A 144,179-nucleotide genomic window follows, 5' to 3' on the forward strand; every position below is an offset into this window, starting at 1 on the left:
TCCAGGTGGATGGTCAATATTCTGGGTAACTCCCTTCCATCTTCATGTCATGGACACCCAACAATTCCTTTTCTGTATGAGTGTATATTCTCTGAATTTCCAGTGTTTTCGGAAATGTATGGAGACGTGAGTGGCATTTACTTTGTGTTTTGAAACTCTGAAAAATGCTGTAGATTGATTCTGAAAACACTGTGTCCTCATACCCCTTCTTGGTATTGTGATGCTCATTTTATCAGCCTATCATCCACAAATAAATTAGCTCACAGAATGAAGAAATCAAACTCTGGAGCAATTATTATGTTGGCTATGCATACATTTCAAAGATTCCTGGTTATCCTTCCTGGTTTTTGCAGAATTCATACAATAATTCTGTACCTCCTCCACAGGGGATACCCTTTCTATCCCTTGTGTGGGCATCATCCTCGCATTCTTGCATGAGACCTTTTGCCTCCTTCAGTGTTCCCTGCCACTGTTGTCTCCAGCTAATCCAAAATGAAATGACAAGCAGACATGCATAGAATTCCTATTCCCCGGTTTCAGATCGGAGGTAAAATGTTGCTGTCCACCAAACATCTCTGACTTTAAGGTGCCAGAAAGCTGCCTTTGTGTGTCCTTACCTGAAGGAGAATGTCATGATCCAGTAGCGGTCCATTTGACAGTACCACTGAGATGCCAGATACATCCCGTTTTTCGCGTTTCTCTGCTGGAGCCCTGTTCGCCTTACACATGCATGCCACAGTTTCTGTCTCCTTTATTTGCACTTGGAGCAGAGCAATAGAAAGAACGTTGTGAACATTCAGACTTTACAAAAGCATTGAAGTCAGGCTTTCTACCTCATTGATTGGAAAGGATACGGTCCAGAGGAATGGACTCAGGAGCCAATAACAAACATCCAGGACCTAGTTGCTTCTCCTTTCTCATACGACTCAAATGCAGACAAAGTGCGTGTGCTTGGGGGGCTAGTATTAGGTGGTGGTGAAGTCACACTCTGAAATGCTCCCCGGATCGCACACAGCAGCGCCTATCACAAATGCTGTGTGAGCACCGCTGCATCGCAGGGAAGAGTCATCGACATCCGCCTATGGGGAAATATATTCGCAGCAGATAAGAATTAAAACATTATGTTGACACTTAAGTCAATGGTAATGTGTCAAACAGTGCTTGGCTACCTGGTACAACCTGTACCCTTCAGACCTGACCTTAATATGGGATACATAACACATGGGCAGTAGCTCGCCACACTTGATTCACGGCACAAGCCTGCCCACCCCTCAGCTCAATGAGTCCATCACAAGGCATACGTTCCCCAATTAAAACATAATAAGAACAAATCATTCTGTGTTGGTGGTGAAACAGAATACAACTATGTTAACAGTGCGGTGCAGTGGCCAGCCAAGGGCAGCATATTGTGAGATGTGGTAGCAGTGTGTGCACCCTCTACCATATATAGCACTTGTTACAAACACCCATACTGTGGTGCAAACGCCACTTAAAAGCTGCATTACTGTTCTTTGAGAATGCAGGTGTGAAGTAAAGTAGACACTGAGGCCTTTTTGATTCTCTTCTCTGTCAGGATTGTAAAAAGTATTTTGAGTTTTGGACCCTCACTTACACACAGTTTTCAGGCATGTACTCTCCAGTGCTCTGACTGTTGCTTGTTTGTTCAGGTATGTACTGGGCTATGTGAGAAACCAAAGGGTGTCTCACCTACTAGTCTCCGATGTCCCAACTCTCCCCCCTTTTCTACACAAACACTGGGCTAAGGAAGAGGGTGTCTGAGAGTAAACAGGCTAACCATTACATATCTCATTGGGCATGTCCCACTAATCGGGTCAGGCAAAGTCAGGCACTTGACTTTAAGTGCATACGTCAGATACCAATTAGCTCTCCCCACACGCATAAAAGACTGAACATAGAGACACACTCTGAGCAAGGTGAAACACGAGCAAGAGCAGAACTTCCACGGTGAAGGCCAACCTACTGGAGCTGAGTGACGGACCGAGGGACGAGAGCAAAGGGTAGAGAACCCAAGGAGTTCCCCACAGGAAGTCATTGCCTCAAAAAGGCAGTAAAAGACAAAGCATTTTGAGTTTTGGATACTCACTTACACACAGTTTTCAGGCATGTACTCTCCAGTGATCTGACTGTTGCTTGTTTGTTCAGGTATGTACTGGGCTATGTGAGAAACCAAAGGGTGTCTCACCTACTAGTCTCTGATGTCCCAACTCCCCCGTCCCCTTTCTACACAAACACTGGGCTGAGGAAGGGGCTGATTGAGAGTAAACAGGCTAACCATTACATATCTAATTGGGCATGTCCCACTAATCGGGTCAGGCAAAGTCAGGCACTTGATCAGGCATCTGATACCAATTAGCTCTCCCCCACACGCATAAAAGGTGGAACATAGAGACACACTCTGAGCAAGGTGGAACATGAGCAAGAGCAGAACTTTCGGGGTGAAGGCGAACCTACTGGAGCTGAACGACTGACCGAGGGATGAGAGCAAAGGGTAGAGAACCCCAGGAGTTCCCTGCAGGAGGTTGTTGCCTCCAAAATGCAGTGAAAGCACGTGGAGAAGGCCAAGTCCCAGGCAAAAAGACTGCATTGTGTTTCAAAGATGCCAGCGACCATCCCGGGTGAATGGCAGAGTTGGGGAGGTGAGGCCAAGCCTGTTGTATTAACCTTGACTCGTGAATAGAAAAACTGCAAAGACAAGAAAGAAACGCTAATCGAGTCAGGCAAAGTCATGTACTTGATTTTAAGTGCATACATCTGATACCAATTAGCTCTCCCCACACGGATAAAAGGCAGAACATAGAGACACACTCTGAGCAAGGTGGAACACGAGCAAGAGCAGACCTTCCAGGGTGAAGGCAATCCTACTGGAGCTGAGTGACGGACCGAGGGACGAGAGCAAAGAGTAGAGAACCCCAGGAGTTCTTGCAAGGAGGTTGTTGCCTCCAAAAGGCAGCAAAAGACATGTGGAGAAGGCCAAGTTCCAGACAAGAAGATTGCATTGTGTTTCAAGGACCCCAGCGACCCTCCCAGGTGAACGGCAGAATTGAGAGGCGAGGGCAAGCCGTGGTATTAAACTTGACTCGTGGATTGAAAAACTGCAAAGACAAGAAAGAAACACACACAGATGTTGAGTTGGCGAGCGACATGAAAGACTGGTGTGTGCTAAAGAACGATTGAAGTTGCAACAGTATATCACACAATTGAATAGTTGTGTGTAGATGAGACACGAAGGAAGGCAGACCTGTGATGAACTTTGAATTACTGATAGCTGTGAAACCAGCGATATTGAGTAGCAGAGTGGTCCAGCGAAAGGAAGTAGCCCACTCGAAAGTCTCTGTGAAAGGTGAAATTTTTAATAAAGTGAATGAGCCATAAAAAGCAAAGGGATCAAAATTAAGCCTGGGAAAAAGGAGGGAAATAAAAAAGGTGATTGTTGAATTTATGTGCTCATGACATCGAACTACCCAGACCAAGAGACACTAGGGCAAATAACACAAGATTGTGAGCTGAAGGGAAAGTCAAAGGGATTCTGTGGAGGTCTATAGTAAAAGCCACAAACATTCGAAAGTCTTTAACATAAGGAAAAGGTTCAAGCCTGACTAGTCTCAGGGAGACTGGAAGTGTGATAAATTAGGTGAAGGGAACACCTAAAGGATGTGAATTAAATTTGGGTTAAGGGAACCCCTGCAAGTGTTGTGCTTTGAAAGGTCTGAGCCCGACTGAGGTAGACCGATGTGAACTTTTGCTTTGAAAGGTCTGAGCCCGACTGAGGGAGGCTGGCATTAACTTTTTGTTGAACTGTGCTTTGACAGCTGGAAAGAGATACTTTTACGTGGAAGGCCAGACGGGCGTCGATCAACGTTTTGAACTGCCTTTGTTTTGACAACCTGAGCCAGAGTGTGTCATCCTTTTTATGGGGACCACCTTACTCTGTGCTGTCTAACGTGCGGAGGAGAGCTGACTCAGTCACACTTATTCTTTATACTCGAACACTGATTTTCCTTTTATATACATATTCTCCTTTACACACTTTTTGTACAAGAGATAGGGCATGCATTAGGTTTTGTTAGTGTAGGCCATTTTGATTTGACAGACTCATCTAGGACTGTTCATTTATAATTTGATGGTAGAGACTACTACCATCGTAGCTATAGGGCAAAGTAGGAATTTTTCCAAACACTGAAAATGTAATAAAGGTTTTACAAACTGTACCTTTTGTGTCAGTGTCATACTTGTGACACCATGCCTTCTTTACATTTGGTGTCAGCAATGGTATACAACTCAATTGAGACAAATTGGGAGACCCTAAAATTCCAGAAACGTAGTTAGAGAGCCTCAGACCCCACTACCGCCATGAAAGAATCCATAGGCTTTGACATTTATAGCAGCAGAGAAGCCACTATCCCTCCTGGGAAACGAGGGATGATTCCCACGGACTTAGTTCTAATACCCCCTGCAGGTTGTTATATAAGATTGGTCCCAAAATCTGGCCTGGCCTGGGAGTTTGGTCTAGATGTCCTAGCAGGCGTTATAGATCCAGACTTTCGTGGAAACATAAAGGTTCTCCTACAGAACCATGACGAGACCCCTTTTGAAATACGCCCTGTGGGCAAAATTGCACAGAGAAGTCTTGCGAAGGCTCTATTTCCCCGTTTTGAGGAAGAAATTGAACTAGAGGAAACTGAGAGAGGTAACTTAGGCTTTGGAGAGGCTGATGAGATACATATCTCTGAAGCAAAAACGGAAGAGGAACCTACCATTCTTCCAGATTTAGCCTTCGCCCAGTGAAATGATCCAGCACTCGCAGAGGCTTTCTTACAAGTGATTCCTGAGGGAGAAGAACAAGAACAGGGGAGCCCCTTTTTGTTCCTGAAACAAGGATAACTATATAGAAGGGAAACCTCCAGGGAAGGCCTAAGTAAGACTCAGTTAGTAATACCCAAAACCCATCTCAAGATCGTGATAGAGATTGCACATTCTCATTTGACAGGGGGACACTTGGGACAATCTAAAACCCAGGCTCACATCAGTGGGAAATTCTATTGGCCGGGTATCTATGCTGACATAAAAAACTTGATTCAGACATCTGAGATTTGCCTAAAAACCAGCTGATATATTCCCTTACCTGCCCATCTAAACACATTACCGATAATAGAAGTCCCTTTCTCCAGAATCGGGATGGATAACATTGGACCATTGGAAACCTATAGACTGGGTAATAAATATATATTTTTTTAAACCTTTATTTTTGATATTTTCAACAGGTTAAACAATAATAAAAACAATTACAACATAAAGAAACATGGAAGTATCATGTGCTCTGTACTCCGCGTCCCCCCTAACACCTCGATCCTGTGGCGGCATCTGTGCATGGATGTAGTAGTCAGACCAGTTCGTCGATGATCACTGACTGGGTTTAATTCCTGGGTTATTTAGTTGGGGTGCTGGGGATGTTTCCCGTGAAGAGTCAATGTTGTCAGTGGACATTAAATAGGCGATGTAGGGACCCCAGATATCGGGTGGTCGTGCATGTAGGGGTAGTAGTCTGAGGTAGTTCGATTCCGTGTCCTGGCAGTAGGATATGTCTTTCAACCATTGTTGTACGGTCGGTGTGGGACCCTTTCCCCATGACATTGCAATCTTACTGCGCGCCAGCAGCAACAGCAGCCCTCCAAGTTTATGTACATGGGGGGGAGTGTTTGGTGAGTCCCAATAGCGTAGTCTTGGGGCCGGGTTCTATGGATACGCTTATGATGGCGGCTGTCTTATCTCGTATTGTTTTCCAGAACTGTTGGATGGTTGGACAGGACTAGGCGAGATGGACGAAGTCCGCCGAATGGGCACCGCAGCGACCGCATGTTGGGAGACTTGAGGGGTGGTAGTGATGGATTTTGGCGGGTGTATGGTATGCTTGATGGATGAATATTAGGTGTATTAATTTATATTTTGTGTTTAGCAATACTTTTTGGGTTTGAGCTAGGATATAATCCCATTCTTCATCTGGAAATACCACCTGGAGGGACCTTTCCCATCTCGCACTGGGTATTATCGGGTTCGGGGATGTTTCTGTTGGCAGTGTTTTGTACAATAACAATACTAATTTACCTTCCCCCTGTGACTGGATAATTCTGAGTAGTAACTGCCACGTAGCGGGCTGTTGCGGGAACAAGAGTAGCATTGCTCGGAGGGTGTGTCTGAGTTGAAAATAGATAAATGTGTCGAGGGCGGTGGTGGCTCTGCAAGTTGTGGCCTGCTGGGGAGAGAGAAAGATCCCTTCGATGAAAAGGTCGCCCATGGATTTTAGTTTTAGTTTGTCGACCCAATTTAAATACACTTTTTCTGTAGTTAGGGGAATTCCAGGGATGAATTTTATCGGCAGGAGAGGGGAGAACCTAATTTGAATGTCACATTTTTGCGCAATCTTTTTCCATATTGGTATGGTGGAGAGGACTGTGTTTGTGGTGTTGTGCGGAGTGTGTGTTTGACCTAAGATAACCGCACTGAGTAGCAAAGGAGATGCTAGTGCTCGCTCCAGTTGGACATGTGGCCGTATGAAATGTGTGGTTTACCAGTGGCCCAAAAACTGGGCTTGGGCCGCCCAGTAGTAGCGTTCAAAGTCGGGGAGTGCCATGCCACCCTTCTTAACCGGTTGGATGAGTGAATTGTATGTGATTCTGGCTGGTTTGCCTGCCCATAGAAGTTCTAGGACTAGACTCCTCAAGCGGTGGAGATGTTCCTGTGGTACTAGTAAGGGAAGGTTTACGAAGAGATAGAGGAGTTTGGGGAGTATCACCATCTTTACCAATGATACTCGCCCCCAGAGGTTGAGTGGTAGTGACTTCCATCTGTCAATTTACTCCTGAAGTGTTTGGATTACTCTACCGTAATTATCTTGAAAGAGGGCTTGGTGGTCCCTAGCCATTTGGATGCCTAAGTACCGGATGTTTGTGTGTACCCATTTGAAGCCGTAGTCATCTGGGAACTCGTGGGTCTCAGGGGTGAGTGGGAATATAATTGACTTGCTATGGTTGATTTTTAGGCCGGAGTAGTTGCCGAATTTAATTATGTCACGTATCACTGGGTCAGGTTTGCTGCCGGGTCTCAAATGTAGAGAACGATGTTGTCGGCATATAGGGAGATTATTCGTTTGTGGGGACCAAAGGTGAGGCCACTGTGTATGTGCCTGACACGAAGATCGGAGGCGAGTGGTTCCATTACTAGCGCGAAGACCACGGTGGATAGGGGGCACCCTTGCCTAGTTCCTCACTGAATGTCAATCGCTGTTGATCTAACTTTCCCTGGAGTGATGTGAGATTTGGGTTGGTTATACAATAGGGTGGTCAGCTGAATGAATCGTTTGCTGAGACCCATTCTTTGGAGGACCTCGAAGAGAAAGGGCCATTCAATGGAGTCGAAAGCCTTTTCGGCGTCTAGGAGAACTGCTGCCACTTGCTGCGAGGAATCTAGTGCCTCCATGACTCTGAACATACGTCTGATGCCGAATGTGGTATTGCGGCCTGGCACAAATCCAGCTTGGTCTGCCGGTACCAGAGCAGGCATCAGGGGGAGAAGCCTGGAGGCTAAGATATTCGCTAATATTTTGTTATCGAGGTTGATCAGTGAGATCGGTCTATAGGATCCGCACTCTTCGGGCGGTTTGTTGGTTTTGTGGAGTAGAATCACATTTGCTTCACGGCGGGTCGGGGGCAGTGAGCCAGTCTCTGTTGCCTCATCGAAAACCCACAGTAGCAGTGGCGTGAGGATTGGTGCAAATGATTTATAAAACTCACCTGTCAGTCCGATGGGGCCCAGTGCTTTCGAGCTCGGTAAGTCTTTAATGGCCTGTAGGATTTCTTCTTGCATGATGGGTAGGTTTAGGGGTTCATTCAGCGTTGCATCCACCCAGTACAGTTCTATATATGCCAGATATTGCTTTAGTTCCTCTTGAGTGGCGGTGAAGTTGGCCTTTTATAGGTTTTGATAAAAGGCGCAGAATGTTTCGGCTATTTCCTTGTCTGTATGCACCAGGGTGTCCTGAGGGTTTTGAATTTGCTCTATCAGTGTTGGTTTGCGATCCGCTGCTATTAATCTCGCGAGGAGGGCACCTGGTTTATGCCCTCTTCGTATTGGCGGATTTGGTTTGTGTCCTGCAATTGCTCTGAAGTTGTCGAGCTCTTTTTTCAATGATGCTAACACTTGTGGTTCTGGTGCTGTGGTCTGTAAGTCCTCGAGCTCCTTTAGTTGGGCCTCGCTTGATGCCAATTCAAGTTTTATGAGTTTGAGAATGCCCTGTTCTTTGGACAGACAGATCCCTCTGACGTAGCATTTCAAGGATTCCCACAGGGTTCCGGCCGATGTCACCGAGTCTTGGTTGAGTTCGAGGAAGGAGACAATCTCAGAGCGGAGTTCATCAGTGAATACCTGGTCTTGTAGGGAACCGGGTTTGAATCTCCAATGTCTTCTCCCTTCCGATGGATCAGGTGGGGTACATTCGACTGTAACTGCCGAGTGGTCGGATATTGTTCTAGGCAGTATTTGGCTGTCTGACCATTGGACTTGGCTGTGCACAGAGACCAGTATATAGTCAAGACGGGAGCTTGTCTTGTGGACCCAGGAGTGAAAGGAGTAATCTCGGGTCTCCCCATGTTGGCGTCTCCATGTATCTACCAAGTTGAATGCTTTGCAGATTTCGATCATCTGGAGGGCTGCTTTCGTGGCAGTAGTGGATGGTGAGCGGGACCTGTCTCTGTGGGGGTCTAGTGCTGTGTTCATGTCGCCTGCCCATATGATTGTTGCGGACCTTGCTTCTCCCAGATGCGTCATTACCCAGTCGAAGTTGTTCTATCCGTGTTTGGTCCGTAGGAGTTTATGATGATGAATTCTGTATTTTCTAGGGTTGCATGTACCAGGAGCGTCCTTCCTTCCTCGTCGTTTTTGACTGAGATTAGTTTGAATTTTAGGGATCTGTGTATGAGGATTGCCACTCCCCTAGCGTACAAGGAATATGAAGCGAAGTATCTATGACAGCCCCAATCCCGGGCCCAGAGGTTCTCCGCGCCAGGGAGACGGTGGGTTTCTTGAATCAGTGCAATATCTATATTGTGTCTCCGGAGGTACTGTGTCATCTTTCTCGTCTTGGTCGGATTGTTGCCCCCTTTAATGTTCCAGGTAGCTAACTTGAATGTTATTGATGATAGACTGTTTAGTAGCTTTTGGAACGTAGAGGTGGTTGATTGTAACAGGCCAGGTTGCAACTGTGTTGTGCCCAGGTTTCTGCCCACTTGTTTGCAGGCTGATTTCGGTACATCCACTCAGTGACCTTCGGTATAGACAGGGGGTGCAGACCCCAGATAAGCACGCTTCCATAACATCAAACATAATCCCTCTCGGTCACAGGCAACCCCCAACTTGCCCGTCAAATTTCCCCACCCAATTTCCCAAACCATAACTGAGCTGCGCTTGGGGCACTAGGGAACTTCCAAGGTTGGGTGTATTTTACAGTTCGATGTGGTTGTGGCATCCAGGGGTACTTTTTGGTGGCATGAGGCGGCCAGGGAAGTGCGATCACCTTCAACCCTGTCTCTTCTTTGGGGTCTCGGATTGCTACTGCTTTGTTTACACCCCAGCTTGTCGAGCAATAAATTTGCCTCTTCGGGTGTGTTAAAGAATTGCGATTTATCATCATGTTGAATTCGTAGCTTGGACGGACATAGCATGGAGTAGAGTAGTTTATTGTACTGTAACCTGCGCTTCACTCCGGTAAATGTTCTGCATTGCGCTTGGACTGACGGGGAGAAGTCAGGGAAGAATCGAATGTCATCTCCGTCATGCTGTAGCTTCCCTTTCTCCCTTGGAAGGCGGAGGATCGTGTCTCGGTCCTTGAAGTTGAGCAGTTTAGCTATTATTAGGCGAGGAGCAGATCCCGGGATATTTCTGTTGATCGGGACCCTGTGGGCTCTTTCCACTACGAATATGTTGGAGAGCGCGGGGCTGCTGAATATTTCTTTGCAGAGGGTCTCCACAAAGTCTTCAATTTTTCTCGTGTTTTGCTGTTCTCTCACCCCAAGGATCCTGATGTTATTCCGGTGGGAGCGCCCTTCGAGGTCCTCGTTTTTAGCTAAAACGGCTTTCATTTGGGTTTTTAGTGTTGATACCTTGGTGGATATGGAGGCCACGTTGTCTTCGGCATCGGAGATTTGTTGTTCCACGGTGTCCAGTCTGTCTCCATGTTTATCCAGGTGATGCTGTAGCTGGTCAACTTTTGTAGAAAGGCAATCCAATTTGCTCTCGATGTTTCCGATTCCGGCCTTTAATTCAACGAGGATCTCTCTGATGTCTGTGATCTGAGCGGTGTCTTCTTCTTGAGGCATGGCCTCCTCCAGGCTTTCTAATCGATCATTTGCTTTTGGGGTTTTGGCAATGGCTCCTGCCTCGAATGTTAGCTTTCTTTGTGACTTGTCAGATTTCCCCATCCTGGTGGCTTTGGTGTTCTCGGGTTATGTATGGTGTTCTGTCTGTGAGTTTCCTACCTTGTCACTTTTGCTTCTGTGAAGAGTCTAGCGAAACTTGCGGCTCATGAGCTCGCCAGGGGTTCTTTAGTATGTGATATCTCGGAGGAGGGCGGCTGTAGCGGGGAGGTGCTCCCCGTTTGGTCTGTGAGTGTTTGTCTCCTTATTGTGTTTCGCGCTTTGGGGGGGCGTTCCGGCCGTTGGTTGTTGTTTCCCTCACTCAGGTGGGGGTCTGCTAGTTTTTGCTTGCCTGACGAGTGGGCAGAGCTCCTAGGCTGGTGAGACCGCCGGTATTCAGTTGGGGTTGTGGGCTGCCCCCGTTGATCGTTCCTGCTTAACTGTTGAGCTTGCAGCCGCTCCGGGCATGATGACTATACCCAGCAATTGAGTTGGGTTCTTCAACGTTGCGGATGGCAGGCCGCGGGGGTTTTGGAAAGGATGTGGGTCCACTTGATGCCCTAGTTGGTGTAGCCAACCAGCTCGAGGATCCCTGCAGCCAGGTGTTTGGGCCCGGCAGTTGGGATGAACAGAGCCCGGGTCCTTCCCGCCCCTCGCCGCACACTCCCGCGGTAGCCTGTGCGCACGGCTTACCGTGGGACTGCGTAGGATGAACGGCCCCGGCCACAGCTCGGGCCTTCCCTCCTGGCCCCTCCACATAGGGGATGAGTAACAGGGGTGGGGTTCTGCTGGTGGCCTGGCAGCGTTTGGTGCTCTGCACCGCGTCTGGAGCTCTCTATGTCTGCTCGTGAGTTCACTGTGGGGAGGGCCGGCTCACCTAAGGTATCCGCTACTGCCGGCCGACTCTTTGCAGCGGGTTCGGCGATCGGCCACCGGGCGTGCTACGGTCTCTGCGCCTCGGGGCCCGCTTGTCTGATGCGTTGCGCCGGAACTCCACCTACCGCTTGCCCCACAAAGCTGATGCGGGCCGCTTTCGGGGATGCCGGTTGCTAGGTTCGACCCTGGACACACGCATGGTTCTTCTTGGTGGCCGTGCGGCGACCGGGGTCTCTGCGTGGGGCGGGCCCAGGGATGCCGCAGGTCCTCGCGGCTCAGATCCCAGGTGCTGCCTTTTGCAGTTCGGGCGATGCAAGCGATCTCCCACGCACCACCTCCGCGCCTTTTATGCCGCCGTGGGGAGCCACTCCAGCGCGTTCCACCTCTCACAGGCCCCAAGCCTGTCAAACGGCCACTGGAGGTTCTGCTGCCGCCGGGGGACCGCGGGCTAATGTTTACCACCCAGGAATGTCTGCCTTGTCTTTGGGGGAGTTGGATGGCCCCTGGATCCGTTATTTTAAACAGGATTGATTGTGTGCACCACTGGAGCTCACATCAGAGCCGCCATCTTGGTCGCGCTCTAGCGCCCTCTTTTAGACTGGGTAATAAATATGATCTTGTAATCTCTGATTATGCTACCCGGTACCCAGAAGCCTTCCCCATGCAGAACAACTCAACCCAGCAAATTTTTAAAAAACATGTTGCCATTTTGTTTATGGTTGGTTTCCCCAGGGAAATTCTAAGGGATCACTGATCCATTTTCATGAGTAAGCATATGGGTAAAGTTAAGGAATTACTACACATAACCACCTTAAGAACCTCAGTTTACCACCCCCAAATGGACGGATTGGTAGAGAGATTTAATAAGACCCTCACATGGTTCTGAGAACATTAGTAGACAAGGAGGGGAAGGACTGGGGCCGTATGATCCCATGGGCCCTATTTGCAGTGAGTAAAACCCCTCAGGCATCCACCAGTTTCTCCCCTTTTGAGTAATTCTATGGTAGAGAGCCAAGAAATGTGTTAGACATGCTCCAGAAGGCCTGGGAAGAAAGAGAAGAGGCGCCATTTCTCCTCTCACAGACAGCTACCCGATTGCAAGAGCACATGAAACTTGTCCGGAGTCTAGTATACACTAACATGGAAAAAGCTCAAGCCCAACAAAAATGTACCTATAACAAGAAGGTACATTTAAGAACATTTTCCGTAGGACAGAAAGTATTAGTCCTCTTACCCACCTCTAAAAATAAACTTGTTTCAAAGTGGCACAGGCCCTCTGAGGTGCTAGAGCAAACAGGAACCTATACCTATAAAATAGCCCAACCCGATAGAAGGCAAAAGGCTCCCCTCTTCCACATAAATCTCCTGAAAGAGTGGAAAGAAAATCTTTCCGCTACTACCTCCTCTATATTGTCTTGTTTGGTACCCGAGGAGATAGACAACTCTGAACCTATTCTCCAAGAACTATCTAAACATAAGCAAGAGGATTTGAACAACCTTATTACTGCAAACCCGATGCATTCTGTGTGAAAACAGGGAGAGTACATGGCCCATTTGAAGCCATATAGACTCCCAGGAACATGAAAGCAAATAGTAATTGATGAAGTTAGAAAAATGTTGAAGGCAAACATCATTGAGCCCTCTTCGAGTCCATGGTCCTCCCATATTGTGTTGGTGACTAAACCTGATCATTCTTGAAGGTTTTGCATAGACTTGAGGCAGGTCAATGTCATATCATCCCTTGATGCCTGTCCTATGCCATGCATCGATGAGTTAATAGATATACTTGGAAATGCCACGTTCCTGTCAACCCTAGATTTAACCAAGTCATATTGCCAGGTTTCTGTACATGGACCTGATAACGAAAAGACAGCTTTCTCGACGCCAATAGGTCTATTCCAATTCAAAGTCCTCCCTTTTGGATTGCATGGGGCCCCAGCCACTTTCCAAGGTCTCATGAACCGGATATTACAGCCTTATTTCGATTTCTGTGGAGCCTTATTGACTACACAGTCAGTTATAGTAAAACTTGTGAAGACCACCTTTTTCATCTTTCTACTATTATAGGAACCCTCCGACAGGCCGGCCTAACTGCCAATCCATCAAAATGTAAGCTGGCTCAGTCGACCGATGAAATACCTAGGCTTCTTTATAGGGAATGGCAGAGGCCAACCCCAGCAAGAAAAAGTGAAAACCGTCCTAGATGCCCCCATACCCAAGGCCAAGAGAGATCTCAGGGCATTCCTAGGAATTATTGGTTATTACCGAAGGTTTATCCCAAATTCTTCAGATAGAACAGCCTGACTCACAGACAAACTAAGAAATGCATAACCCCAGAAAATGTGTTGGAGTGATGAGGGTGATGCTGGTTACAATAACCTGAAACAAACCTTATGCCAAAATCCAATACTAAAAGTAGTAGACGTCTCAAAGGAATTCATATTACAGACCAATGCCTCCCTCACAGGGTTAGGAGCAGTATTATCACAAATATATGATGGATTAGAACACCCGATCCTATTCACTCGTCATAAACTCTTCCCGCGTAAGAAGTCCTGCTATGTGTTGGAACTAGAAGCCCTTGCCATCAAATTGGCAATTATCCATTTTTAGGTACTACCTTTTAGGGAGACAGTTCACACTTGTCACCAACCACTCACCTTTGGTATGGATAAATCAACGAAAGGACTCTAACCCTCAAGTCATGCGATGTTTCTTAGACCTGCAACCCTACTGTTTCACTGTGGAACACCAAAAAGATAAAGAACAGGGGAACGTTGATTTCCTTTTCTGGTTTCCCTGTGAAACAGATGCAGCTACATCGCATAGGGCAAGGGTATGTGAGTAACCAAAGGTTGTCTCACTGACTAGTCCATGGGGATCTCTCTCTTGGGTGGCCATGGCACAGCCATCGCCTTTGGATCCAGACCCTGGGGGTGGACCAGAGCGGGAGGATCACCTGTGTGAGGGGTCTTCTGGGAGTGGGGGTGAGGCGACCGATGGTGAGAGACAGTATTCCCCCCTTTGCCATACACCTGACCAATCCAATTTTATAGGATTCTCCAATGTACTAACTCCCCCACCCTTTCTACACAAACACTCGGCCGAGGAAGAGGGCGACTGAGAGTAAAGAGGCTTTACATATCTCATTGGACATGTCCCACTAATCGGGTCAGGCAATGTCAGGCATTTGACTTTAAGTGCATACATCTGATGCCAATTAGCTCTCCCCCACACACATAAAAGGTGGAACATAGAGACACGCGCTGAGCAAGGAGGACCATGAGCAAGAGCAGAACTTTTAGGGCGAAGACGAACCTACTGGAGCTGAGCGACGGACCGAGGGATGAGAGCAAAGCGTAGAGAACCCCAGGAGTTCCCTGCAGGAGGTTGTTGCCTCCAAAATGCAGCAAAAGCACGTGGAGAAGGCCAAGTCCCAGGCAACAAGACTGCATTGGCCCTCATTACGACCCTGGCGGAATTCGGAAAACGATGGCGGAAATGCAATACCGCCATCGAATAGCGCTCGGTGCGACTATGACCCATCACCGCAAAGTACAAAGCCATTAGCGACACCGTAGTAAACGCCAACGCTAACTGCACCAAGCACGCGCGCGCGCGCCATGCCAAACCGCAAACACCACCATGGCGCAAGGGTACGCCAATTCCGACCCTAGCGGACATGTACCTAACGCCATCAAGCATGGCGGAATGTACCATTCCGCCATGGTGAGAAGTACGGCATCGCGAATCAACCGTAAACGGCCCCACTGAGTGCCTGTACACCGCTCCCTGCCCACAAAGTACAACTCCCCGTAGGTGCAATGAAGTCACAATGCAACCAGTGAAATGTACAAGTCACCCATGCATGCCAACGAACAAAAGAAACACAAGAGGGGCCAATGGGAGCTGCAGGGCACAGATGGCACGAATACAGAAGCCATCCCAATGGACATGACCACAGTCCCCCACCAAGAAACGCACGCAAACACAGGCACCTGTGACCAGCAATATTCCGAGAATCACATCATTCCACCAGTCCACCTGGCTGACCGGCATCTGTTACACAAAACCCAATCCCCCGCCCCTGAGCATGACAACATTCAAACTGTCATATTGGCAGCCCCCATCCCTGACCACACGGGCTCCGTAGGCAAACGCGCCCAGTACAGTACCACGCAACTAAACTCCGAAGCTGGAACCCAATGCAGATCTCCTCACAATACATCGCCCCCCAAATAGGCACATGCCACATCACTTGCAAAGAAAAACGCTACACGGGCCAAATCAGAATAGTAATTTAATGCACATCAAAATCACCAAGCCCATACAGCCATCAGGCCATGAACTCCAAAACACTTTTCACCATTGTGGGCTGCATCCGCAAGAAATGACCAGCCACTACTTGTGTGACGCCCTGTTCCATCATGGTACACAGAGCCACATTCACGTACGAAAAGGCAACATGGAAGCGCACAGAACCGCAGGGCCGTCCCAATGGGGAGGCACTAGTCCAGCTGAAAGGCCGAAATGTTGCTCCGAGCCACCAGTACTGCGTAAGGGCATGTGGCCCATTGGCGATCGTCCCATAAGATCGTAATGCTGCTCCACTGATTAACACGAAGCAGCAGGTGTCGGGAGTAAAAGCCATCTGCAGGAGTGGCATACAGATGGCAGTGGCAAAAGGGGAGGAGATACCTGTCAACCAAAAGAAAAGAAAAAGAACAGAATGGCCATCAGAACTACATTCCAACAACTCACTCCAATGATCACACTAAATCCACAGCCATATGCATGCTAGCCCACTCCAAAGGATCATCACCACCCCAAAACCACTTGCGACTCATAACCATCTATATCGAGGTGCAAACACCATCACGAACGAGTGTACCTGTGCATGCGTCTGTCGTAACAGAATCCATCAGATGGGAATGTTAACGTGCATGGACACAAGTGTCTGAGGGCGCGTCGAGACAGGGAGGGCTCAACAAGGCCAGATAGACGATGGTCCCACTATGGCAGCCCTGCATCACATAGCGTAGGGGAGGCGGATAGATCCCAAGAAGCCCTGTACATGGCAAACTCTGTATCAAATCACCTGCCCATGCATCCATTCATCATTCCCTCATCCCGGGATTAAAACGCCTGAATATTTACTCACATAACATTAGAAATATCCATTGAGTCTGTGCGTTATGCAGCCTGCAAAATCCACAGTGCCCCAGCCCGGAATTCCAGTGTAGTGAAGTAACATGTATTTGGGAACGTCCGGCCTCACCGCCCACGTCGCAATTGCGCATCCCAAACTATTCATATCAATCATTGCATCCTCGCCATGGCCCCTGTCTCAAGGACATAGAACAATAGTACGTTATATTTGCAGTCAGACCTGTGGGCATTTCCTCGCCGCTAGCTGAAAACCGAAAGCGCCGCCCTTCGAATTCCTCATTTGCAACATCACGTCGAAGAGGCATCTGTGGCCGTTTGAAATCACTAATTATTCCATCGAGTGCGGCTGTGTGTGAAAATGGCAACTGCCTTCACCCACAAATGGGACGCCCCGCCCGTCGTTGCAACTCGGTACAGTGATGCATGAGGGCCCACCGTTACTCGAGTACTACGTTACACTGACCCTTCACAAGTCTGTTCGCGACTGCACAGATAGTATGTGAAACAATGGGACCACAGCAGGATGAACATATCTAACAATCTTACACGGCCATCGGGTACAAATACATGATTGCAATAGCAAGATGCCATTCCCCGAATTGCAGCGTTGTGCGCGGGACGTGCCCGGCCAAAGGGGAGAGCAGTTTGCACAGGTGGAATGAATCACCACAGGTGGAGGCCATACAGCCTGAAAACACATAAATTGCACAGCCAGTCTCCTCCCACAACCACACCGAAATGCTACCGGCAGGACTCGCGATGTTGGCCCTGGGGGACCTGATAGCACTGCAAGTACTCCAACTCCAAGAAGAAGACGAACACCAACTACAACCGGCCGCACGGAGGAGACGCAGGAGGAGGAGGAGGGCAAGGCAGGGCCAGCAAGGGCCGCCAGCACAGCCACTACCACCACGCAGGCAGCCCGCAATCCCACGCCTCCGAGCACATCCGTTCAACCTCACTGATGAGCAGATCCACACCCTCTACCGTTTGGACCGGGACACCATAACCGCCATTGTGGACATGACACAGGCTGACCTTGTCAGCATGATAGATAGCCCAACCGCCATCCCACCCCTACTGAAGGTGGTGTCTGTACTCCACTTCCTGGCCACAGGCACCTACCAGCACACAGTCGGACAGTTGCATGGCATTTCTCAGCCACTGTTCTCACGGACACTATTTCAAGTGCTCGATGTCCTCCTGCAGCACGCAGACGACTACATCTCTCTACCACGCTCGGAGCAGGAAATTACCAACACAAAGGTGGGATTCCATGCACTTGCCGGCATACCGGGTTGCATTGGTGCCATCGACTGCACCCATGTGGAATTGGTCGTCCCACATGCCATGGAGGCCCAGTACCGCAACCGAAAACAATTTCATTCCCTGAATGTACAAATGGTGTGTGACTCCAACAGGATCATTACACATTGTTGTGCCCGATTCCCTGGATCAACCCATGATTCTATGGTCTTGAGGAACTCTACAATACCACGCTACATGGAGCGACACGCAGGGAACAGATCCTGGCTACTCGGTGAGTCTCATTACATGCATGATTATGTGGGGTATGTGATTTGGCAATGACCTGGCAGGAAGGGGGGGGGGGTGCGTACGTAGCAATGGCATTCCACATCATACGTTTCTCGTCCACATACAGGTGATGCTGGATATCCACTGAAGAGATGGCTCCTCACACCAGTCCGGAACCCACGGGACCAGCATGAGGAGGACTACAACCATGCCCACTCACGTACCCGTGTAGTCATTGAACAGGCATTCGGCCTACTGAAGGGTCGTTTCCGCTGCCTCAGCAGGTCTGGCGGGGCACTCCTGTACCGCCATGTGAAGGTTGCAAAGATGGTCATGGCATGTGTCATGCTCCACAACATGTGCGTACGTAGAAATGTGCCCATGCCCCCTGACGCAGAACTGCAAGCACCTGATGATGGTCATGATGAGGGTGGGGATGTGGCAGCACCTCATGGAGTCTGCGAGGCACCGGAGGCCCGTGACATTCGTCAGCATCTCATTGATGTATGCTTCTAGCACTCACGCCTGGTGGCTGATACATGGACACGGGACTCGTGGCACTGTGTGTGTCTGGGACATGCACAATATGGACTGTACGCCTATGATGGCCTAGTACACAAAGATCAATGTCCACACATCTCATTGGTTGATCGTGCACTGTTTATGGCATATGTGATATCATGTTAAACACCCTATCGACCCGCCACCCAAGTGAGCCCAACACACCCCCTCCACCCTCCTACCTCCCCCCCGAACACCAGTGTCCAAAGATGCTCATTGTCAGTGGGCTGTCGCTATTGCAAGCCCCCTCTGCGGGTATCAGGGGCACCCCTGCCTGTGGAGCGCAGGTTCCTCCCAGATCTACGTTGGGGGCTGCCCTGGACGGAACTTGCAACGGATGATGTGTCTGCCTGCTCACGTCCATGCATGTCCCTAAGGGTTTGCGAGAGCTCAGTGAGCACACGGCGCACTGCGGCAAGTTCGGCACATACGTCTTTGGACGTCGCATGCAGTTCCCCCCTCAGGCTCTCGGTGCTTCTCTCCATTTGGACTCTCAGGCTCTCGGTGCTACTCTCCATTTGGACTCTCAGGCTCTCGGTGCTACTCTCCATTTGTGCCCTTAGCGTCTCTGTACCTCTCTCCATTTCTGCCCTAAGTGTCTCAGTTGATGTTTCTATGTCTGCCTTAGTGCCCCCACATTCATCGGCATGGTCCTTGAGGAGCGTGGCCAGTTGCTGCTGTTGCACGATTAACTGGTCGAGGGACTGTTGCCTCTGCTGGGCCATGGCCATTTGCGGGGGTGTCACAGAGGGGCTGTTGTCCTCATGTTGCCTTGCCACAGGGCTTGTGGGGGATGGCCAGTCGTCGTCTTGTGGGTGCCCCTGCGTGGTATCCTCATGTTGTACGGGATGGGACAGACAGGGGGATTGGGACAGGTCATGGATGGATCTGACTTCGACATCCCCGTTTTCTGTGTCGGAGCATGCTGCCATCAATGGGGTGTCACCTATGGTGCTGCTGCCACCAGAGGCAGTGCCTTCTGTGGCATCCATTGGGGGGACCTGTGGTGGTGGTGTTGTGGGCATGCTGGCTGCTGGGGTGCCTGTTGATGTTCCCTCCTCTGTGCTGCCACATGATTTGTGCTGCTGCCGTGTCTTGATGCGTGCAGCTGAGGTGGAGGGTCTCTGGCCATTGGTCTTGGCCCTCTTTGCAGGTGTGCTGGTAGGGGTGTCCTGTAGCTCGTCGTTTGGATCGGACCCTGTGGTGGAGTAAAGGAGGGCGAGGGTTATTGATGGGTCTGTGGGAATTGGAATGGCATTGTATCACATGCATTGGGGTGGTACCTGAGGGTGATTTGGGTCGGGGCCTTGGAGGTGCTTTCATTTGTGTGTGGAGTGAGGGTGCAGTTGTTTGGCAGCCTGCAGTTAGGGTGTGCCTGCTGCACGTGTAGTGCGTGTTTTAGGGGTTTTTAATTATTTATGTATTTATTGTGGGTTTTAACGTGCGCTATCAGGCCGATGTGTGTGGACGTTCTCCTGGACATGTGTTTCTGTTGCACTATGTGGACGCATGGTACTTCACATGGATGGACTGTGTGGATTTGGCATTGTTTTATTTGGGCCACCTACCTGATTCTTCGGATGTCTGCACTCCTTTCTCCATCCCTCCGACTCCCTCTATGCTCTCCATTCCGATGGTGGAGGCACATATTTCTTCCCAGGGGGTCAACTTGATGGGTGATTCAGGACCTCCCCCGGTGGCTGTGGCAATGTTGCGGTTGGCAGAGAGTATGCTGCGGACGCGTATCCGCAGGTCGTCCCATCGCTTGCGGCATTGCTGTGGGGTGCGGGGTGCGGTCCCCACCGCACTTACCCGCTGTGCCACCAGAGCCCATATGGCCTTCTTGTTTGCAAGTGCCGTTCTGGTCATTTGCGTGGAGAAGACGACGGCAGCATTCTCCTGGAGGGTCTCTGTTAGCACGGTGAGTTCCTCACGGGAGAAGTGGACCTGCCGCTTGCGGTCGCACGCTTTCTTCGCTACTTTTCCCATTTTTCTTGGTTTCGCTAGGGTGGATGACGGGTTGGGGTGTGTTTCAGGGTAGTGATTTTAGTGGTTGTGTGGTTTTAGTGGTTTTATAGGTGTACGGCGGGATGTTTCCCGTTCCGGGCCCATGTTTTAGCTTCCGTTTCCGTATATTTCCGGTCACCGTACTTTCCGGTAGGCGCACACTGCGGTGACCGCTAAGAGGGGTGGCGGTATTGCACCTAGGGCGCCGTACGGCGGCGGTGTGGGCCGTTTTGGGGTCATTTCCGCCATCGCGGACTTTGCACTTCCGCCATGGCGTGGTGCTCGTGCTCGATGGGTCGGAATGGGCCGCACTTTGCTCCTTCGTGCAATGGCGGAAACGCTATTTACGCTGTGGCGGTCCGGTCAGTCACTTTCCGCCAGGGTCGTAATGAGGGCCATTGTGTTTGAAGGATGCCAGTGACCATCCCGGGTGAATGGCAGAGTTGGGGAGGTGAGGCCAGGCCTGTGGTATTAACCTTGACTCGTGAATTGAAAAACTGCAAAGACAAGAAAGAAACGCACACGGCCGGTGAGTTGGCAAGCGAAAGACCCGTGCGTGTTAAGGAACGATAGAAGTTGCAACAGTATATCACACAATTGGAGGCTGCACGTGTGTAGATGAGACACGAAGGAAGGCAGACCTCTGATGAACTTTGAATTACTGATAGCTGTGAAACCAGCAATAATGAGTAGCGGAGTGGTCCGGCAAAAGTAGCCCACTCGAAAGTGTCTGTGAAAGGTGAAACGTTTTTGTTTGATAAAGCGAATGAACCATAAAAAGCAAAGTGATCAAAATTAAGCCCGGGAAAAGGGGGGGAAATAAAAATGTGAACATTGAACTTTTGTGCTTATGTCATCGAACTTCCCAGACCAAGAGACACTTGTGACAATAACACAAGATTGTGAGCTGAATGGAAAGTCAAAGTGGTCCTGCAGAGGTCTATAGTAAAGGTCACGCACATTTGAAAGTCTTCAACATCAGGAAAAGGTTTGGGCCTAACTGAGGGAGACCAGAAGTGTGATAAGTCAGGGGAGGGGAACCCCTAAATCATGTGAATTAAGCTTGGGGAAGGGAACCCCTACAAGTATTGTGCTTTTGTTACGCTCCCCTGGTCTCTGCGGAGGTGTTGGGGCACGGTTGCAGCCCTCCCTGAACATGAATAACCCCCTTCAGGCCTCTCCCTCAGTCGAAAAGCTGTGAGCGGTGGTACGTGGTGATACTGCTCCTGCGTGGAGATAACAGTGTGTGAGTGCGCCAATCTGTGATTGTTGTACCTCTCGAACTCTTCACCCCAAAGAACGGGTTCTGTGCACATACGCTGGCCCATAAAGCTCACCTGTGAATTATGGAAGATAAGCTCTCCATCCTGCTACTTCTGGCAGGGGCGCCTCGAATGGGATCTAGTTCCTTCACTGATCCCTGATAAGGATTAGTCCAGTCCAGCTGCGACTATGCTTCTCCTTATGATTGGTAAGTCTTTCTTGAGCTCTTGTGATGCTGTTCGTTCTGTTTAATGTCTTTATATGTTGCTCCTATTAATGCATGCAATAATGTCTCTCTTCTGTTTTCTTCCCTTAGAAGGAAATGCAGCTTCAATGCAGCTGTAAGACGCGAGACGCGGCTGGATGGAAGATGGATACTACCGCAATGTTCGATAGCAGGTAGGTGATGGTTTAAAGTACAAAGCATGGCGAAGCGCAACCTTAAACTGACTGTTTTTTCGATGTCTAACCTTGTCCTCTGTTTTTCCTTGCAGGCGCTGATGTCGACGATGGAGCGTATCATGCTGCGGTGTCAAGATGAAGATTTCGGCGTTGCCGAAAGTGTAAAGATGAATACTTAGCTCGCCGAAGAGATGTACAGGTAAGAACAGCTTCCCCCAGTTGGTACGTATGCTGGCAGGAAGCAGGATGTCCAGGAAGCAGGATCTTTAAAGGTAATTCTGACCTCAGGCGACAGTGAGCGTTCGCTGCTTGCAAGTGCAGAAAAACATGAAGCGTCTGTCTTGAGGTTCGGGGCAGCTTATATAGCTGGAATCGCGGACACGCCCATTAGAGCCGGCTTACCAGCCACACCCTGCCACTCCTTGCGAAGGCAATCCATTAGCAGCTACACCCAAGAATACACTTGGGCTGCTTAATGGATGGAATGTTCAAGGTTAATGCATCCTGCTTAATGGATGGAATGTTCAAGATTAATGCATCTGAGTCCATAATAAAAGCGTTTTGGTGTTAAAGGGATGTTCTTGTTTACTTTTGTTCATGAGCCTGGCGCCAAAGGCGCCAGGCAGTGTCCATCCAGGTCTCCTGTGCATGCGACCCTTGCATGCCCGTGCCCCTGACTTCATGACCATGACAGCTTTGAAGTCTGAGCCCGACTGAGGGAGGCCTATGTGAACTTTTGCTTTGAAAGGTCCGAGCCCGACTGAGGGAGACTGTCATGAACATTTTGTTGAAATGCATTTTAAAAGCTGGAAAGAGAGACTTTTACAAAGAAGGCCAGATGGGCCTCGATCAATGTTTTGAACTGCCTTCGTTTTGAGAACCTGATCCAGAGTCTTTCATCCTGTCTATGCGGACCACCTTACTCAGTGCTGTGTAACATGAGGAGGAGAGCTGACTCAGTCACACTTATTATTTATATTCTAACACTGATTTTCCTTTGCATACATACTCTCCTTTACACACTTTTTGCACAAGAGATAGGGCAGGCATTAGGTTTCGTTTGAGTAGGCCATTTTGATTTGACAGACTCAACTAGGACTGTTTTATTTATTATTTGATGGTAGATACTACTCCCATCCTAGCTATATGGAAAAGTAGGAGTTTTTCCAAACCCCTGAAAATTGAATAATGGTTTTACAAATTGTACCATGTGTGTCCGCGTCATACTTGTGATACTATGCCTCCCTTTCAGTTACTCCCCTGATCTCCAGGCCGGTTCCTCTTGGAAATGTTCCCAAACTTCAGGCCCTTCTGGACCCGAGTCGTAACCGCACCAACAACCTAACCCATATCATCTGGCCAACAGCTCTGGGAGAGGATGCTAACATAGGGCCAATAGCCCCAGTGCTGCAGTTGGGTGGTGCGGTAATGCAGCACTAACGGGATTACTGCTGTATTGTTACCACCCCCACCCAAATTATAATGATGCCCAATTGTCCTGTATGCATAATGATCTTTTTTTTGTGCTGTGTATGTGTTCAAATGCCATCTGTGACTAATGTTACCAAAACGTGGATGGGTGAAAGATGGACCCAAATGACAATGTATTGAACAGCGTGCACTGCGGTCCGCCTCTGATGTGCTACTACTTCAAAAGTGTCATGCAAAACCATTTTGTAAAGTTGGCCACCCTGGGTCTATCACATTGCCCTCTGCCTCGGACACTCCTGCCTCAATTCTCCATGTGCTCATTGTTCACAGCAGCCACCACCTCACTCTGTTTCAGGAAATTCTCCAGGACAATGGCGCACCTAATTAATTACCTATCACAAGTTATGACTGTAACCTAAGAAATATAAAATAAGCTTATACTAAAATGCCATGTGGCATGCACTTTTGCTGTTTCCTTTTATTTCTCTGTAAAGCTCATAGTGTGGATCAGCAATGCCACACCTACCCCAAGTATAGGCAAACTTACACTGGAAGCTTGTTTGCCTTGGGGGACTAGGGATGCATTCTGGTTCCAAGCTCTGATGCCTTGCCCAGCGAGTTCCTCCTGCAAATGTTTTCATGCCTCTTATACTTTTCAGAGAAACAGTTTATGTGCAGGTGGTTTAATACTATTGGTGGTAGGAATGCTGGTCTCTATAGTCCTTTATGGTCAATGTCAATGGTTCTCATTGGTCCATGCCCCCCACGTGACTGGAACAGCTGCATTTCAGAAGCCACAAGGCAGAGGGCAGCTCCTTTCTAAGCAGCTCCACTCTGTGTTTGCCCGTGTTCACCCGGGACGCCTGACACAGAGAGCCTACAGCAACTGATAAGGTAAGGTTGGTGTGGGGAGTACAGCCATTACTGTACTCCATTAAAACTCCACCACTCTTATTACCTATTATCATATAGCCTAATTGTTTAAGGTACCTATATTTGGCATTCAGCCTAAGTGTGTAAAATAGCTATACTTTGGACTGAGCCTAATTACGTAAGGTAGCCAGTATCGACTGAAAATATAGTTTAAAAAATCCTGACCGGTTGAAATGCTCGGATTTTGGCTGTACCAAAATTATATAGTGCCGGAAATGCCAACATTTTAACCATTCGGTTTTCATTATAGCGAACAAGGGAAGCGGGGATGGAGGGCAATCTGTGCTGTGCTCCACAGTTAGAAATTGTACTGAATTGTGCAAGGAAATGTGTTGCTCCTAGATGTATGTGAGGGAGCAGACGTTGTGTTGGATTTTAGTTGGATTTTTCAGGAAAGGTAATGTAATTTGGGAGCAGGATATGTGTTGTACTTAGATATATATATTGTGGGGGGCAGGAAACATGTTACAATGAACATATTTGGAAGAATAGCCATGCATCATATTAGATACATTTATGAAGTTTAGCCATGCGGCACACTGAGATAGAATTGTGAAGGTTAGCCATACGTTACACTTAGATAGATTTGTGTACAGTATCCAGGCGTCACACTTAGATAGATCTGTGAAGATTAGCCATGCGTCACACTGAGATAGGATTGTGAAGGTTAGTAATGTGTCATTGTTAGATAGAATTGTGAAGGTTAGCCATGCGTCACATTAGATAGAATTACCTATTATAACATAGCCCATTTGTGTCAGCCATATCTTGCATTCAGCCTAATTGTGCAAAGTAGCCTTACTTGTTTTTAGCCCTTTTGGTCAAGGTAGCGATATCACGCATGTAGCTTAAGTGTGTAAGGTAGCCTTACCTTGTTTTTAGCTCTTTTGTTTAAGGTAGTGATATAACACATTTAGCCTAATTGTGTAAGTTAGCCGTACCTTGCTTTTGACCCATTTGTGTTAATCAGCCATATCTCGCAATTTAGCCTAATTGTGTAAATTATTATGCATTCATCTAGCACTTAGATCGCCTGTGAAAGGTAGCACTGCTCCATCTACACGGATCGAACCCAGGAAGTAGATATTGTTGTTTGTACAGCTAACCCTTCTCTTTTCTCGCACATCACACCTTCTTAACTTAATGGCTGCCCATTCCTCACGCAACAAAACTGCATCACACTAGCAAGAGCCCTCATCTTAACCAAATTAGACTACTGTAACATACTCCTCTTAGGCACCCCTCAAAAAAACATCAATAAAATGCAGTTACTACAGAACAAAGCATTAAGATCAGCACTAGGCATAAGCAAAAGAGATCACATTTCACACCACTGGAGAGATGCACACTGGCTACCCATCCACACCAGAATACTCCACAAAACACTCTCAATCACACACAATTGTGCCTCTGGCAAGGCCCCAACTTACCTTAACAACTGTCTCAACCGCAAAGCCGCAGTCAGATGCCTTAGATCTCACGCAAATTTACAGCTACACATCCCACGCTTCAACAACGTAAGAACAGGCAGATCTAGCTTCACTGTAGCAGCACCCAGAATCTGGAACTCCCTCCCTGCTAACATTAGTAACAAGCCCTCACTGATTAAATTCAAGAAACTCCTCAAAACGTGGCTCTTTAATAAATACTGAGCACCGTGCTCTCTTCTGTAATGCCACACATGTAAATTCTGTATAGTAAACGTGTACGCTGTATATAACCTATGTAACCACTGTATATGTAACAACCAAGGTCAAGTATTCTTATCTTTTACCATGTAACCTTAAGTCAAGCCTTCTCTGTAACTACGCTGTGATACCCTTGGGCTTGAGCGTATAACAAATACAATAAATAAAATAATGGAAGGCACAGGATCATTTCCACACACCATGTACGCACATATAACACACACTTGCACATCGGTTCCATGTCATTTTATCGCGGGATGTTTTTTCGCAGGGTTTTTTACCGTGATTTTTTTTAACGAAAAACCCCATCACTTTTTTTCTATTAGTTTTGGGGGGGTTTCACCCCCAAACCCCCCATTTTCTAAAAAATTCAATGGTTTTTTTCGAATAAAATAATCACTGTAAAAAAAAACACGAAAAAACATCCCACGATGAAAGGACGTTGTACCTGCACATCACCTCTGCCATAAGAATGTAGCTACTTTTTACGACATCATTCTAACTGAAGCTTCCCACATAACATTCTATCTCCTTAACCACCCCCCCCCATTTAGTCAAAAGTATACCTCCGCCAATACACACTCCATTTAGACACAGGTGACTAGCAGGGTCTTGGCTTCCCTCGCATAAATCGAATGGCTGAAATGCACAAACGCATAATAGCACCTCGAGAATTCACCCACATTTTTGGACTCCGGTGCCTCCAAGGGCGTTCAACCAAAAGTGTGTCTAGACCATAATTATGGTGAAAGGCGCTATAACAAATGACAAAATTAATGAATTAATGTATTTAAGGGAGCCAGGAACCAACTTGGCGCCCCCCACCTCCATGCAAGGTGCACATCACTGGGCAGTGAGGCAAACAGAGAAAGGACCCAGATAGCGCTCCCACCCCACAAAAAGAACAAGCATTGGCAATGCCAACAGTTTGGGATTTTGTGTAATCTTGGGAATGACACTGACATAGTGGTACTAACTGGTTATTGATGGTAGCAGGGGAAAAATTATGCATTCCGGGAGCAGGAGCTCTCCAACGCGCGGGTGCACTGCAGGAGCAGCACCCCACCGACCCACACAGGATCTAAGGTAAGCTTGGGGCTCATGATCAGCTGCCCCCAAGCCCCTCTGTGTCCCATCAAAACTCGATTCCTATTTTGTGCTCGGAACGCACACGACGCATTCTACAATCCCTCACCATCATAACGCTCCTACATAGAGCGTGGGCTTATCAGCCCATTTGCTGCCATCATCCACTATATGCACCCAAGGGGCATTACTCATTCTAAGATGGCCGCCGTCCTTGATTTGCCGTGTCCTCTCCTCTGCCTGTCCCCATCAGGCCTCTAGCCGTGTCCTGATTGGCTACCTCGCTTCCCCTTAACTCAACGCGATTCGGCGGCAGGCGGAAGCCGGGTCGCGGAAGTAAGGCGAGGAAAAAAGGCTTCAGGCTCTGACTGAGCCGATCATTAGCCTCCCTGCATTCCGGGAGCAGGAGCTCTCCAACGCGCGGGTGCACTGCAGGAGCAGCACCCCACCGACCCACACAGGATCTAAGGTAAGCTTGGGGCTCATGATCAGCTGCCCTCAAGCCCCTCTGTGTCCCATCAAAACTCGATTCCTATTTTGTGCTCGGAATGCACACGACGCATTCTACAATCCCTCACCATCATAACGCTCCTACATAGAGCGTGGGCTTATCAGCCCATTTGCTGCCATCATCCACTATATGCACCCAAGGGGCATTACTCATTCTAAGATGGCCACCGTCCTTGATTTGCCGTGTCCTCTCCTCTGCCCGTCCCCACCAGGCCTCTAGCCGTGTCCTGATTGGCTACCTTGCTTCCCCTTAACTCAACGCGATTCGCCGGCAGGCGGAAGCCGGGTCGCGGAAGTAAGGCGAGGAAAAAAGGCTTCAGGCTCTGACTGAGCCGATCATTAGCCTCCCTGCATTCCGGGAGCAGGACCTCTCCAACGCGCGGGTGCACTGCAGGAGCAGCACCCCACCGACCCACAAAGGATCTAAGGTAAGCTTGGGGCTCATGATCAGCTGCCCCCAAGCCCCTCTGTGTCCCATCAAAACTCGATTCCTATTTTGTGCTCGGAACGCACACGACGCATTCTACAATCCCTCACCATCATAACGCTCCTACATAGAGCGTGGGCTTATCAGCCCATTTGCTGCCATCATCCACTATATGCACCCAAGGGGCATTACTCATTCTAAGATGGCCGCCGTCCTTGATTTGCCGTGTCCTCTCCTCTGCCTGTCCCCACCAGGCCTCTAGCCGTGTCCTGATTGGCTACCTCACTTCCCCTTAACTCAACGCGATTCGCCGGCAGGCGGAACCCGGGTCGCGGAAGTAAGGCGAGGAAAAAAGGCTTCAGGCTCTGACTGAGCCGATCATTAGCCTCCCTGCATTCCGGGAGCAGGAGCTCTCCAATGCGCGGGTGCACTGCAGGAGCAGCACCCCACCGACCCACACAGGATCTAAGGTAAGCTTGGGGCTCATGATCAGCTGCCCCCAAGCCCCTCTGTGTCCCATCAAAACTCGATTCCTATTTTGTGCTCGGAACGCACACGACGCATTCTACAATCCCTCACCATCATAACGCTCCTACATAGAGCGTGGGCTTATCAGCCCATTTGCTGCCATCATCCACTATATGCACCCAAGGGGCATTACTCATTCTAAGATGGCCGCCGTCCTTGATTTGCCGTGTCCTCTCCTCTGCCTGTCCCCACCAGGCCTCTAGCCGTGTCCTGATTGGCTACCTCGCTTCCCCTTAACTCAACGCGATTCGCCGGCAGGCGGAAGCCGGGTCGCGGAAGTAAGGCGAGGAAAAAAGGCTTCAGGCTCTGACTGAGCCGATCATTAGCCTCCCTGCATTCCGGGAGCAGGACCTCTCCAACGCGCGGGTGCACTGCAGGAGCAGCACCCCACCGACCCACAAAGGATCTAAGGTAAGCTTGGGGCTCATGATCAGCTGCCCCCAAGCCCCTCTGTGTCCCATCAAAACTCGATTCCTATTTTGTGCTCGGAACGCACACGACGCATTCTACAATCCCTCACCATCATAACGCTCCTACATAGAGCATGGGCTTATCAGCCCATTTGCTGCCATCATCCACTATATGCACCCAAGGGGCATTACTCATTCTAAGATGGCCGCCGTCCTTGATTTGCCGTGTCCTCTCCTCTGCCTGTCCCCACCAGGCCTCTAGCCGTGTCCTGATTGGCTACCTCACTTCCCCTTAACTCAACGCGATTCGCCGGCAGGCGGAACCCGGGTCGCGGAAGTAAGGCGAGGAAAAAAGGCTTCAGGCTCTGACTGAGCCGATCATTAGCCTCCCTGCATTCCGGGAGCAGGAGCTCTCCAATGCGCGGGTGCACTGCAGGAGCAGCACCCCACCGACCCACACAGGATCTAAGGTAAGCTTGGGGCTCATGATCAGCTGCCCCCAAGCCCCTCTGTGTCCCATCAAAACTCGATTCCTATTTTGTGCTCGGAACGCACACGACGCATTCTACAATCCCTCACCATCATAACGCTCCTACATAGAGCGTGGGCTTATCAGCCCATTTGCTGCCATCATCCACTATATGCACCCAAGGGGCATTACTCATTCTAAGATGGCCGCCGTCCTTGATTTGCCGTGTCCTCTCCTCTGCCTGTCCCCACCAGGCCTCTAGCCGTGTCCTGATTGGCTACCTCGCTTCCCCTTAACTCAACGCGATTCGCCGGCAGGCGGAAGCCGGGTCGCGGAAGTAAGGCGAGGAAAAAAGGCTTCAGGCTCTGACTGAGCCGATCATTAGCCTCCCTGCATTCCGGGAGCAGGAGCTCTCCAACGCGCGGGTGCACTGCAGGAGCAGCACCCCACCGACCCACACAGGATCTAAGGTAAGCTTGGGGCTCATGATCAGCTGCCCCCAAGCCCCTCTGTGTCCCATCAAAACTCGATTCCTATTTTGTGCTCGGAACGCACACGACGCATTCTACAATCCCTCACCATCATAACGCTCCTACGTAGAGCGTGGGCTTATCAGCCCATTTGCTGCCATCATCCACTATATGCACCCAAGGGGCATTACTCATTCTAAGATGGCCGCCGTCCTTGATTTGCCGTGTCCTCTCCTCTGCCTGTCCCCACCAGGCCTCTAGCCGTGTCCTGATTGGCTACCTCGCTTCCCCTTAACTCGTCGCGATTCGCCGGCAGGCGGAAGCCGGGTCGCGGAAGTAAGGCGAGGAAAAAAGGCTTCAGGCTCTGACTTAGCCGATCATTAGCCTCCCTGCATTCCGGGAGCAGGAGCTCTCCAACGCGCGGGTGCACTGCAGGAGCAGCACCCCACCGACCCACACAGGATCTAAGGTAAGCTTGGGGCTCATGATCAGCTGCCCCCAAGCTCCTCTGTGTCCCATCAAAACTCGATTCCTATTTTGTGCTCGGAACGCACACGACGCATTCTACAATCCCTCACCATCATAACGCTCCTACATAGAGCGTGGGCTTATCAGCCCATTTGCTGCCATCATCCACTATATGCACCCAAGGGGCATTACTCATTCTAAGATGGCCGCCGTCCTTGATTTGCCGTGTCCTCTCCTCTGCCTGTCCCCACCAGGCCTCTAGCCGTGTCCTGATTGGCTACCTCGCTTCCCCTTAACTCAACGCGATTCGCCAGCAGGCGGAAGCCGGGTCGCGGAAGTAAGGCGAGGAAAAAAGGCTTCAGGCTCTGACTGAGCTGACCGAGCGCAATCGGCGCCCGGCGATGTCTCTATGTACGTTTTGCTGCTGATTGCTACGACGCCGGTGGCCTTGTCATGCCTACCTAACAAACGGTGCCCGGCAAGGAACTTCCCCGGAGCTAAGGTAACACCCTGCCCCCAGCCTCAAAGTACCTACATCGTTGGTGTCTCCTGGTCAGTCACAACCACCCTTCACCCGCAAGAACTTATTGACTCTCAATATCTGTCTGGCAGTGTATAGCATTTCATGCACGGCCTCCCTGAATCTCCTCGTCTGCAACGGCTTCACGCAATATTTGCACTCAGTCCACTATGCTCTGTATAGATATGCCTATTTGTACTATGCCTATACAACTGCATTTAACCTCTTTGTGCTCTACTTTGCCTCACCCAGTGCTGCCTGCGCCCAATCTGTATTTAGCATCTGTGATCTGATCTGATTTGCCCAGGGATAGCCTGCGCCGATACTTGCATTTAATTTGGTCATGCATCATGGTCGCTATCAGACCACTACTGTTGTGTTGTGCCCTATGGTCGCTATCAGACCACTACTGTTGTGTTGTGCCCTATGGTCGCTATCAGACCACTACAGTTGTGTTGTGCCCTATGGTCGCTATTAGACCACTACAGTTGTGTTGTGCCCTATGGTCGCTATTAGACCACTACTGTTGTGTTGTGCCCTATGGTCGCTATTAGACCACTACAGTTGTGTTGTGCCCTATGGTCGCTATTAGACCACTACTGTTGTGTTGTGCCCTATGGTCGCTATCAGACCACTACAGTTGTGTTGTGCCCTATGGTCGCTATTAGACCACAACAGTTGTGTTGTGCCCTATGGTCGCTATTAGACCACTACTGTTGTGTTGTGCCCTATGGTCGCTATCAGACCACTACAGTTGTGTTGTGCCCTATGGTCGCTATTAGACCACTACAGTTGTGTTGTGCCCTATGGTCGCTATCAGACCACTACTGTTGTGTTGTGCCCTATGGTCGCTATTAGACTACTACAGCTGTGTTGTGCCCTTTGGTCGCTATCAGACCACTACAGTTGTGTTGTGCCCTATGGTCGCTATCAGACCACTACAGTTGTGTTGTGCCCTATGGTCACTAACAGTCCACTTTAACCTGTATCCGGCTGCACTCACCCACTCGACCTAGCCAAACCACTGCCTAGAATTATTCATTGTATCTCTGGCCTGCACCTTCCTAGTTAGCATACCTGAACCTTTGCTGCTGAGACCTGTTTAGCATTTGATTCTGCACCCACCTAGTCGGCCTAGCCCTGAGTCATTGTTTACACATGCTCAGGTACCTCTTAGCCAGCTTAGTTGAACCTCTGCCCTGTGACTTGCTTGCATTTACTCCTGCACCTACCTAGCACCCACGGTATAGCAGACATATTGCCACTGAGTCATTGACTACATATATCATATCAGCACTTAGTATCTAGGTGGCTCTTATCACCAGATTGCTCCTATATGTTAATACCTCGAGCGTACATTGTGCTTCATACCTATTACCAACTGCTCCCACTAACTACTAATGTGGCATCTCAGATAGACCTCCTTACATAACTATGTATCTACCAGCCATTTACACAGTCCTATTGAAGACTATCCTACATCTACTCATTATGCTAGATGTTAGCCTACCTAACACCTTGCCTCCTCTGACATCGGTAATATATCAAACTTGTAACTCTCCAGGCCAACACCTATATCCCAGCCGTGGATCCCTTGAGACACCCACCTCTGCAACACGTCCATGTGATACACTTAGTAGAAACCTTAGACTCCGCGCCAGACTAACCAAACTGCATGAACCTCCCCGTAGGTCTCTTCCCCCTACCAACATCAAAACTAACTGCCAGAAGATCTGCAATCCTCGCTATGTTAGACTACCGCCCCCACCTAACTCCAATACTTGCCCTACTCAGAACAATAAGCTCACTACAGCTAATACACTCACCAGTCCATCCCCCCAAGCCACAGAGATCTCCAAAACCCCAACTATCGTTGGAGCACTCCTGAACGTGAGATCGCTTGTCGCCCATGCCCTAGACATTGCTGACCTAATCTCAGAAGGCAACTTTGACTTTCTCGCTATTACAGAGACTTGGCTACACAATGCAGCAGGACCTTCGCTCATGCTAGCCATCCCAGATAGCTACACGATAATCAGAAATGACCGAGAAGGTGCAAGAGGCGGCGGCATTGCCATAATCTCCAAAACAAGCCTCTCACTTAGACTAGTACCTACCCAATCGTTCCAATCCTGCGAGACTTTATCTGCTAAACTCTATATAAATAATAATCAAACTCTCACTATCCACCTTTTATATAGACCACCAGGCCCTTTAGGCACCTTTGATGAGGATCTCCACAACCTGCTCACTCATAACCTCAAACCTTGTTCCCAAACAATCCTCCTTGGAGACTTTAACTTAGGTTTCCATGACACTACAGATACCAATGCCACAGTGGTAGCCAACACTATTCACGCACTAGGCCTATCTCAAAGAGTTGACAAGCCTACGCATCTGAAGGGAAGAACGCTAGACTGGATAGCCGACTGTAACTGCTCAGCCACTATCCTATCCATAAGACCCCTACCTTGGACAGACCACTCTTTAGTGTCCTTTAACCTAGCCACGTCTAGACCTAACCATACAATCCCTCCAATAGCACCGCCTTGCTTAACCAGAAATAAAAAATGCATCACGGTAGAGAAAGTGATCCCAGCTATACTACCGACCCTCAATGCATTATCAGCTAACCTATGCCCCAGCACCCTAGTACAAGAATTCAATAATATCATGCTCGTCACCCTAGATAAACTGGCACCTCTCAAACTCAGACCAAGCAAACCTAAAGCCCACCTAAACAAATGGTTTACTCCACAATTGAGAGACTTGCGCATCTTGAAAAGAAAAAGTGAAACCACTTGGAGGCTCTGTCCCTCAGTCGATAATAAAGCCAAACTAACCTCTCTCTCCTCAGCTTACAAAAAAGAAGTTTGCCAGGCTAAACGTAACTCATACGATAACCGTATAGCCAACTCTAATTCCAGCATGAAAGAGCTCTTTTCTATTTTAAAGGAACTTGAGTCCCCGATCGCCACACCGGACGCCTGCACCAAGGACAAACCTTGGTGCACGGACATCCAGCAAGCCCTATCACACAAAATTATTACTCTCCAAAATAAAATCCAGCAAAAAAAAGAAGTACTTAAAATTCAGGATTCCCCAAAAATGCCCAATACCAATAATCTACTGGCGCATAGTGACTCCTTCCACTTCGCCAAATTGACCACCTTGGAAGTAGAAAAAATTATCTTGTCGCTTAAACCATCTAACTGTAAAGGTGACCTCTGCCCAGCACAGTTAATAAAAGACGCTGCCAGAGATTTATCGCCCTTTATCACCAAACTGATTAACGCCTCCTTCGCCTCAGCCACCATCCCTGCCAACCTTAAACAGTCCTGGGTACTTCCCCTACTTAAAAAGCAGTCATTAGACCCTCTCATCCCTACTAACTACCGCCCCATTACTACGGTACCGTTTCTTCTCAAAATTCTGGACAAAGCCGCTTATAACCAAATTCAAAAGCATCTGGAACTACACAACCTCCTAGGAGAGAGACAATCGGGCTTCCGTCCCTTACATGGAACTGAAACAGCCCTTATTGACTTGAAATCCCAAATTGACGAGCTTCGAGACAAAGGAAGAACAGTACTTCTGCTACTCCTTGACCTCTCCGCCGCCTTTGATTTGGTGGATCACAAAGTCCTCTGTAGTCACCTGGATTCCGCTGCCCATTTCTCCCCGGAAGCCATCAGATGGATTGAGTCATTTCTGAGTGAAAGAACAATGAGAGTCTTCTCCCCCTCGGCAGCAGCAGATCCCACCCCTATTTTATGCGGTGTCCCTCAGGGCTCCTGCGTCTCCCCAACTCTATATAACATCTTCACCAAGCCCTTGTTTGATGATCTGGACCATCTCGGTATCACCTACACTAACTATGCAGATGATACACAGATCCTCCTCCCGCTTTCTGGGGATCATGCGAGAGACACGGAATTGGTGAACAAGGTATATCTTATCATCCAGGCCTGGATGGCCACCCATGGCCTCTGTCTGAACGATGATAAGACAGAGTTGATTATCCTGGGCACTCAAACTAATTTCAAAAAATTAGGTCAGGAATTCCCCTCATTTAACATAGATGGGAATATCATCCAAGTGTCCAAGGACGTAAAAACCCTGGGATTCTATCTTGACTCCACCCTATCTCTTGACAAACAGCTAAAATCCCTTGCCTCCTCCACGGCTTACACGTGCAAACTGATAAGAGCCGGTAAACCGTTCCTATCCAACAAGAGCTGCTTAATCCTGGCTAGAGCCTTAATACTCTCTAGGATTGACTATTGCAACGCTCTCTACGCCGGAGCAAATAAAACTATAACGCAAAGACTACAAATATTACAAAATAATGCCCTGAGAGCAGCACTAGGCATAAACAAAAGATCCCACATCTCTGCCACTAGACGCCATCATAACTGGCTGACCACTGAGAACAAAATAACACTTAAGATGTTATCCCTGACCCATAAAGCCCTCAATAACTCCGCCCCCAAATACCTGATTGACAAATTCCATAGGAGAACATCCTCCAGACCGACTAGAGCTGTCAATTCCAACTGCCTGACAATACCGAACTTTAGACTTCAGACGATAGGTGGTAATAGCTTTCAGGTAAAGGCTGCAAAGATTTGGAACTCTCTACCACAAGACCTGAGAGCTGACTTACCCTACCCTCACTTTAGAAAAAATGTCATCCAACTCCTCACCTCGACTAACCTCAGCTGATCTCACTCGACTGTTGTCACCTTCAACCCGATTGCCCGCACTCGAACCTTGTATATATTGTACTATCTGTGTCCCACTTATATTTTGTAAATACTTGTGCCCCATGACTTCACAGTTTTCTCTACTGTACATTTGCTAGGATGTTACCTGTAATTGGATTGACCTTTCTCAAATCCGTATACTTTGTATTCACTGTATTTTATATTGTACGTTATGCTTTGATGTAACTTGTAAGCTTTGCATTTTCTTGCCACTGCGCCCTGCTACCCTTGGGTCTGGCGCGCATAAAAAGTGAATAAAACAAACAAACAAACAAACAATGCAAGTACATGTGCATCTACTAGCAGTGCCTGGCAAATGTATAATACTCCTATGCAAGCCAAAACTGCTGGCTTTGCCAATTCTTGTTTTCAATAGGAGTTCAGTCTAGGACATGCATAGTGTGACTGAAGCCAGACTTGATTAAAACATTTTTATTACACCAGTATCACGTTTACAACTCCAATTAAGACATTGGGCAGCATTACAAGTTTGCCGGTATCCTGGCGGTAAAACCGCCAGGATACCAGCAAATGGAAATAACAATACCGGTACTCGGTCTGGCAGTATTACCGCCAGATTATGAGTGCCAGTGTCGGTGGTAAAACCCAATTCCATGGAGTCCCATTGGAGACCATGGGGGATTTGCAAGTATTACCGGCACCAGCAAAACCAGTAATACCAGCTATTTTTGCCGGTGGGGTGGAGGAATTACCTCCAGCTTAGAGCTTGTAGTTGGCCAGTGCAGTACCATGCCAGTATGAGTTAATACTGGCACATTATTACCGCACCAGCCAACTTATAATGAGACCGAAGACTTGATTAAAGTGAGCTCAAAGAGTTCCCATGAGGAGGTGTTTTGGGCGGGGAGGGGCAGGAATTGGGTGGGAATGGCCATAGGGATTAGCAGGGCCACGGGCAGTCAGTGGATGGTGTAATGAATCAAGGGTTGTGCCCCCGCATTGGAATCGCCATTGGAGTACACGAGGTACTCGATATTCAAAAATGGCCGACTCCTTTCCCAACACAAGATCAGCCTGCCCAGGACACCTATCCAGGCTATACTGATAGGTTGTCCTGTCTATTTCATCCCCCATTGGCTGCCGGCAGGCAGAGCCGGCCCACAACATCCAAGGCCCACTGCTACAAGGCCAGCACCTGTTTGGTTCCTGTTTGTGCCTGTGTCTGCCATCTGCCAGTCCCTAACTGCCACACACAAGGTAATCGAAATACCTGGAACCATAACTTTGCCATATATAGTGACATATGCTTCTCGCCCTGTTGAAAAATCGAATTTAGATGACCCTATGCCTATGCACCCTGCCGTTGACCTATGCTTTTGTGCTTTGATTGCTTAAATCGAATCTAGGTGACCCTATGCCTATGCATCCTGCCAGTGACCTAAGCTTTTGTGCCAGTGACCTATGCTTTGTGCCTTGATTGCTAAATCGAATTTAGGAGACCCTATGCCTATGCACTCTGCCAGTGACTTATGCTAATGTGCCTTGATTGCTAAAAACAAAACCCACTGCCTATGCACCCTGCTAGTGACTACAACTTCACTGTACTAGCCCTTCTTGCCCTACATCACAATGTATCTCCATGCGCTTTACACAGTGTTACTGAGATCAATATTGTACTTTTTGAACAGCCAATACCCAACCATGCTACCTAATCTACCAGCACTTGAGCCCGCATATAACCCATATACACTAACTGAAATGACCTCCATACCTTGCCCTGTTCTCATGAGGAACCTTAGATTACAGGCCAGGCTCCCAAGGCTCCATGACCCTCTACCTAAACCAGCCTACAAGAAGGTGACTAGGATTCCTTCCCGACACCCTCTTCAATTGAACAGTAGACTCCACCGTGAGCCCATCCGTGACCAGAAAAGTACACATGAATCCGTGCCACCACCCCTAAACCTAGTAGATCTCAGGACCAAGGGTGCTCTAATAAATGCCCGCTCTATGGTAGCCCATGCATCAGACATTGCCGACCTGCTACACAATGAAGACCTGGACTTCTTAGCGGTCACCGAATCTTGGCTTCACCCCACGGCAGGCCCTGCAATTATGCTAGCGGTACCAGATGACTACACGCTATTAAGACTTGATCGTACCACCTCTAGAGGTGGAGGCCTTGCCATCATAGCCAAAACCAAATTCCATATCACAATTGAATCATCCACTAATGTGTGCTCTTGTGAAACTCTAACCGCCAAGGTAACTTTATCTAATACTCAATCCATCTCCATCCACCTTATCTACCGACCACCAGGCCCTCTAGGGTCATTTGAAGAAGACCTTACAAACATCTTATCAAATAATCTTAAAAATTCCTCACAACGCCTCTTACTAGGAGACTTTAACCTCGGATTTAGCGACCCCGCAGACACAAATGCAAGTACTATTAATAACACCCTAGAGGAACTGGGCTTCACCCAGAAGATCACCAAGCCCACCCATATCAAAGGGAGAACTCTGGACTGGCTAGCGGTGCACAACTGCCCAGTCCTAGTCTCCGCCATACTCCCACAGCCCTGGACAGATCATTACTTGATCTCGTTCATCCTAGAGGCAACCCCAGCACAAGCTAACAGCATAGCTCCAGCTGTCCAATCCCGAAATAAAAAAAATATCACTCCCGAAAACTTGATCCCGCTTATCACACCAACCTTGAATGCCATCCCGGATCGTACAGATCCATTCACGATGGTGGACATATAAAACAAAATCATGCTTTCATCCATTGATGCCATAGCCCCTTTGAAGCTAAAAAAGAGTAAGCCCCGGAAACACATCAACTCCTGGTTCTCACCTCATCTCAAAGCCCTCAGACAGGAAAAGCAACGCCATGAAAAAATCTGGCGAGCTTACCCTTCAGAAAACAACAAAAAAAACTTGAGCAGTCTAGCTTCCCAATATAAGAAAGAAATTATACTGGCCAAACAAACGTCCTACAGTACACGCATCGCTCAAGCTAAATCTAGCACTAGAGAGCTTTTCACAATACTTAAAGAGGTTGAATCCCCAATTCAAGCGCCTGACTCATGTATCAAAGATAAAAACTGGTGCACGGGCATACAAAATGCCCTAGCGTGCAAAATCTCTTCCCTTAAGACTAAGATAAGCATTAAAAAAGAATCTCTGCTCGCCTCTACTAAGCCAAGTACCGGCATCCACAATAAGGTTCACTTGACCCAATCAGCTCCCCCAGCGCATAACCCCACTTTAATTTCCATAAAGTATCTACCAAAGAGGTAGAAAATACCATTCTTACCCTCAAACCTTCAAATTGCCACGGAGACCTATGCCCCGCTCAACTGATAAAGGATGCAGCCTGTGATCTCGCACCATTTATTACCAAACTAATAAACGCGTCTTTCACATCAGGCACCATACCTAATAACTTAAAACAGTCCTGGGTCCTCCCTCTGCTTAAAAAAACGAATTTAGACCATTCCACTCCAACTAACTACCGCCCCATCACCACAGTACCGTTCCTTCTTAAAATCCTCGACAAAATAGCCTACCAACAGATCCAACATTACCTTGAGCACTTCCATCTCCTAGGCGCCCGACAATCTGGTTTCAGGCCAAAGCATGGAACCGAAACTGCACTTATAGATCTCAAAGCACAAATAGACGAGCTGAGAGACCAGGGTAAGACAGCACTATTGCTACTCCTTGATCTCTCTGCGGCCTTCGATCTGGTCGACCATGAGATCCTGTGCAACCACCTACAAAAAGCTGCCCACTTCTCTCAAGAAGCAACCAATTGGATCCAATCCTTCCTTAACAACCACACGATGAGAGTCTTCTCATTGTCAGCAGCAGCCGACCCTACACCCATCACTTGCGGCTTGCCTCAAGGATCTTGCGTCTCCCCTACACTTTATAACATCTTCACGAAGCCTCTCTTTGATGATCTAGACGATCTGGGTATCACCTACACTAATTACGCCGATGATACCCAGATCCTCATCCCGTTGTCGGGGGATTATGACAAGGATTTGGCCTTCGTTAATAAAGTGTACCTCATCATCCAAGCATGGATGGCCTCACACGGTCTATGCCTGAATGATGACAAGACGGAACTCCTTATTCTTGGCTCAACACACTACCTCAACAAGCTGGGCAACAAATACTCATCATTCACAATTGACGATAACAAGATCAAGGTAGCTAAGGAGGTTAAAACCCTCGGCTTCTATCTAGATTCCTCCCTCACCTTCAACAAACAAGTGAATGCTATGGCCTCCGCCACCGCGTACACTTGCAAACTCATTAGGGCAGCCAAACCCTTCCTCTCCCCCACCAACTGTACCACCTTGGCCAGGGCACTGATCCTGTCCAAGTTTGGCTATTGCAACGCTCTATATGTAGGATGTAACAAATATATCTCAAACAAAATCCAAATCCTCCAAAATAATGCCCTTAAAGCGGGCCTCAGTATCCCAAAGAAAGCCCACATCTCTGACTCCAGAAGATCTGTCAATTGGCTATCCACCAAGGACAACATATTTCTTAAATCGGTGTCTCTGATTCATAAATGCCTCCACCAAGCAGCCCCTCAATACCTCATCTGCAGATTTACTAGACCCACCTTCTCTCGCCCAGTGAGAACGGCCAATACCAACCTTCTTCTGGTGCCCAGGTTCAAACGAACTATGTCTGGAGGCAACAGCTTTCCAGTTAAAGCAGCGCAATTCTGGAACTCCTTTCCTCCTACCTGCAGGGAGGACCTACCCTACCACCAGTTCAGAGCCAGAACTATCCACTGGCTTAAAACACTCGACTCATAACGATGCCTGGATGCGCCACTACCACCTGGCTTCTTACCTCATTGTATGTAAATATGTATATAGTACTGCTTATAGTGTATATGTTCCTCCCTTCCTATTCGGCGTGATATGTCCTGCACTGTAACCGCAGCGGGACCTCACCCTATTGTATGTAACTAAGTTTTTGCAACCCTCTTGCTGCCTTTGCGCCTGGTTACCCCTGGGTTTGGTGCGCATTATAAATAAATAAATACAAATACAAATACAAGGGTATTTGTCCACAAAATCCAGAGTGGAGGAGGAAACCCCCAGTGAGCACCAAGCCCGATAGCATTCCCCTGCAGATACAGAGGTAAAGGGGAGAACGGGAGAGTCGGGAACCCGCCGGGGCATCGTTATGGGGTGAGAGAAACTTGTCCCAGTGAAGTTAATGAGATACTGAATATAAAGTCATTCAAGTGTAGCTGTGTTAATACGATAAAAAGAATAACGAATGAGCTTGAAAGAGTTGGCATTAGAAATTGGGCATAAATATCATGGGAAGACTGTGAAGTGCCCCTTGGTTTAAGAAGTAAAGAGTGGAGCAAACCAGGGAGCGAATTCTATAAAATTAGTGTGAAGTGAAATCAAGTGAACCAAATAAAAAGATAGATAACCCAACTGAACAACCCCAAGACAGGGGGGAAGGTCAAGTTGCAAGAAAGTATACCCAACATAAGAGGCAGAAAGGGATGCAAGCCTCCATCAAAGTATAAGAAAGAGTGCTGGGCCTCAGACACTGAGGAGGCATGGACCTGTCTACAACCAGTCCACTCAAGGCCTAGAAATGTCTGGATCCAGTTTCGTTCCTATATGTCAGAGCTAAATGCGACACCTGATACAACTCCCCCAACCACTTCACCCACCCACGCAGGGGATTCATCCTGAGCCAAGGGCTTTCCTATATTTTATTTGCACAGTACACATCCTTGACGGAAAATGTTAATTCTAGATGCACTGCCTGTATGCCTGTATTGGTTCTACTGTTCCCACCTTGTGCTTACCCTCTGTATTGTTTGCCTGTGTTCTGCTGCCAAGCTGTTTAATAAAAAAAAGTTTTCAAAAAAAGAAAACTATCCCTAAAGATGGGCCAAAACCCAAGTGCATTGTGAAAGAGTTACATGAATTCATCCAGAAGGTGGCAAGAGACTATTTAAAGATATCATACTAAAGAGAACTTTGGAGTAAAGAAGAGACATTGCCATAGGAGACAACCAGGAGAAGAGAGATATTCTCCTGATCTAATTTAAGTTAGTTAAGATAGTTGTAGGGTCAGTTACAACTATTTTTGGCCCGTGGACATATTCTTTTGGGCCTTCCTGGTGACGAACAAGCACCTTTAGTAATTTATATAGGCAGGGATACTGCTCTAGCAATAGGGAAAGATAGGCTGTATCCTTATTACTTTAATAAACACCAGTAAAAAGGTCCCTTAAGTGCCTGCCTCCTTCTTCCAACCTGCCACAGTGGACAAATAACCAAATAGCACCGACAAGCTTTGTGTCCCTCCTCATATGCATTTCTCTCCCTAGCTGTACTCTAATGGAACAGTTTTGGCTTATAGGTGGCGCTACAGTAGCCCAAACTAGAAAACAGTATCTTGAAACTCCAGAGAGGCTGCACCAGGGTGATTCATGCCTGATTCAGGAGTGCCACATTCCCCCCTGCCCCTCCGCTGTGGTTACACTTTAAGGAATGGGGAAGAGTTGGTTCCCAGTGACCTGCGATGTCTAGGGTGACCAAAATCCCTAGCACCAATGGTGTTGGCATTAATCGTACACACTGGGACTGGGTTCTGCGAGGCTGCCTTCCTGATATTTGCACAAGGCATGAACATGAAAATGCATCTAAACCACACAGAACCAAACAATCAGCCACCCTGGACTACTATATCCAGATACTGGGCCTCATTACGACCCAGGCGGTAAGTTACCGCCTGGGTCGTACCCTTACCACCATGGTGTAAACTATGTTTACACCATGGTGGATGGCGGATTTACCGCCCCATTCCAAGGTGAGTGGGGCGGTAAATCCCCATTTCCCATTTTACCCTTCCCCATTCCCATTTTTGCCCCATAGGGCATAATGGGAGTGGGGAAGGCGCTAATTACGCCACCGTAAATTACGGTGGCGTAATTAGCACCATGGTCCCTTAGCGGCATGGATTTTAACGCCTGCAAAAAGCAGGCGTTAAACTCACCATGGCGCTAAGGGACCTCGGAATCAGGCGTAAAGGGTCGGCGCCGTTTACGGCGCCGTTAACCCCTTAACGCCTGATTCGTAATGAGGCCCACTTTCTTAATTTCAGAACACAGCATTCTCAAGAGATTAAGGAAACCAACCTGGTATGTTGAGAAGATATGAAAACCATTAGCTTATGAGGCGCCAACCTCATGAATGAACTGCTTCAATCAAAGATACCAAAATCCTCCTGGCGATCCGTCATATCTGGTGGCGAAACACGTGCAGGGGTATTAGAGGTAATAAGAGGAACACAAGAGGCACTTAGAGATATCCATTTAAGTAAACTTTATGAAGAAAATTAAGGATTACAATCTTTAAGAGACATCAAGAGGCACATAAGAGAAATTGAACTAAGCCGACATTTGTATGATTACAAATTTGAACGGGAATTGAACACAATTTGGCAGCATTATTTTGTATCGTTTGGTGCATTTAAGAAAGCGACCACAGACTATTCTCCATGTTTGGATGAGAACATGCATGGGTTGTGCAGCTAAGAGGGCTGGGCATCCGAGCTTTCCACTCACCCCACAAAAAGTAAAAACACTTTAATGGAAGCTTTTGAATTTCTCATGAGGGATTCAGGATCACAGATTGGCCCCCGGGATTTCCTGGCATTTTCACTGGTCAACAAGGGTGCGCAAACCACGATGGGACATTCGGGCATTCTATACCACCATGCCTTAAGTTAATCCTGCTCAGAGATACGGGCAATTGTGTTTGACCTGTGAGGCTGCAATTCAAGCCTGGATCTCAGAGGGGAGGGTGTGGTGGGCAAATTGGTTTGCAACTTCTAACGGATAACCCCGAATATCAGTGGTGAACTTGTAGTGAGTTGTTTTTGTTTACTTCTCACAATATATGTAATGCTTCGGTTACAGCTATCTTTGGCTTTCAAAGTCTAAAATTATTTGGCAGCTAGGCCCAACTGTTGCCATGTAATGTAAAAGAGCCAGTTACCCCTGGGTTCGGCGCGAGATACAAGTAATAAACAAATACAAAGTGCTATTTGTCAAACATTCCATTCTATGTGTATCCTCCTCCATGCAGTGCATGTGCACAAAACACACCCAGCACTGAATGCTGCCAGGCAGGCTCCATGTGAAAAGTGTGCCATGCAGCAGGGGAGGTGAATGTGTCCATGCCCACTCCAACTTTTGGCGTCAGGAAAGCTGCGAGAATAGTCACAAAATCTGAGCATGTACTAGCCCCATTGCTGGTGCATTGTGGCTATAAATCCCTGTACAATCTTCCCAAACAAAAGTCAAATCTGTTAGCGGTCTCAATGATTAGTTCTTCATCAGTTAGTAATAAAGTAACCCACATAATCAACACTGCAGAATTGGCTACCATTTTGTTTTGGATCCTGCTCAGTCTTTCCTCTGTGCTCATGTGGGTGTCAGTCCATTACTGAGCTGAAGAAAATTTAGAAGATGAAAATACTGAATTTTGAAGAAATAAAATTCCACGCATTTATATGTGTGGGGGTGGGGGGGGTTAGGCTAATACAAATATATGGGGAGTGTGGTGGGGACTGCGGGGTCTCCGCCCCCATATAATTTCAGGGAAATGTGCAGGAAAAAATAAATTCTGTATTTTCGTATTCGACATGACACTCCTGTGGGGATCCCTGTATGCCACTGTGCAGCACACAATCTGAGTGATGCGTGCGTGATGTGGAGCTGTGTATATCATGACCATACCAGATGAGCAATGTGAACTGTTCCGCAATGTGTGCTAGCTCCCTCATGGGATGTCAACCTAAACATTTGGCCTTCTCTGAAAACAGAAAATTCGAAGTGCCGCGAAGGCAGCCGTGCCATGCATTGTTTATTTTTGCAGCATGAAGGGTGCATGCACTCGGAGTGCATGCAGAAGAGGGCAGGTACGCCTAATGAGTCTGCCCATATAGCATTTCGTATTCCATTAATTATCTAGTGGAAAGTCCTGGTTACCTTGCAAATTTAAGTTTTTGGTGAATCTTACAAATTCAAAGATTCTCAGGCTGGATGCAGTGTTTCAAAGTGTGTTTCTTTATTCTCCGTAGTGTATGCACAAAAACTGGTCCGCCGACACGTGTTTCGACCCCTGAGGGTCCTTCTCAATGCAGGTGAAGTATGGTAAACAGGGGTTTGTTGCCTCAGAAGTTCTTCAATTAGAGCGGCGTGGCAAGTTAATCAAGGTCGGGTCTGCTGAGGTTCATGGCTTGTGCCGCCGTCCGTCAGGTATGCTGAAGGTGAAATGAGGGATCTCTAGGGATTATCTAGGTTCGCATACATACTTTGAATTATTTTATTTATTTATTGAGGTTACACAGTGTTCTGGCCAGAAATATTTACAAAAAAGAAACAGCAATATCCGTGGCAATCCAGAATCATGTGTTGTAAATTAGAGGGAGAGAAGTGATTAACTGGTCAGTGGATAGGGGGGAAAGTAAGGGAACAAATTCCGGGCACATGACAAGACAGATATATTACATTAGTCCGAAAGGACTAAATATATTTAGGATCGACGTGTAAACTCATTAAAAGCTTGTGTATTGCCCGCTACTGCCAAGGTATGTCTTGCATTGGTCATCATAGCTATTAAGGTAGTTAAATATTCCACTCTTGTATTATATGGGATAAAGGACCCCCTACTGTACATTATAAGGACATTGCAAGTCACTAGGAGTTCAGTGACCACCGAGCTCCTTCATAAGCTCGCAGATCCCCAAAGTGATGTTCATCTTGGTTAGTGTAAGAGATCTTCCAGTTGCTGATGCACGTAATCAATTTAGAGTCTGTTGGGATTAAAAAGAATGCTATACCGTTTCTGCTGTGTTATTGAAAATAGTTTAAACAGCTAATCAAATGCATCTTCAATGAATAAAAGCATGCAGATTCTTGCTCGCAAGTGGCAAGACCCAGCAGTGCACAGAATAAACACACTAAACCGTTTCTAATCGGTTAATGGCTGCAAAGTGTCACAGAAAGCGATTTCACAAGAAAGGAATTTGTAATGCTTGTCACGTCTTTGATTAACTGCTGCAGTGGCAGCTGGAAATCTGCTTCGTGCCTGCTTAAGTAGCAGGCATTGTGACATCACAACTGTAGCATAATACATTATTATAGAGCAGTAGTGAGGTCATTTTCTTATTACAGGTCAGTAGTGATGTCATAACTAGTCTGTAATCAGGGCATCATTTGCGGTATATGGAGATTGCGGGCTGATTGCTGGCTGATTGCCGCCTGAGTATGGATATATAAGTGAGCGAGCGAGTGAGTGAGCAAGTGATAGTCAGCCAATGAGGTATTCACTGACTGAGTGGGTGGGTGCGTGAGAAAGTGAGCAGATGAAAAAGTGAGTGATTGGGGGAGAGCACAAAAGTGAGCAAGCGAGTGGGTAAGAGTGGGTGGGTGAGCGCGGGAATGTGTGAGAGTGAGTGAGCAAGTGAATGGGTGGATAAGTAAGCGCTGGTATGCGAGTGAGGAAGTCAGTGGGTAAGTGACAGTGTGTTAGGGATTCAATGAGTAACTGGGTGTGTGAGTGAACAAGTGAGTGGATGTAGCAGTGAGTGATTCAGTGATTGAGCTCGGGTACATGAGTAAGCAAGTGAGTGGGTGAGTAAGTGAGTGTGTATTATTGAGGAAGTCTGTGAGTGAGCGGGTAAGTGAGCAAGTGAGGGGGCAGATCCGTGATTAAATGTGAGTATTTGAGTCAGTGGGTAAAAACGCGTGAGTTATTTAATGAGTCTGAGTGAATAAAGCTACAAGGCATAATGAACACAAGAAATTGACTATATCTGATAGCTGCTGTCATTATACATATTCGTCAATACAGTCTCTGGCAGACCTCCTGACACCCCTGGAGAGCAGACATGGATCAGAAATTGACATCTGGGCGAAAGGTGCAGCACATGGTGGACTCTTTCCAAAGGACACAGAGACCTGACCACTGACCCAGGCCACTGCTGCAGGGCCACTGCTCCAGGCCGGTTGTAGGTCAAAGGATCGAAAAAAAAGGGTCGAATGACAAAAGGGTCGAGTCAATTCAACCGAAAAAAAAAGAATTAATTTTTTTTTTTGGGGGGGGGGGGGGGTCCTCCCCCCAAAACCCTGTTTTTGGGGTAAAAACACCCTTTTAAAGCTACACTAGAGCAAAACATATATATATATTTTTTTAAAAAATGGATCCTTTGGTTTTCGGTCGAATGCACTCAACCCTTTCTTTTGTATTCGACCCTTTTGCTTTCGACCCTTTAACTGGACACCCTCCAGGCCAATGCTCCGGGACACTGCTGCAGGACACTGCTCCAGGACACTGCTGCAGGGCCACTGCTCCGGGACACTGCTCCAGGCCACTGCTGCAGGGTCAGTGTGGCAGAACATGCATTAGTGAGGACTTTGAAGGCTACTTAGAAAGGACCTAAGACCGCGTGCAGAAGCATATGAAAACCTCTTTTGAATAATGTCTTTTGCAACAGGTTCGACTACAAAAAAGGTCAAGCTGAAAACATTTTAGAGCACATTCTGCAGGTTCCTGTCAATTGCATTGATAGACTGAAAAGGTGTCCGCACACTTTAATGGTATCCAGTAATTTCCGCAATGCCTGGTAATGAAAACAAAGTGTGTCAATAACTATTTTGTCTTCTATCAGTGGACGTATCCTCATTCTGTTCTGTCCTCACCTCAAGAGGATGATATCAGGTCTACAAGCTGTGTCTTTTTTCTAGCATCCAAAATTGAGTGCCTGTCTCTGATTGTTCACCCTTAGTGGGTAGTCGATTCTAAGTTGGGGTAACAGATCAAATGATGTCTGTTAGGTCTAGCTATTTTGCTATCTACAGCAGAGACATCATAGAAACATACAGGGGATACGATATGTTATGGTATCTTGCTGATATCCTAGCCTGATGGGGAAACTGCATCCCAAGGGAATCTTTTTCAAGTGGCAGCTCCCAATAATGCTATTAATCAACAGCGGGTCGTCCAAATAGGCCTGTTGGCAATGGGAAGCAGTACCCCTGGGATGCAGTTTGCGGACACCTGCTTGGATGTCTAATTGGTAACACAACCTAGGATCAGGGTTGTGTTTCTCCACCACACCCAAATACCTGTTTGAAAAGAACTCCACTTTAGATTAACATATAGGTGTGCTCCTGGTCTATAAAAATTAGCACTGGATGGCACACGTGTGCACTTAAGTGCACCCATACCCCGCCATGCAATTGTGAATGTAACACAGATATCTAGGTAGATCCGGGATTCCATGTTGCATTTACACCAACAACAAAATGGATGCTAATGTCCATGCATGGGGGAGGTATTTACATGTATTCCTATGGAATCCGCCTGCTTTTAGCAGGTGCAAAAAGCTGATAGATTCTATAGGTGTCCAGAGACTCCCTGCCAGCATTAAAATTGGATGGTGGTGGAGATCCTCCCTTGTTCGACAAGCTGAATGAATGGAAGTGTCTGGATCCTAGATTTCCATCCATGATCCCACTCTGCCTGTCAAATACTGGAAAGTACCCCAGAGTGGTAAAGGAGATGTTAAACGAAGCGCAAATGCCAACTTGTAACACCTCCTTTTACCACCCTGTGCAGATTTTAAAAATAAGTCCACAGAGCAAAGGGGATGCAGTTAAAGGGGTTACAAAAATAAAATAGGGAAGGTGGTGGTGAATGGGAGGGTGAAAACAGTGGTGCATAGGGCAGAACAACACAATGAACGACAGCTAGAGAAAAAATGGCATTGTATAAAAAGGGCCCTATTGGATCAATATCTTTACCAAGGCTGTTTATCAGGAAGAATTTTCAACATGGAGCGCGTTTAGCCCTACAGACTGGTATGTTTCTGCCCATTCTGAATCTTTTCAATTACCTTTGTCCTGTCCTGTACCGCATGTTTATCCGTAGAGATTTCTATTGGATTCTTGATAGATTCTTAGGGGTTTCTGACACGAGGCCTCTGTCATCCCCAGGTGAGAAATAGAAAAGTCAATAATATGAGTTCCGATACAAATGCCCCATATGTTTCATTTTCCTGTAGGATGTGTAGCTCCTTCCAATTGTACTCCTCTATGACATTCTAAGGGAAACCTGAGAACCGTCCCGAGAAGTATTACCAGCTCCTTCCAGTATAGCGCTTGTCTTTTTTTCTTATTTTAAAGTGAATTCATGGTTTTCAACAATAAAGTCAAACCTTATACACTAATACAAAGATTACAATAATTAAGAACACTATCAAAAATAGAAAAAGAATGAATCTCAAGTCAAGATGATTTTTTGATCATGTTAAAAATGTGGCATACCCAATCTGGAAAAAGCTGATTTAGCCAGCCAGCCCTCAACTCTTAACCAGTACTGAACCACTGGCAAATTCAGATTAATGTGTCTGCCATTCATACATCAGGCCCAGTACTGTTCTGAGTTCTGTACTGTTCAAGGCTAACAACAAATCTCTTAAAATAATCCGTTCTAATATCATTCAATATCGGGCATTACACCAACAAATGCTTCAGTCTCTCAATAGTAACTAGATTCTTACACATTCTGCATATTGTACTTTGTCCACTAATATTTATCTGAGGACCAACATCACAGAGGTTTCCAATAAATGTAACCTACATTTAAAGAAATATGCTGCATCTGTAAATCTTTGAAATAACTTATGTACTGTTGTATACTTTGGAATTTGAGAGGAAATCTGCAATATTCAATGGTAATTATTTTAGTCGTTAAGATCTCCGTATTCATGGAACAGTCCCATATTTTTGCTTTGTTTTTAAATCTTAAAGAGGAATATTCATGATTATTTAATTCAATCTTAGTAAAAAAGATTCCATTGGATTTTCGAAAATGCACACATTCATTATGTTTATCGATTCGCATGTCCTGTTTCAATGTCTCACTAATCTTATATTTCTAAGTCTTCATCATAACTGTCAAGAAAAACACCAGTCTTCTGATCTTCACCTCAGTACCCATCTCACATCTTAGCAGAGCCATCTGGATATTTTTCTGTACACCCAAAGAAGATCTTCATAAATTACCTTACATTATATCAAGTTTTCTGGTCTAAGTCTTTCGAAAAAGTTTCTAATCGAAAGGTGATTGGGGGAGAAAATGTTTGTTGATACAAAGTTCTAATGGGCATTACCGAAAAGTCCACAAACTTTCTATCCAGGCCTCTTAAAATTGTTCCCAAATAACCAGATTTGTTCTCCCATCTTAGTTATCGTGAAAGATTATGCAGCTCTGTTATTGCATAGTTCCTCGCAACTCCCTAACTGCGTGTTCTTGCAAACTCTCCGTGATTCCCTGACCGTGTGTTCCATGCGCTGCCTCGTGCCCACTCCCCTCCTGCTCCCACGTGCCCTCTGTTACTTTCTGGACTGCCCTGATCACGGTTTGTCCGACTGTCCATTGTCCGACTGTCCCATTGTCTGCCTTATTCTTTGCCTACTTAGGTCATCACTCTTCATTGCTGTTGTTTTTTCCATACTGACTGCTCTGTTTTGCTTATATTGCCTGTATTTCTCCTTATATTCTGCCCTCATCTAGGTCGTCTTTCATTTTGTCCTGTTGTGGTTTTTGTGGTTTTGTATTCGCCTTACTGCCTGCCTTGTCCTATATTGTACTGCTGTGTGTTCCGTTGCAATCTTCCTTCCTCCAGGTTCTCATTTTCCAATTACTTTCTCCTTGTTGTTTTTGGTTTTTATCTTCTTAGCAAATCGTTCAATTAGCAAACTGTTCCACTATTGTCGTGTTGGTCAATTGTCTCCCATTTTCTTGTCTGCTTGCACCCCTCCATGTGTCCTTCCCTAGTGTCTCCCCCACTTTCCCCCCTCTACCCCTTCTTCATCTCTCCTCTCCCTACCTACTCTATGGTGCTCTCTGTTTCTCCTATCTTTTCTAACTGCTTTTCTATCGACTATCAGCTCTCCTCACTAAATCTGGTAGGAAGAAGTTTAAAAAGGACATCCTGGTCTGCAGCCCAGGCCTCCCTATTGCTGACACCTATACAATTGCTTCCTCCAGACAAACCCTCACTGACATCCTCTTTCTCTTTCCCTTGCCAGACCTATGGACTCTTCATATGGTCTCTGTGCTTTCTCCTTTCTCCTCTTCACCCATTAATGGTAGCGCCCGGTGGGAGGCACTCCTGGCCCCCTTCCACTCCTCTAAGGTCATCATTAATGTTTATCTGAATGGTACCGCCTTGGTACAAGGCACTCAGGCCAACCTTCTTCTCTTTGATAGATGCTTCCCACACCTCATCAATTTACTTTCTTATCCTGCTGTCCCCTCTCTTCCCTCCACGGCTTCCTTGCCTCCCCCCGCTGTCTCTTCTTTGGCTACCTTGCCCTCTCCTCCTTCCTCTTCTGACCCCCCCTCTGGCTTCTTCTACACCTCTGCAGGGCGTACCTCTGATTTGTACCCCTCCCTGGAAGTCTTTCAAGGATGGAAACCTTCTCCATATTGCCACTCTCAACTCTCGTTCAGCTGTCAAACAATCCTCTGACATCTGCCGCCTCATGGAAGAGCTTGACCTTGATGTCCTCTGTCTCACCGAGACATGGTTCATGGCCAGCTCTGTCGCTGATGGGTACAAGATCTTCGCCATGCCCAAATACAAACGTTCCGGAGGGGGTGTAGCCCTGATCGTCCTGGAGTGGATTCCTGCCTCTGTTATTCCTACGCAGGCCTATTCCTCTTTCGAGTGCCTTGTCTGCTCTCTCTCTCCTGGCCACTCCCTTACTGTGGCTACCATCTATTGGCCAACTGGCAAGATCTCCTCCTTCCTCTCTGAGTGGGCGGACCTCTCCTCCTCCCTCCTGGCCTCGACCACTGAACTCCTCCTTCTTGGAGACTTTAACATCCACCTGGATGCTTCCTGTCCTTCCTCTAGACTCTTTTGCGACCTCTGCAACTCTCTCTCACTCTCTATCCTCCCCTCTGGCCTGACTCACTCTGCAGGGCACACTCTGAATGTTCTGATCTCTTCAGACCTTCCACTTTCTCTCCCTCTCACCATTCCTCTCTCCTGGAGTGATCACTTTCTCCTTTCCTCCATCTTACCCTCTACCCCTCAGGCCAAGCCAACTCCAGCACTGCCACCTACCTTCTCGGTTATCCGACCTATGAAGCGTGTGTCAGTTGAAGCTTTCGCCGCCACTTTCTCAACCCCCACACCCTCTTTGGCTGACTCACACCCGGACAAAGCCCTTTCCATGCTCCACTCTGTTATTTCTGATACTCTTGATGTTCTTGCCCCTAGCATGAGGATCCACTTGAAGCCCAAAGCCAAGTGAAACTCTGGGTACGACTCAGACCTTGTCACCCTTAAACGGAAGTGCAGGGTGGCTGACAGGAAATGGCATTCTTCCGGTGCATCCTCTGAAAAACTGTCCTTCCGCCTGCTCAAAAGGCAATACCGGCTCTATGTCGAAACCAAGAAGAGAGCCCACATCCAAGCCTGTGTTTCTGCAGCAGCCCTCAACTCTTAACCAGTACTGAACCACTGGCAAATTCAGACTAATGTGTCTGCCATTCATACATCAGGCCCAGTACTGTTCTGAGTTCTGTACTGTTCAAGGCTAACAACAAATCTCTTAAAATAATCCGTTCTAATATCATTCAATATCGGGCATTACACCAACAAATGCTTCAGTCTCTCAATAGTAACTAGATTCTTACACATTCTGCATATTGTACTTTGTCCACTAATATTTATCTGAGGACCAACATCACAGAGGTTTCCAATAAATGTAACCTACATTTAAAGATATATGCTGCATCTGTAAATCTTTGAAATAACTTATGTACTGTTGTATACTTTGGAATTTGAGAGGAAATCTGCAATATTCAATGGTAATTATTTTAGTCGTTAAGATCTCCGTATTCATGGAACAGTCCCATATTTTTGCTTTGTTTTTAAATCTTAAAGAGGAATATTCATGATTATTTAATTCAATCTTAGTAAAAAAGATTCCATTGGATTTTCGAAAATGCACACATTCATTATGTTTATCGATTCGCATGTCCTGTTTCAATGTCTCACTAATCTTATATTTCTAAGTCTTCATCATAATTGTCAAGAAAAACACCAGTCTTCTGATCTTCACCTCAGTACCCATCTCACATCTTAGCAGAGCCATCTGGATATTTTTCTGTACACCCAAAGAAGATCTTCATAAATTACCTTACATTATATCAAGTTTTCTGGTCTAAGTCTTTCGAAAAAGTTTCTAATCGAAAGGTGATTGGCGGAGAAAATGTTTGTTGATACAAAGTTCTAGTGGGCATTACCGAAAAGTCCCCAAACTTTCTATCCAGGCCTCTTAAAATTGCTCCCAAATAACCAGATTTGTTCTCCCATCTTAGTTATCGTGAAAGATTATGCAGCTCTGTTATTGCATAGTTCCTCGCAACTCCCTAACCGCGTGTTCTTGCAAACTCTCCGTGATTCCCTGACCGTGTGTTCCATGCGCTGCCTCGTGCCCACTCCCCTCCTGCTCCCACGTGCCCTCTGTTACTTTCTGGACTGCCCTGATCACGGTTTGTCCGACTGTCCATTGTCCGACTGTCCCATTGTCTGCCTTATTCTTTGCCTACTTAGGTCATCACTCTTCATTGCTGTTGTTTTTTCCATACTGACTGCTCTGTTTTGCTTATATTGCCTGTATTTCTCCTTATATTCTGCCCTCATCTAGGTCGTCTTTCGTTTTGTCCTGTTGTGGTTTTTGTGGTTTTGTATTCGCCTTACTGCCTGCCTTTTCCTATATTGTACTGCTGTGTGTTCCGTTGCAATCTTCCTTCCTCCAGGTTCTCATTTTCCAATTACTTTCTCCTTGTTGTTTTTGGTTTTTATCTTCTTAGCAAATCGTTCACTTAGCAAACTGTTCCACTATTGTCGTGTTGGTCAATTGTCTCCCATTTTCTTGTCTGCTTGCACCCCTACATGTGTCCTTCCCTAGTGTCTCCCCCACTTTCCCCCCTCTACCCCTTCTTCATCTCTCCTCTCCCTACCTACTCTATGGTGCTCTCTGTTTCTCCTATCTTTTCTAACTGCTTTTCTATCGACTATCAGCTCTCCTCACTAAATCTGGTAGGAAGAAGTTTAAAAAGGACATCCTGGTCTGCAGCCCAGGCCTCCCTATTGCTGACACCTATACAATTGCTTCCTCCAGACAAACCCTCACTGACATCCTCTTTCTCTTTCCCTTGCCAGACCTATGGACTCTTCATATGGTCTCTGTGCTTTCTCCTTTCTCTTCTTCACCCATTAATGGTAGCGCCCGGTGGGAGGCTGTCATGATCTCTGCTTCCAAAAGGTCAGGGTTTTCCCAACTCCCTTGGAAGCAGATCCATAACCCAGGTTCCGAGTGCCAACCAGTCCCAATTGGGACCTTTTGGACCCAGTCCTGGCGCCAGTGGCACCAGGCTCATAAATATGCCCAGTCCCAGCGCTGGAAGCGCCGGGCTCATAATGCTTGGGTGGACTTACCTGCAGCAGACCATGCTGCTTACTTGCCTGCCAGTTGAGCCTCTGATCCTCTTCTGTTTGGAACTACTTTTCCTGTTGGGTGGGGCAGGAGCCACTCCCTAGATTCAGAACACTGGAACTCTTCTGGAAAGCAGGAACTCTTTTCTTACCTAGGCGTGGCTGTGGAAGGAGACACCTAAGCACTACAGGAGGCTATTTAAACCACACCCGATGGATGAATCTTGCTTTGCGTTATTCTGCATCCTCTGCAGCAGAACGCTCATCGTGTCTTCTGCATCTGATCCTGGGCCTAAGGAAAAAGGCTTACCATCCTGAATCCAGTCTTCAGCAACACCTATAAAGACAAGAAAGAACAGGTTAGCATTACGGTCTTCAGTGACAGCTCTTCACTTACCTGGTCCATCGGCTGTCACCAACGCCTCGCGCTGCATTCCGGCATCTGAAAGACAAAGGCTTACCTACTCTTCGTGCGCTCCGGAGGTCTTCACACTGCATTCCGGCATCTGAAAGACAAAAGCTTACCAACTCTTCGCACGCTCCGGAGGCCTTCGGCGCTGCATCCCGCATCTGAAAGACAAAACAAGGTGCGTTTAAAGACATTGGGGAACTTTAATACTCACGTGCCATTACTCCTTTCCACATCTAACCCAGTGGGTATTCCGGCACCCTGCAGCCGCTCCGAACTTGTACCTGCAAAATAAAAAGACAGTTAGAGCGCATCGTGAAGCAGGCAACAAGCGCTTACTTACGTGCTTCCAGGCGCTTCTATTCATCACACGGGCTCCATCTTCAACTCACTTCAGCCCGTCATCCGCCATCGCCGGAACCCTGCAAAACAAGAGACATCATTACTAAAGACTTTAAAGACATTAGAATTACTCGAAACTTACCGTTCGTGCAGTAAACGACGGACAGCAGTCCTCTGAAGTCAAGAGGCCTGCTCCCCTTATCCAGTGAAGAAACTGGTTACAGCACCCTGCCCCGAGGCAGATGGAGAGCACAGCGTTCACTTACCTAAGGTGAGAGTGTTAACCTTTGGGGTTCTACAGGAGAAGAGAAAGGGAAGACGAGAGAGACATTCAATAACCCAGTTCCTTAATCCCATATTTTCTATCTGCAGACATCTTACCCTTCGAGTCAGACATACAGTGCACAGAGGTCCAGCCCAAAGAGCCAGCCGTTTGTTACACATCACCTTTGAAGATACGGTATACGCCCAGTCAAGACCGGCGCCTCTACGGGAATCAGGTGAGCGTTACAGAGGCACTCCTGGCCCCCTTCCACTCCTCTAAGGTCATCATTAATGTTTATCTGAATGGTACCGCCTTGGTAAAAGGCACTCAGGCCAACCTTCTTCTCTTTGATAGATGCTTCCCACACCTCATCAATTTACTTTCTTATCCTGCTGTCCCCTCTCTTCCCTCCACGGCTTCCTTGCCTCCCCCCGCTGTCTCTTCTTTGGCTACCTTGCCCTCTCCTCCTTCCTCTTCTGACCCCCCCTCTGGCTTCTTCTACACCTCTGCAGGGCGTACCTCTGATTTGTACCCCTCCCTGGAAGTCTTTCAAGGATGGAAACCTTCTCCATATTGCCACTCTCAACTCTCGTTCAGCTGTCAAACAATCCTCTGACATCTGCCGCCTCATGGAAGAGCTTGACCTTGATGTCCTCTGTCTCACCGAGACATGGTTCATGGCCAGCTCTGTCGCTGATGGGTACAAGATCTTCGCCATGCCCAAATACAAACGTTCCGGAGGGGGTGTAGCCCTGATCGTCCTGGAGTGGATTCCTGCCTCTGTTATTCCTACGCAGGCCTACTCCTCTTTCGAGTGCCTTGTCTGCTCTCTCTCTCCTGGCCACTCCCTTACTGTGGCTACCATCTATTGGCCAACTGGCAAGATCTCCTCCTTCCTCTCTGAGTGGGCGGACCTCTCCTCCTCCCTCCTGGCCTCAACCACTGAACTCCTCCTTCTTGGAGACTTTAGCATCCACCTGGATGCTTCCTGTCCTTCCTCTAGACTCTTTTGCGACCTCTGCAACTCTCTCTCACTCTCTATCCTCCCCTCTGGCCTGACTCATTCTGCAGGGCACACTCTGAATGTTCTGATCTCTTCAGACCTTCCACTTTCTCTCCCTCTCACCATTCCTCTCTCCTGGAGTGATCACTTTCTCCTTTCCTCCATCTTACCCTCTACCCCTCAGGCCAAGCCAACTCCAGCACTGCCACCTACCTTCTCGGTTATCCGACCTATGAAGCGTGTGTCAGTTGAAGCTTTCGCCGCCACTTTCTCAACCCCCACACCCTCTTTGGCTGACTCACACCCGGACAAAGCCCTTTCCATGCTCCACTCTGTTATTTCTGATAATCTTGATGTTCTTGCCCCTAGCATGAGGATCCACTTGAAGCCCAAAGCCAAGTGAAACTCTGGGTACGACTCAGACCTTGTCACCCTTAAACGGAAGTGCAGGGTGGCTGACAGGAAATGGCATTCTTCCGGTGCATCCTCTGACAAACTGTCCTTCCGCCTGCTCCAAAGGCAATACCGACTCTATGTCGAAACCAAGAAGAGAGCCCACATCCAAGCCTGTGTTTCTGCAGCATCCAACAACTCGGCTGAACTCTTTCAAATCTGCAAGGAGCTTTCCAATCCTGCTGCAGTCTCTACCTATCCTGTCCCCTCCCAGTTCCTCTGCATGGACCTGACATCTCATTTCATCTCTAAAACTCAGGACATCCTGTCCGCTCTCTCTTCCTCTCTCCCTCCCCCCTCTACTCTTGGCTCTTCCTCTGGCTCCTCTGTGGCCACCTCTTCTCCCGCCTACTCTGCCTTTCCTCTGTTCTCCCCAGATGAGATTTTTAGACAAGTCCGATCTATAAAAGTCTCGTCAAAACAGGTTCTCCCCTGTTCCTTCAAAACCACCAAGGACCACATTGACACCCTGGCTCCTGCTCTGGCTGACTTCCGCAACCACCCCTTTGCCACTGGAGACTTCCCCTCCCCCTGAAGCATTATCTTGTGCACCCCTTTCTTATGAAGCCCTCAGCCGACCCCTCCTGCCCGGCTAACTATCGCCCGATCTCCACCACTCCTTTCCTGGGCAAACTTCTGTAAAAGCTGGCCATCTCCCAGCTTAATCTTCACACTGAATCTGTTGGTTGTCTCCATGACCATCAGTCTGGCTTCAGAGCAGACAGAAGCATGGAAACTGCTCTCATGAACATCCATGAAGATCTGCTCTTCAACCTCGATTGTAACACTCCCATGTCCTCATCCTACTTTATCTCTCTTCTGCCTTTGACAAATGCCATCCTTCTCGACCGTCTCTGTGATAACCTGGGTATCACTGATCAGGCCCTGGCTTAGCTGACCTCTCTCCTCTCCGATCGAACCTCTGAGGTCCAACTAGGGTCCTTCCTCTCCTCTATCTCTGTCTCTACCTGTGGTGTTCTTCAGGGGTCTAACCTCTCTCCCTGGCTGTTCATCCAATACCGGGCACTTCTGGTCCACCCCATTGCTGGTCTCTGCCCCAACTTTCAATGCTATGCGGATGACACTCAGCTCATGTTCAGGCTCCCTTCTGTCACCTCTTCTCCTTCTCTCATGTCTGACTGTCTGTCTGCTATCCAGAAGTGGTGTGCCGCCAACGATCTCTGCCTTAATGCCAGTAAGACTGAGATTCTCCCCCTCAGCACACCTGCTCCCTCCTTTCCTGTCACTCTCTGGCCGGCCTCTCTTGGCTCTCTACCATCTCCCACCTGTGAGGCTAAAAACCTTGTTGTTTGTTTGTTTGTTTGTTTGTTTGTTTGTTTGATTATTTATTGTGCAAACCAGACCCAAGGGTATCAGGGCGCAGGGTACAGGGGAGGTTACAAGAGTGCTTTCAACTTAGAAGTTACATGGTTACCAATATACAAAGCATACAGGCAGTTACATTAATTACAGAGTACAAAACATATAAAGACAAGGACTATTTCTTTTTTTTTATTCATACTTTGTTTATAGTTTGATAAACAAACTTTTACAACTTTCAGTTACAATTCTTGTATCACATACAATTTTCAATCGATAAATTATATAAAAACAAACAAACATCCCGCTGTGAGAAATATATATTTTTTTACATGTAACATTTGCTCCCCAAAAAATAAAATATTTACACTAAATGGAAGCTACATTTCGACAACTCCAGTGAATAGGATCTACCTGTGCCATAATTTCTCCAGTTCCTAGACTGAAATGTGTACTATTTATCTAGTTCCTATAACAAATCTTTGTAACTGTACGTGCTTATGTCATTGGAACATATATAAGACCACAAAATAGCTAAGCCCTGTGGCAAGTACATAAAGTTTGAGGGAACGATTTCAAACAACATTTTAAGAAGGCAAATTGTTTTTATTTCCAATTCCATATTTAGAATGTGCAAAAACCTTGTAAGCCATAAGATGGCTTTAATGCTATTACCCCACATGCATGAGAGCCAAAGCCATGCTCTTGTGACATCCAAAGCTCTCACAGTCCTGGTTCCAAATATTTAATTACGTACTGTTTCAAAATATGCACAATCAATGGTCAAATGCTTTAGAGACGCATGCTTACTAGGATCCTTGCAGAATCTACAACCATCATCAGTAAAAGCTGCAATATATGTTGGCCAATTTTTAATTCTGTCTAACGTCAGCAGTTGGTTTAGTTTAAACCTCATGTATGAGTCTCTTGCTTTAGGGCAAGGGAATTGCACTAAGTACGGTTTGTGGGGTAAACAACCTGTAGAAAATGTAGCCGCTTCTTTGTAGCTTTTCAATGTATCAATGGTATTTAAGGTTTTGCACCAATCATGTGCAAATAGGCAGAGTTTTACGTGCCCTTGCCGATATTCTAAGGCGGCAGGAGTTAAAGCTAAAGACAAGGACTATCATTAAATTTACATATTTACAAATGATAGGAGCAGATAGCAGTAATGGATGCCGTCAGAGATATAAGAAATGCAATGAGTAGATAAGTTCAAGGTAAACGCTAATGAAGTTAGTGGTCATTTTCCCTGAGCCACTTAATAGTGGTATGTTTGAGTTTGAGGAATGTTTGGTCTGTCCTCAGAGTGGGGGGAGAGAGTTCCATAGCTGCGCTGCTTTGACAGGGAAGCTACCCCCGCCTGCTTTAGTTAATTTGAATCTGGGTATGGTTAGGCAATTGGTGTTGACACATCCGGTGGGACTGAGAGATGTTCTTTTGGTAATACTCTTCACGAGGTAGTGAGGGGCCGCATTGTTGAGGCATTTGTGGATAAGCTACACAGTTTTTAGCCAGATTTTATTTAGCTTTTTGGTGTGGCGTCTTGCTGCAGAAATGTGTTCTCTCTTGGCGAAGCCCAGGGCCATTCTCAGGGCATTATTTTGTAAGATTTGGATATTGTTTATGTTGTGTTTGTTGGCACCCAGGTATAAAGCATTACAGTAATCTAGCTTTGATCAAATTAGAGCTTGGGCCAGTGTAATACAGCTATCTTTGGATAAGAAGGGTTTGCCAGCTCTAATTAATTTACAGGTTTCTGCCGTGGCCGAGGCCATGGCATTGACCTGTTTGGCCAAGGTAAGGGTTGAATCGAGGTAGAAGCCTAGTGTTTTTACTTCCTTTGCGACTTTTATGATGTTGCCATCTATGTTGATGGATGAATAATTAGGGCTTAGTTTGGCGAGGTTGGCTGTGGTTCCTAAGCTAAGGATCTCAGTTTTGTCATCATTCAGGCACAGTCCGTGGGCGGCCATCCATGCCTGAATGAGGAGGTATATTTTATTTACTAAGGCCGTATCCTTATCATAATCCCCAGAAAGTGGTATAAGCATCTGGGTGTCATTGGTATCGTTGGTATTAGTGACACCCAGGAGGTCCAGATGATCAAATAGGGGTTTAGTAAATATATTGTATAGAGTAGGTGAAACACAGGATCCCTGTGGCACACCACAAGTAATTGGAATGGAGTCTGCTGCCACGGTCGGTGAGAAGACTCTCATAGTCCTATTACTCAAAAAGGATTGGATCCAGATAATTGCATCCTGGGAAAAGTGGGCAGCTGAATTGAGGTGATTGCATAGAACTGAGTGGTCAACCAAATCAAAAGCAGCTAGGAGGTCGAGGAGGAGTAACAGTGCAGTATTCACTTTCCCCTGAGTTCGTCGATCTGTGTTTTGAGATCGATCAGTGCCATTTCCGTGACGTGTTGGGGCCTAAATCCAGATTGTCGGGTTCCCAGGAGTTAGTTAGTCTCCAGGTATCCCTGGATCTGGAGATAGGCCACGCGGTCTAGTATTTTAAGAAGAAAAGGCACTGTCGTAATAGGCCTGTAGTTGGTGGGGATGGCTGGGTCAAGAGTTTGTTTTTTAAGGAGGGGGAGAACCCAAGACTCCTTTAAATTGTGTGGGATAGTGCCTGAGGCAAAGGAGGCATTAATTCATTTTGTTATGAAAGGTGAGATGTCTCTAGCCGCGTCTTTAATAATTTGGCCCGGACATTTGTCGCCCTGGCAGTTAGACGGCTTAAGGGAAAGTATGATTTTCCCAACCTCAATAGTGGTGCCTTTGGAGAAACTGAAACGTTTAGATGGCTTGGCGTCAGGTGTAGCAGGTCTGGTAGGTGGTGCTAAATGGGGAAAATTAGCTTTTTTCTTAGCAATCTTGGATTGAAGCATAGGGATTTTATTCATTAGTGCGTTTTGAATGTCTGTGCACCAGAGTTTGTCTTTCACACAGTTGTCTGTGAGGGGTAAGAGGGCTTCCAGATCTTTTAGAATTACAAAGAGCTCGATAGTGCTTGACTTAGCATCAAGGATTCTATTGTTGTAAGTTTCCTGTTTGGTTTTGATTATTTCTTTTTTGTAGTGGGCCGATATGTTAGCCAGATTAGCTTTGTTTTAATCATTTGTTTTCATCATTAGTCATCTTCGACACCACACTCTCCTTCTCTCCTCACATTTCTGTCATCTCTAAGAAGTCACATTACCAACTGCACCTCCTCAGAGGTATTCTTCCTTTGCTCAATTTTCTCCCAGAATCTCACTTTCTCCAGAACTCTGGTCCTCTCTAGGCTGGACTAATGCAACAGCCTCTTTCTAAATCTTCCGGCTTCTATTCTCTGAACTCTTCAACTTATCAAGAACAGGACTGCCAGACTTGTCCTTGGCCTCAAGCCCAGGTATCGTATCTCTCCAGCTTTGAAATCTCTTCATTGCCTCCCTGTGGCAGCAAGGACCAGGCTCAAGACCCTCTGCATCATCCACAAGGCATTCTGGGGCCTGGGACCGCACTACCTACGACTCTCTCTTCCTACTCATCTCCCCTCTGGAGCTCTGCGCTCATCCACTTCCAACTCTCTGAGTGTCAGTCGCTTTTTCAAGCAGAGAGTTGGGGCAGATCTCTATCCTCAGCTGGGGCCTCCCCCTGGAACAGCCTCCCTGCCTCTCTCAAACTTAAGCAGAACCATCTCCGGTTCCAGAAGCAACTCAAGACCTTCCTCTTCACTTCCGCTTTCTCTCTTCCTCTCCCCTGCTGATTACCGACTGCCCCATGCACTGGCCTCCTGGCTACCCTCTGAACTTGGGCCCAGGCACCTGCATGTCCAGTTGCACCTCGCACTGCCTCCCGGCTCCCTTAGCACTTGTGGTCTGTATCTGCAACCCTAAAGTCCCTTCTCTCTAAACCTATGAGCCACACGCTGGCTACACTTTTGAGTTACCTACACTTCTCCCTCCAACCTTCCCCCCGGGGTACTTCTCCCTTTCCTCGTCCCTGCTCTTGCGCAATCTGAATGACACAGGACCCAGTAACATCATTGTTTTGTCCTCCCTATGTTTCCCCCTCCTTGTCTTGTCGCGCCTAAAAACACTTGTGTACAGGCGCCTTATAAATGCCATATCATATCATATCATCCAAAAATGGATCCAAAAGGAAAGCAATATATTACATTCTCCTTTCCGTTATTATCAGATGTGGTCAATGTATGTGATTGGACAGTATTCCAAAAGCGGCATCATGCTAAACCATCCTCTTCGTGCTCAAAGGACATATTAATGAGGAGGGCCATCTAATGGGAGTGACTTCCACACGCATTTTCATCCCATTTTATGTGTTGTAATCTTAGAGATTTCTACATTAAACAACTGTAACCTTCTAAAACATCAGATTCCTCACATGTAATCATGTTACTAATCGGTTCATCAGATTGGTTTCACTTAGAGAAATCAAATAATGCAATGTTCATCTCGACATCTTGACACGACCAATACTTTTACACAATAGTTCCATTTCCATCTCAGAATGAAGGGTGCGCCGGCATGGAAGCCAGGCTATATAAGTCAATGTTCCACACCATTTACGTGCAATGATATCCACATTTGCTTAATTTACATAATGAACATAATATAGTTTTACACCCAGCTTTTCACCCTTACAAATATTTTTAAATTACATTTCTACAACCTTCTGTAGTTACAAGCGAAAATGTGATTCCATATGTAATTTAAATGGTGCATTTTTTGCTTTCTATTTTACATAATATTACATGACATCTCCAGTTCCTCTCCATGAGGGATGGGGAATTTATGACCCAGGCAAGTTCGGTCACCATGGGGCAAGTGCTTTGAAGTACAGAGCTGGCAGGCGCATTTACGACTTCAGTCCCGCCCGCTTGAATGATGCATTTGTCTAGGCCCTGTGGCAGCTGGAAGCTGTAAAGGGGAAGGAAGCATTTGTTTTTAGTACCCAAAATGTATCCTGATAAACAACTCCAGGCAAAGTCATATACTTTTATAGTTGAACTTCATACGCCAGAATTCACACTTTTCTCCTGGGAAAGCATCCTCCATGTCCTGTAGCTTGTTGGGGGATGTTTTCATCTTTTCCTTGTAGGCCCAAAGCTGCTGCTTGATTCAAGAATGCAGAATTTAAAATTAATTTTATTTTACCTACAGTTCTGTTACATTTCTGCAAAACAGGGCATCATTTAAATGTTCTCTTTGCAACTTAGCTCCTGTAACAACTTATGTTTGTTAACTGGAAGTATTTATCATGCACCTTGTCACCCACTTAGGACATATATCCTGATTGCAGATGGGCTGATACCATTGCACATTTGCTCGCATGTGTCATTTTTTCAGATGCTGTGTGAAGACTGCAGCTCACATGTTTGTTTTTAAATGGGTGCTTTTCTTTCTTTGCATCCTTTCGCATATGTCCCTACAGTTCTTAATTAAAAAATATACTATCCCCCAATTGTGAGTTGCCGAACAACATTCCCGAAAACAAATGTGTTCCGTAGGGAGAATGTTTTTATTAGTTGCCCAGCTTTTTATTCTCTTTAATAATATTGATGCAAATATTGTATTCATTGAATCTAATAATGCTATTACTGTACAATGTCTTGGATCATTTTCGTTATTATTGGTTTTGGGACCAATAAGGCCTCTTGGTATGATGTAGTGTAGAATTAGTTCCAGTCTGTGCAAGCTCCTGAAATAAGGGTCTCAGTAACTGAGCCCAAAGCAAGTGCTGTTGACGAAATTGCAATATTAGGGAGGCCTTCTGGCCCCAGGGAACTTTTCAAGTGATTAATAACATCAACCATTTCATCCACATTAATTTGTATCCTAGGCCTAGCTTTTAACAATTCCTAATGGCACGGATTACTCGTTTGGCAAGAATGAGCCCCAAACAGACTTTTTATATATGATTTCCATGTTTCCATGCAATTAAGATGATGGCCCTCATTACGACCCTGGCGGAATTCGGAAAACGATGGCGGAAATGCAATACCGCCATCGAATAGCGCTCGGTGCGACTATGACCCGTCACCGCAAAGTACGATGCCATTAGCGACACCGTAGTGAACGCCAACGCTAACTGCACCAAGCACGCGCGCGCGCGCCATGCCAAACCGTAAACACCACCATGGCGCAAGGGTACGCCAATTCCGACCCTAGCGGACATGTACCTAACGCCATCAAGCATGGCGGAATGCACCATTCCGCCATGGTGAGAAGTACGGCATCGCGAATCAACCGTAAACGGCCCCACTGAGTGCCCGTACACCGCTCCCTGCCCACAAAGTACAACTCCCCGTAGGTGCAATGAAGTCACAATGCAACCAGTGAAATGTACAAGTCACCCATGCATGCCAACGAACAAAAGAAACACAACAGGGGCCAATGGGAGCTGCAGGGCACAGATGGCACGAATACAGAAGCCATCCCAAAGGACATGACCACAGTCCCCCACCAAGAAACGCACGCAAACACAGGCACCTGTGACCAGCAATATTCCGAAAATCACATCATTCCACCAGTCCACCTGGCTGACCGGCATCTGTTACACAAAACCCAATCCCCCGCCCCTGAGCATGACAACATTCAAACTGTCATATTGGCAGCCCCCATCCCTGACCTCACGGGCTTCGTAGGCAAACGCACCCAGTACAGTACCACGCAACTAAACTCCGAAGCTGGAACCCAGTGCAGATCTCCTCACAATACATCGCCCCCCAAATAGGCATATGCCACATCACTTGCAAAGAAGAACGCTACACGGGCCAAATCAGAATAGAAATTTAATGCACATCAAAATCACCAAGCCCATACAGCCATCAGGCCATGAACTCCAAAACACATTTCACCATTGTGGGCTGCATCCGCAAGAAATGACCAGCCACTACTTGTGTGACGCCCTGTTCCCTCATGGTACACAGAGCCACATTCACGTACGAAAAGGCAACATGGAAGCGCACAGAACCGCAGGGCCGTCCCAATGGGGAGGCACTAGTCCAGCTGAAAGGCCGAAATGTTGCTCCGAGCCACCAGTACTGCGTAAGGGCATGTGGCCCATTGGCGATCGTCCCATAAGATCGTAATGCTGCTCCACTGATTAACACGAAGCAGCAGGTGTCGGGAGTAAAACCCATCTGCAGGAGTGGCATACAGATGGCAGTGGCAAAAGGGGAGGAGATACCTGTCAACCAAAAGAAAAGAAAAAGAACAGAATGGCCATCAGTACTACATTCCAACAACTCACTGCAATGATCACACTAAATCCACAGCCACATGCATGCTAGCCCACTCCAAAGGTCCATCACCACCCAAAAACCACTTGCGACTCATAACTATCTATATCGAGGTGTAAACACCATCACAAACGAGTGTACCTGTGCATGCGCCTGTGAAAACAGAATCCATCTGATGGGATTGGTAACGTGCATGGACACAAGTGTCTGAGGGCGCGTCGAGACAGGGAGGGCTCAACAAGGCCAGATAGACGATGGTCCCACTATGGCAGCCCTGCATCACATAGCGTAGGGGAGGCGGATAGATCCCAAGAAGCCCTGTACATGGCAAACTCTGTATCAAATCACCTGCCCATGCATCCATTCATCATTCCCTCATCCCGGGATTAAAACGCCTGAATATTTACTCACATAACATTAGAAATATCCATTGAGTCTGTGCGTTATGCAGCCTGCAAAATCCACAGTGCCCCAGCCCGTAATTCCAGTGTAGTGAAGTAACATGTATTTGGGAACGTCCGGCCTCATCGCCCACGTCGCTATTGCGCATCCCAAACCATTCATATCAATCATTGCATTCTCGCCATGGCCCCTGTCCCAAGGACATTGAACAATAGAACGTTATATTTGCAGTCAGACCTGTGGGCATCTCCTCGCCGCTAGCTGAAAACCGAAAGCGCCGCCCTTCGAATTCCTCATTTGCAACATCACGTCGAAGAGGCATCTGTGGCCGTTTGAAAACACTAATTAATCCATCGAGTGCGGCTGTGTGTGAAAATGGCAACTGCCTTCACCCACGAATGAGACGCCCCGCCCGTCGTTGCAACTCGGTACAGTGATGAATGAGGGCCCACCGTTACTCGAGTACTACGTTCCACTGACCCTTCACAACTCTGTTCGCGACTGCACAGATAGTATGTGAAACAATGGGACCACAGCAGAATGAACATATCAACCAATGTTACACGGCCATCGGGTACAAATACATGATTGCAATAGCAAGATGCCATTCCACGAATTGCAGCGTTGTGCGCGGGACATGCTCGGCCAAAGGGGAGAGCAGTTTGCACAGGTGGAATGAATCACCACAGGTGGAGGCCATTCAGCCTGAAAACACATAAATTGCACAGCCAGTCTCCTCCCACAACCACACCGAAATGCTACCGGCAGGACTCGCGATGTTGGCCCTGGGGGACCTGATAGCACTGCAAGTACTCCAACTCCAAGAAGAAGACGAACACCAACTACAACCGGCCGCACGGAGGAGACGCAGGAGGAGGAGGAGGCCAAGGCAGGGCCAGCAAGGGCCGCCAGCACAGCCACTACCACCACGCAGGCAGCCCGCAATCCCACGCCTCCGAGCACATCCGTTCAACCTCACTGATGAGCAGATCCACACCCTCTACCGTCTGGACCGGGACACCATAGCCGCCATTGTGGACATGACACAGGCTGACCTTGTCAGCATGATAGATAGCCCAACCGCCATCCCACCCCTACTGAAGGTGGTGTCTGTACTCCACTTCCTGGCCACAGGCACCTACCAGCACACAGTCGGACAGTTGCATGGCATTTCTCAGCCACTGTTCTCACGGACACTATTGCAAGTGCTCGATGCCCTCCTGCAGCACGCAGACGACTACATCTCCCTACCACGCTCGGAGCAGGAAATTACCAACACAAAAGTGGGATTCCATGCACTTGCCGGCATACCGGGTTGCATTGGTGCCATCGACTGCACCCATGTGGAATTGGTCGTCCCACATGCCATGGAGGCCCAGTACCGCAACCGAAAACAATTTCATTCTCTGAATGTACAAATGGTGTGTGACTCCAACAGGATCATTACACATTGTTGTGCCCGATTCCCTGGATCAACCCATGATTCTATGGTCTTGAGGAACTCTACAATACCACGCTACATGGAGCGACACGCAGGGAACAGATCCTGGCTACTCGGTGAGTCTCATTACATGCATGATAATGTGGGGTATGTGATTCGGCAATGACCTGGCAGGAAGGGGGGGGGTGTGCGTACGTAGCAATGGCATTCCACATCATACGTTTCTCGTCCACATACAGGCGATGCTGGATATCCACTGAAGAGATGGCTCCTCACACCAGTCCGGAACCCACGGGACCAGCATGAGGAGGACTACAACCATGCCCACTCACGTACCCGTGTAGTCATTGAACAGGCATTCGGCCTACTGAAGGGTCGTTTCCGCTGCCTCAGCAGGTCTGGCGGGGCACTCCTGTACCGCCATGAGAAGGTTGCAAAGATGGTGATGGCATGTGTCATGCTCCACAACATGTGCGTACGTAGAAATGTGCCCATGCCCCCTGACGCAGAACTGCAAGCACCTGATGATGGTCATGATGAGGGTGGGGATGTGGCAGCACCTCAAGGAGTCTGCGAGGCACCGGAGGGCCGTGACATTCGTCAGCATCTCATTGATGTATGCTTCTAGCACTCACGCCTGGTGGCTGATACATGGACACGGGACTCGTGGCACTGTGTGTGTCTCGGACATGCACAATATGGACTGTACGCCTATGATGGCCTAGTACACAAAGATCAATGTCCACACATCTCATTGGTTGATCGTGCACTTTTTATGGCATATGTGATATCATGTTGTACACCCTATCGACCCGCCACCCAAGTGAGCCCAACACACCCCCTCCACTCTCCTACCTCCCCCCCGAACACCAGTGTCCAAAGATGCTCATTGTCAGTGGGCAGTCGCTATTGCAAGCCCCCTCTGCGGGTATCAGGGGCACCCCTGCCTGTGGAGCGCAGGTTCCTCCCAGATCTACGTTGGGGGCTGCCCTGGACGGAACTTGCAACGGATGATGTCTCTGCCTGCTCACGTCCATGCATGTCCCTAAGGGTTTGCGAGAGCTCAGTGAGCACACGGCGCACTGCGGCAAGTTCGGCACATACGTCCTTGGACGTCGCATGCAGTTCCCCCCTCAGGCTCTCGGTGCTTCTCTCCATTTGTGCCCTTAGTGTCTCTGTACCTCTCTCCATTTCTGCCCTAAGTGTCTCAGTTGATGTTTCTATGTCTGCCTTAGTGCCCCCACATTCATCGGCATGGTCCTTGAGGAGCGTGGCCAGTTGCTGCTGTTGCACGATTAACTGGTCGAGGGACTGTTGCCTCTGCTGGGCCATGGCCATTTGCGGGGGTGTCACAGAGGAGCTGTTGTCCTCATGTTGCCTTGCCACAGGGCTTGTGGGGGATGGCCAGTCGTCGTCTTGTGGGTGCCCCTGCGCGGTATCCTCATGTTGTACGGGATGGGACAGACAGGGGGATTGGGACAGGTCATGGATGGATCTGACTTCGACATCCCCGTCTTCTGTGTCGGAGCATGCTGCCATCAATGGGGTGTCACCTATGGTGCTGCTGCCACCGGAGGCAGTGCCTTCTGTGGCATCCGTTGGGGGGACCTGTGGTGGTGGTGTTGTGGGCATGCTGGCTGCTGGGGTGCCTGTTGATGTTCCCTCCTCTGTGCTGCCACCTGATTTGTGCTGCTGCCGTGTCTTGATGCGTGCAGCTGAGGTGGAGGGTCTTTGGCCGTTGGTCTTGGCCCTCTTTGCAGGTGTGCTGGTAGGGGTGTCCTGAAGCTCGTCGTTTGGATCGGACCCTGTGGTGGAGTAAAGGAGGGCGAGGGTTATTGATGGGTCTGTGGGAATTGGAATGGCATTGTATCACATGCATTGGGGTGGTACCTGAGGGTGATTTGGGTCGGGGCCTTGGAGGTGCTTTCATTTGTGTGTGGAGTGAGGGTGCAGTTGTTTGGCAGCATGCAGTTAGGGTGTGCCTGCTGCACGTGTAGTGCGTGTTTTAGGGGTTTTTAATTATTTATGTATTTATTGTGGGTTTTAACGTGCGCTATCAGGCCGATGTGTGTGGACGTTCTCCTGGACATGTGTTTCTGTTGCACTATGTGGACGCATGGTACTTCACATGGATGGACTTTGTGGATTTGGCATTGTTTTATTTGGGCCACCTACCTGAATCTTCGGATGTCTGCACTCCTTTCTCCATCCCTCCGACTCCCTCTATGCTCTCCATTCCGATGGTGGAGGCACAGATTTCTTCCCAGGGGGTCAACTTGATGGGTGATTCAGGACCTCCCCCGGTGGCTGTGGCAATGTTGCGGTTGGCAGAGAGTATGCTGCGGACGCGTATCCGCAGGTCGTCCCATCGCTTACGGCATTGCTGTGGGGTGCGGGGTGCGGTCCCCACCGCACTTACCCGCTGTGCCACCAGAGCCCATATGGCCTTCTTGTTTGCAAGTGCCGTCCTGGTCATTTGCGTGCAGAAGACGACGGCAGCATTCTCCTGGAGGGTCTCTGTTAGCACGGTGAGTTCCTCACGGGAGAAGTGGACCTGCCGCTTGCGGTCGCACGCTTTCTTCGCTACTTTTCCCATTTTTCTTGGTTTCGCTAGGGTGGATGACGGGTTGGGGTGTGTCTCAGGGTAGTGATTTTAGTGGTTGTGTGGTTTTAGTGGTTTTATAGGTGTACGGCGGGATGTTTCCCGTTCCGGGCCCATGTTTTAACTTCCGTTTCCGTATATTTCCGGTCACCGTACTTTCCGGTAGGCGCACACTGCGGTGTCCGCTGTGATGGGTGGCGGTATTGCACCTAGGGCGCCGTACGGCGGCGGTGTGGGCCGTTTTGGTGTCATTTCCGCCATCGCGGACTTTGCACTTCCGCCATGCCGTGGTGCTCGTGCCCGATGGGTCGGAATGGGCCGCACTTTGCTCCTTCGTGCAATGGCGGAAACGCTATTTACGCTGTGGCGGTCCGGTCAGTCACTTTCCGCCAGGGTCGTAATGAGGGCCGATCTGTTTTTTCTTGTTCCATCTCTGATAATCATAAATTCATTACCACAATTGCTTTCCGTAATAAAGCATTGACCCTTGATTGGGATTGTTTGATCTTACAACCATGTTTATAAAATCTTAGCCAATTCTTATTCTTTTCTTGTTTTATTTCTTCTTTATTATAATCTACCATGATAAAGTCATCCTTTCTAATCTCGGCAATGTCTAATCTTAATTGCTTTTTCCGTATCCATTCATCCAATCTATACTTATTGTTCCCGTTTTCAAACATTTCTTTGAGATTTCTAGAGGTAAAAACTAAACAACTCCGAATCATAATTAAGGATGCATGTCTTTGTACATTTTCTCTTTGGTTAATAATGTCTGTAAATTGGTTATAGTGCTTGTCTGATAGCTCAGTTAACGGAGCACTGCTTGGATGCGTTCAAGTTGCCAGTCGCTGGTTGGAACTCTGGCTGGGCTGACTGAGCCTTTACCTTTCAAGGTCAATATAGTGAGTACCATTGCCCCTATAGCAACACTAGTATTTACAAACCTATATATATTTGGGAGTTGGAGTTGAAACTCCATTGCACAGCAGTGGAGAGGAGTTCCTGACATTAATTTGAAAATGTTGTCTTCCTCAAGGCCCCTTTTAGGTGCTGAAACACTGTTGCAAAAGATGAACAATTGTTCCTAAAATTAATTCAAAGTTGTAGCCATACTTTTCTTTCTGTTTTCTCTAGTGCCTTGTTGACCTCTGCGCTAGAAGTAACATGGCAAGTTGATCTTTTGTCCAAACGAACATAGGAGGTTGGCCTTTTGTAAGGAAGATCACTAAAATACGATGTAGACGGTGAAACCGCTGAAATCATTTACAGTGAGGAGTGTTCACTCAAGAAGATGCAGCAGAGAGGCCAATGAGAGCGTTCCAGCATGGAACTGATTTGCCAGGAACCTGCAGATGTCTAGTGAGAAGGATGAAATTGACCCCAATGCATTTGATCAATATGTTCTGAAATAATTCCAACAATAAGCAAAGTCATGGCAAATGTCATGGACAGAGCATGGTCATCCATCACTGACTGTATGCTCATCAGGGGTCCCTGTGTTGTTTCAATGAACATGATGAAAACTGGGGTTCTTGATAGGTGCAGAATTTCAGTAGGGGCTTTTCGGATGTCTTTAAGAAGAACCTAGGGGATATTGTCTGTTGCAGTTGTACAGCGGAAAGTGATGGAGAAGTGTTGAATTGAGTAATCTAGATTTGTGCAATGTTTCTCTTCAAGCCTACCATTTATTTAAATCTTGACACATGTGGGTTTGGTTATCATGGATGGTAAAGAGGAGAAAAGGAGAGTGAGGAAGCTGGGACATTAATGGATGTTTCGATTTTGAGCTGGCCATGCTTTCTACTTGTATTCTCATGCAATGGGCTGTGGGGGAGAGAAATGTTGGGAGAAGAATGTTTTGAATGGACGATTAGAGTGGAGCAAAATTAGCTCCAACACTGAGGTTCAATTTAGTTTTCTGTTCAGTGTATATGTCTAACGTGCGAGCAGTCCTGTTTGTGCAATATTGATTGTTTCATTGTGTAGGTGTAAATCGTGCACGGAAATCTAGGCACTCCTGGGTTCCCGTGCACCTTTCCACTTAAACACGCACAGCACACTCATTCACACCTTAAATTCAATTTCCTCTGTATTTTCTTTCAATCTTTTTATGGCCTTGCACCTTCCTATCTTTCGTCTCTTGTATCTTTGTATCTCCCCATTGTGTTCTCAGGCTCAATTTCTATGATCAGTTCCTCACCCCCCCACCCCCATGTGTGCACAGTGACGATTTGGTTCTTTTACTTTGCTTGCACTCTTCTGGGATGCTCTCCCCCTCTCTTCGTTCTATTACCTCTTACTCTCTCTTTTGCACTACCCTTAAAAGCCACCTCCTTCCCTCCTGATGGTGCTCTTGAAAGAATGGTATTGTTTGCAATTTCATTTTCTTGCACGATCAGTGTGTTCTGCACAGCACTTTGAAGTAAAGCGCTACATACATGTTAAATGTTAAATGTTAAAGGTCTTTGCACCGCGCACGTCACCAACAGAGTTGGTCCGCAGGCGCTGTGGCAGATCTGCAAACGAGAATGCAGGATGGGTTAGTAAGGTGAAGAGGGAGTAGGATAGTCAGAGGGGTGGTGTTCTGTTGGAAGCTTCAGCTCGGTATACACCGTGTGCTGAGCTTTGGTGCAGGTATCGGATCGATGTCAGTCCTCGTGTGCTGTTGGTGCGGCTTATGTGTTATTGCAGTGTGGTGAAATGTATGCGATGCGAGAGGTGGTTGTGTGAGTTTTTGAGTGAGTCAAGTATGCAGAAGGTTTGAGCTTATTGGTTAGTGGGTCATGACACATAACTGCAAACAATAAATAAATAAGTACGCGCAAACAATCGTCCTACCGCCTGCCATATTAATGCATAATAGGAGGTATTTACAGGGATTCCCGTGGATTCAGCCTAGGTTTTGCAGATGCAAATCCAAAGCAGCTCTGCCACAATCAAAATCAGATTCCCGGGAAGACGCTGTTAGATGTATGGCCTGGAGCAAATTGTGTGGGGCAATCAGTCTTTCCAATCCGTGCCCCAGCTGCATGCTGTGAATAAACATACATTGCACGGCGCATTAAAACCGTGTGTAAAACATTATGCATTTTGTCAATGCTTGTGCATACGTCCTGCAACAAAAAAGAACTGCCATTCGGTTTTCTGAGCACTGTGCCAAAGCTCCCAGCTGATTGACCTGTTCAATGATTGATTTTAAAAATAAATGCCAAGTGGGTCGGATGCAAATAAAAAGAAATAGTCTGAAGAACAGTATTACTAGGGTGACCAGGCGTCCCGGTTTTGCAGGGGCTGTCCCGGAATTAGGAGCTCTGTCCCCCTTTGTCAAGATTCTGTTTCCGTTGGAAACTGCAGTGGTCCTGGTTTTTTGCTAGTAGGTCTTCACAGCTGCCAGGCAGGAATGCACAATCTCGCCAGAAAAAATGCTGCGTTTTACAATTTAAGATAGTGCTAGTTTGTGAATTGTTGATAAATAAATTATAATATGTGTTCATTTGAACAGTAACACTTAAAGTCCTTTCTCCGCTAACCGCTACTGAAGTGTAGTGCAGAGGCATAGCCAGGGTTGTCCAACTAGTGGGGCCTGAAGCTAATGTAGCTGGGTCAACCACAATGACATTAACATCTGTAAATGCCCACACAGCACTGCGAAGTGGGCATTTACTGATAATGTGTGGGCCTTGCCCGCTCAAGCCCTACCCAGGCTACGCCTCTGGTGTAGCTCCTTGACAGCCACTTTCAAGAGTTAGTCCTACTTTTATGTTAGTTGCCCTGTGCGGTTTTTTTACTTTTTAAATCTGGTCAATCTAATTATTGCAGATGTTCGAATCATTGCATAGCAGGTCCTCCACAACACTCTTGGCTTACATCCATATGGTGAGGTCCTTTCACCTAGAACATCTGTTATAAAGATTGCACTAAAGTTCCCAAGCACAGTCTGTATCAAAGTCACGCAGCACCACAGGACTTGCACGGCTAAGCAGGATTTTTGTAAACTGCTGGGAACAAATATTTGGTGCTATCTAATCCCAGCGGACGGCACGCTGACAATCACACTTCATTTCTTCTAAACAAAGTTATTTTCGCGGCTCTTCCATTCTTCATGCGTTCCACTTTGCTGCATTTACGTACGTACGTGGTTCAGCAGATGGGAAAGCGGAAATGACGTAGCGCGAGTCACCATCTGTACACAATAGTTCCATAAAAAGAAACCAACTGGGTGATAGTTTCAGCTCATTTTCCTTTGGAAAAGCTCAACACATTTTGCTGCATTGTGCAGTTTACAAATGAGACGCATCAACTTTTGTGAATTTGAAGCAACTAGTTGTTACAAGTCACCCCCTCCTGGGAGCTTGGTACCTCCCAGGATGTGTGAAATGTCACATGGTGGTTACCATTTGACCGAGTTAATAAAAGCGATGAGCTGCTTCCGGCTCGTCAGTCAAACAAAGAACCGACTCTGGCGTGTTTATTGTGAGCACCCTGCTGGAGCCACGCTGCGTGCAGGAGGCCTGTGGGATGGGCCCTGCACCAGGATGGTGCCCCTGCTGGGCAACACCTTCCAACCTGAATGTCTTGGCTGTGTGACCACGACTACTGGAGCAACCCCGGCCTGGGTGCACTCAGAGCCGGGGCTGCATGGTGTTGGGTGCCCACACTCAGGTTATCCCCTGCCGAATGTCTGCTGCGTCAACGCAGCCCAAAGGTCAACGTCGGGTGATCCCGACATCAGCTGTGGCCCGCTCCGGTGATCCGGGAGCGGGCCACAACACTAGTCCGTTTTTGAATCACCGTAGAGTGACCAGATGTCCATCTTTAGGGAGGTCAGTCCCATTTTATTCCCAGCATGCCCCTTTCCCATCAAGTTTCTGCATGCAAAACGGTCAAATGCCCCACTTTTGGATACACTTTATTGTTAGGGCCATTGCACCACTTCTTTGATAAAGGTTGAATGCAGTCATGTTACAGCCGCAGGGAAAGCTTGGGGTGAGTGAGATGTGCAGTTTCTATCCAACTCGGTGCCCAGGGCGAAACACTATAATGCACCCCTGACTGGCACACGTCACTCCCAAACTACACGTCTGTGTCACGCTACAAAACCTCTCCTCAATATCAGTACATCATTGCTTTATAAATTAAGCTGATTTCATTACATTACAGAAGAAATCGAATGTGAAAACAACGCTGTTGCTGCCCATGTAAATCCTTCTTCTGTCACCTACTCTTTGGCCTGAATGAAGTTTCAAACTGTCCATACTGGCACACTGCAGTGTAACCAGCCTGCCAGCGTCTGAGGGTCAACTGGCCACTGGCTCTGTGTTGCAGGCCTTCTGTTCGTACCCCCTCACTTGTATTTCGCAAGGGGCAATACTAGACTAACCATGCACATGTTCCTGACGGCTTTGCATTAAAACACAAGAGCATTTCAGGAATATAACAGTGTTCAGAGATCTCTATATTTGATAAACAAATCTGTGATGAAAGGGTTGTATGTGTGAATCTCTAAATATGGCTTGGTGCTCACATCACTGTTCATAACACACACCCTCTAGCCAATGAAAAAAACAGCCTTGAAAAGGAGTGAGCCAGCCAAGTAATTGGATGTTATAATATTGTTTGAAATATGTCCTTAATCTTATTGGGCTGCCTACATGGGTGTTTGATTGCTCCCAAGGCTGAAGAGAGCATAGCAAAACATCAAAGAAAGAGTTCAAACACTATTTGACAGACAGGCGCTCCAAATGAGTGTTTATTTGATAAGAGTTGTTTGAAGGATATCTGTTATCTTCACAGAATCATACAGGTGATGTTCACATGTTTAGCCCTCAACACGCGTTTTCCCACCTCATTTTAAGTGGTTCATCAGGAGGTAAGTTTGCATTAATTGCTTATGTCTTATGCTGGTACAGTAGTTGAATTCCTTTGCATCATTCTAAATAAAGGATCGTTCTGATTTGTATTTCTTTACTGGTAAGAGGTCAGTCCCTGGATTTCTCCTTTGATGCGATTAGGCCGGATTCAAGATCGTAGCTGGAACACCCTTACATTCAAATGTTTGCAGCCATGTACCAAACATACTCATTCGGACAGTTTACGTTTTTGGATGTCAGTATAAAATGGCTGCAACATCAGCCACTGAAATGGGGTACAAGGGCTCTTTTTTACTTCTTATTTTCTGGAGAATTTTAGATGAGAAGCATCTGGGTCTCAGTGTGAGCATGCCAAGCCCTAGCCCACTATACAGAAACATCTTTAGGGAATTATATCTATAGATTGGAAAGGAGACCCTACAAGAGACACCCACTAAACAATGCACAGAAAGGATACACAGAAAGTATTGTACCTCTTACAAACTTTATCCCAGTAATAAGCTGATGAAGCGTTTTAAACAAAGCCTTTTTGTAATGCATGGCAGTGGGTTCACAGTTCCTCTGCCACTACCTCCTCACCATTACGCAGGCCTCATGGGATATAGCTGTAAAAAACAGCAGGCCCATGCTTTATCTAACAGATCGGGCATTAGCGTCTCCTATCAGTGCTGGCCTGCAGCTAGTGAAAATCATGTTGTGGCAGTGTGGAAAGGGCGTTTGGCCTAGTGGATGTACAACTTGAGACAACTTCTTTGATTGCATTATGTGTTTAAGTGTGGGCACAGTATGGCATACTTGTCAGAGCCACATACCCAAAACGTTCCAGTGTGCTATTGTATGGACATGGGATACATCAGACAAAAACAGGCATATGTGCTGGTACGTAGAGTAGAGCCACATAGGCTCCATTAACCAGTGCGTTGGCGACTTGTGCAGAGCAAAAATCATTGCTGCACACATATCACGGCATTGATTTGCCATGGACTAGTATCTGCATGCTGACACATAAGGAACCCTTCTTTCCTGATCAAGGTGCCAAGTCACAATGAGGTGCCATCTGGTGTGCTCTAGGACCCCTGGTTGATTGGGGGGGATTGGAAGCACCAAATGTTTATTTTCGGTGGTGGGAGAAGGCCGTGGGCGCATTTAGCAACAATAGGGTGCTGTAGGACCCTATTAAGACAATTATCTCCCCACTCCTGTGCCGGAGCAGGGAGTTAATCACTTGAATAGGGCCCTGATGCAAGCATCAGCACCCTAGTCTAATGAAAACTGCCTGCTCCCGCATTGCAGCGGGAAGGTAATTATCTCAATAGGGTGCCAGCACCCTATTGTTAAATGCGCCCCATCCTGCGAGCGCATTTCATTTCAAAAGGAAACTTTGGTCTGGTCCTTGGGGCCTCCAGTGAGTTTATTTGTTTGAATATCGTTGGCGCCTCGAGCGTGTTGTTTTTTTCGGGGAGGGTGGGCCGGGGCGCCCCAGGAGCCAGTCAGTCGCAGAAGAGGATGTATTACGTTGTTGCTGTGGAAAGTGGGCTTCTCAGAGGCTATCTGTGTGCGATGACTGTATTCAGCCTAATGGGGAAGTTCGGTCATAGCGTGGGGGTCCCGGTCAGATCAATGGCACTGGTTGGCAATGGTGCACACCTTGTTACCTTAGGGTGCGTAAGTCCATGGTCCGGAGTGGGATATATGAGCAGGTGGGGGGGGTCCCGACAGGGAGTTTATTTGTTTGAATATCGTTGGCGCCTTGAGCGTGTTGTTTTTTCACCCTCCCCCTTCCCCTGCAGCCACTTCCTTGTCCACACTCCCTGCCCGCCCACCCCCCCATTGGTTCCCATCTGGTCTTAACTGACCCTCCTGGGCAGCCCCTTGTCCGGCAGCGCCACGGCTAAGGGCCCCTAAAGCAAAGGGCGGCTCCCACTGTTGCGGCTCCTGTTGTGTCTGCAGGTGTCCGCAAGGTACGCCAGTCTCCAGCCGGTCTCCCTGATCAGCCCCACTAGCCTCCCTGCCTACCCCCCCACAGACTCTTAAACACTGCTGTTCTGTCCCCCATGTTTCTGTAATACGCACTTTTCTGTATGTAAAATATTTGTGCTGTGAAACCTAGGCCTTTTCTCCCCTTTCAGGATTCTCAAACTTAGTTGGCCTCTCCACAGGTTGCTGTAATACGCACTTTTCCGTATGTAAAATGTTTGCACTGTGAAACCTAGGCATTTTCTCCCCTTTCAGGATTCTCAAACTTAGTTGGCCTCTCCACAGGTTGCTGTAATACGCACTTTTCTATATGTAAAATTTTTGCGCTGTGAAACCTAGGCCTTTTCTCCCCTTTCAGGATTCTCAAACTTAGTTGGCCTCTGCACAGGTTACTGTAATACGCACTTTTCTGTATGTAAAATGTTTGCACTGTGAAACCTAGGCCTTTTCTTCCCTCCAGGATTCCCAAACTTAGGTGGCCTCTCCACAGGTTGCTGTAATCCGCACTTTTCTGTATGTAAAATGTTTGCGCTGTGAAACCTAGGCCTTTTCTCCCCTTTCAGGATTCTCAAACTTAGTTGGCCTCTCCACAGGTTGCTGTAATACGCACTTTTCTGTATGTAAAATGTTTGCACTGTGAAACCTAGGCCTTTTCTCCCCTTTCAGGATTCTCAAACTTAGTTGGCCTCTCCACAGGTTGCTGTAATATGCACTTTTCTGTATTTAAAATTTTTCTAAAGTTGAGCATCTCTGACCTCCTTAACCCTGAGAATCTGTCCTATTGTGCAACCTGATTGTCGCTCGCTATCTTGTCGGCCTACTCTCCCCAGTGTCTCCCCCTCTCCCATCTACTCTATGGTTCTCTCTGTCTCGCCTATCTTTTCAAACTGCTTCTCTATCGACTATCCTGGCTTCCACACTAAATCTGGTAGGAAGAAGGTTAAAAAGGACATTCTGCTCTCCAACCGAGGCCTCCCTATCGCTGACACCTACACCAGTGCTTCCTCCAAGGAAACTCTCACCGACATCCTCTTTGTCGTGCCTTCACCTGACCTATGGACCCTTCATATGGTCTCTGTGCTCTCTCCTTTCTCCTCCTCTCCCATTAATGATGGCATCCGTTGTGACGTCCTCTTGGCCTCCTTCCACTCCTCTAAGGTCATCATTAATGTTTACTCTAATGGGACCATCTTGGCCCAAGGCCCTCAGGCCAACCCTCACCTCTTTGATTGACGCTTCCCACGTCTCATCAACTTCCTTACTTCTCCTGCTGTCCCCCCTGCCCTTTCCTCGGCTACCTTGCCTTCCCCCTCCCTCACTGCCCCTCCTTGGGCTCCTTTTACACCTCTGCAGGGCATACCTCTGATCTGTACCCCTTCCCAGAAGTCCTTCAAGGATGGCAAACTTCTCCATATTGCCACTCTTAACTCTCGGTCTGCTGTCAAACATTCCTCTGATATCTGCCGCCTTCTTGAAGAACTTGACCTTGATGTCCTCGATCTCACTGAGACATTGTTCATGGACAGCTCTGTCACCAGCTTTGACACGCTCCTACCTGACGGGTACAAGATCCTCTCTGCGCCCAGGCCCAACAGATCTGGTGGTGGTGTAGCCCTTATCTTCCCTGAGTGGATTCCTGCCTCTGTCACCCCTACGCAGTCCTACTCCTCTTTTGAAAGCCTTGTCTGCTGGCTCTCCCTCTCCCCAAGGCATTCCCTTACTGTGGCTACTATCTATCAGCCACCTGGGCAGTTTTCTTCCTTCCTCTCTGAGTGGGCTGACCTCTCCTCCTCACTCCTGGCCTCAACCACTCAACTCCTCCTTCTTGGAGACTTCAACATCCACTTGGATGCCTCCTGTCCCCCCTCTAGACTCTTTCGCGACCTCTTCGACTCTCTCTCACTCACCATTCTCCCCTCTGGCCCGACTCATTCTGCAGGGCACACTCTCGATGTTCTTATCTCCTCTGACCTTTCCCCCTCTATCCCTCTCTCCACTCCTCTCTCCTGGAGTGATGACTTTCTCCTATCCTCCCACTTCACCCTCCCTATCATCCAGGCCAAGCCACCTCCATCACTGCCACCCACCTTCTCGGTCATCCAACCCAGGAAGCGTGTGTCAGTTGAGGCTTTCGCCGCCACCTTCTCTCCCCCCATCCCTCTCTGGCTGACTCTCACCCTGACACAGCCCTCTCCATGCTCCACTCTTCTATATCAGATACTCTTCATATCCTTGCCCCTGTCATGAGAATCTGCCTGAAGCCCAAAGCCAAGTGTAACTGCTGGTATGACTCAGATCTCATCACCCTAAAACACAAGTGCAGGGTGGCAGAGAGGAAATGGCGTGCTTCATGTTCATCCTCTGACAAACTGGCCTGCCGCCTGCTGCAAAGGCAATACCGGCTCTCCATCCTCACCAAGAACAGAGCTCATATCCAAGCCCACATCTCTGCTGCATCTAACAACTCGGCTGAACTCTTTAAAATCTGCAAGGAACTAGCCAATCCTGCCGCAGTCTCTACCTCTCCTGTACTTTCCCAGGCCCTCTGCACGGCACTGGCTTCTCACTTCATTTCAAAAACTCAGGACATCCTGTCCTCACTCTCCTCCAATCGCCTCCCCCTCTCCATCCCTTGCTCTTCCTCTGGCCCCTCTGCAGCCACCTTCCCTCCTTCTCTGCCTTTCCCCTTTTCTCTGCTGACAAGGTTTCTAAACAAGTCCGATCTATGAAAGTCTCGTCGAAACAGGATCACCCCTGTTCCTCCAAAACTATCAAGGACCACATTGACTCCCTGGCTCCTGCCCTGGCAGATTTCTGCAATCACTCCTTCGCCACTGGAGTCTTTCCATCCCCCATGAAGCACTCACTTGTGCACCCCCTTCTTAAGAAACCCCCTGCCGACCCGTCCTGCCCGGCTAACTATCGCCCTATCTCCATCATTCCCTTCCTGGGCAAGCTCCTGGAGAAACTGGCCATCTCCCAGCTTAATCTCAACACTGAATCTGTTGGTTGTCTTCATGACCATCAGTCTGGCTTCAGAGCTGCCAGAAGCACGGAAACTGCTCTCCTGAACATCCGTGAAGACCTGCTCTCTAACCTTGACTCCAACACCCCGTGTGTCCTCATCTTGCTTGATCTCTCTTCTGCCTTCGATACTGTCAACCATGCCATCCTGCTCAACCGTCTCCATGATAAGCTGGGTATCACTGGTCAGGCTCTGGCATGGCTGACCTCTTTCCTATCAGACCGACCCTCCCAGGTCCAACTTGGGTCCTTCCTCTCCGATATCTTTTTCCCCACCTGTGGTGTCCCCCAGGGATCTAAATTCTCTCCCTGGCTGTTCAACCAATACCTGGCACTCCTAGCCCACCGCATCGCCGCTCTCTGCCCCAATTTTCAGTGCTATGTGGATGATACCCAGCTCATTTTCAGGCTACCCTCGGCCTCCTCCTCTCCTTCCCTCATCTCTGACTGTCTGTCTGCTATCCAGGGGTGGTGTGCCGCCAATGACCTCTGCCTTAATGCCAGTAAGACTGAGATTTTACTCATGGGCACACCCACTCCTTCCTTCCCTGAAGCTCTCTGGTCGGGCTCTCTTGGCCCATCTCCTGTTCCCATCTGCAAGGCAAAAAACCTTGGGGTCATCTTCGACTCCACACTCTCCTTCTCTCCTCACATCTCTGACATCTCTAAGAAGTCACACTACCAGCTACACCTCCTCAGAGGTATTCTCCCTTTCCTCTCCTTCCCCCAGAAGTTCACCATCTCCAGAGCCCTCTCTAGACTGGACTATTGCAACAGCCTCTATCTAAATCTGCCTGCTTCTACTCTCCGCCCTCTGCAACTCATCCAGAACAGGACTGCAAGACTTGTCCTTGGCCTCAAGCGCAGGGATCGTATCTCTCCAGGACTAAAATCACTGCACTGGCTCCCAGTGGCTGCGAGGATTAAGTTAAAAACTCTTTGCATTGTCCACAAGGCCTTCTGGGGCCGCAATACCTTCAACCCTCTTTTCCTAAATATCTTCCTTCTCAAGCTCTTTGCTCATCCGCCTCCAACTCCCTCAGGGTCAGTCGCTTCTCCAAGCAAGGAGTTGGTGGTAGATCTCTCTCTTTGGCAGGGGCTTCCCTCTGGAACAGCCTTCCTGCCTCCCTGAAACTTGAGGAGAACCATCTCCGGTTCCGGAAGCACCTAAAAACCTTCCTCTTTGCTTCTGCCCTCTCTTCCCCCTCTCCCCTACTAAATTCCTGGTTAAAATTGCACTGGTTACCTGGCCACCCTTTTCTGATCTCGGATCCAGGCCCTGCAATTTGCACACCTGCACTGCCTCCCTGGCAACCCTCGCGCCTGGGGACTGTTGTTCTGTATCCCCACAGTCCCCCTACCAACACTTATGTCTGCTCCTACCTGCACTTGCCATCATCTGGCCTTTCTATTATCCTATTTATTCTACTATCCCATGTACTGCACTTTTCCCTCTCCCTTCCCCCTCGCACTTTTCCCTTTCCCCCCTTCCCATGCACTTGCGCGATCTGAATGACACCTGGCCTAGTAAGATCGCTGTCTGTCTTCCTTCTGTTCCCCCTCCCTTGCCTCGTCGTGCCCCGAAACACTTGTATATAGGCCCGTTATAAATGCCATATCATATAAATGCCATATCATATCACTTCTCCCAGCACGCCAGCTCAGGGTAGCCGTTGAAGGCTCCCCTGAGTTGGCACCCCGTGCGGTCTCCCGGCCCGCCCTGACCTAAGGCCGGCCCTTGCTCTAGGCAGTGGTTGGCTTGTTAAGACAATAGAAAGAACTTTGATGCTGAGCGGATGCATTTAGTTCATGTCCCAAAGCAGCCACTAGAATAACTGAAAAGTAATATACACAAAACAAATAAAACGTTTTGGTGAGTCAAATATAAAGGCATGAAAATAAAGAACATAGTTTAAAACTTTATCTTTGTGGCACGTTAATTCTCTTGGAAGAATGAGTATGTTTGGTCAGCTAACTGATTCTTTATGCTGGCCTTCATTATAAAAATGCCCCACGTTCAGTACTTTACTCTGAAATGTTAAGCATATACTGTGTGAAAACAATGGCTTGTTGTTAAATGAGTTATCATTTACAAATTAACCCACTTTAAAGGCTCTGTCAACACAAAGGGCAAGGGTCACAGGGTGTGCGCCTCCAGAGCATTTTAGCGGCTGGTTCGGAATACGCATTCCCTTGTTTGTAACAAAGGAATGCTTAACTTTTTCTCCAGCGGCTTAGAGGCAGCAGTCTGGGTGGGCCCCTTCCTGCGTTCCTGCCCCCCCAAGCCCCAAGTGAAAGGATGACACCTGGGTGAGCCAAGCAAGCTCCTTTATTGAAGCCCACAGAGCCACAGCATGTGCTGCAGACACAAACATGCCAGCACTACAGTTTTCAAAACAAACACTCCAAAATGACCTAATACATTCTATATTGGAATGTGGTACAGGGGACTCAGAACATGACACTGATACATTCCATTGTGGAGTATGATCGCATAGAACTCATAATATGAGTAACTTCAGGACATAACATATCTTCCCCACCATGGAATCCTAATAATTAAATTTGTAAATTAATAATTAACTAGTGCATAATGATGAAGCACCTTATGATTAAGTATTGACAATTTCTAACATTTGTGAAGTTTCCCCATGATGTTAACAATTCAACATTTGTGAAGATTCCCCACAATCTAAACAACAGAACATTTGTGGTTTTTCACTAAACTGTAAACAACAGAAACAATTAGATATTGAATGAAATATTTCAAGTGGTTTGGCATTCTTCTTTCTCTACAACTCATCCCGGTTCCAACCCGAAGTCTAACACCAGACTCCTGTCCTGGAGCATTATCAATTCCGAAGCATATCACTTCATTCCCATCACTACTCTTGCCACCTCCTTGTATGGGGCTGGCCTTCCTTTGGACCATACTTCACCACCCTCAACGATCACCACCCCTTCTTCTATAGCAGAAATGTTCTTCGCCCCAAAAACTTGCTCTCTAAACATTGGTCCCGTGCGAGTATTTTTGATCCCATCCATGTCGCCAACTGACCATTTGTAATCTTTCACCCCATGCAAGTAATCAAATACTCTTTTATAATGTTCTTGTCCTCTTCGAATTACTTTCATTACCGCCTCACGATCCACCCACACAGTTGTTGCCACTCCCATCCAACCTGGACACACTTTGGTCCCTGGCTCACGTTGTTTCAATGAAACAAACAGAGACATTTTCGTTACTAAATGTGGTGTGGTGCAATAACCCCAAACCAATTGTCTCAGTGCCACCTTCCATGGTAAAGGTGCTCTCAACGCCAATTGAATGCCTCCTTTGATAAATCTATTCACCCTACCCACTAAGTCATTTGCCCTATGGTGGTATAGAGCTGTCTTCACATGTTTGATACTGTACTCACACACAAATTTCCTCATCATTTCAGACGTAAATTGCACTTCACTATCTGTCACTAGTGTGCTTGGAAACCTTTCTCTAAAGAACATTTTTTCTAAGAATCTAATTAGTTCACTTGTGGTGGCCTCTCTCACACCTGTCCACTCCACCCATTTGGAGTGGTAATCTCCCATCACAAACACAAATTTCGTATCTTCCCCCAAACCCTGACTGGGACCCATTACATCCACTGCCACTCATTGCCAAGGTTGGGGCGGTACTTTTGGAATGAAAGGGGTCTCCCTCACAACCCTTTGTCACTCAAGGCACACTCTACATAGTCTCTTAATTCCCTTTCAATTAACCTGTCCATAGCTGGCCACCAATAACTCTGACGTAGTCTTCTTTTTGTGGCATTTACTCCTAAATGGCCTGGATGCGCCAGTTCGATCAACCTTTTCCTAATGTTTCCTGGCGGCACAAACTTCACTCCCCTCCTTATTTCAGTTCCTTCCAAGGATAATTCATCTTTCACTTCGAAGAAAGGTTCATACCTCCTATCTAGCACATCCCGGTCAGGTCATCCTTCATTGCATTTTGCCATTCGTCTTCACATATTCCTCCTTCCTCAATGCTTGCCACTATTGACTCATCCATATGATAACATTCTTCTTGCACCCTTGACTCTACAGGCATTCTCGAAAGGCAATCTGCTACTGAATTTATCTTACCCGGTAGGTAACAGACACAGAAGTCATACCCTTGCAGGCCTAACAACCATCTAGATATCCTTGGAGAACCTTTACTCCATCCCATGTTGGCCATCATCTGTACTAATGGTTTGTGGTCAGACATTACCACACATTTTTGACCCCAAAGGAAACATTTAAAGTGTAGTATTGCTGTGAATACTGCTAATGTTTCCCTCTCCACAACTGAGTAATTAACTTCTGAAACTTTTCAAGGCAGGGAGGCAAATGCTACCACTCGTTCCTCACCACTTCCATCCCTTTGGGTTAATGAGGCTCCTAATCCTAAAATGCTAGCATCAACATTCAGGAATGTTCAACTTTTAGCTGAACATTTTACCAACGAAGGAGCATTAGATATATTTTCTTTGATTTTTTCAAATGCTACTCCACACTCTTTAGACGATGGGGGTCATTACGAGTTGGGCGGTAAGGGTTAACGGTCACCAGTAATGATGCCGGTGCTGGTAAACCCTTACCGATCTATTCCGAGGTCCCTTAGCGAGTCCCAGCAGGAACGGCTAGTCTGACCAGCCGTTCTCTGTGGGTCCAGTTAAGGGACCTTGGAGCTAATAACGGGCCCGCAATTTGCGGGCCCATTATTAGCGCCTTCCCCATTCTCATTGAGCCCTGTGGGAGCTCAATGGGAATGGGGAATGGTTAACTGAATGGGGACTTACCGGGTCCGCATAGGTCGGAATGTCCCGGTAAGTCCCCATTCAGCCAGACCGGACCCGGGTTTGATGGCAGCCAAAATGTGAAAAAAAAAGAAAACATTCGATCCTTTGACCTGTCGACCCTTTGGTGTCGAGCCTTTGACCTCTCGACCCTTTTACTGTCGATCCTTTGACCTAGAACCGTGCGAAAGAGCACCGGACATCGCAGAAAAAGCAAATGTGTGTACAATTGAACACCACTCGCACCAGTGCTGTTCCAAGTGGGCCGCCCTCATAATTTTACAATAAAGAACCTAAGTACTTTGCAAACAAATACCCAATACCTTTCGTAAAAAGAAGAAACTATTGAATTACTCCTGACATGGCTATAATTACTCTAAAATGCAGGGTAGGACTGGGGCAAGAAAGCAGCCTTGACAGGGAAAGAAAAGTGGGCCAGATTGCTGAATCACAATTCCTGACTTTTCATGGGAATCTGTTCGAGTAGCACTTGTTAAACATTTTAGAGGACATTTGTGCATTTTAAAGGACATTGGGCCAGTAACATTGGCCAAACTTACGCGCTACACAGTGCACAAGGTCAGCAAACTGGCCGACTGTCCTATTGGTCCGGCCCTTTGGCTTTGCCCTATGACCTATAGGCCAGTCCACTAATATAGCAGTGAAAGAAGGTAAAACGACCCCAACTCCAGCTGAAGAAAAGAAAACAATAGAGGGATTTGTCAAATAATGTTTTTTCGATGCTTAGACTTTAATTTCATTCTTTGGCCCTCATTACGACCCTGGCGGATTTTTTCCGCCATCGACGGACTTTTCCGCCATTCCGAGGTTGGGGGGGCGGTAAGTCCCCATTGACCCATTTACCCTTCCCCATTCCCATTTCGGCCCCATAGGGCTCAATGGGAGTGGGGAAGGCGTTAATTACGCCACCGTACATTACGGTGGCGTAATTAACACCAAGGTCCCATAGCGCCATGGATTTTTACGCCCGCAAAAAGCGGGCGGAAAAGTGACCATGGCGCTTTGGGAACTCGTAGTTGGCGGTAAGGGGTCGGCGCAGCTAACGCTGGCGTAAACCCCTTACCGCCAGGGTCGTAATGAGGGCCTTTGTCCTTTACAAACACTTTCCATCATTTTAGGTTTGTAAAATCGGATCACCCTACTCAGGCAATGAAATGCAAATGTAGGCCCCCCGCCCCTCGTAGCATGAATGTGGTGTCCCCCCACCATCAGCGGTTAGACCGAAGGTTTGTGAAAGTGGACTTAAATGTACGTCTTATTTGTTTGCTTAGTAGAGCAGTCCCCAATGTGTGGGTATCCCTACAAAATATCCCCACCAAAAATATCCCCACCAAAAATATCCCCACCAAAAATATCCCCACCAAAAATATCCCCACTAAAAATATCCCCACCAAAAATATCCCCACCAAAAAATATCCCCACTAAAAATATTGCCGTACATATGGGCGTTTGTCTCGCCACAGGCAATATTTTTTGGGAGGATATTTTGTGGGATTGGGGGTTGCGGGGGTGTCGCCCGCATATTTTAAAATAATGCAGGGGTTGCGGGGGTGTCCCCCACAGGGTCCATGGGTCAATATTGCCGCAAAAATATGGTGATATTTTTGTAATGCGATATTTTTGCGGGGATATTAACACATGGAACAAATGTGTGGCTCGTCAGCAATATGTTCCTCGTGACTTCTGCTCCCTGAGGCTGCACCTCACACATTACGATAATAGAAAACAGACACAGGTTGTTGTTTATTTAACAGAAATCCACGCTGATCATACAGGCACAATCTCTCCCCGGCAAGCCCCCACACAAAAAGTGCCCGGCAACAGATATAGTAAAGGCAAACAATCTTTTTATTATTTATTATTCCTATTTCTGGGAGGCGTACAGCTGGGACGTGAAGCTAGGCATGGGGGTCGCAGGGTCAGGGGCATCAGGGCCTGGGACACTGGCTGCATGTAAAATGACAGATCAAGGAGAGAGGCACAGGTGGCCAGGATGGAACATGGGCAGTAACTGGTGGATTCTGACCATGCTCCTGGTCACCTGATTGGTTTGCGCCTCTCCCCAGGGTGCCAGTTTAGAAATTCTCAAGTCTTTCAGTGGACTATTCCTGATTTATTTTACCCTATTATGTGGGGTCAAATGCAAGGGCCAAGGTCCACTGGCGTCCTAGAATAAGAATTTCACATAGTGTACCCCTGGGCTGCTCTAGAAATTGCATAGAGAATAGTGTGTGAGGAGAAGTGCCTTTCATTTGCTACATGTGAGTCTAGTCCTTATCCTACATGGCCCCACTGGTAAGTAGAGGCGCAACGTTAAAGATAATGCCTTGCTTCAGGACCACTTGGGTGCCTTTGCTTTTGTCAGCGGAGTGGTGGGAAACTCGCAGTCGATTTGATTTTGTTTTTATACCCCTATACGCCAAAGTGCTTCCCAGGAATACAATAAATGGTACAATTCACGAGAAACAATCTGAGAAACACAAATTAACAGGCAAGCAGGTGAATTTTAAGGCGTGAACAGAAAGCAGGTAAAGAAGAGGGCGATCGAAGAGGGAGATGAAATGCGTTCCTGTGTTTGGGGCACAGGAGAGAGAAAGAACAGAAACAGGAGTTAGCACAAGGTGGGTGAGGAACAGTAAGAAGAAAGAGAGATTCAGAGCGGAAAAGGCGGGATGGGGCATAGAAAGAAATACGAGAAGAAAGATAAGGAGGGGCAAGACTATATAAAAAAAAAGACCAGGGAAAGGAAGCTAAAGAGCAAACATGATTCAAAAGGGAGCCAGCGGAGTGAGGCAAGAGCCGGGGCAATAGAGTTGCGAGAGGACAGAGAAAAAAGGAGACGAATAGCAGAGTTGTAGATAGAGTCGAGGGGAGGGAGATGAGTAGCAGTTTGTCCAAGGAAAAGAGAGGAACAGTAGAGGAGACGGGAGAGAATAAGAGACGAGACAAGAATTTTGGTAGCAAGAAAAGAGAGAAAAGGTGCAGCCTTTTGGATATTAAAAGGTGAAACCGACAGGAGCGGGAAAGAGTGGAAATACGACAGGAGAAAGAAAGGGAAGAGTCAAGAACAACACCAAGATTCGGGGCAGAGAGAGCAATAGGGAGAGAGGAAGGGGGAAAAGAATTGAAAGGAAGGGGGAGGCAAGCGAAGGGGTACAGTGATGGCAGGGACAAAGAGAACTTCAGCCTTGAAGGGATTGACATGGAGGAAGCGGGCTGACATCCGAGGCTGAATAGCAAGAAGGGAAGAGGTGAGAGTAGAATAAATAGACGGAGAAAAGAAGAAAAAGAATGAAAGATCTGGGTATCGTCAGCATAAAGATGTTTGGAAAGAATGCAAGAGGAGATAAGAGAGGCGAGCGGAATAGTATAGAGGCAGAAAAGTAGAGGACCCAGGACAGAGCCCTGGGGTGCACCATACTGAAGAGGAATGGTAGGAGAGATAAGGCCAGCCCATGATGCAGAGTACCTTCCGATTAGAGAGATACAAGTAAAAACCAATTTAGAACGGAACCAATTAGACCAAGAGTGGAAAGGGATTGAAGAAGAAGGGCGTGATCAGTGTTGTCAAAAGCAGCTCACCGAGCAAGTAGAACCAGGAGAGAAGATTGCTTAGAGTGGCAAGCAGAGAGAAGTGCATCACAAACACAAAGAAGGGCAATTTCGATGGAGTGGATGGGATGGAAACCAGATTGATAGCTAGTAAGGAGGGAGGACGTTTTAATATAAGTAGAGACTTCTTGAGAACAGGCGATCGGCTCGAGAAATTTGGATGAAAAGATAGGAGCAAAATGGGTCAGTAATTAGATGGGAGGGAAGGGTCCAAAGGTTTTATTAAGGATAGGAAGAATAGAGGCATGTCTGAATGAAGAAGGAAATGTAGAAGACTGTATGGAAAGACTAAAGAGTAGGTCCAAGTACAAAGAAAGGCAGGGATAGACCTTAGGAATAAGAGTGGAAGGAAGTGGGTTAGAAGGAGAGGCTGTAGGGTGGGCTTTAGAGAGAAAGCAAGAGATGTCAGCAACAGAGAGGGGAGAAAAGGAAGATAGAAAAGGGAGAGGGGGAATATGAGCAGGATAGGGAAGGGGAGAGGAAGAAGAAGACAAGACAATAGATGTACGAAGAAGGGTGACTTTAGAAGAAGAGTAGGAGGCAAGGTCAGTGGCCGAGCGGGAAGAGGAAAGAGAAGGATCAGGATTAGAAGGAAAAGGAATATGATTGGGTATCTCCAGCTGTTTTGAATCATAGCCAGTCAAAACTCATGTCCATGGAAGACGAGAGGTCAACAATGATGGTTCCTGGGTCCCAATGCTACAGTGGCAGTTCTAACGCAGTTGGTGAAGAATCCTCAATCCTCCCCAATCAAGCTGTACAGCCACTAAAAATGATGGGTTGCCAAAGAAGAGGAACACTTGAAACTGGGATGTGGTACAGCTGCCTGGTTCAATGGAAGTGCAAAGCTGGCAGGAGGAGGTGCAGGCGATGGACAGTGGTGACAGCTGAAGAGGTGACTCCCTTCTTTCATTATGGGTTTCTTTGGGTAGTTAGTAATAGTTTTCTGGTCTTTAGCAGTCACAGATCGTGGATGCTGTTGTTTGCTGATAATCGCAGTTTCTGGTGCTCTTGTCTCCTCGTGTCAGGTCCGTGAAGGGATGGGTGGCCAGGCTTCTCCAGGACAGGGGTTCTGTAGGGTTTGGAACTTGGCTTGTCCAGCTGGGTCAGGAGAAGCGTATCTGGCAGCTAGTAGTCTGGTACAACGTTCCAGTGAAGAAACAAGCTGCCGTTATTTCGGCACCTTGTTCTGTGATTCACAGCTTGTTGCGAGGTGCAATGAGTTAAGGGAGTAGATCTTTTGATTTTTAGAGAAGTTGTTACTCACTCGTAGAAGCCATTTCTGGCCATTGTGGTGAATGTTACATGAGGTTCCAGGTACGGATAGGATATATAAATCGCTCACCTCCAAGACATGGTGGGATTACTTAGGTATAACAGGATGTCTTTTGCGTAAAAGGGAGATCCAGTCTTGCATCCCACCTGACCATGCAAAGCAGATCAGAATGGAATTGTTTCTAATCCCTTTTGCTATGGGCTCTATAACGGAGACACAGTGCAGGGGGAGAGTAGCCCAAACGTGCCTTGTATCAATTGTGAGATTCAATCTGCCAGGAAGTGCAAAGTTAACCCTGCCTTTGGCCATTGGAAAACTATGTTGAAGCCCAATTCTGCTAGAACTCCAAACATGTAGCTCCATTTGATGAAGTCAAAAGCTTTATGGGATTCCAGCGAGAGTGTGCTTGCATCACCCTTGGTTAACCTTGCATGGCTCAGAGCAATGTGCAACCTTTTTTAATTTTCAGTAGTTCATCTATTTTGAATGAAGCCACGCTGATCCTCAAGGATTAACTCCCTTATGACTTTTAGCAGGCTGGTTTGCTAGGATCTGAGGCAGGATTTTGTCTCCCTATTTAGCAGGAAGATTGGGTCAGTACGATTCACATTGATCAGCCGGTTTTGCTTCATTCTGAATCACTTCATTCTAGGCCAGTGGATCCCATTTTCCTTAGCCTATAGGAACATTTCCTACATTACTGTCACCATTTTGTTTTTCAGTTGTGTCCATAGTTAGGAGGGTAGTCCATTAGGCACAGGGTATTCCTCCCCTCCATCTGGCCTATTGTTACTTCCACTTCTAACTATGTCCATTCCCTCTCTATTACTTCCGGTTCCTATTTGCCAACTGAGGATCATGAAGGACAGACATAAACTGTTCATATTCTATCTTTCAGCTTCCCCTCAGCTCATGCTGCAAGATTTTGTAGTAGTCTGCAGAGGCCTCCCTAATCTCCCGGGGTGCATAGAGACCCTCACCTCCCCTTCTGTGTGAAGTTCCCCTACAATTCTACATTGCTTGTCTCTCTGAGCCAACCATGCAGTTAATCTCCCAGCCTTGTCCCCATGATTATACATCCTAGCATTGGTAGCCCATGTTTTGCTCTGAGCAGTATCTACTGCTTTGGATTTAATCATCTCCTAAACTTTCCAGAGGTGCCTTGTGGTTTCTTCTGATTGGTCAACCACCCACTGATCCTCCATACATTCCATTCCTCTAGCCAATGCCCCACCCTCCTTTCTTCTAGCTCTTTCCTTCCCATGTATCAAACTGATCACTTTCCTCCTCACAGCTGTTTTGAAAGCCTCCCTTGATGTTTGTTATTAGAGACAGAATATGTGCTCATCTGTGTTTTTCCTGAGGCATTCACCTGTGCTTTCCTCCGGTAGGTGGAATGCATTGAGATGCCAAACCCTAGACCGCTTACGGGTTTTAGTGCAGATGGAGAAAATGATGGTGGGGTGAACTGAAATACCCATTGCTAAGTATTTGGTATGCCGGATAACTCAGTTCCAGGAAGGGCGGCATTACCAACGCATGGCATTGGGGAGTTAGCCACTGCAAAGAAGGAACATTCAATTTGATATTGATGGGAGAAGCGCCATGTATCCTAAACCCCATGATGCCCATAAAAGTTGCTAGCTTTGTTAGGTTTCGGTAACCGCCATCTACTCCAGTCCCTGGCACATCGCTGAATTAAAGTTCCCTGCTACTATCAGCTTTCCAGTTCGGGCCCGACATACCAGCTTATGGATCTCTTCCAGCGTTTCATTAAGCATTGTGCAAGGCAAATATGCATTGATGAGTGTGATCAATACCGCTCCCCCCCCTTGATATCACTGGATACCAATGGGAGAAGCTTTCACAACAGGATCAGCGCACCTCAGGAACCCCTTATGAAGCTTGAATGGAAGCTCCTAGCTTCCCCTAGTGGGAAACAAGGGTGTGCGGCCCACACCGAAGGCTACTTAGACATGATGTCACGTCTCCACTCTTCAGTCACAGTTTGTGCCCAACACGGTGGAACATAACAATGGGCTGCACCCCACCAACCATATCATATTCAATGAACATTGTTACTCTGAACTATTACAAAAGGATTTTAAGCAAGCAGTGCCCGCTGACCTCTTACTATCATTGTATCATGATGTCACAACCTACCACGGACCAATCCCCAGCAAAGGCAGACTTTGAATATGATCTGAAGATGTTCGTAAAGGTTGTCAATTACCAATGAGAAAGAATGAATTTGAGAATAACTCTTCCGAACCTGAACCCAGATGAAAACATTTTTAGTTTAAATTGGCCCTGATTTGACAAAGAAACTTACAGTGTCGAAACACCTGTTATCCAATAGGGCAACTTTTTGTTGATAAGGTAATGAACAATGTGGACATTTTATGACAAAAATGTGCAACATAATTTTTGTGTGGCGCAGTTCTTTATTGTGTGAGGTAAATTAACCTTTTCATGTCATAACAAGAGGTAGGGGTCTGTGCCTCTTTCCCTTTCCTCACACTACTGCGACACCTGAGAAATCAGTACTTTGCATTGCAGGGCGCAGAGCCTACTATAGTTGGCACACCAAAAGACCCCACAACTTTGTCAACATACTCCACTGGTGAACTTGCGCTCTACAGATACACATGATATATATATATATATATATATATATATATGTTAGAACAACAACAGCCTGGTTTATGTTCACTCATTTGATGTTGTCAATTTTCACAATTACATTCCACAATATACAAGTTAGAGGCTTATCCACTGACATTCCTAGCCTTAGTTTAGTGTTTCGACTCAGTGTCATGCTACCCGTGATGCAAACTGAACTAGGGTCAGGCACATGTGTCATTGCATGAGTGGTGGATTGGACATCGCTTACGCCGGATTTACCATGAACAGCACAACTCAGATATCACATGCCATACTTCCCCCATAAGCACTTGAGAAGCATCTGTCGCCCGTTCCCCTCTTGTGTTTCAAGATCACAATATGGGTAATAATTAACAGTAATGTATATTCACAAAGGATGTGACCATGTGACCCAGATACACATCAAATGTGAAGACAGTTTAAATGAAGATCTGATGGATGCAGAATTTGAGTACAGGACAAAGCCCCAGCACAATAATTTCACAGTATTTTACATGCCCGTACATCCAATTACTTCATTTCATTAACCGCACCTTTTCTGTTCCCTCCCAGATCTTCCAAGATCAAGTCTCTATTCTTGAAAGATATAATTTGCCTTGAACTTTCAATTCAACAGTTCTCTTTGATAGCCACCCAGGTGTGACATTCATATCTGTATTTTCTGCTACCATATCTTCTGTCGGTTGTCTTCTTCCATTAAGTTATCAGAGGTGGAAGTGCACCGAACAAAGTAGTGGAACAATAATTTCGGCAGGGAAGAGGGCAGATGGAAGCATAGTTATTGCAGCCGGGGCATTGCAATGGTTTTAGTGACTAGTAACTAAGACTCCTATTACAACTTCATTAATTAATTATTATGTTATCGTTCATTTATAACGCGCTTAATACCAGCAAGTGGTTTTTAAGCGCAGGATCAGGATTCAAACTTGTGTTGCGCGGCGTTGCCTTGCTTCCAAGACAAACACATTGCCCCTGAGCTATCCTTCCTCCCACTTGCTCAGGGACATGAATGGAAAAATCCTCTCTATAGAATGGTGAATATAGTTGTACAAAGTAGAGGAATGGTAAAGAGATGAAAATAAAAGTAGTGGCACACCGCTCCTGACCGTGCCCGCTCACTTCGATCACTGGATGTCCTCTTGCAGCCCCTGGTTTTCAGTCAAGATTTCTCCTTCTGTAAGGCTGAATCTGTTTTTATCTTTACTCACTTCTCTACCTCTGTTGTCTAGGCTCGTGAATATTTTGTTAATTGACATTTATTAACCGTTTCTGTTGGGAGCTATGCTGAACTCTGTTTGATCGTGTAGCTGTTATGGCGATTCCCTTCCCATCAAACCAGTCCTAAGAATAAATTAGGTCAGGGAAAATCCATGCCTGGCCATGAAGCAAGAGTTTCAATTCTACTGGGAAAAGAAGGATGTATTTTATTCCTGTGTGTTTTAGTTGTCTCTTAGCATCTTCAAAGGTTCTCCTTGCATGTTGGATTTGCAGCAAATAAACTGGGCGGAACCACAGCATTGCAATGTTTAATGGGACCCATTTGTGTCGCTACTTGAAGGATAATATCCTGATCTCTGAAAATGTTCAAAGTACCTAAAGGTCTTCTCTAATTAATTTGACGTCTGGAGCTACTAGGCCAATCTTTTCATTCTGAATCATCCTGGAATCATTATTTACAAATAAATCTCATTATTATTATCAACTTCACATATAGCTTAATAATCAAAGCATATCCATCAAAATAATTACAACAACATGCGCAACAAGCCCAGTAACCCACCCACAACTGTAAGGAACTCATGGTGGCAACAGTGAAGACAGACACAAGTGATCACAGTTCAAGGGTGTTTATTAAACTGTATAAATGGGTGAGAAAAATGCCTACTCTAAACCTAAATCTAAGATGGGAGCAAGCTACAAGCATCAAATAATAGTAAGGCAGTCCTAGTGGCGTCTTGTCAAATACAAAGGGCCTAAACTAATAAAACCTATTGCCAATCCTTACCTCTAAGTTACAAAATAGTGTCGGATAATGTTCACCAGAAAAGAAAGAAGTGTTCACCAAATGATAAGTCAGGTTGGTATGGCTGGGGTCTCCCTTCCGCACGTTTTAAGCACGGGACAAGGTGGGACTCCTGAGCACAGCACACTTTCTGGCCTTGCCAGCATGAGGTTGATATGATATGATATGGCATTTATAACGTGCCTATACACAAGTGTTCAAGACGGTTATAGTTCCTTGCAACAATACCAGGCTCTTCTGGGGCCAAGTCTCTTTTCTACAAAGTCTCTTGCCTTAGAAGGCCTGATGGCCAATAAACAAAAACAAAAAAAGTTACTTAAATAAATCTTCACATGCAGCAATCTCTCTTCACCCTTGCATGCCCCTCAACCGGGCTGCGATCCTTCTTGCAACGTGGGCCTCCCTCAGTCGGGTTCACTATGACAAACCACTCTGTGTGGACATCCCTCGGTCAGGTTCACATTTGTTACCACAATGTTCACCCTTACTCGCAGGCATCCCTCGGTCGGGTTCACATTTGCCAAACAATACAGTTCACTTGGGTTTTATCACAAGGTGGGGTTCACTTCCCTTAGCCTTCCCTTGGTTTTACCACTGTACGGGGTTAACCTCCCTTAGCTTTCTTCTTGGCACCCCTCCGTCGGGCTTTGGTACTTTTTCTCTCATTGTTAGCCTTCCTCAGTCGGGTACACTAGGGCTTTTACAGAACATTCCACTTGTTGTATTCATGAGACTCAATGTCTTTTTAAACAATCTTTCACCGTGGACATCCCTCAGCCGGGTTCACTCTTGTCAACACGATTTTCACTGGGTTATCATACTTCACCCTGTTTTGCAGGCATCCCTCAGTCGGGTTCACAATTTGCCTCACTCAACAGTTCACCTTGGTTTCAACACACTGTGGAATTAATTTCCCTTAGCTTCCTCCTGGCATCCCTCCATCGGGTTCACATAGCCATTCTAACACAAGCTCATCAGCAAGCAAGGTTCCCTTCCCCAAGCTTTCTCTTGGCATCTCTCCGTCAGATTCACACTTGCCTTTTTCTTCTTGATTATGGGTGAAAGACTTTCGATAGTACAAGGGGGTTTTACTTGTTCCTTGGAGGACCTCTTTGACCTCTTGCGTCAGCTCTCGTAGGGCCTTCTGAGATCTATGGTTTTAACAAATGGGAACCGACCAGAGTCTTTCGATTGAACGTCAAGGTGGCGATGGACCACTCTGCAGCTGGTCTATCCCTGGATTGTTTCAAAACTCTGTAACACCCAAACTCTTTGTTCTTTAAGTTTACGTTATATCGCCATTTACAACCTTCGCTCAACACACTTCCGTTTACTATCCGTTCTCCCTCCGACTCACCGGCTGTGATGAACTGCTTGGTATTTCTTGTCTCTGGAGTCAAGGATGGTACCAAGGTAGCAAAAGTATTTCCCTGACTTGGTTATTAGTGTAGGAGGGCTCTGTGCACTGTTGACATCTGCTACCCCACAAGCTAGCTGTTGTTCCCGGCCTTATGATTCCTTTCACAGACACTTCATGGGTCTGGGTCGAAAAGGGCAAGGGCACTCCCGTCCTTTCACTTAGAGCCTCCTTTCCCCTCTTCTTGAACTGCCATCCTGGAATAGCTGTTTCGTCGTGTGTGCTGCCTTGCTCAAAGTGTGCTCTTGTGTTCCACCTTTTATACCTGTGGGGAGTGAAAGGGCCTCAGGTGTGTGTGATTATTGTCAATTGCCTGACCCTGGTGTTGGGACATGTCAAGTAAATGGACTTTGTGTTAGTCCATTGCCTTTCGTGGCGTAAGAAAGTGCTCATGTCGGAAAAATGGTGGGGGGTTGGGTAAAGCTCCTAAATATCCTACGGGGTAGGATGGGGAAAAGGTGTTCTAGGGAAGAGGGTACCGCGTCTCACCCGTCTGTGTCCCAATTCCACTCCCCGAGGAACCCCCATCCAGGTAATGCTTCCGCACTGGTCCACCCCGAGGAACTAGGTCCAATAGTGATGGCCGTGTCCTGGCCACCTGGATGACAGAGCCCTGGGGACTAGCGAATGAGACATCTTCAGGTTTCTCACAGAACCCCAATGCAGAACCCCCTTTGCTCCTTACCCTCCCAAAAGCTGCAGACTTCTACATGTACATATAAATCTCTCACTATATATATATATATATATATATATATATATATATATATATATACCAGTCCTTCCGTCAGATAGTCTTCCATCACTATTTCATAGCCACACCTCCATAGCATGCACCCAAAATTCTAGTTCTTCAGTTTCTCATCTGATGGGTAAAGCAAGTTATCCAACAGCTACGCCCATTTTGTCCTGTCTGTTGTCACGATCTCCACATACATACCCTCAATCCTAATTAACGCTGCCAGTTCAGCAGTCGCCCATTTAATCAGATCTTTTGACCAATCGAGTATTCTGGGGCCCTTTGTGTTATACCATGCCATAGCAATTCGCCCCTTGGCAACACCAGAGCCAGATCCACCATTGTATTCAGTTGCTTCATCGTTTTTTGCCTCATCAACTGCCCCACAGGCATATCAGCTGTGAATCAGTTATCCAGGAAGCCCCCACCATCCCTTATTCCACCCCATTCCAGAATCCAATCAACCCCGGTCATTGCCAAATCATATGTAGGAATTTAGGAACTCTGCATCTTCCATCCCACAGCGAGGGCATCTAGCAGACCTCAATGGGTTCATTTTGTGTATTGTTTCGACATCAGGTACATCCTCTGCAGCACTTTATACTGTAAAAGCTCTATACTTCACTTCTCGCTCCTCTCATCTCCTCTTTTGGAATTTTTCACCATTTCTACGCTGATGACACTCAGCTGTTCCTCTCCTTCTCTTCCTTCACCCCTGACTTTCATCTAAAACTCTCCTCCTGTCTCACTGCCATTAAAAACTGGATGTCATCGCATTTTCTCTCTCTTAATACTCTTAAGACTGAAGTCCTTTTCTTCCCTTCCAACACACTTCCTCCTCCCTCCCCCTCCTCCCATTCATTTCCCCCTTCTGATCTTCCTATTTCCACACATGCCCGGAATCTAGGAATCTACTTTGACTCTTCCATTTCCTTTACTTACCACATTTCCCTTACTACTCGCTCATGTCGCTATCACCTCTTTAATATCCGTAAAGTCTGTCCCTCTCTCACTTTCCATGCTACCAAACTCTTAATCTCTTCCCTCATCTTTTCACGCCTTTTCTACTGTTCTTCTCTCCTTTTCTGTCTCCCCATTCCCATCTCGCCCCCCTTAAATCCCTCTACCACTCTGTCTTCTCTCGCCCCATGATTCCATCTCCAATTCACTTTCCAACCTAGGCTGGCTTCCCTTCCATTCCCAACTTAAATTCCACTTCCTTTGTCCTGTTTTTAAATCTCTTCATGACCTTGCCCCTCCTTACCTCTCCTCTCTTCTCTCCTTCTATGCCCCCTCTCACTCCCTACGCTCTGCTGATCTCTTTTTACTCTCTGTTCCCCCACCTCCTTGTGCCTCTTCTCGTTTCCGCTCCTTCCAGCTCTTTGCACCCTTACATTGGAATTCCCTTCCTTTCACTATCTGCTCCATGCCCACCTATTCCTCCTTCCATTCCTCCTTAATATCACTCCTTCTTCACCCCCCTCCCTGACTTCTCTCCCCGTCCCCCTCTTCTTTCTCCTCCCCACTCTATCTTCCTGCTCCTTTATCTTTCCCCGTCTTCCCTATGATCCCCACCCTCCCTACTACTCTCTCTACTCCCTTTTCCCTTTCCCTTTTCGCCTTCCCATACTTCTCCTCTTCTCTTCCTTCCCAAATGCAAGTTGTTCCACATGCTGTTTTTCTGGTTTGATTCATGTATATTTTATTGCTTCTATGTTCCATGTTTGATGTTTTCTTGTTGTTAAACTGTAAAGCGATTTGGAGTAAAGCGCTATATATAAACATTAAATACAAAATACAAAAGCTGTAACCATGTATTCTGAGACACCAGTTTTGTGTACCCACAAACAAACCCTTTGCCATTGTTCCTCCTCAAATGTGACACCCAGATCTCCCTCTCATTCCTTCTTTACTCTTATCCCTTACTCTGGCTTATCTCTATTCTCCATCAATAACTGGTAAGTCATAGGAATCGGGCATCCCCCATCTCCAAGGTCAAACATTCCTCCCAGAAGGGGGCAATGTGGAGGTTCCTCCGATAGCATTTTCTATAGTTTACATGCCCTACTTGTTACGCCGGCATGTAGCAGAAAGTGTCCTCTTTCCATTCACATGGATGAATATAAATCATGAAAGAGCCTCAATCGCCCTTCCTCAAACATATCACCCCAAACAGCCAAACATAACGTCCTCACTCATGTAGCCGGGTTCTTCCCACCTTTCCCAAGAGTGCCATGTCCATACAAAATGGAATATGTGGTGACTAAATGTTTGTGCAGCCTGTGAAGCAAAAATACAAGTCTCCAACCAGGTTAAAACGTTGAGGATGATGGTCAATACTTCAGTTAACTCAGGAGCGCAGGTGAATTATCTGCACAAAAATACAGCATATCGCCTGCGCCTCATGAGGGCTACCAGCCCTTTCTTAAATGAAACCAACACAGCAACAATTGCGAGGGCAATTGTGCTGTCGAGGTTAGTTTATGGCAGTGCCCTTTTAATAGGTGCAACAACAAAAGACTTGGCTAGATGCCAAGTCATAGAAAATGACGCAGTGAGGATTGTGAAGAAACCTAGGAGTAGAGATCATGTAACTATAGCAAGATGATCTCTTCATAGGCTCAGAGTGGAAGAGAGGACGAGGTTTAAGGCCATGGCACTTGTACACAAGTGCCTATTCGGAGATGCCCCCAATTATCTTAAAGGATAGTTCCGGGACTTTTTTTTTATTGTCCCTACGGTTCGGCCATGTGTTTTTAAGCATAAATCGGTAGATCGTAGAAAACTTTCCTATGGACCTTACCCGACTTTTCGTCCATTAACGCACTCGAAATCAGCCGCCATTTTGTGATAATCCTATCACTTGCCGCATCGCCCTGGCTGACCTGCTTCTGCGGCACTAAATCAAATCCCCCGACCCTGAGCCTGTCATCAGCAGACTCGTACCGCCCACTTCCCAACGGCAAAGCACGTCTCGTGTCAACAATCGCTGCGCCTCAGCTAATGAAGTGTTGCCATGGAAATGGCAGGACGCCTCTTTCCTCAATAAGTATAAACACACCGTTTCACAACACACAGCAGCAGATTTTCGATTCCATTACTCTCTCTGTGTTACTTTGAGTATTCTGTGACTCGTTTCTGTGCTCTGGTCAGCTACCTTCGCCGCTTCTAGGCCTTGTGAACACCTGTACCATCTCTGTAAATTATTTTACTTTCTTTACCACACAATGGCTACAATAATGCCGTATATGTACGAGCCCGAGTACACCGAGAGGAACTACTGGAAAGGCAAGCACGCGAAAACGATGGGGATTCGGACGGCAGTTGGGAGGACCAGTCAACGGATGAAGAGCCTGGACCATGTCGCATGGACGGCGTCTCCACCTGGTGCACGTGCAATCGGTGCGAGCTAATGCCAACTGAGGAGGAGAACTGCTGCTGCCGTGAAAATTCCGGGTGCTTGGCCTACATTTCGGAAGGCGAGCCAAGTCCGCAATGCATCACCGAGCTGCCAGAGTTCAGGGAAGCCTGCCTCTCACGGACCGTGTTGAGGATGATGATGGTGCTTATGCACGAACTTCGCGGCACTGTTCGTCCGCGTAATCCGAGTAACGAGTAAGTATACTCTGGTTGTGATGTCAGTGATGCCACTTGGTTCCATATTGTGCATTTTCTAGATATAATTTTTTTCAAAGCAGAATGACATTTTTTACCTGAATCGACATTGATAAGAAAGTTTTGTCATTTTAATACAGTTTGCATCTTTCTTTTTCACAGGTGGTACAGGCTGGTGGCCTATCGTTGCTTCACTTGGTGGCTTCACGGGAGGCTCGGACACCGCGTTCGGAGAGTAATACCTGCCTGTGCGGTACTTGCCATTATACAACATTTCCCCAGCGACAGTGGACAATACCGCGGATTTTCCCTGGATGTGCTGCAACCGGAACTTTACAATGTGTAAGGTTTATTATTTATGTTCAATTGAAATTAAGATCTAAAATAAAACCCAACATATATTTTAACAATGGTTGTTACCACACCACTTTGATCAAGCGTTGGCAATAAAAGGCCGTTGGATTTTATTGATACAAAACATGGTTATAGGTAAATAATCAATATGGTTGATCATAATAAATCATCCTTTTGGGCACCGGGTACAGAGATGACCCCCTCTGGCCCGTGCCGCCTTGCCACCACAGGCCAGCCTGCTGCTGACTAACTGCCTAGGCATCCAGGGTCTCCAGGGGGGTCTGCGGCAAACGAGTCTTGTCTGCACGACCACCGCCCCAATCCACCCCCCCCCACCCTATCAAAGGCAGTTCGCACCGGGGTACTTGCGCTGGCAAGTGGAGCTGTCAGGGAGCGATAAAGGCCAAGAGGTGCCAAAGACCATGTACACTTCAAAGTGGTCTATAGAGCATGGGTAGTTGTTCCCATGTCTACCTCCAGACCCCGTGTCTCCTGCCAAGCATCCCCCCTCATGCTGGACGCCCCCCTGCAATCCACATAAGTGTGTCTCCATTCACGAGTCTTCCTGTGTCTTGTCTGCACGACCACCGCCCCAATCCACCCCCCCCGCCCTATCAAAGGCAGTTCGCACCGGGGTACTTGCGCTGGCAAGTGGAGCTGTCAGGGAGCGATAAAGGCCAAGAGGTGCCAAAGACCATGTACACTTCAAAGTGGTCTATAGAGCATGGGTTGTTGTTCCCATGTCTACCTCCAGACCCCGTGTCTCCTGCCAAGCATCCCCCCTCACGCTGGACGCCCCCCTGCAATCCACATAAGTGTGTCTCCATTCACAAGTCTTCCTGTGTCTTGTCTGCACGACCACCGCCCCAATCCACCCCCCGCCCTATCAAAGGCAGTTCGCACCGGGGTACTTGCGCTGGCAAGTGGAGCTGTCAGGGAGCGATAAAGGCCAAGAGGTGCCAAAGACCATGTACACTTCAAAGTGGTCTATAGAGCATGGGTTGTTGTTCCCATGTCTACCTCCAGACCCCGTGTCTCCTGCCAAGCATCCCCCCTCACGCTGGACGCCCCCCTGCAAACCGCATAATGCCACGACATATTCACGTCATTCATTCACAAACACACCCCTGTTTCGAATTCTTTATAACCCACTTCATATTTCTAATGAGAACTTCTTTGCGCTTTGCTAGTCAACCCGTGAAGGTGCTGGTTATCTGCTCTTCCTCTCTGTGAACTTCCGTGACCACTTCGAGCAAACTCGTCAGTTTGCAACCTGTGAACTGCTCCCTGTTCTACGACAAGAAACTACTCTGATCCCTGCATCTAACTGTTTGTTCGTCAAGGTAAGGCCATGTACCATAATCATTTTGCGTCCAACTTTTTTAAATTATATTTATTTGCTAGTAGTCATCAAATTGCATCCATGTTTTCTTTTCGTTCAAGACAGTACATGCAAGGAACTAGTCACATGTTCTGAGTTTAGTCAAATTATTTTTCTATTTTTTTAAAGTTATTCAAATACTTATCCGCATGTGAATAACGTGTATAGTTCCAACAACCAAAACGAACCTTGCATTGAACCTTTTATGTGTCATTTAATTTTTTAACACATTGGTATTCATAGAGAATTGTTGATCTTTACTTTTCAGAACTTTCCACAATGCCTGCCTGTTCCATTGGCGGTTGCCCTTCGAAGACCCATAACAAATCTGAAGGTACTATAATGCATGTTTTCCCTAAGACAATAGATCAGATAAGAGAATGGGTCCGATATTGTGGATATCCACCGTCTGAGCTTGAAAGTAGAGTCCTAGAAGTCTTTGCGGACAAGAGGGGTGATCGATACCGCATCTGCAGCAGGCACTTTAGCTCAGACATGTACTCCACATCATTGCTAATAAAGAAGAACACACCGCGAGCGAAGCGAAAATTGCTCTCAACCGCTATTCCCACTCTATTCGTCCACATCCCTCCACTGGTGAGTCAAGTTTACGGATTTAGCTCTCGGCCTTGTGGTAGTGTGTAGCATTAGCTAACAATAATTTCCCCATTTATGTATCCACTCAATATGAAGGCGGAAGATTCTCCATCCGTGTCGTTATTGCAGTCATCAGCCACTTCAAGCGCCTATCGGGTAATCTTACTTAGCTATTCTGCCACTGACTTGTTTTAGGCATGTAAATCAATAGTTTTAATTTATCGTGTAATTATTTTACCTAATGGTACACCCTTGTACTCGTCCTCTAGTCTTTGTTTTCAGTTATAATTATTGTTATCCAAAATAATGCAAGTATTGTCTTTCAGGGAGATGCTGAGGAGTCCAACGCATTGACGACAACCGTTGATGTCACTCAGATGCTCGAGGTACGTTTCCGGACAGTTCCATCGATGGAGATCATCAGATCTTGCATTCTTGTAGCATGATTGTTACACACAATGTTTCTTTCGTTTTTAGCCATTGATATGTCCTTCTGTCTTCGCCCTCCTATGTGTCTTCCTTTTTCAATATTGTGTTCATTACTAATGAAAGTCCTATGTTTCAGGGAGTCGATGGAGCATTAGTCCAAGAAGAAGGGGGAGCATGCAGTTATGGGTCGGCGCAACAGCTTGCAGAAGTGTGCACCGCAGTTACATCGTCCCTTCATGTTCTTATGCATTTCGAGGTATGGATACTGACAGTTCGATCAAGCGAAATCATATGACATGATTACATCCGCTATACTTCCTTCTTTATTAACGCAAGTACTATGTTTCAGGGAGATGACGGAGCTTCTTCTACAAGAACATCACCCCTAGTAGTTGATGCAGATCTCTGGGTGGTGACACTTCCAACGATCGAGCAAATCGAATCATATTTAGATATCCATTACTTATTTTAGACAACTGATCATTTGTGCAGGTCTATTTAGATGAGCCGTTGACGCCTGCACAAAGTTTATGTTCTTTTTAACAAAATAGAAAACCATACTAATGCAATTACTGTGTTTCAGGGAGTTGCTGAAGCGTCATCTTCAATAATATCATCAATGGAAGTCTATGCGGAGCCCGAGGTATGGATCTTGACAGTTCCATCTAACTAGATCAACAATGCGTGAATAATTGTCGTTTGAATGTTCTACACAATGCGTTCATTCGTGTTTTGCTATTGAGATGTACGTGGGTATTGGTCCCCAAGTACATTTTGTGTTTTCAATATTATTATACATACTAATGAAAGTTCTATGTTTCAGGGAATCGATGGAGCGTCAGTGCGTGATGGATGTGCTTATCATGAAAATATAGTCGTTGCAGCGCAAGAGGAAGTGGAGACATGCACACAAGAGTCGGAGCAACAGCGTCCTGATGTTGAAGTTCGAGGCAAGAAAGTTTCAAAGAAAAGAAAGCAAAAGAAGGTTAGTGTCCTGGTCACTATATTAGGTTGTTTTTCACTGTTAATAGTTCAATACTGTAAGTTGTGTTTAAACTGAACATCCGTTTTCCAATCTGTCCTCTAGTTGCGAGTGGGTGTACGAACTAGATCTACACAGACAGTGAAGCGAACGAGAGATGTTGCTTGTCAAACCTTTTGGCAGGGACTTGAGACTGGAGATGCATCGTGCCAATGGGAAGAATATGAAGTGATTGACAACGGAGCTATACCACCACCAGACATTGATAGTGAATGTCCTCCTGGTAGTTCGGATGCAGTCGAAGATCAATTCACAGAATCCACACCAGCAAAAACTAAGACCGCGAGAAAGTTGAAGAAATTGTTTTATTCACCCATCGCCGGAGAAGGAACAGATGTTGCAATGCAAGAGAATGAAGTGGACGACAATGAAACACCATCAATATCATTGAACATAGCGGAAGACGATATCAGAGATTCTACCTTTCATGTGAGTGACATGTCCTCAACGTTACAGGCCGAACCAGCTGGGTTGCAGAGTGACAGTATAAGGAAAGAGGCCAAATTCATTGTATTCGATAGTTGTTTGATTGATATTATTATTAGGATGAAATGTGGGCATTCGGTTGGTGGGGAAGTATGTGGGGAGCCATTGATTAATGTGACTCGTGCAATTCGAGGCACTAACCTTAAAATACATGCCACCTGTACAAAATATCATCCTTTCTCATGGTCTGCACAACCCATGCTGGGGCAACTGCCAGCAGGCAGTCTACTTTGTGCAGCGGCCGCACTTTTTAGTGGTTCAAGTTTTAAAAAGTTAGAGTATTTCTTTCAGTTTGTGGGAATCCATTTAATTGCGAAAACTCAGTTCTACAAATACCAAATCGATTATCTATTTCCAGCCATTAGCGAAGCTTGGAGAATGGAAAAAATGTCTATTGATAGTACATTCGCGGGCAAACGGTTCAGGCTAGCCGGTGATGGACAGTGCGACAGCCCAGGATTTTCAGCCAAGTACTGCACCTACCACTTTCAGGACATGGAAAGTAAGAAAATTGTGAGTTCGGTGGTCGTGCAGGTGTCACAAAGTACATCCTCTACATCCTCAGTGGCCATGTAGAAAGTTGGCTTTGTAGAATCATTGCAAGAACTACAATCGCGGGGAATGGTGATCGACCTGATAGCCACGGACAGACACGTTTCAATTGCCAAGAGAATGAGAGAAGAGTACAAAAATATAAATCACCAATTTGACGTTTGGCATCTTGCAAAAACAATCAATAAAAAAATGTCGGCTGCAGGTAAAAAAAAATATATGCAAGGTATTTCACAGTGGTCCAAGTCAATCAGCAAATATCTTTGGTGGAGCTCAAAAACATGTGGAGGGTCGTTGGAAATTCTACTGGAAAAATGGCGGTCAGTAATGCTACACTGTAGCAACATTCACCGCTGGACCACAAACCAACATTTCCACAATTGTGAACATGGCCATTTGTCCACAGAGGAGGCACAGAAGAAGAAGTGGTTGATTCCTTCATCACCCACTCACAAAGCCATTGAAAAGATTGTATTTGATAAAACTATAACAAGAGGTTTGAGGGGACTCACGGAATTCTGCCACACAGGAGATTTGGAGGTGTTCCACAATATGTGCCTAAAGTACAGGCCAAAACGATTGCATTTTGGCATGGAGGGCATGATAAATCGGACTCTTCTAGCGGTCTCGGCACATAACCATAATGTTGGCCGTCAACAAAGTAGGACGACCAGAACTTTAGGGACGCTTCGCTACAATAAGGCCTTCACTAAAAGAAGTAAACAATGGGTGATCAAACCAGTGTTTCAGGATATGCATTATGAGTTTATTGAGAGACTTATTGTTGATGTCCTAGATAGGCACATACATGGAGTTGTGAACGAACCTGTGCAGGGGACAACTGCATTGCCACCCAACATTGCCTCTGTTCCATGTCCACCTAAAGCAGAGCTCATTGAGAAATACACATCACGGTTTAAATGATTGTAATTTGATTATCTGTTCTCTCGAGTCTCCTCATGTTGCAGGCCCATTGAATATGTGTATCTATGTAATGTGTAAATAAAAGTGATTGCTCAGTGTACATGCAATGTGTCTCTCCACCGTTGCCCCTCCCTTCACCGTGCAGTTGTGCGAACCACCGGGTGTCACCTGTGACTTTCCTCTGGAGTCTCCTCATGTCGCAGGCCCATTGAATATGTGTAGCTATGTATTGTGTAAATAAAAGTGATTGCTCAGTGTACATGCAATGTGTCTATCCAACCTTGTTCATTTGCGCATTAAATTAAACCAAACAGTAATATAAATCATTTTTCAAAAAATATAGAATGTCTCCGTATTTATGGTTCTCTGGGGCTGCAAATGCACGCAGACAAAATGCAAAGATGGAGTGTAAATTTCAAGTCCTGTGAGATGGCCTTACACTGAATGTAGCTAACTAGGAATGTGTGCTCGTTCAAAGTGAAGGTCAGCTGCTTTGATTTTTTGCTGGGTGCCGGAATGGCCCACGACTCAGTATAAGGTTCTATTGTTATTTGACCTTGACAGGCCGGGACCATCCCGAAAGACTTCTTTTTGGGGGTGTGGTGCAATAACGTAAACGATAATGAATATAATTTCAGAAACGAAAGCCATTTAATGTTCGTTCATTAGAAGAAATAACGTCGGCATAGAAGGAGTGGTATTTCGGGGCTGCCCTACACACAGACACAATGGGAAATGCAAATATAATGTAAGTAACTCTTTAGATGAGTTTATACCGCAATTTAATTACTATACAGTAGCTTTAAAGATGGGTTAAGTTGTACTTGTTCGTTCTATGTGGCATATTGTTTTGTACCGCGCACTATCTTGAGGAGAACCATCTCCTTTTACGGAAGCACCTCAAAACCTTCCTCTTTGCTTCTGCTTTCTCTCTCCCTCTTCCCTGCTACAACTTGTCCACTGTCTGCGACCTCGGTCCTGGGCCCTTCCACTCTCCACCTGCAGTGCCTCCCTGTCAACCCCTGCACTGGGGGACTGTCTCAGTATCCTACAGCCCCCCCCCTTGACGTATAATACCCAGTTGCACTGTCCTAGCTATGAAATAATTTCCCAACCTAATATATAAAATGAATAATTTTAATAAAGATCTGATGGTGAGACTTATTTCATTTTTTATGTTTTTGTATGTGTCACGAGTACCAGACACCGGCGGATGGCTTCTACAACCGCCAGTTGCTTCTCCGCGTGAACAACGTTACCACCCTGACCATTTTATGGGACGATCGCCAAGTACAAGTATGCCCTTATGCGGTACTAACGGCTAGATGCAACATACAGACCGTTGTGGTGGCCTAGTGCCTCGTTGTTGGAACAGCCATGCGATTATCAGTGCGACCGAAGAGCTTATTTTATCGTAAACCAACACCCTGTGTACTGCACACGAACATTGCTTGCCTCAAGACGAACTATTTTGGATCGAGAGCAAAGAAAAATGCAAATCGCTGAATATTCTCTAAACATTTGATGTCCAATAAATGTACTTTACCAAATTTACAATCTTGCGGTTTGATTTAAAAGTACAGTTTCATATTCCGAATTGTGGCGCGCTGTGTTGTGAGCTGATCTGTGTTGGTTTCCGGGTTCTGTGTGGAGTCGCGTAGAAGACGCCTGGGCGCGTTTGCCTACGCAGCACAGTCACGTCACGGAGAGAGGTGGGGAATATGAATGTTTTGATAAAGTCTGTTTCAGGGGCGGGGGATTTGATTTAGTGCCGCAAAAGCAGGTGAGCCAGGTCGATGGGGGGAAATGATAGGATTATCAGAAAATGGCGGCTGATTTCGAGTGCGTTAACGGACGAAAAGTCGGGTAAGGTCCATAGGAAAGTTTTCTACGATCTACCGATTTATGCTTAAAAACACATGGCCGAACCGTAGGGACAATAAAAAAAAAGTCCCGGAACTATCCTTTAAGAACCAATTTGAAGCTCACATCCCCCAGAGATAGCTACGCTCGGCAGGTAAAGGCTTGCTCGCAATGCCAAAATATAAGCTAAAGTCAAGTTTGGGCAGATCATTTGCAGTAATGGCAGCGCAGCAGTGGAACAGTCTCCCGTTTGAGCTTAGATCGGAAGACAAACATTTGACCTTCAGAAAAAATCTGAAGACTCACTTGTATAGGTGATTGGTGTTTTGCTTTCCAGCGGCAATCTGGGGATTAAGAACAGATAATGAAAAGGGATGTATCACTTTAGCATAGTATGTGTTCTTTGTCAAAAGCGCCCTGATGCCTGCGGGTTACCGGCGCTATACAAGCTGACATACATACATACATAGATGCATACCCATTGGTGCGCCCTCCTCCATATACATCTTCCTAATTGTATCAAGTATGGTCAGTTGCCTTCCCCCTTGGTCAACCATAACACTTCCTGGATGTTATATGTTCCCAATGAGCCCACCAGCAATCTCCACTCTGGGGTCTACTTGACAGATAGCCACTGGGTCACAAACTGAAGTTGGATTGCCAAATAATACACCTCAAAACGTAGTACCTGGAGGCCTCCTGAATGGTACGGTTCTTTCAGGATGGTCAACGCTACCCTTCTTTGTCATCCCCCCAAAGAATCCCCCTAATTATAGTATCCAATTTTCGAAACATACTTTTGGTTATGAAGTATGGCACGTTGACAAAGTAATACAGAATCCTAAGGAGCACCACCATCTTAATTAATGCTACACTATCCATTAGAGACAAAGGCAATTTATCCCAGAGCTCTGCTGACTTCTCTGTCCCCTCAATGACCTTCAATGTATTATCACAGTGCACAACGTGAACATCTCTATGTATTCTGATACTTAGTGTGAGAGGTCAGAAATGTGAGATGTACAACTTCGGATGATTTCTAAAAATATGCCATCGTATGAAATCATACATTTCATCAAACATCTCTCTTTATAACCTGGGTGAGCTTCCCTTCCCCAGGTTTCAAGTTAGTTTCAGTTCCAAAGTTCAACATAAAGAAACAAGGAAATCCGGGTTTGCAACATAGTTCCAGTTCAGGTCTTGACTATTTCACTGTGTCAAAAGAAGGTTCTATCAACCAATGTTCAACCAACAGAAAGGTTTCTCGTCTTTCTTGAACAATGATGTTCCTCTTCATCAAATAGCATAAATGATATTCCCAGTCAAAATGCTTTGCCACAACTTATAAATGTTAAAGAAGAAACACAGTTCCTTGTCAGATTCAAAGAAAATACAATTTCTGGCAAGGTGAAAGAAACACAGCTTCTTGGTAGCACTTCTCAAGTTTCTCCTGATAGCGTTAGAAATGTCAGCTTATCTCTTTGTCACTCTTCTTTTGTTTTTGGGGTACTTCAGCCTGCCCCGTGGAGACTCCGGCGATCCCACCATGCCCGGAGGTAACGAGCACTCTTCATGGGGATCAATGGTATGGCTCTCTTTAGGCCCACTTCCCACGTGCTGACTCTGCATAATGGAGCTCCAGCGCCACTCACGCGACCCGACCCAACCTGCACAGGGTTCAGCGTCTCAGTACGCCTTCCGTCAAAGAACCATTTCGCACAGCTTCCTTCTTGCCAGCAACTTCCTCGCCAGCTCCTCCTTTGCCAGCCCCTTTCACTCCACTTCTTTAGGCAGTGAAGCCTTTTATATCTGTTGGGAGAGTTAAGTGACCTCAAGTGTGTGTCATTAAGTCTAATTGCCTGACTCTGGACAGAGATACTAGGTGGACCTGACTGGTTGTTCCACCTGCATTCCTCTTTTGTCCTCTTCTTCGTCTCAGTACCAGAGTGGTGTCTGTATGTATGCATGTCTATGGGAAAATAGGGATCTGACCTTCATTACCCTGCACATTTTTTGGGGATTGATGGAACCTCTTGAAAGGGAAATGGGGGATACCGTGTCTCACCCAAGGGTGCCTCATCCCCACTCCCCAAGTCTCCTCCAGCCAGGTGATCCTCCCTCACATATCCACCCCCAGGAGCAGGATCCAAAGGACTACCTTTATTGTCAATGTTACTTCTTCTAACTCACATTTTCATAGATATAATGCCCTGCTCGCTTCTTGACTGAAACCTCATAGTTTCAGGGATATAGCACCAGGCTTGTTTCTTGACTTCACAGCCACAGGGATATAGCACCAGGCTTGTTTCTTGACTTCACAGGCCCAGGGATATAGCACCCAGCTTGCTTCTTGATTTTTCAGACCTAGGGACATAGCGCTCAGATCACTTCTTGCCTTACGCTCACTAGTTGACTTCACAGACCAACTTTTAAACTCTCCAGCTCACCTCTTGGCTTCTCAATCCCAGGGATGTTCCACCCAACTTACTTCTTAACTAAATTGCTTTGAGTATTATCTATAACAAACTCCTACCAAGAAGTTTGTTCCTCACCCCTTGCGTACAGTTTTTGCCACAAGTCTTTTCCACTCCTCAGGCTTCCAAGTCAAAAGCTTGGAGTGTGTCATCCCTGACAGGAAACCGTGATCTTATATGATCCCCCTGATTGATCCGACCAGGTAATACAACTCCTGACTGGTTTTCCTCTGGTATCTTTCTAACCTGGCTTACTTCTGTTTCTACATCTTTTTTCTCAGGCATTCTGAACCCCCCTATTGGCATTCTCAATGAGCTGTTATCCTTCTCCCTTCTTTCAATTGATATTTCCACAACAGCGGCCAAGGGGGCAAAAATTGAGGCCCCCACCATGAAGTCATGCAGAGTGTTTCTCAGTTGCATGGCTCCATAGCGCAGCCTTCAGGTGTAAAAGCGACTATCCCTTGACCCGCACTGCCGTTCCTGCTCTAGGAGTGGCTGCATGTGCAAGCCGAGGTAAGGATTGGAGCAAGGTTTGGTGGAGGGACACACAGTGCCGGTGCAAGCACTCGCTACCTCTTCTGTTCCTCGGTCATCGTGGGACAGAATGTGTGTGGGAACACGGAGCAGAGCTTGTTTTAAATACTGTGCATGTTCTAACCACTCAGAGGAGGATGTACTGGGGGATCGTCCAATGAAAGGAAACGAGATGGGAGTGTCGGCGCCATGCTTGGTGTTTGGGTGGAGGTTAAGACCCATGACTTATTGATCTGCACTGGTGTATATGAACAATGCAGGTTTTTCTGTCTTTTCACTTGCCTTTGAGTGGTTGAGTGCATGGCATATATTCTGGACTTCCTGATGAGTAATGGTTTGCAAAGTGTGGAGGGACCCTAAGATATCCCCCGTATACCACACCCGGGTAGCACTTCATCTAGCTTGCAAGCTTTCCCTATAGTCGCCCCATGCAATTTGACTTCATCACATACCTCCCCATCAGACTATATAGGTTGTGATACAACCCAACCATACAGTACAGATAATACACATCTCCATCCAGCTTTATCGGTGTGTTATATCCCCAAAATACAGTATAGGATTGATATTGGTATGAGAGTTCCCCTGTCAGATAGTATACTAATGGTGCCTTCTCCATCATCACACAGTTATCACAGACCGCTGGATCAACAGACGACTGGACACAATTGATGGATTGTTTGGAGGAAGGCCTACAACACAGGATCGAATCTTAAAACAATAGTGCAGAAGGTCCAAGGGCAACACAGTCGTGTGAAAAGGTTCCTTTTTTATGATAACCTGTGTCTTCGATCCAAGTTCCTGTCATACATCTGAGGGGCTGGAAGCTGTGGAGCCGCTGCAAAGGCGGAAGCCATTAGCTTTGCCGTCACGTTTGGCTACGTTTTCTGTATGCAGTCTAGTTGTTTCACCTAACATGGCCGCCACTGAGACCTCTTATACTGGGAGTTTCTTGGCGTCCGGCGCGTTGCAACTCGTATAGGTTTTACTCTGCTTAGTTGCTCTCGGTTTGCGTAATTTTCCCTTGGCGGTGCTCCTCCCGCTCCTGTCCTTTTTTCTCTCTGTTTCTTTCCGCCTTACCTTTTTCCCTGTACTTCCTTGCATTTTCTGGAACCGTGCTCCTGTTTGCCTCCTGGCTTTCACCTTCACTCTCCCCAGAGAGCAATTATCCTTTCTCCCTCCTTTTCACTTTTCTTACCTTTGGATACCGGTTTTGTATTTTTCTTCGGACCTCGGTTTGCCCCTTCTTCTTCTCTCTCCTCCTGCCTTTTCGGATCCTCTCTCGATCCAATTCCCTGCCTCCATCTGCTCCGCTCTCGTTGTATGGTCCACGAAGAATATCCAGTTTCTCCACCCGTGTTTCCTGGTTCACACTTGACTCGGAGCAGTTACCTGAGATTGATACACTCTCACGGTGGGGGGGGGGGGAGGTTATGCCGTTAGGCTTTTTCCCCCTATTTTGGCGGCTCTGGAGGCAAAGTCCCTTTTTTCTGTTTCGTTGACAGTCAAGGTGGCTTCCTTTCGTAACCGACCTTATCTGCAAAAAGAAGAAGAGAAATACCGTATAGAAGAAGGAAGAAGACGACATCTTCAGATCCCAGTACTTCTGGTGAGGAGGAAGGGGAAATTAAAATTGAATCCAACTCTTCGGGTGAAGGGGAGTCTGACCATCGCGACAGTTCCCTAATCTATAATAGTTTGTAATTCAATGTGGGACAGGCCAGAAGAAATCATGTGAAGTTACTCACAGTTCTCGAGTGGGGTCCCCAAGGTGTCGGCCCCTCCTGAAGATGCTGATGGCAAATGCAGGCCGTCTTGGGAGATGTTTGCTGTCCTCTTCTGTCCCAGCAGTAGGTTCAGGCGGCGGACACTTTTAGTACGTACACCGCCCAAGCCAAAGACGGTTGAGATTCAGGGAGTTGAGGTTTCTCCTCGGCCAGCAAAGTCATTCTCTTTGGTACGTTTTCTAGCTCCAACAGAATCTGGGTTATGGCTCCTACTAGCCTCCCTTGTTCTCTCTCTCTTTTTCTTGGGGTCTCTAGGCTCATAGTTTTGCCCCTCTCTGGGCCAATGTTAGCAAGGCTCTCCACTTCTCCAGCCCTTGCATGCTTCTTTCTCTAGGTTCAGGCCTCACTGATCAGCCTTGCCTTCTGCCATTCGGCACCCCAGTGGCCTCCTGCCCTCTCAGCTTTGCCAATGCTGGTTTCTGTATTGGACCTCTCTATCCTCCTCCTACTCAACGCAGCCTCTCCTACATCTCCATCCTCTCGCTGCCTCTCCCTGGCTTCTTTTTCTTGCAACATCCCACTGCCTCAGAAGATATCGCTCTCCCAACTCATCTGATTCCCAGCTCTCCTTCCCTCTTTACTCCCCTGCAACTCCTTTCTTTCTCTTGCCTTTCCTCCTGCCGCCACCTCCAAGACCGCACCCTTCTTCACCTCCTTGTTCTCCCTATTTCTTCCCCCTCCCTCTCTCTTACTGTCGCTATCACCACCTTTCTAAACACCCTTGCCCTGAATCAGTTGCTACTCTCTATTATATCCTTAATTGAGACATTGAGGCCCTGCCTGGGGGCCACAGGCAGCGAATGTGTGTGATTAGCTGATGCCTGGGCCCTTATCTCTACCAGGTGTAACCAATTGTGTGTGCAGGTCCTCAGGCCAAAGCTTTACGTGGGGATCGGCCATCTTGGAACCACGTTGCTCTATCATGGAAATGTCTTATTTCGCCATGGGTTCTGCACGTCACTGTGTGTGCACTGCCAGCTCTCCCCTCCTGACTATCTACCAGTGGCATCCATTGCAGTGGCACACCCTGCCTCTCCTGCTGCAACGGATTCCTGTTAAGACGAATGTTGCAGTCTTGTCCATGCAACCTAGTTATCCCGTCGTCCAACATCACGTGCTTCCCTCGTGGTTCATGATTGTGGACCACGTTTGCTGCATGCAAGTGTCAACACCTGCCTCCTGTTCTCGCAAGGGTTGGTATGCGGTTGAACAGAGATGAGGGATGGTCTTAATCTACACCTCATAGTGCTGAGGAAAATACGGGTGGGTTGAGACTCAAAGCTGGGGAAGGGTGACCTTCCCTGGGGGATCACCCCTGTACTGCCTGAGTGGTGAGCTTTACTGAAAATAATAATTAAATTGGGATTTTATATCGCGCTTCATGCCGGAGTCCAGCCTCTAAGCATGCTACCGAGTTTTGAACTGGCGTTGCTCGGCAGTTTCTTTCTTCCAAGATAAGTGCATTGCCCCTAAACTGTCCTCCCAGCCTGGCTCAGTGGGTGGCTTCCCCTGGCCACCAGAGACCCTCCTTCCACTGTCCCCTACCACTCCTGTGTAACGTTGTCACACAGTGTAGGTATGATATCACTCCATCAGACAGTGTTGGTTATTGGTTGTCCAACTCCAGACCTCGAGGGCCAAATCCATGTATTTTCAGGATACCCCTCATTAATATTCATGAGATAACTTTGCATGCAATGATTTTAAATGTATGCAAATTTTGTCTCATGAATATTAATGCAGGATATCCTGAAAACCTGTCGGGTTTCTGGCCCTCAAGGCATGGATTTGGACAACCTTAGACTGTAGGTAGGTAGGATATCTCCCCCAACAAGCAATGTTAGTATGAAGCATCCCTTATCTGACTGCTATGTTATGTTATGTTATGTTATGTTATGTTATGTTATGTTATGTTATGTTATGTTATGTTATGTTATTGGATCTTATTTAGCACCACATCTGCTATGTTAATGCCCATTGTGATTTAGGATCTATGAACGATGAGTTTGGTGGGAGTTGGATGGGGAAGGAAGTAGGAATAGAGGGAGGAAAGCAGGTTTGCTACTTCTGTGGAGATGCGTGCGGAGTGAGAACCCCAGCTCTGTGTGAGATAAAGCTTATATGTGTTTCTGTGAGGTGCTGTGCCTGTGGTTCATTCATGCATGTCATGTGCTTTCAGGTAGTGGTGAAAGATGTTTGGCATCAAGTATGTTATGATGGTGTGGAGGGGTTTGTGGCAGATAGCATGGGATGCAGTAGGTTTAGTTAGTAATGGTGTCAGGAAAGGCTATGCCATGTAGACACAGGCGTAGACATAGGTATCGTTTCTGTTGCGCATTACGCACTTATTGCAGTTTGACACTAAAGGAGTCAGTATTCTGGTCCAGGCACTTCCTGCCCGGCATCTGCCTGTGTGCAAATTCGCTTCTCCAGGAGTTATGCTCTTTGCAGTGTTTTGGCGGTAGTAATCAGGAGGTAAACAAGAGCCTGTCAGCTTTCTGAAGATTTCACCGAAAAAACAGATTTCTTTTTTTTTTTAATACTGGGGGTGATCCCGCGCATCCCCCCTTCTCCCTCCCTACCCTAACTTATACCCTTACCCCACACCCCACCTAATATGCATTACACATATACCATTTCCACTACCTTTTTCGGTGAAATATATTCAGTGAAATCACATCCGAAAAAATGGTATTCGAAGAAATCTATGGTAGCGTATGTACATGTGTGCTAGTAGTGGCAAGAAACACAGGAGCCGTTATGGGAGATAACTGTCTTTATTCCCTGCTGCAACGACCTGCCCGCTGTGCGGGCTTTCCAGTCCGCGCCCCTCCTCACATCCCATTGGTTGTCAGAGCTTCCTGGCTCCATTAACCGTGTTCTCTCCGGGACACTACATAGCCGAGCAGACATTAAGGGTGCTCCTCTTGCTGAAGGTGGGAGCTGGGAGTAGACAGAAAATAGGCGGATGGGGAGATGATTAAGAAAGAAAAGGTGGGTCGTGGGGGTAGAGAGGGCAGAGCAGATTAGGGGGAGACATAAATTGAGAGAGCAGAGATTGAGAAGGAAATTATAATATGTAGGGGGACTTACATATTTGTTGAAAAAACAAGCTGAGAAGGCAGTGATTGTACAGTGAGTTCCCTCTGTGTGGTGTGAGTCATTTTTGTCTTGCAATGACACTGGGGTCCCTTGTGTACCAAAAGCGACCGGCCCCAGGGATAATCCCACAGAGGATTGCAGCAGCACGTGCACTGGTTGTGGGGCCCATTAGCGCCAATATTACTGTGCAGCGCATGGAACAAAATATATGGTGACTTGCTACTTTTGAAACATCAGTCCTACAGAGGGAGAGATACTAACAGGCCGATTCATGTAATTCCTCACAAAAGTGCGATAAAATCAATTTCCGCGCACAGCGTATTAATGGATTCTCGCCTCCAAAAGCAGACGTGGCGCAGAGTGGCGCAGCGAGCCTGCAGCAGCGCCAGTTACGCCCTCAAGAACGCCTTCGCGCAAAGGAAAAGCCATCAAGATCGCAAAACCATCGCCAAGGGCTGCGCCAACCCTGGACCAGTTCACCGGACTGGCAAAAGAAAACGCAAAGCGGGGAACGTGTATTACGGGTTTCGGGAACACGCGTGCGTGAGAAGTTTCACACGCGATCGGGCCTGGGGGAGCGTGTGCGTGTATTTCAGGGATGCGTGAGAAGTTCCACACGCGAATGGGCTGGGTACGTGTATTTCAGGGGTGCGCGAGAAGTCTCACATGCGATCGGGCCTGGGGGAGCGTGTGCGTGTATTCCAGGGGTGCTTGAGAAGTTTCACACGCGATTGGGCTGGGTACGTGTATTTCAGGGGTGCGCGGGAAGTTTTACACGCGATTGGGCTGGGTGCGGGTTTTTCAGGGGTGCGCGGGAAGTTACACGCGATTGGGCTGGGTACGTGCATTCCAGGGGTGCGCGGGAAGTTTTACACGCTCGCCTACAACACGTATTCATGGAATCGAACGTGGCCAATCTGGAAACACGTACGCCAGCAGGAAGTAGGCGTACGTCCACCCGCACAGCATAAAAGTGCACGCAAACAACAAACAAGGTCAGACGCCAGGATGAACATACCGTTCCAGCAGCAGTGGCCATGGGATACCACAGGAGGAGGAGGAGGATAGTCAGGGCCAGAATTTTTACACCCAGAACCAGCCTTTTTGGGATGCCTGATTACCATGTGTATGGGAGGTACAGGTTTCCACCTCACATAATACTCGACCTGGTCAGTGAGTGGGAGGATGACCTCACATCAACCACCCTGTGCTCCCAAGCACTCAGCCCCCTGGAGAAGGTCCTCAATGTACTGCACTTCTTGGGCACTGGATCATTTCAGCGGACAAGTGCCATAGTGGGGGGGTGTCACAGGCCACGCAGTCACGCTGCCTACACCAGGTCTTGGCCATCATCACTGCACGCCCATCAGTCTGCAGGCACATATACCTGCCCAGAACACCTGCAGAAAGGCAGGCTGTCGCCCAGGATTTCTACAGGGTGGCACAATTCCCCAAAGTGCTAGGTGCCATTGATTGCACCCATGTGGCTCTACGTCCCCCCAGGGCAACTGAGCACATCTATCGAAACCGCAAGCACTGGCATTCCATCAACGTCCAGGTGTTATGTGATGCCAAGGGAATCATCACCTCAGTATACGCCAACTATCCAGGCTTCACCCACGACAGTTTCATCTACAGAATGTCTACCCTAAACCGGGACATAGAAGCTGGGCGGCATGGCGATACATGGCTGCTCGGTGAGTATAAATGCCACTGCACATGCATGCATGTCGGATACTGAGTAATGTCACAACCCCACTAATGATACCCATCACCGCCTCCCCAGGGGACAGTGCCTACCCTCTCAGCACCCACATGATGACGCCAATTCGGAACCCCACCACGCCACCCCAGGTAAGATACAACACAGCCCACATTGCAACCCGGGGCATCGTGGAGAGCACATTCGGAGTGCTCAAGTCACGCTTCCGCTCCCTTGACCGTTCTGGCGGGCAGCTGTTATACGCTCCCCCAGTAGTGTGCAGGATCATAGTGGCAGCATGTGTCCTGCACAACGTTGCAACACGCCGGGGCCTGGCCATGGACATGGTGGTGCCCCCACATCCCCAACCACATGCATGCCCGCTGCGCATGGGAGGGTAAAGGGCACGGGGTGAGGCAGCCCGTACGCAGCTCGTGGCTAATTACTTCACATAAAATCACACCCCTGTGGAGTGCACACAGCCCTGGCACATACCAGCTGACAATCAATGATGATTGTAACTGACAATTATGATGTGTCAATGGACAGTCAACTGTCACAACCATACCAGCCTGAGATTGTACATCTGGAAGTGTTCCATTGTGTGCTTCCCTACCTACACAAACACCACCAATGCTGTGTTCAAAAGACACACTTCTATGCTGCTAAAATCATTACCCCCTTGCAAGATACAACATGACAACAGTGCCATGTCACCCAACCCCTCCCCAGCACCGCCACCCAACAAACCATGGCATGACATGCCATGTGAGAGCAAACAAAGTCATCCCCCAAACATGACACATGTCACAAAGTACAGTGTCCCTAATGGAAACTGGCCACACACAATATGCCCACATAAATGTAGAAATAACAACACACATGACCAAATACTTACCACAATACAATCGACATAGCATAAACATGACAGTACTAAGGTAAAGGATACGTAGTCTTACAACATGAGAATGCCAGCACATCCACCACCTCCAACTGTACAGTGTTGTTGCCACGCACATCTGGAAGTCCACTGCTCACAACATGAGCTCCATCTCCAAAGTGGACGGCCTTGTGAAGACATGAGGAATGAACCTGCAAATTAGGAGGGAGACAAGGATGCACAAGCACACAACAATACACCATGCAGTGCACAATACAACAACAATATGCACTAGGAATGTATACACAGCATTGACTACAGACTGCCCACACATGTCGTGGGAGTCCAACGTCACTGTGTAAGTCACTGTCACTTGGGCACACCCTTTGCAAGCCCATGGAAACGGGAAGCAGGAGGGGCGTGTGTCTCACGAACCCAAGCATCTAACCCAAACTCAGGACAAGCCTGCATGTGCCCAGCCGGAATACAGTGGATGCCCACGGGAGCCACACAAGGCAACACACTGCAACAAAAAATCAAAAATCAAAAATCAAAAATTGCCATGTGTGAGCCAGGGGGGGTGGGGGAGGCAACCCAGGAGGTCCGAGGACAGGGTGCCCACCAACAGCCACCTGTGTGAATTTTGGCAAAAAAAAACACCTCCATGGGCTCATGGCCTGCACGGCTACTAAATCGTGGGAGATTCACTGCTGGATTCGCTCTCCTCAACCTCTGCTGCTGCTGCCACAGGAGGTGGTGGTGCTATGGGAGGCAGCCCACGCAAAGCCCTAGTTTGGTCCTCCATGGCAGCAAGCATGCGGGTGTGGAAGGCCTCGTTCTGGAGGGATATGGTGCGGAGATCCCCATGCAACACCCGACGTGTTGCCCGGACCTCCGCCCGAGTCTCCGCCCGAGTTGCCTGCATCTCTGCTGAGAGCGTACGGGTGACGCGCTCCAGCAGCTGTTCCGTCCTGGTGACAGTGGAAGCCTCAAGGTCCGCAAGAGTCTGCCTGAGGTGCCGGACCTCTCCCCTCAGGGCTTCCCTCTGTCCCTGGGCATCTAGAGAAATTGATTCCCTCAGATTGCCCAGGGCCGCCTGTCTGTCCCTGTTGGACGCCAACATGTCCTCCCTGACTGATTGGCAAATGGAGTCTGTTGCCTGCTGTAGTAGCTCCATCTGCCTTTCTGGGGGGACAATGGAAGTGGCCACCCTCTCCATGGCTTGAGCAATCATTTCTGATGATGCTGCCTGTTGGTTGGCCATACCGTATATGGATTGCTCCCATGCGGTATTGCCCGGTGGCGGACGGCCACCGCGTTGGCGGGCACCACACCTGTCTGGGGCAAGACGAACTGCGCCTTGCTGTGTCGGCACTGCCTGAGGCTGCAGGACTGCATTTCCCCTCTGATCTGCTGACCCAGGAACAGGATCAGATGTTGCGGAGTGTGGCCCTGCATCCGTAACCACCACAGGCGCACCTACCAACACTGACATCCCCATAGTGGGCTCTACCCCTGGTGCAGGTGGGTCGGACAGAACAGTATCCCTTCCATGAACACATACCTGCGAATCCACATAGGTCTCATCCGAATCAACACCTGAAGTTCTGGGGAGGTGCAGCCAGGGACACCGCTGGACAGTATGGCCTGCAGCAAGAGAGGGTTCTCCCCCACCACCAAACCACGTCCCCCACTGGTGCCTGGTCGTGCTTCAGATCCGTCCTGGGCCTGCACCATCTCCTCACCCTCAACAGCATCAAGTGCGTCATCCTCTGCAAAAACATGAAAGACAAAAAATGGAAACAGGCATTAGCACCATGGCACGCAATTAGGCCAGACAAGCTACAGTACCAGTACTTGATTTACACATGTCCCACATGACTATAACCCTCCCATGCATGCACTGTCCATGAGTTGGAAGGGGAGGAAAATGTCAGACACTGATGACACCAAGATGGAAGAGCAACACATTAGCTGCATGCTGGCTAGCAGTGCCATCACACATTGGCCTGGGAGTGGCATGTCCAATACACATACATGACACATGCCATCACACAGATGGCATGTACCATAGGCATGTCATATATGTGACAATGGGGCAGAGTGATGCGCAGTAGAACCGGGTGAATTTCAACAATCAGCCTGAATGAACACAGCTAAATACGGAACAATGTTGTTGCAAGATGCCACTTCAAGGGCAACTGGCGCGATGTAGTGCAAAATGCCTACTGTGGGCAGAAGGGATACTGTAATACCCAAATCCCGGGGCGCCGAATGCATTGGATGAAGCACATGGGTTGCCCAAAACACTCAGGCACACACACCCTGACCTGGCACTCAACCAGAACTCCTCCCACAAACAACATACACATGGATCACACACACATGCATGTGCACTCACCGGACAATGCCTCGTAATCTGGCAGTTCTCCCACACCTTGGATCTGCTCCTCTGTGACGTAGGTCCCAGCAACATGCTCATGTAGAGTGAGTTCAATGTCCTTTTGTGGAGACCCACCTCCAGTCACCAGAGTTGCGGCATGACTTGAGGCCAGCTTTTTCTTTGCCCTGCGCTTAAGGTCGTTCCAGCGCTTGTAGCACTCAACAGCTGTGCGCCTCATAAACCCAAGGGCACTTATGCTGTCCGCGATGGACTGCCAGTGTGCCTGACGTCGAGCAGGTGTGATCCTACACCCTGAAGTGACCAACATTTCGGCGTCATGTTCGGACACATACTGCACAAGTGCATCCAGTTCGGCATCATTGAAGCTAGGCTTCCTTGGCGTGCCGGACCGTGTAGCCGTGTCGGGGTCATCAGCCTGTACTGGACGAGCACTCTTCCTCTTTCTTTTTGTGGGTGGTGGGGATCCGGAGTGCCCTACGCCGCTCTGGACACTAGAGGCAGGAGCACCGGTGGACTGTGTAGTAGTAGTGTGCGATGGCACACTGACCGCATGACTTTCTGCAGGCATTAGCTGAAGTGTGATGATGGCAGGGGGAACCTCAGTCTGATGTACCGGGACCAACACTGTCCTGGCTGGGAGAGTCAGAGCTGGGGTGGACGGAGCTGCAGCTGCCCCTGCAGCCTCCCCACCCCGCCTACTCGGGGCAGCAGATGACATGGCTGCCCCTGTACCACATGGCCTGGTGACACTGGCTTGCGCCGCCACCCGTGGCCTAGACTTGGCGACCTGAAAGTCAGCCTGGGAGTCATCCTGTGCTTGGTCAGGTGCCACAACGGGCCGGTCCAACAAGGGCTGAGCAGGGATGGTGTCAGCCACGTTTCCCTCAACCATGGGGGGGGATGTGTGTCCCTAACTGGTCCTCCACACGTGGGGGGCTAGGGGTAGTCTGCAAATCCTGGCCACGTCCCCTACCGCGCCCACCACGCCCACCTCTTGAGGCTCGGCCACTTTTGCCACCCTTACCGCTTGCTCGCCTCCCAGCCATGGCACTGATGGAGTTGTGCGTATGGGAGTTGCAGTAGACAATTGTCCTGGGCAATTGGGGGTCAAAGGGGTAGGGTACTAGATGGAATTCGTACCCAAGTGCTCTAGCAAGGCTGTATGGAACCCCTGGGGAAAGATGATGGGTCACGCAACGCACAGGCACCCCCTAAAACAGAAAATGACGTGCACGCGACCCCTCGTAGACCACGTGCGTGGGAAAAGGAACCCGCACTACGCTGTGGCACCCAGAAACACAAAAATGAACGTATGCGTGTCACACGCAGCCTACAATGACCTCTGAAGGGGTACGCTACACACGGGGCTAGCACAGTTGGTAAATACGTGCACGACTCACCGTCTGCCTGGGAAAAGAGCGTGAAAAATACGCGCGTGTGCGCGTTGGCAACACACCCGCCAAAAGAAGATTTGTACACTGTCTGAGGAGACAGGACAAAAGGAGAAGTCAACGCTGTTTGAGGAAACAGGTCGAAGAGAAAATCAGAAAAATACTGACAGAGGTAACAGGGAGTACGAACTAGAAACGCTGTGAAGTAAATCGCGTGTGAACCGACAAGAAGTACAGATTTCACCCACTCGCTCTCCACGAGAAGCACGTACAAGGAAATGACGTACTACACGTACCTTTTAAACCGCACCACACGTCCAACGTCACTTCCGCGTATACGCACTGAAGCCCTATCCTCCAATTACGCAGGCTGACACTCGGACGTGCAGTTTTTGGTCTTGTAACATTCCCCCGGGTACAGGGAAACGCCCGCGCGTGTCACGACACAGACGCGCCTGCGCTGTCAGGGCCTTTGGTCCAATGGAATCGCGTACACAGGCCAATCGCGTGTGGAACTTCTCGCGCACCTCTGAAATACATGTGCCCATGCCAATCGCGTGTGAAACTTCTTGCGCACCTCTGGAATACACGCACACGCTCCCCCAGGCCCGATCGCGTGTGAAACTTCTCGTGCACCCCTTAAATACACGCGCACAGGCCAATCGCGTGTGGAACTTCTCGCGCACCCCTGAAATACACGCACACGCTCCCCCAGGCCTGATCGCGTGTGAAACTTCTCACGCACCTCTGAAATACACACGCCCAGGCCAATCGCGTGTGAAACTTCTCGTGCACCTCTGAAATACACGCGCCCAGGCCAATCGCGTGTGAAACTTCTCGCGCACCTCTGAAATACACGCACACGCTCCCCCAGGCCCGATCGCGTGTGGAACTTCTCGCGCACCCCTGAAATACACGCACACGCTCCCCCAGGCCCGATCGTGTGTGAAACTTCTTGCGCACCTCTGAAATACACAAGCCCAGGCCAATCGCGTGTGAAACTTCTCGCGCACCTCTGAAATACACGCACCCAGCACAATCGCGTGTGGAACTTTGGCGCACATTTTTTTCCTGCGCAGGGCCGCTGCCGCCTGCTTTCGTGTGGCGGACATGTATGGGCCTGTGCGCGTCTTTGGCCGTGCGCTGCTTTTCCCTATTCCATTCCATGAATACGTGTTGTAGGCGAGCGTGTGGGCGTTCCGCGCACTTGCCTCCTGTACTTCCCCCGTGACGCCCACATTTTCACGAGTTGTTCCCCATTCTGCGTGTAACGCCCAGTGTTACGTCTACTTTTGTTATGTGCGCCGCGCTATGTGCGAATTCGCTGTGGCCTTATCGCACGGCGTTCGATGACCTGTGCGCCAGCGTGCGGCGCGCACTTTTTCATCGCACATCCCACATTTTGCGCGTGCACGGACTTCCATGAATAGATGTGCGCTGTTTTCACTGCGATTCGCACGTTTTCGCACACGTGCGCCGTTTTTTCAGCGCACATTCATTCCATAAATGTGAACTTGGCTGCAGAATACAGTATATAGGCCTCGTTATGAGTTCAGCGGTGTGGCCAAAAACGGTGGAAATGCAGTGGTAACCAAGTTACCACTGCATTAACGCCACGCCAAACTATGGGTTTGGAGGTAAAGTGGAGGATATTTTGAGCGGAATTACCGCCAGTGGAGTTACCACTGGTGGTAATTTCATTGAAATCCTGCTGAAGTATTATGGTCTCCATAAATGGGGGCTGACACTGCTATACCGCCACCTTGTAATCCAGTGGTAATTCTGCCAGACCAAGTGGCATTAAAGGTAAATCTGCTTGGTGGTATCTCAGTGGATTTACCGCTGAGATACCACCAAACCTGTGATGAGGCCCATAATCTAGTCTCACAGTGAAAAAAAGATACATTTGCATAATGAATATCAACACAGTCTGTCCAGACACCTTCCTGTCCAGCACACGCTGCCTTTTCGTGCAGTGCATCCACTCGAACACCATGTTTAAAAATGCATGAAACTGAGCACATAGAAGCTGGGATAGAGCAAGGCCCCGAAGCAGGAAGATGTGGGACATATCCAGCTTCCTCCACCCCTCAGCGAAAAACACTTTAAACATAACCTTCAGAGTCATCTAGAAGTGCCAAAACCTCCAGAGGGAATGCATTCCCCTGTAAGGATGTTAAGATAGTCCATGACTTAAGCACTCATCTCAGCTATGTGCAGCCCATGGCCACGGGTTCACATCCTGATTATTATTTGTAGGTAGATAAAACGAGTACCGTGAAAGTGGTGAGTAATAGCACTGATTATTACAGTGATTTACTGCAAGAACCACTATTGAAAAACATGATATATTTCTATCACTCGGGCTATATGGCTACTGTAAAGTGCTGTGTAAACGAATAACGCTCTCTACAAAATGGAGCCTTTCTATTGCATAGCATAATGTCCTACACTGACCCTATGGGCCTGCGGGCAGGAGGCGTATGCCTTCCCTTCCCTTTCACTCGCACCCCTATCCCTGCCTCCCTCACTCAGTCTCCTTTCTCCTTCCCTATCTTTTCTCTCCTGTCCCCTCTGCCTCATTTTCTCCTTCTCTCTCTCCCTCATTCTCTTTCTTTCGTCACCGTCTCCCCTTTTTTCGCTTTCTCAGTCCCTGTATCTCTCTCCTGCGTGCCTTCTCCCCTCGTAACCCAGCTCTCTCATTCTTTTTCTCGCTATATCTCACCCCCCTCTCGCCACACGCTTGCTTTCCGGCACTGTTTTGATGTCTGTCTGCCACTTCTCCCCTTCCCTATCTGCTCTCCCTCTGGGTCTTGCCCCCACACCCTCTCTCTTTACTCCGTTATCTGATTGGCTGCTGTGACAGCACGACGTGCTCTCCATGTTCATCTGGAAGATGTTAGTGGCCGCCGTTGCGTGTCTGACGAATCGGTACACGATATGCCTCATGCCATGTGTTGTTCTGCTGCTGGGAAATGTGTGTCTTGCGGAAAGCGTGCAACCACACAAGAGCTGGCTTGTTCTGACCCCGCTTGGACCCAGTGTCTTCAGAGGGGCTGCTGTGGCAGAAATCTGTTTGCAGTCTGAACCGGCAGCAGCTAAGAAAACATTGCAGCAAAGTAAAGGGAATAGGCGTGTGTGTAGTGTTTAGAAGAGGGATCCCTGATGTGGAAGCTAAGACATGAGTCCTTTGAAAGCAGTGTATTTGTATTTGTATTTTGTATTTTGTTTATTTGTATTGCGCGCCTTGGCCCGTGGCATCTGGGCGCATGTTTACAACCAGTTACAGGTTACAGAGGATATATACAGTATCCATTTTACATATATTTACATGAGGTTCAGAGCAACGAATATACCGGAAAGGGCCGAATCTAGGTATACAGTAGAAACAGTCTTACAGTGAACAAACAGTGGTGTGGATAAGGGATGTATGGATTATAGAGAGGAGTCTAATGCATCCCGTTCATGTAGCCACAGTTTGGTTTTAGTGTACATTAGCCGGATCTCTGACATATAAATGCCTATATGGTACCAGCCCAGGTTATCTGTCTAACCGGCTAGCCTGGTTACCAGCATGCAGGGCACTGAGATCGAACAACAGAACACTGGCCTCCTTCAGACTCCTAAAGCCAAGCACAAGATGGTGTTGCAAGGGTCTGTCAGCTTTGCTGCCTCAAAGAGCTGGAATGACCTCCCACTTGACCTAAGGCCATGCTGGTCCTTGCCCAAATTTAAACAAACATTGAAGACACTTTTATTTTTCAGAAATGTTTAGGTTTGCTGTTTAATGTGTATCTGTTAGGTGCACGCTACCATGCCCAGAGGCCTGTCTTTATGCGCAATATAAATAAATATAAATAGATAAATACAAATAAGTAATGCACATTTTTAGACTTGAAAACACTGAGAGAGAATGAACGGAGGGATGAATAACTGGGTTAGTGAATGTATGCATGCACAGTGGCGAAGTCAGATTGAATAACCGTCCCTTAGGCCGCAGAGGGAAATGCCCACCCACTGTGTGGAAAGAAATCTGGAGGTGGTGTGTAGAGGATTCCCAGAGCCCCTCCACATTTCCCAGGTCATCATGCTTCCGCTTACCTGGGGTGGAGGCTGTTCGACCTTGATACAGCTTGTCAAGAGTAGTACGCGTGGATCCTCAGTTGATGCACTTGTTTTGACAACACTCAACACCGCATCCCACCTAGCAAGTATTGGCAAGAGGCCACAGGAGCAAACATGGTTCTCCACACATTAATTATATATTGAGGAGCTTATTGGGTTGGGGTTGTCCTTTGTAGGACCTCAGCGCCCTTAATCCTATTTCTTAGAAAAAGGTGGTTTTCAGGGTCGCATAGGAGAGTAGCAACGGAGTCAGTGGTTCCTCCACTCCGTTTGGAAAAAATGAAACTTGTTGAATTGCTACATAAACTTAGTCCCATGCGCTCACAACATACTTAAAAAGGATGACAAATGACACCTCTTTTCAGTGTTCAAAAAAGGACTCCACTTGTTGTGGTTTATTATAAAGGAATTCTTATTTTCTTCCCATATGCCCTATGTGATTACACGTGTTTCGATAACTAACTCATCTTTCTGAAATCAGGGCTAATTGTACTGTAGCACATCAATATATTTTCCCATATTAACACCATATGAGAATTGATGGATAAACATTCCCATTTGAACATGTAAAAAGCAAAAACAGTTGTCATAAGCAGATAAACAGTTAAAGAGTCGGCCATTTTGAAGGGAGGGCAAAGGGTAGGAGTGTTGAGGGTTAGAGAGAAAGAGAAATCGACAAAGAGAAAGTGAAAATGCGTTAGTAAATTAATCAGCACAAATCATGTAGTATATTATATAGTTCTGCTTATATAAATTAACCTAAAGTCTATCAAGAATCCTTTTGTTGTCGAAATAGATACTGGACACATTTCCTTACCTAATCGTGCTGTTCTGATAGTCTGTATGTCTCTCATAATATTTCACAGGTTAAATCCCAGGTCCATCAAAGGAGTTAAAACGAATGGCACTTGAAAAACACGCATGTATTCGCGCCTAATGTATGTATTTGTCATTATTACGTTTCTCCCAGGCTACCTTTACTTTGTTAATAATTATGAAATTCGTAAAACGCTAGGACTCTTAGTTCCTATGTTCCCTGGTGTCCGTTTAATCGACTCTCTCTGTGCATATTGTAGAAAAAGTATATTGTAGAAAAATTATATTCTATGCCTGTTGGTTACTGCGGCAAAATTGTGCGAATTGCTTGTTACCGTTCTAATATTTTGCATGTATTATAATCAAAATATCCTTGCGGAAAATATATATTCTATGCCTGGTGGTTACTACGGCAAAATTGTGCGAATTGTATGTTACCGTTCTAATGTTTTGCATATATTTGAATCAAAATAGTCCTGTGAAAAAAATACATACATTAGGCGCGAATACATGCGTGTTTTTCAAGTGCCATTCGTTTTAACTCCTTAGATGGACCTGGGATTTAACCCGTGAAATATTATGAGAGACATACAGACTATCAGAACAGCACGATTAGGTAAGGAAATGTGTCCAGTATCTATTTCGACAACAAAAGGATTCTTGATAGACTTTTTAACTGTTTATCTGCTTATGACAACTGTTTTTGCTTTTTACATGTTCAAATGTGAATGTTTATCCATCAATTCTCATATGGTGTTAATATGGGAAAATATATTGATGTGCTACAGTACATATGAGAAGAAAATAAGAATTCCTTTGTAATAAACCACAAGTGGAGTCCTTTTTTGAACACTGAAAAGAGGGGTCATTTGTCATCCTTTTTCAGTATGTTGTGAGCGCATGGGACTAAGTTTATGTAGCAATTCAACAAGTTTCATGGTTCTCCACAGCCTAGTGCACATGTGAAATTGGGGGACAGACAAACACGCCATCAGTGCTCGTGTGGATGATCAGCGGTTTACCCGTGGGCCTTTGGCAGCCTATAGAGCTTGTTCGAGGGTGAAAGAAGCTGATTTAAACCAAACAGCGGTCCGGTGCAGAGTTGGCACAGAGACCTCACACTGCACTTCATGCTTAACAGTCACTTCAGCCTGACTTTAAAATATGGGTGGAGTTTTTAATCCATCAGCCACTGCTGGACAAGGAAAAAGCAGGGCAAATTACCAAAGTAGAAGAAACAAGAATAAACAGGTGATAAACATCGACGGGGAAGGGGGAGGAGGGTGTTGCTCGATTCGCCTGGGTCGGTCCACATAGAAACAGGGCAAGGCCAATCCAGACACAAGGGGAAAGACCTTATAGATTTAAAAGCCAGATAACATAGTATTTAAGCAGACTAATAAGGAACACTATAAAATCCCACAGTCCTCAGCCCTCTGAAGGGTGGGCCACAGATTGGGCTGCCAACGTGGAGGGAAGAGATAAGGATACAGTTAAGAGGCTGCCGAAAGCTATATCCCAGCCTTTGGCATAGTCCAGGTCCAGAGGAGGAGAGAATGCTAAGAGCCTGCTGAGGGTTTCATCTCAGACTCTGTGAAAGCCCAGATCCAAAGAAGAAGAAAAAGCATACAGCCTGCTGAGGGTGTCATCTCAGACCTCGGCAGAGTCCAGATCCAGAGGAGGAGAGAAAGCTAAGAGCCTGCTGAGGACTACATCTCAGACCCTGGCAGAGCCCAGATCCAAAGGAGAAGAGAAAGCTAAGAGCCTGCTGAGGGTTTCATCTCAGAGCCTGGCAGAGCCCAGATCCAAAGGAGAAGAGAAAGCTAAGAGCCTGCTGAGGGTTTCATCTCAGAGCCTGGCAAAGCCCATATCCAAAGGAAAATAAAAAGCATAGAGCCTGCTGATGTCCATATTTCAGACCTTGGCAGAGCCCAAATCCAGAGCAGAGAAAGCTAAGAACCTGTTGAGGGCTACATCTCAGAACTTGGCAGAGCCTAGATCCAGAGGAGGAGGAAAAGATTTTAGCTTGCTGAGATCTATGAGTTATCTATTCGAGAAAACTAGAGGACAGCTGGACCCAGGATGGCAATCTGCACCTGGTGGGTGAAAATAAAACAGCCAGACAAAAACATGCGCTGGTATGAGTGTATAAAAAGTATTAGTAACCCGGCGAGAGACAATCTGAATGCAGCAAAACTTCTGATTGGCTCTCGCCAAGTCCCTACCCGGCCGGGAATCCCTCCGTCGGGATTCCACAGCCTTTGTCCCCGGCGGGGGGGGTGGCAACCACTCAGCCAATGAGGAGGCTCGAAGCGGGGCCATCCCCGCTCCGAGCCTCCCCGCGACTGAGAGGCTGCCTTCGCCCCCCGCCGGGGACTCGGGTAAGTCTTTTTTGTTTTTTTTAACATTCCCTCCCTCCCACCCGCCCCCACAACTTACCTTCTTGGTCCTGCGTCCCCAGCGGGGGAATAGGGAAGCCTCCAGCCGTGTGGAGACTCGGAGCGGTGCCATCCCCGCTCTGCGCCTTCACACGACTGGGGGCTTCCCTCGTACCCCGCCGGGGACGCAGGTACGTTTTTTTTCCCCCTCTTCCCCCGTCCCACTATCCCACTCCCAACCCCACTTACCTTCTTTTTGATCATTTTTCATTACTCAGGTAATGCCCAGGGGCCTTCGGTAAGGCCCTCGCTTCACTCGGGTCCTTACCTATGTGCCCCGGGGCATTGCCTGAGTCGGTAATGCCCCTGACGCTCGGGTTCTATTGCTTAATTAAATCTGCCTACGAAGATGAACGTGGATTGCAGGGGGAGAATATCTGAAACTAACTCTCAGACAAAGGGGAAAACGTGCTTGCTAGTAGAAGTCATGAAGCAAGCTAGGTATATCCCAGAGACTGTGAAGCCAAAAAGTGAGCTGGCCATTACATACCTGAGATTATGCAGCCAAAAGGAGAGCTGGGGACTTTTCCCTGAGATTTTAAGTTTGAGCCAAGAAGGAAGCCGGGAACTTGTCATAAGGCAGAGTAGGATCAACAACAGGCAGACACAAGAGGCTGAAGCTCAACAAGTGTTTTTTGGAGCTGCTTAAAAGGGTCCCTTATGATTTGTAAAGCGCCTGGTTGCTTTTGAAAGCTCAGTCTGCCTCAATTAACACAGTAATAATTAAATAATAATAATACATGGTTGGGTCAAATCAAGGAAAGGTTTTATATATATAACTCAACTCCTCCTCCTTGGTGACCTCAACATCCACCTCAATTCTCCCTGCCCCTCATCTCTGCTCTTTCGCGACCTCTGCGATTCCCTCTCCCTCTCTATCCTTCCCTCTGGCCTGACGCACTCTGCAGGACATACACTTGATGTCTTGATTTCCTATGGCCTTCCTCTCTCTATCCCTCTGACCACTCCTTTCTCCTGGGGTGATCATTGCCTTCTCTCCTCTCATCTCTCACTCTTTTACCCCCTAGCCAAGCCCACCCCAACACTAGCACCTACCTTCTCGGACATCCGACCTATGAAGCTTGTCAGTTGAGGCTTTCGCTGCAATCTTCTCCCCCCCCTCCTCACACCCAGACACTGCCCTGTCCCTTCTCTACTCTTCTATTTCTGATACTCTTGATGCTCTTGCCCTGGCATGAGGATCTGTTTGAAGTCCAAAGCCAAGTGCAATTCCTGTTATGACTCCGACCTAGCTACACTTAAACGTAAGTGTAGGGCGGCTGAGAGGAAATGGAGGGCTTCTTGCTCATCCTTTGACAAACTGGCCTGTCGCCTGCTCCAAAAGCAATACCGACTCTCTGTCTGCACCAAGAAGAGAGTCCACATTCAAGCCTGAGTTTCTGTGGTATCTAACAACTCGGCCAAACTCTTTAAAATGTGCAAGGAGCTTGCCAACCCTGCTGCAGTCTCTACCCCTCTGCTTTCCTCCCAAGCTCCCTGCAATGCCCTTGCCTTTCACTTTATGTCAAAAACCCAGGACATCCTGTCCACCCTCTCCTCCCTTCCCCCTCATATTCTCTTTGAGTCTGTGCTTGCTGAACCCCCTTAACCACTCCCCCATCCTCCTTCTCGTCCTTTCCTCTTTTCTCCCCGGATGAGGTCACTAGACAAGTCCGATCTATGAAAACCTCGTCAAAACGGGTTCATCCCAGCTCCTCTAAAACCATCAAGGACCACATTGACACCCTCGCTCTGGCCCTTGCCGATCTTTGCAACCATTCCTTTGCCTCAGGATCCTTCCCCTCCCCTCTGAAGCACTCCCTTGTGTATCCTCTTCTCAAGAAACCCACAGTAAGGGTTTACTGGTACCGGTAAGGGCACCGGTACCGGTAAACCCTTACCACCTTACTACGAGGTCCCTTTACGGGACCCGACCTTAACGGCTGGTGTAGACCAGACGTTAAAGTTGGGACCCGCAAAGGGACCTTGGTGCTAATTACGATACCGCAATTTGCGGTACCCTAATTAGCTCCTTCCCCATTCCCATTGAGCCCTGTGGGGCAAAAATGGAAATATGGGAAGGGCCATGGAGAAAGGGGGAATTACCGCCCCGCGAACTATGGAATGGGGTGGTAATTCCGCTTTTCTCCATGGTGGTACCGGTATGGTACCAGCGGCAACCATGGTGCTAATAGCACCACGGTTTAAAGCATTCTGTGTAATGAGGCCCTATGTATCTCAGAAATTAAAGGTGTAGATGTAAAGCGTTGCTGAGTGTGTGAGTGGCTTTTCCTTTTATTTTAAAATTCCATTATGAGTCTGTGACACACAGTACTGTCCAGGATGTCTGCAGTTAGGCAAAATGGGGGTTTCCTAGGGACACTGCAACTGCCCGGCGTATGCGCGATCACAATGCAGGTATCCGTAGGACACCAGTAATGGCCGCATGTCCTCATCTTCTAATGCACCTTTAATTAGTTGTGGGAGCGCACGTCTGTCCGTTCCACAGCTATGCGCATGTGTATGTCATCATCTGTGTCCTGGTAACACTGCCCCTGTCCAGCATGGTGGGAAAAAGTTATAACATACTTTCAGTAGTTTGAGGCATCCACCCACATCCTACAGACAGCGGTGCACACAAACATTTCACTTGCTGCGGTCTACAAACACCCAGCTTGTGTGAAAATGGTTGCCGGACATGTGTGGCACTTTTAATGAGTCTGGGGAGGCCAACCCTGTTCGTAGGACACCTAGGCACATGCGCACAAAGTATTCCGCCCAATACGCGTCCTGCGGACAGCCGCCCCATTTGTGAACATTCACAATGTCACTATGTGACCGCATCCATGCTGTGCATGGGCCCTTATTTGCTGGACACAATCCGGACCCTCGGACATCAGAAAAGTACTCTGTTCTGCAATGTAAGGAGTGTTATTGTGAAAGTACACACTTACAAACATCCCACACTGTGCCATTGTACATGTAACTATTTGTTTGAATGATTTATACACGCTTTCCGGTTCCAAGGGCTCCACAGCAGCCCTACAAAATGCCACACCCCAAAGCTGCTACACATTATGTTTTTGGCTTTGCAGAGCAGAGTAGTGGGCCACATTGCTTTGTGCTGGAATTGCTTTCTGATCAATTCTGCTGTTCTATATTACCTTTGCAACTAATGGCAACCATGGCTGCTGCCCACCCAAACCCTCACCACCATCACCTCCTTCCGAAGGACATGGCCAAGGGAACATGCGTGGTGATGTAGATAGGGATCAAGATGAGAACGAGGATGAAGTAGAGCAAATCCCCAATGTCTGCAGGCATCATGGCTGCTGGGTGTGGACGCAGTTTACCAACATAGGAGACATGCCGAAATGTTGTGCTAACCAGGTGGGATGCACTGACTTAGGCGTGGAAAACCTGGCTTGTGCAGCTACAGCACCACCTCCTTGCGACAACACCTCAAATCGAAACACAAGGCAGCAGTTCGGATTGTAGTGCCCTTCGAACAAGGCAGTAGGTTACTTTCCTCTACAGCATTCTCTGCATCTGTTCCTGTCAACACCAGGGACACTCCTGTGGAGCAGTAGATCCTTAATCCAGCCTTGCAGGCCATATGCACTGCAGCAGACCCTAACCTGTCAAAGGTCATTGTGTTGTGCATGTACTACGACGTGGTATTCTGCAGGATGGAGCTACTTCGAAGTGCTTTTGAGGGTTCGGCCTGGTACATGAGAATGACGGCCCCCTACCTAAGTGAGGGCCACCCAACATCTTCCTCTTTCTGCACTTGCCCTATCTTATCCCTGAGGTTGGAACCCCTTCCGTACCCTCCCTTCCCTTCCTTCTGTGTCGTGTGTTACAAGACCAAGAAAGATATAAAACAACGGAAAATGGAAAAAAGGAAAAAAAAGGCTAATTTCAGAGCCACCTTTCAGAGGTAAAAAATGGAGTTGCCAATGAAAGGATGTGGGCCGCCGCACAGCCTATAAACTTCACAGATTGCGCTGTAAATAATGGGAGTCGTGGCTCCGTCAAAAACATTGCAGTCGTATTCGGGAGAAAGGTACAGGTATGAATATTTTTTATACAGTATTTTTGCAACTCTGTTATAAGTGCCTCTGAGCAGGGTATTTGCCACTGAACCTCCATAACGTACTCAAAAAGCATACTGTCATTTCTCCCATCACCTACCATCAAATGCCACTTGCAATGGTATGTGCTTTGAACGTTTCCATTTAACCCTATCAGCCATTGTAATATCCAAACAGTTACTCTCTTCTTTCCTTCGCCAATTGTACAAATTTCTTTCTGCACTAACACATTTCCTATAAAATTCGTAAAATTGTCGTAGAAAAGGAGCACTGAATGTATCCTACCAACCTAAACCAAGTACATACATTGCATGCATGAGAACAGGGTGCCTGCCATTTACCTTGCACACTTCACAGAATATATGTGTGTATTGCCAACAGTACCAATCGTAAATGTGGATACATTCATCCAACAAGTGAAATGACTGCTGCACTCATGTAGGAAGCACATATGTGCAGAAAAGTGAATGAAATTTCACACACGAACACATTTTCCTTTCCAAGCTGTACACCTTTTCCAACCTTTTTCTCACCCTTTTACAACTAGGACTAATCCATTTGCAAAGTAAATGCTCCTACACTAATGCACACACTTGCTAAATGGAACATCATACGGCACACTCACAAATGGACCACGTACCCCCTTACCAACAATGCTGATGCTCCCAAATCCCCATTCATATACAAAGCTATCCAAAAACACACACACTAAGTCTTCCTGCCAACACACCCCCCTACCCTTTTATGCAATGTATTCTCCAAATGCAGTCAGTAAGCCATTAACAAACATATTTTCTTACTGTCTTCTTGGACAGTTACAGTAACCACCTCTGTCCTGAAAGCCAGTGGCGTTTCAACTTGAAAATGCATCCCAGAGGAAGCCTTCTCTCAACAGCCAACAAAGTAAGTGCAATGTTATCGTGGAGGTGCACCTCTTACTAAGTCAGTGCAGTGTTCTTGTATATTAAGGTACACAATTGCATCAACCCACTGGTATTTGCATCATGCTTACTCATTGCACCTCAGCAGTTGCTCACTTTGTGTTATCATGACGCCGGCAGTATATTAACTCCCAAATAGCAATATAGCATTCCTACCATACACTAACACACCATTACACAATCACACACCTATATCTGTATTCCTACCCTCATTTTCATCCATTCATGCACAGATACACACAAATGCATCACAAAATGTGCAGACATACACTTTGCTTTTTTTCTCCAACAACTGCTACAGAATGCCTAGCAAAAAGGAACTCTGCAGAAAACAACGCAGAAATTGACCGTTTCTACCTAAAAGCATAGAAAGTAGCCATCCACCCTATCAGATTTTATACAGAAAGTTGAAAGAGAACAGCTAATACAGTCACTAAGGAAAACGAAAGTACCTACCAGTAAAGAAAATGTAATGCCTCTGTCAAAATGTAGACATGAAAATAGAGGTAGTGAAAGGTACTTAAAAGACTGCAACTGTCACTACTGGTAATAGAGTATGTACAAATGCTAATGTCACCACAAAGAAGCATTCCAAAAAAGTAATTTTACAAAATATGTTCCACCACAGAGTCCTTCAGAACCTTATAAGTAGTGGGGAGAAATCACACTCAAATTTTAAACCTTACATCAGAAAAGTAATCCTGGAAGCAGTTGTAGACAGTGCAGTGCTCTTGAAACGAAAATTATTTATATTAAATTTAACGAGAATGAAACCACTAACAAAATTAAGCTGTAAAATACCACCACTACTTTGAAACAAATGCAATATCAGCATAGATACATTTGGCAACATCAGTACAGGGGAGTGGAGGCATACCACCAGCACAAAGGCATACTTCATTAAGGGATCATACAAACAAGATTAAAAAAAAAAGATTGCCATACATAGCACTGTACAAGGCTATGAAAAGGTAGACAATAGCATAATGGAAGAAGAAACACTGCTTTCAGAAAAATATCCAGCAAACTTAGATGCCACTGTCCATGGTACCAAACCAATATGGCGCATCTACAAATGGCCTTGCACATCAATTTGTAGCGGTCGCCACAACTCTATCAATTCGTTGCAGCAGTTTCTCAAGCACCATGTACAAGGCAACGATAAAGGAAAAAGGAAAATACTACAAACTATGTACTCCTGTCCAGTGTGAAAATGTACAAGAGTGCAAGGATATTCGATAGCCTGCATTTCTGGACCTTCTTGCAAAAGCACCTTCCACCATGACAAAATGTTAGCAACATCCAAGTGTAGTGTAAGAAATCTCGTTTACAAAGTGTGGTAAGCTAAAAGTATTCAGACACAAAACTGCCTGTTCCATTCACATTTTCCAATACAAGTGGTGTAAATTACTATGCAAATGTAGCAAGCAATGGTGTATTGCAAATAGCAGCAATTGTTGAAAACATGTATTGAAACGGCCCAAACCAGTTGTGTTTAAAAATAATAGGCCTGCACAGAAATGCTGCACACAATCCTGGAAACAGTTACAGTCTCTCAAGAACAAGGCAGGAATTGGACTACTGTGCTTAGGCAATACGTAATATGAATGCTTTCAACGTACAATGAAGATTGGAAAAAAAAAGTTACTGCGAGCTTACTACCTTCACACACGGACAGGTATCACCGGGCAACAAAACCTTCACACCAATAGCCGTAATCTACTACACAGACAACGCAACCAGGTCAGGTCACTATACTGCATAAATTAGAAAGCATGTACAATCTTTAAAGAAGTTGTAAAGGAATTTGTTTCCTTTCATAAAAGAGAGGCCCAAAAATCTCCTTCCCCAAAGGCAGTGAAGTGCGTAAGATGGCCCTGCCACCCACGTATGCGCAGCCATTGCACACACAGTCTGCCAACATACGCCGTTGATTCGTAAGACACTGCATATATAAATAGTAGATAGCGCCCGTAAATGTACATTTACATATTGTGTCAGCTGTACATTAATTGCACCATGTATAAGGTACCAGCATGTCTCCATGTACGTAAAAGTAAGTTCTGCGTAACGGCAGTACATAGCATCGGAAATGCACGATGAAATGGTAACACGTTGCCGCCTGATTCTGTTTTTGTAGCCAACGGTGGCCGGAAATGGAAACCTACCATACCTCTTTATCAATAGGGGAAAAGCTCATTGTAAAATAGGCTTCAGTGGTACGCATGAATTGCTCCAAAGGTAGAGGTTCTATGCAATTTAAAAATAAAATAAAAGATATCTTTGTGTCGACGCAGCGCACATTTTCCGTAAAGGTAGTCTGCAAGTGTTTAGTACGCTGTACAGTGCAATTTCCAGGAGACACAGTGAAACCATGGAATTTGCAGAAACTATATAAGTACAACTGCACATAACATGTGTGTAGGTATTCAAATGTAGTAGGATGCAGCTCTGTGTGCATAACTATTACTGTACCGTGCCGTACACTTTGCACATTGGGTTTTTAAGAGTAGTCATGCACGCTGCATTACAGTACCATTGCTGCAGCATTCAGCCTAAATGAGTACTATGATTGGTGTTCGTTTTGTTCACATGGTTCTCCAGGCCATTCAAACCTATGTATGGAGTACAACAATGAAAATGAACGCAACTCCTGCACTGAAACAGTACACCGTATGTTCAAGAGTGTGCTAAAGGATTTGCGGTATGGTCCTTACAATGACCTTTCAAACACTTAAAAGTTTTACGCACCTTCATTGTATTAAAAATCATAATGGTCAGAGGCGCATATAGCACTCGGCTGGCACACAGACGTCGACTGCTAATATTTTACAGTTGAATGGTTTGGAAAACACCTTCTGCACTGTCCTGCAGTCGGAGAGGTCCTGTAGGAGAATTTGTTTGTTTTGTATGTTTGTTTGGACACAGACAAAGAGAATGTGCCATGGGTCGTGTGCCTGACGACACTCACTGCCAAATCTTACTGCACTTCCTAAAGAAAGGGTATTATCAGGGGCAAACCGTAGCAAACCCAAATGGTGACATGTCACTGCGTAACGTGCAACAAGTACAATACCCTACACCATATGGTAGTGTACGCATGTCAGCTCACTTCTGGTGCTCTACCAAGTCTAAAATGTCCTCCACAACCATTCTTTAAAGGTGACCACTCTTGGAGAGATGCAGAGTTAAAACTGTGTATGATGCAGCAACGTATGGTTTTAACAACCTATCCTAAGGAGCGAAGGGAAAAAATAAATGACCCCATAAACATATTTGTGGCATCCATATAGCAGTATCACAGTGTTGGCATGCATGGCTGCATTATGTTGCACTGGGTGTGGCCCTACGGCCTTTGGCCATGCACCCAAGAGCCTATGTCTTGGCCAGACCCACTGCAATGTAATGCAGCCATGCATGTGAACATGTGGCCAGGTACCAGAACACACAAACGTAACACAGCCACCAGAAGTCCTACCCAACCCCCACACCATAATACAGCCATGCGTGCAAACATGTAGGCAGTTAGCAGAATCCACAAACATAACACAGCCTCCGGCACCTCTACCCACTTCCATTCACATAGTATTTTACTACTGACAACCAAATCACAAAATCTTCAGAACATTGCCCCTGCTCGCAGCAGTCTATTAAGTACACAGAACCAATACATCATAGTATAGTACAGTACGCAATAATCTCTGCAATGGCCATAACCCAACCACATAAAACTTCCACTGGAACCCTACACTTTTATACACATAGTATTCCAACAGTTCACCTAGTGGACACACTGCACGACTGTTGACTCCATCATGTCCAGTCATGCACCCAAAACTGTAGGATGTGCTAACAATCACCAAACCCATGCAACCAACAATGTGTACAATGCTGACAAACCACACACACAATGTGAAACCTACTTGCAGCCAGTGGACATACTTTGTGATGCAAGGGCTCCAGCCATGCATCCAAGGCGCTATGGGCTTACCACAAACAACACAGCATAGTACACCCTATGTGAAAATGCTCATGTCATGTGCAAGCCACTCCCCAACTGCAATTGAGCCTGCCAGCACTCACCACAGAAAGAGGTCGCCACTGGACCTATCGTGCCGTAACTAAGGCTGCCTGCAGTCACCACCCAAGCTAGTCGCCTGAGGAGGTACCCGTGAATTGGCGCATTACGCACGGATACACTCCCCCACCCTTTCCATCCCCTTCTTTCCACTACCAGATGCTGCAAAGCATGTTTTCCAGCCCCTTTCAGTGCCGCACTATCCTCAGATACAACATGGCAGCGTTACCCAAAATTATGACGCACATAACGCTTCCCTCCAGCCAACCACCAGATACATCCAATGTTCGCCAATATCACACTCTAGGCCAATCAGAATTTTGACCGTGGAGCGAACAGGGAAATGGGATAGCGGAGGACGGATTATCACCAAATTTACACAAGCACGCTTTCGGGACCAAGCAGCCGCACCTGCCACAAATTTGATGAAAATCTGTCCAATGGTTTGGGTTGTACACATGCGCAAATTTTTTGTCCAGTCAGTCTATGGAAAAAAAAAAAAATTGGGACCCCCCTATATCTTTGGCCCCCCTGGACGAACCCTCACCAAACTTCCCAAAACAATTTAGAGCGGGTCATATAATTTTTTTGCAAAAGTTCAATGCAAATTCGTCCAGGGGGAGCAAATGTTATAAGCCTCCCAAACAGTGGTCTTCCTATGGTTTGAGCAACTTAACCATAACTACCCGGCCGCTACATATACATCGAGCGTGAGTAATTTGAGTGCATGTGACTTGTGGTGGTGCTTAACACTGGTCCTCCTGGCCTGCTATTAGAATGTTGGTGCATGTGGATGAATGACAGCTCAGAAAATGTTTGGCAAGTGTGGTACGTGTCCATGAGTGTCAATTACACCTAAGCTGTGAAGGCCTGAGGATGGATATTCAGCTTTGGCACACCCATCTTCATATCCTAGTGGATTTCAACCTCGAAGTAAATGATGTGGGTGACTCTAAGATCCAGAACTTACTGTCCTCTATGAAGGAGAACGCCTTCATACAACAACTGTCTGGCCCCATGCATAGGCTAGGAAATACACTTGACCTCATTTTCTCCTCTGGTTGGGGATCTATTCAGCCGGATGCTATTTCCACGCAAATCCTTGCCTGCCAGTCTGATACCTCACATGTGGATTTTGGCTTGCTATCCAACACTTTTCTGGCAGAAGCTGATCGCCTTGCCCCCCGTAGGAGGTCGGGGCCACCAGCATGGCCTATGCAACCATGGTTCTCGGAGGAGCTTCGGGCTAGATGATTGAAGCGCAGATAAACTCGAGCACCAATGGAGATTTTCTCATGCCCCGTTAGCAAAGCTTTGTTAACTCAGGCCAAGCTGCAATATCATCATGCCATTTCTAATGCCAAGCAGTTGTTCTTTGCTTCACTGATTGAAACTTCTCTCAACCAGCCTAAAGAACTATTTAAGGTTGTATGTGGTCTCTCTTCTATGGTTCCCGATCCTGTTCCTCCTTCGCAGGAGTTCTATGACTCTCTGGGCCTCATTAGGACCCTGGCGGAGAGGGTGTTACGCCAGCGTAGTGCATGGCGTACCTCTCCGCCATACTACGAGTTCCCGTAGCGCCATGGCGGCCTTTTCCGCCTGGTTTTACCAGGCGGAGAAAACCATGGCGCTACGGGACCTCGTTGTTAATTACGCCACCGTATTTTACGGTGGCGTAATTAACTCCTTCCCCACTCCCATTATACCCTATGGGGCAAAAATGGGAATGGGGAAGGGCAGAATGGGGATTGGGGATTTACCGCTCCGCCGAGGTCGGAATGGGGCGGTAAATCCGCCAACCCCCATGGCGCTATCGGCGGCTTTCCGCCATGCTTCGCGGTGCATTTAGCACCGCGAAGTCCGCCTGGGTCCTAATGAGGCCCTCTGTCTTCTTTCTTTAGTAAAACTATTAGGGTTAATATCAGTTCAGGCGGTGTCCGGTCATTTGGTCGAAAATAAATGGTCGAATGACCATTTGATCGAATCAAAATGGTCGAAAAAAATATAATAAAGAAAAAGGGGGGTTGGTGGGGGAACCCCCCCATAAAAAAAAAAAAATTCGACCTTTTTTTTCCGACCATTTTACATCGATCAAATGGTCATTCGACCATTTGGTTTTCGACCAAATGACTGGTAACCAGTTCAGGCCTGTCTTATTCATCAGCCCCGTCTCCGCTCTCTGTAGGGCCGCCTGCTATGGCATCCTGGTCTGTCTTTCCTTCCTTTTCCTCCACCGATATTGCATCTGCTACCTGTCGAGTTAATTCTCCCTCCGCTCAAGACCCGATTCCACTTAGCATTTTAAAACCATTTACCCCCATCTTATTCACCTTCTGACTATGGCGGTGAACACCCTGCTGTCTACCGGGGCAATTCCAGCCCTTCTCAAACATGCTAGAGTCATTCCATTACTGAAAGAACCCTCACTTGGTCCTTCAATCCTAGTGAATTGCTGGCCTATTTCTCTACTCCCCTTCTTTATGAAGCTTTTGGAAACTTTAGTCTGTCCTTTGCTCACTACCTTTCTCGAAGAATCCTCTTTCTTTCATCCTTCGCAATCTGGTTTTGTCTTGGGGATGGAACCGAGAGTGTCCTGAGCTCTGTTATGGACGACCTAGCACGGACCCATGAAAAGGGCGGCATTAGCACTCTTTTGCTGCTTGAACAATCGCCACCTTTGACACCATTGATCATGGACCCCTGCTGAGTTGCCTAGCCAGAGCCGGACTCTCAGGCCCCGTCCTGGCTTGGTTCACCTCTTTTCTCACAGACTGCAATCAAACCCTCTCACTTCCCCCTTTTCTTTCCGTGGCGGTTGATCTTTCTGGCATTGTCCCTTCAGGGCCTGCTATCTCCCCGGTCTTTTTTAACATCTACATTCAACCGCCGATGTCAGCGGCGGCCAGGAACCGGGAGTGCCTTGACGCTGACGGAGAATGGATGCAGAACAACTGGCTCAAGTTGAATGGGGAAAGACCGAGGTACTGGTAGTAGGCCCTCCAATGGCTCCTTCTTTTTGGACCCCTGATTTCTGGCACCCTTCACTTGGTCCCTTTATGAAACCTGTCACTGTTGTTAAAGACCTCCGAGTGAAACTCTCTTCCTCCCTGTCTATGGCACCCCAGGTCATTGTGGTTTGTCAATGGGGTCATTTTCAACTCAAACCTCTTCGTCGGGTTCTGCCTTTCATTCCTCCTGTGCACTTTCATGCACCTGTGGTGTCTGCTCTTGTCTCCTACTCTATTAACTATTGCAACTCTCTTCTTCTGGATCCACCTGCGTATATCTTGCAGCATCTTCAGGTTCTTCAAAACTCTGCTGCACGTTTAGCCACAGCCACTCCTTGCTGCCGCCATATCGCTCAGATTTTGACTCAACTCCACTGGCTCCCTGTGATCAAGCACATCCATTTTAAGTCTTTATCTTTGGTTCACTGCGCCTTCTATGGATGGGGTGCACAATACCTATCGGCTTAATTCTGTCCCTACGTCCCTAGACTGGCCTTACGCTCTGCTGATGCCTGTCTGCTGCCCACCCCTGCAGTGAAATACTGCAGCAATGGTGGTCGTGCCTTTTCTGTGGTAGTGGCCAGCCTCTGGAATGCCCCATTCCCTCAGAGTCACAACCAACCATCTTGCTTTTCATAAAGCTCTGAAGACTCTGCTTTTTTAGTTGGTGTTCCGTCACTCTTTTGCTAGGTTAGTGCCAAGATGCCTTCAGGCAAACGTTGAGCTATACAAATGCCTGCCAAATCAAACCAAATCAAATCAGATCGGTGTGTGTCTCCCCCTGTGTGTCACCTGAGAATAAGTGGAACTCCCCTGGAACCTGAACATGAAGAAATAAAGAAACCAGCTTGTACCTGCAGACTCTGAAGTCATTGCTGGAATCAACAGAAGTATATATTAAGCCTCAATTTCCAGCAAACTCCTTCATAAATAGACATAATCATAATGAGATGAACCAATGAGACAATAAGTTGAAGTTTGCAAACTGGACTGACTCACTTTCATCTGTAAAAATCATGATTTGCTTTTCGTAAAAAATATTTTTGATTATATACAAATAAATAAAAAATAAAAAATGTGCTGTATTATAAAATGGCAACAGGAAACATCTGAAATAAAAGCAGGAGGTTCCACTGTACATGAACAAGTCTTTTACTTTGCAAATCTCAACCTTTGCTATTTCTCCTGTGGAGCATTTTTATCCATGCCACTGTGCCACACTGTACCCCTTTGCCAATGGGAAATGAAAAATGTGAATAATTTAGGCAAAAACCCCTGTCCACACTGAATGTGCAAAATTGCTCAGAGCAGGAATCACTGCTGTCATCTGTCATCTGTCATCGGTCATCTGTCATCTGTCACCAGAAACAAGGCCACAGACGGGCCTAATCTGAAAATGCCCTTACAATTCTGTCACTTTCCCAGAGAATTATGAAAAGGAAAGTGTGCTGAAACCATGGATTCTCCAGGCAGTCAGGGGAATCCAGGCAACACTGCCTGACAGCGGCCTAAGGAAATTGGCTGTTAAACCCAATTTAAATGTATTTATTTTTCCTGAAAAATTGAAACATGCAGTATTTCAAGCATGTTTGTGAAGGGCTAATTCTTTTAAAATGATTAAATCCTTTATAAACTGTGCTTATATTTTATATTTGAAATTAAAAGACTTCAACATCAAGGGGCCCAGTCTTGGACCAATCCACTAGTTAATTCT

This window comes from Ambystoma mexicanum, chromosome 12 (genome assembly GCF_040938575.1).
Source record: "Ambystoma mexicanum isolate Mex_15411 chromosome 12, UKY_AmexF1_1, whole genome shotgun sequence".
Lineage (NCBI taxonomy): Eukaryota > Metazoa > Chordata > Amphibia > Caudata > Ambystomatidae > Ambystoma > Ambystoma mexicanum.